This window comes from Scyliorhinus torazame, chromosome 3 (assembly GCF_047496885.1).
Source record: "Scyliorhinus torazame isolate Kashiwa2021f chromosome 3, sScyTor2.1, whole genome shotgun sequence".
Classification (NCBI taxonomy): domain Eukaryota; kingdom Metazoa; phylum Chordata; class Chondrichthyes; order Carcharhiniformes; family Scyliorhinidae; genus Scyliorhinus; species Scyliorhinus torazame.
Window position 1 is genome coordinate 24,665,861 of NC_092709.1, and position 144,179 is coordinate 24,810,039.

General features: G+C 52.8%; 1 protein-coding gene and 1 long non-coding RNA gene across 2 annotated transcripts in view; one reads left to right on the forward strand and one right to left on the reverse strand.

Moving 5' to 3' along the window:
* The first annotated feature begins 24,474 nt into the window (after window positions 1-24,474).
* Window positions 24,475-95,080, forward strand: LOC140409474 (uncharacterized). Its single transcript, XR_011940343.1, has 3 exons — window positions 24,475-24,633; window positions 29,068-29,422; window positions 93,786-95,080. It is a non-coding gene; the product is annotated as an uncharacterized lncRNA (long non-coding RNA).
* Window positions 95,081-134,856: 39,776 nt separating this feature from the next.
* LOC140408349 (PH and SEC7 domain-containing protein 3-like) overlaps window positions 134,857-144,179 on the reverse strand; it is a 32,025-nt gene continuing 22,702 nt past the window's right edge. The window contains exon 4 of the mRNA XM_072495432.1: window positions 134,857-136,922. Within this exon, the coding sequence (XP_072351533.1) occupies window positions 136,716-136,922 (207 nt within the window). The 3' untranslated portion in view covers window positions 134,857-136,715. The remainder of the gene's footprint in view (window positions 136,923-144,179) is intronic.

The following is a 144,179-nucleotide window of genomic DNA, read 5'->3' on the forward strand; positions in this document are numbered from 1 at the left end:
TTGATGTACATTATCTCAATTCGCCTCAGCGAAGACCATAACACAGGAGTTTGAAAATCATTGGACAGTGATTCCAAGCATGATAGGCAAGTTACACTTCAATATTTTACAATTCATAATCCAGCATTCTTTTGGTGCCAAGTACAAAGGCGTGCTTCGTATTTTAATATTAGAAATTCCCACAACACTGCTCACCACATAATCATAAGGGGAAATATCTCGGGCTCGATGCCTTGATGCATCAGACCATCTGGGCACAGTACTTTTGAGAAATTTCTGGCAGGTTTCTTAACAGGAGCGAGCACTGACTAACCCCACACCCTCTCCACTTCCTAGCAAACCCTCCGCCTCCCCACACCCCTGCCTGCTATTCATTCAAACGCTCTATGTCCAGGTGCAGATCCAGGAAAACCTTTCCCTTCTGCATTTTGCATCATTAAAACATTCTGCTCGGCCGACCCTGCCCATGTTAGGCCAGTGAAAGAGCAATTAGTTCCATGCCTCTGATTTTTCCGTGCACTCGCGTGAAGTTCCCTTTGTCAAATATTTATCCCTTTTAGAAACTACAATGGATTATCCTCCCATATTTCGAGGGGGGGGGGGGGCTATTTTGTGTCCAATCAACCTGCTGCTCAGAAAATTGCCTCCAACCTATTTCTTTACACTTTTGGTGATGATGATGTTGCAGACGTGTCTCCGGTACCAACTTCCAATCAATGGAAATAGAATTTACCTCATCAAAATCTCATATAATTTAAAATGCCTCCATCAAGCCACCGTGCAATTTTCTTTGTTCTAATGAAAAGACCATTTTCTCATCTTATCATTAGCTGGAGAGGAGTTAGAATACATGCTCTCAACCAGAGAATTATCTGTTTCCATGGAGTCACTGTGCTTTTTGGGAACAAGTGATTAATTAAAAAATAATTATGATGCCACTTGGATCTCGTGATGCAAAAACGGAATTCTCCTGATGCACATTCGCGGCGAACATCTTTAGAAGGCACTTTCAACATGAAGATAAGTGCCTTCATTAAAATGAACAAATGCACAGTCTTCACCAAAGGACTAACTGCTTGCATCGAGCACAGATTTATGTGATGACAGAGAAACTGCTGTGATAAAAGAGCACTCATTATCATTAAGAAAGCAAGTTTTCATCAAAGATTGTCAAACATCAACATCCCTCCGTATAGGATAATTTGTTTGATTGAAATTACCTCAAATGCTTATGTTAGCTCCATTGATGTTTTGCAAGGAGGGAGGCATGACTTGTTGAATGATAATGGTTGTCCATATGTCTTAGATTTAGCTCAGAATTCAAATTTAACCATCTACTGTGGTGAGGTTCTGGAACCCCCACGGAGCATTTCTTTAGTTCTGTGGTTTGCCCATTCAGTGACCGATACCACTAGGCTACAGGAGGGAACCTGCATAGGCCTTAAACAAATTGTGGTGCGAAAAGAATTAGTATCTTGCAGGTGCACCTTATTTCAATAAATTGAAATGTGCGTCTGTATGCTTGAGGGTGCAATTTAGCCGCATAACCTTCATTAGGATTTGACGAGTTATTAATTAGCCAACCAGATTGGGGCAGGCACCTGGCTAGAGAATGAGGATCAGGTTCTGTGAGTAGAGACTGAGCTAATGAGTGCTGCTGGATGTAACCAATTTATCTCCTGATAGAAACACTTCTCCACAGAGGATTGCAAAGACCCTGAAACAGGTTGAGATTCGGGAATGATACTTGGGGGGAATTCAGAAGTGCACGGAGTTCACAAGCCTTTTCACACACTTCCAAACTGTGATGTGGAGATGCCGCCGTTGAACTGGGATGGGCACAGTAAGAAGTCTTACAACACTAGGTTAAAGTCCCAACAGGTTTGTTTTGAATCACTAGCTTTGCAAGCACTGCTCCTCCATCAGGTGAGACTTTAATCTGGTGTTGTAAGGCTTCCAAACTGCAGAGAGGTTGTTGATGAGTTGACAAGAACAAGAAGGTACAATGGGTAACCACAATAAAATCAAGTGATATATTTCCATTCGCCATTGCCTTTGTCAGCTCAGTGGCAATTTGTCAGGCTGTGAGCTGGCAAATTTTAGGACGGGCAGCATCGGTGGGGAAAGAAACAGGGAGAAAGGTGACCTTTTGTCAGAAATCAAATCCTGGGTCACCCTTGCTTAAGTGTATTGGGGCAAGGCTTCCAAGTGGCCTTATCATTCCTCTCAGACCTCATGACACAGGCGACCATAACGGTGAATAAAAAGGAAGAAAATAATAAAATTAGGGTATTTAGAAAATGATTTGCCATTAAAATCTAAAACAGTGGGTTCTCAAACTGTTCTGTCCTTGGACTACTGGCCACCCATCAGTTTTCCCCCAGACACTTTTCCCAGCATAAAAATACACATCAGAATTAATCAAAACCTAAGGAAACTAATAATAATATTTATTAGTGTCACAGGTAGGCTTACATTAACACGGCAATGAAGTTACTGTGAAAAGCTCCTAGTTGCCACATTCCGGCGCCTGTTCGGGTACACAGAGGGAGAATTCAGAATGTCCAACTCACCTAACAAGCATGTCTTTCGGGACTTGTGGCAGGAAACCGGAGCACCCGGAGGAAACCCACGCAGACACGGGGAGAACATGCAGACTCTGCACAGACACTGACCCAAGCCGGGAATTGAACCTGGGCCCCTGGAGCTGTGAAGCGACAGTGCTAACCACTGTGCTACCGTGCCGCCATATAGATGTTTTGCTGCTTTTTCATTATCAAATGCAATCAACTTACATACATAAATTGTTGCACTTGGCTATCATAAGTAAATTATTCATTTATGCCAGAAAAAAATGTGTGAACATTTTTATGTTATAAACATTATACTTGAGGCAGCATGTTTGTTTAAAACATTCTAATATGTTATAAAATCATCATAACAGTTTCTGCTCAGAAACTATCACTTATTTTACATTGGACTAATCCAGAGTAACATAAATCTTGCTGATTGTGGTATTATAGGTATTACGGTACCTGAGAGGCTGAAGTACCATTGGTAGAACCTATATGCTTGCTATTGACTAGATAGGCGGGGTATAAGAACCCATGCCGTCCCAGCAGCCTTCATTCTGTACCTGAGCTGCTGGGGGAAACATCTAGCTTATTAAAGCCTTCAGTTGGACTACAACCTCGTTTTAGTGGTCATTGATCGTGCATCAATTTAATAAGCTAGATTTTAAGAAGAAAGGATGGAGCTCCGAATCAAGCCGGAGTGTCTGCAACTTAGCCCCCACGCGGCGAACTCAGCGACAATCTTTAAGCACTGGCTGGCGTGTTTAAAAGGGTATCTCGAGACGGCAGAAAACGCACCCACGGGAGAGCAGAAACTGCACGTCCTGCACTCAAGGGTGAGCCCGGAGATCTACCCCCTTATCGAGGAAGCGGAAGACTTCGATGCAGCAATCGAGCTTCTAAAAGGACACTATATTCGCCCGGTAAACCAGGTCTACGCCCGGCACCTGCTTGCAAATAGACAGCAAACCCCTGGGGAATCGTTGGAGGAATTCTACTGTGCACTCCTGGTGCTGGGCAGAAGCTGCGGGTGCCCGCATGTTTCGGCGAGCGAACACACAGAACTCTTAGTCCGGGACGCTTTCGTGGCAGGTATGCTTTCATCACAAATCCGCCAGCGCCTGTTAGAGAAAGACACCCTGGGTCTTAGAGAGGCACGGGCCCTTGCAGGCTCCCTGGACGTGACCTCCAGGAAATCCCGCGCCTACGTTCCCGACCGCACGGCAGCCCCCTGGGCAGCGTGGAACCCTACAGCGGCCGACCCAGAGACTTCCCCCGTAGGCCTGCGCTACAAGGTGGTCTGCCAATCCCGAGGGGCCCCGCTGCTACTTTTGCAGGCAGGCCAAGAACCCCCGCCAGCGATGCCCGGCCCGCGCATCCACCTGCAGGGGATGCGGCAAAAAGGGCCATTTCGTAGGGGTATGTCAGGCCAGAGCTGTGGCCGCGGTCTCCAGCGGCGAATCCAGACCGCCACCACAAACTTCCCCATGGGTCCCGTGTGGCCAGCGGTCGCCACCACCCCATATCCCAGGGCCACGTGCGGACCCCGGGCGCCGCCATCTTGTTCCACGGACGCCACGCTTGAGGGATGGGCGCCGCCATTTTGTGCACCCCCGGCCATGTGCGACCAATGGGAGACGCCATCTTGGATGGGCCCCCAGGACCCCAGCTCAGTCGACCACACACTGCCTGAACAGAATTCCCAACTTCTACGATTGGCCTCGGTGACTCTGGATCAATCTCGACCTCGCACACTCTCAACCGCTACGACGACCGTTTTCATCAACGGGCACGAGACGTCCTGCCTAATTGACTCTGGGAGCACGGAGAGCTTCATACACCCCGACACGGTAAGGCGCTGTTCCCTGTTCATCCACCTTGTTAATCAACAAATCTCACTGGCCTCCGGTTCCCACTCAGTGGAGATAAAGGGGTTTTGTTTCGCAAACCTCACAGTCCAGGGAAAGGAGTTCAAAAACTTCCGTCTCTACGTCCGTCCCCACCTCTGCGCGGCTACACTCCTGGGTTTAGACTTCCAGTGTAACCTTCAAAGTCTGACCTTCCAATTCGGCGGCCCTATACCCCCCCTTACTCTCTGCGGCCTCGCGACCCTTAAGGTTGACCCGCCTTCCCTGTTTGCGAACCTCACCCCGGACTGCAAACCCATCGCCACCAGGAGCAGACGCTACAGTGCCCAGGACCGGATCTTTATCAGGTCAGAGGTCCAAAGGCTACTGAGGGAAGGGGTCATTGAAGCCAGTTACAGCCCCTGGAGAGCTCAAGTAGTGGTGGTAAAGACCGGGGAGAAGCATAGGATGGTCATCGACTACAGTCAGACCATTAACAGGTTTACGCAGCTGGACGCGTACCCTCTCCCCCGCATATCCGACCTGGTAAACAGGATTGTGCATTATAAGGTCTTCTCCATGGTGGATCTCAAGTCCGCCTACCACCAGCTCCCCATCCGCACGAGTGACCGCAAATACACTGCCTTTGAGGCAGACGGGTGGCTCTATCACTTCTTAAGGGTTCCCTTTGGTGTCACTAATGGGGTCTCGGTCTTCCGGCGCGAGATGGACAGAATGGTTGACTGGTACGGTTTACGGGCAATATTCCCATATCTCGATAATGTCACCATCTGCGGCCACGACCAGCAGGACCACGACACCAACCTGCGAAAATTTCTCCAGACTGCTAAAATCCTTAACCGAACATACAATAAGGATAAATGCGTGTTTAGCACCGACCGTCTAGCCATTCTCGGCTACCTAGTACGAAATGGAGTTATAGGCCCCGACCCTGAACGCATGTGCCCCCTTATGGAGTTCCCCCTCCCTCACTGCTCTAAGGCCCTAAAACGCTGCCTTGGGTTTTTTAGCTACTACGCCCAGTGGGTCCCCAACTACGTGGACAAGGCCCGTCTCCTGATCCAATCCACAGTTTTTCCCCTGTCGATAGAGGCCCGCCAAGCCTTCAGCCGCATCAAAGCAGACATTGCAAAGGCCACGATGCACGCCATCGACGTGTCCCTCCCCTTCCAGGTCGAGAGCGATGCGTCTGACGTAGCTCTGGCGGCCACCCTCAACCAAGCGTGCAGACCCGTGGCCTTCTTCTCCCTTACCCGCCATGCTTCCAAAATCCGCCACTCCTCAGTCGAAAAGGAGGCCCAGGCCATAGTAGAAGCTGTGTGACATTGGAGGCATTACCTGGCCAGCAGGAGGTTCACTCTCCTCACGGACCAACGGTCGGTGGCTTTCATGTTCGATAATGCACAGCGAGGCAAGATAAAAAACGACAAGATCTTGCGGTGGAGAATCAAACTATCCACCTACAACTACGAGATCTTGTATCGTCCCGGGAAGCTAAATGAGCCTCCTGACACCCTGTCCCGTGGCACATGTGCCACTGCACAAGTGGACCGCCTCCGAGCCCTCCACGAGGACCTCTGCCACCCGGGGGTCACTCGCTTTTTCCATTTCGTTGAGACCGCAACCTGCCCTACTCCATCGAGGAGGTCAGGACAGCCACCAGGACTGCCAAATCTGCGGAGTGCAAACCGCACTTCTACCGGCCAGAGAGAGCGCACCTGATAAAGGCTTCCCGTCCCTTTGAACGCCTCAGCATGGACTTCAAAGGCCCCCCTCCCCTCCACCGGCCGCAACACGCGCTTCCTGAATGTGATTGACGAGTACTCCCGGTTCCCATTCGCCATCCCCTGCCCCGACATGACCGCCTCCACCGTCATCAAGGCCCTCCTTTGCACTGTTCTTTGCACTGTTCGGGTTCCCCGTTTACAGACACAGCACTAGGGGGTCCTCATTTATGAGCGATGAACTGCGTCAATTCCTACTCAGCAAGGGCATCGCCTCGAGCAGGACGACCAGTTACAACCCCCGGGGTAACGGACAGGTAGAGAGGGAGAACAGAACGGTCTGGAAGACCGTCCTACTGGCCCTATGGTCCAGGAACCTCCCAGTCTCCCGCTGGCAAGAAGTCCTCCCGTATGCCCTCCACTCCATCCAGTCACTACTTTGTACAACCACCAATCAGACACCTCACGAACGTCTCCTTGTCTTCCCTAGGAAGTCCTCCTCTGGGACCTCGCTCCCAACCTGGCTGGCAGCACCCGGACCCATCCTGCTCCGAAAACATGTGCGGGCGCACAAGCCGGACAGGTTGGTCGATAGGGTCCATCTGCTCCATGCTAACCTCCAGTACACCTACGTGGCGTACCCCGACAGCTGACAAGATACGGTCTCCCTACGGGACCTGGCGCCCGCCGGAACTCTACGCACATTCCAGCCACCAGTCCCACCCTCTCCTCCACCGCAGCACCTTACAAGAGGATCGGTCCTTCCTCGGCCCCCCCACCCACCGACGCCCCCCACAGGCGCTCCCTCCCCGGGTCAGCCATTTTCCCCACCAGCGCCGTCTAGGGGTGACGAAGCTGCCATGGAGATTGAAGCCATGCTCCCGGAGTCACAGATGCCCGAGCCTCCACCAGAGTCACCACCAAGGCTTTGACGATCACAGAGGACGACCAGGGCCCCCGATCAACTGATTGCTTCATTTTAACTGTAATCTGTAAATATAAAACACCGAATGTACATAGCTACCAGACTTGTAAATAGTTACTAAACACTGTGCGGATGTATTACGGTACCTCCATAACTAATTATACCATGTTGTTATGTTTTGTAGTTGCTGGCCACCAGCCCCGCCGGACTCTTTTTTAACAGGGGGTGAATGTGGTATTATAGGTATTACGGGACCTGAGAGGCTGAAGTACCATTGGTAGAACCTTTCTACTTGCTATTGGCTAGAGTGTATAATAGCTCCGCCCTGATAGGCGGGGTATAAGAACCCGTGCCGTCCCAGCAGCCCTCATTCTGTACCTGAGCTGCTGGGGGAAACATCTAGCTTATTAAAGCCTTCAGTTGGACTACAACCTCGTTTTAGTGGTCATTGATCGTACATCACTGATCAAACTATTGTTGCTGCTCGACTCACAGCACAGGTGGGCGCAGGGCTGATTATGTGACATCAAGCTGATTGGAGGAGGGATTTAAGGTTCTGGCCCATTTCCTCATTACGCCCTTAGTTGTGGCATTGCCCATAGGTCACCGTGAGGACCTCTGCAGACCACACTTTGAGAGCCACTGGCCCAGAAGGACAGATTTCATGACAGACTGTGCAAGTGTGGCTTGGATGTATGACTATAAGAATCAGGCCGCACGTAAACCAAGAGCACAGAATGTCAATGGCCAGTGGGAGAGATGTTTTTGCTTAGTTCACAGTGAGGTCTTGCACCAATAGCTGGGTCTGTGGACGTCATCAAACTTTTGAATTTGAACGAACAGTGCTTCTCAGAAGGGAAACCTGGATCAAGGGCACCTGCGTACAAAAAGGAAGTCATTCATAGACATGCTTCCATGGCCGGATTTCTCCGGCTGTCGTGATTCACTTATCCTGCCGTAGCGCACCCCCCCCCCCGCCACGCACGTGGGTTTCCTAGCAGCGTGGGGTGGCTTCGATGAGAAATCCCATTGACAAGCGGTGGGAACACAGAATCCCGTCACCAGCGGACGGTGAGAAACACGCGGCTGGGAGACCAGAGAATCCAGACCCAAGTCTGAACAACATTTCCCTAAAGCAAGCTCCAGCTAAATCTAACTAAGCATCAAGAGCTTTATTCAAAGCTCCAGTCAACTGAACAGAGAACCTTTACGATTTCAATTTCAGTAGTAGATTGAGGTGCGCATGAAGAAAAATGTTATGCAAGTAAGGGTTTATTTTCTTTACGGCTCCTGTCCTTCCAGCACACTCAGGTGGGCCAGACGAGTGCCACTGCTAGGAGTCTGGCAACTTCTTTGAAATGCTCCATTGTCATTATGGCCTTGAGTGATGATTTGATTTTAAACAGCTAAAATAGTTCCATCAATTCAGTTTGCCACCTAATGTCAAAAAAGTAACTTGAAAGCTAAGGGTAGGTGGATGTGAGTCTCTAACGATGTGAGCGCAATACAAAAAGAAGAGCCCAGAAAGCAACTAAATCCCTGAGGGAATACAAAAGGAATGATCTGTAAAAGGATATTTCAAGGTTTATGATACAATGCTTTCCTCTTCAGTGAATATTTGATTTTCCCATATTTTTTGACAACATTTATCAGTGTTATAAGGGATGGCGATGAAAGTATGATATAGCAGAAATCCAACTTGATGTAGCAGAAATCCAACTTAGTGATAAAATTTGAACGTTATATTTTGAAATGCAGTGTCGTTGCTAAAGTTCACACTTTAGGTCATTTTTGCTTTCCTCAGCCGAGTGACACAATGCATAGTTAGTGCTGGGGAATGAATGCTTTACTATTCTGGGCACTTGTTAGTGCATTAAGGCACTGTTGGGTTGTCACTGCAGAATGAAATTACTTCGACATTGCTCCCTGGGGAAATTCTTCTTCAAAGGCCTCGTAGCCATGGCCTCCCAAGGTGTAATTAAAGTTTGCTATACTGTACATCCTATTAACCACTCTGACTGTAATTACCAGTTATGTACCAATATTCTTCAGCGATTTTTATAGAATCACAGAATGACACAGAACAGAAGGTGGCTGTGTGGCTCACTTTGCGTGTGCTGGGATTTTTGAAAAAACTATCCAATTAGCGTTGCTTCCCTGCCCTTTCCCCTATAATGCAACCAAATTTTCCCCTTCAGCTATTTATCCAATTCCATTTTGGAAGTTACTCCTTCCCCCCCCCCCCCCCCCCACCCCCCTCATTCGTTCACCACACAACGACTCACCGTAAAAAAAAATCCTCCTCACTTGCCAACCCTGGCTGAGAGGGTATCACTCTCATCTCGGAGACAGGAGGCAGCTCGGACCAAAATTGACCTGAAACATTGGGCGGAAACATCTGCCCCTACAGAAGGTGAGGAAGGAGGAAGGAGGCAGGAGGGTCAGAAAATTAGACGAGTTGGCTCCGGGACCTGAACCCAATAAACTCTCTCCTCGAACAGCAGGTGGTTCTGGACGGGATGGTCCCTGGTCAACCTTCCCAGTCTGCCTCCACCTGAGGCCCTTAAGTGGCCAATTAATGACCATTTAAAGGGCATATCCCGAGGTCCACTGCCAACAATGCAGCCTGCATGACCGTGAGGCCCACATGTCTGCTGGAGTGTAGGGGGGAGGGGAGAGGTCTCTTGGGGTCCCTTAATCTGCACTAACCTGTGCATGATTGACGGTGTAGAATGTGCATTCATTTACATATTGCCAAGCAACCTGTTCACCAGTAATGATATGGGATGTGGGGGAGGGTGCCAGAAGTGCGCTCCCACATGATAATAGTTAAAAGCAGTAGAGTACTTCTGTCAATAAGCAGTTTAAGATATCGCCTGTGTCTTCATTCATGCATAACCTTGAAATATTACAGAGGGTATGAACATGGGCATGGGAATGGCCCCTGACAGTTACCACCTGCCGTTGCTGCAGATTCCCATGGCATCCCTCTCACCGAGACCTCCATCCCACCAGATACCGGTCCTCCCCTACACCCAGCCCTCCGCCAAGAGCACTTATCATTTCCATGGGTCTCTACACAATCCTGAGCCTTCAGCAGGCGGAATGGGGGGAATGGGGGGGGGGGGGGGGGGGGGGGGTTGTTGCGGTTCCAGCAGCAGCCTTGGCCTTCTCTGTGGCGCTGATGATGTAAGGTGTGTTGGCCTCTGATTGGCTGGCAGCTCTAGATGACAGGATGTCGAATTTCGAGGTTCTCAGTCAGGAGGACGGTCGCCTATTTTGTGTGCCTGCTGGGCAAAACTCTGACGGGTTTATGGGTAGCACAAGTGGCGAGCACTGTGGCTTTACAGCGCCAGGGTTCCAGGTTCAATTCCCCGCTGGGTCACTGTCTGTGAGGTATCTGCACGTTCTCCCCATGTCTGCGTGGGTTTCCTCCGGGTGCTCCGGTTTAAGTGGGCTTAAGTGGGTCGGTGCAGACTCGATGGGCCGAATGGCCTCCTTCTGCACTGTATGTTCAATGAGTCAGCGCGTGTGTCTCGCCACTTTGTCAGGCAGTACGCCAGACACCTGCTGTAAACACAAGATTCCACCCATTAACTCTATTTCCCTCTCTGTAGATGCTGTCAGACCTGCTGAGTGTTTCAAGCATTTCTTCGTTTTTATTTAGGATCCCCAGCATCCACAGTATTTTTCCCTGATGTTAAATCAGGGATCTGCCTGTCTCCTCAGGAGGACGCAAAAGGGAAAAGTCGTCCTTATGTCCCGGTCAATATTTATCCCTCAGTCAACATCACAAAAACATAGGCCAGGATTTACACTCCCAGGTCGGGTGCACAGAGTCGGATCATTTCCTGGTCCCGCGATCCCGAAAAAACGAGGCCCGAGAGGCTGGATTTTCATGCCTGAGTGGCAGGCTGCATTGGATGTTAGGCCCGCCACCCCCAGAATGCGAAGGCTGCCAGTACAGAGGTGGGCTGGGCAGAAGGCCTGCACAGGCACTTTGGTCATTATGGAACAAAATGAACAAAACTAAAAACAGTGGTCCAGCCCTCATCCCTCACGCACCCTTAAATCCAGGCTTGACTTTGGCCTACAATGATAATTTTAAATGGTGGTTAGAGTTATGAGCTTGACGAGCCAATTTGGGGGGCCGGGGGGGGTGGGGGGGGGGGACGGGACGTGCGAGAGTACTTGGATACATGGGCACAATAAGCTAATTAATCTTTTTTTTAAAAGGCTCAAAAATCTTCATACTGAGGGTTAGTAGAATCAGAAGCAAATGTGACAGCGAAGGCATCCTTCACTATGTGTGCATACATGAAGCAGTTCAGACCCTATCACTCAGGAGAAAACAGACCAAGGTGTGGTTTCTTTAAGCGTGTACGGCTACACGGTAATCTCAGAGGGACTGCACGGCGCAACAAATGCACTCAGCAAAGGGAAATTAGAGGGAACTTTGGTGACAGCTACTGTTTACATGGCTGAAAACTGGGCGAGATTCTCCGACCCTGGCGTGAATCCCGCCCCCGCCGGTTGCCGAATTCTCCAGCACCGGATATTCAGCGAGGGCGGGAATCACGCCGCGCCGGTTGGCGGGCCCCCCCCCCCGCGATTCTCCGGCCCGGATGGGCCGGAGTCCCGCTGCTAAAATGCCTGTCCCGCCGGCGTAGATTAAGCCACCTACCTTACTGGCGGGACAAGACGGCGCGGGCGGGCTCTGGGGGGGCGCGGGGCGATCTGGCCCCGGGGGGTGCCCCACGGCGGCCTGGCCCGCGATCGGGGCCCACCAATCCGCGGGCGGGCCTGTGCCGTGGGTGCACTCTTTTCCTTCCGCCTTTGCCACGGTCTCCACCATGGCGGAGGTGGAAGAGACTCCCTCCACTGCGCATGCGCGGGAATGCCGTCAGCGGCCGCTAACGCTCCCACGCATGCGCCTCCCGGAGATGTCATTTCCGCGCCAGCTGGCGGGGCACCAAAGGCCTTTTCCGCCAGCTGGCGGGGCAGAAATTCGTCCGGCGCGGGCCTAGCCCCATTAAGGTTGGGGCTCGGCCCCCAAAGATGCGGAGAATTTCGCACCTTTGGGGCGGCGCGATGCCCGACTGATTTGCGCCGTTTTGGGCGCCAGTCGGCGGACATCGCGCCGATACCGGAGAATTTCGCCCCAGAACCAAGTGAAGGAGTACAGGGAGTGCATTCACAAGGGAAGGTTCATTAAAACATTATTGCTGCTTTGAACCATCAGGGGAACGAAAGGAAATTTTTGTGCAGTTGTCCTAACAATAAGGAACCATTGAAACTTTTGCCGTGTCACCAAAAAGCAAAAATAAATTTTGCCGGAAAATACCGCCCGTTAAAAGTGCATTCGGATTTTTTTTAAATATAGATTTTATTGAAGTTTTTCCATTTTAATAAATAACGCAACAAAACCTCAGAATTAATACAGCACAGCAAAAATGTCTCAGCATACAGAAATACAGAAGAGGACAGAAGAACAACAATCCAGTTGATTCAGTGCAATCACTAAACTCAGCTTGGCGCCTCCATATTATTATGATCCCAGACCAGACCGCAACAGTTGCTAGGATACCAGACAGAAACCCCAATATTTTATTTAATTTTGAACACTGTGAGGAAAGGATACCTTGCTCCAGCAGCGATTCCACATACAAATAGGGACATGGGGCAGGATTCTCCGAACCCCCCGCCGGGTTGGAGAATCGCCGAGGGGCGGCGTGAATCCTGCCCCGCCAGCCGCCGAATTCTCCGGCATCGAAAATTCGGCGGGGACGGGAATCGCGCCGGTCGGTGGTCACCGCCTGCCGATTCTCCAGCCCTCGATGGGCCGAAGTCCCGCTGCAGTCATGTCAGTCCCGCCGCCGTGAATCAAACCACCTACCTTACCGGCGGGACTGGCGGCGCGGGCGGGCTCTGGGGTCCTGAGGGGAGGCGCGAGGCGATCTGGCCACAGGGGGTGCCCCCACGGTGGATTGGCCAAAGATGTGCAGGTGAATTGGCCATGATAAATTGCCCTTAGTGTCCAAAATTGCCCTTAGTGTTGGGTGGGGTTACTGGGTTATGGGGATAGGGTGGAGGTGTTGACCTTGGGTAGGGTGCTCTTTCCAAGAGCCGCTGCAGACTCGATGGGCCGAATGGCCTCCTTCTGCACTGTAAATTCTATGATAATCTATGATCGGGCCCCACCGATCCACGGGCGGGCCTGTGCCATGGGGGCACTCTTTTCCTTCCGCATCGGCCATAGCCTCCGCAGGGTAGGGGAGAATCCCGGCCCAGTGTATTAAAACAAACTTTATTTCTAACATAGTATTGTTACATTTAACAGCATGAAGAAAAATAGCTGCCCAAATAAACAATGCTTAGCAATAACATGAAACACTAACTCCAAACTACTGTCTTATCTCCACTCAAGCAAAACCCATGTCAGGTCAAAATCCACTTTTAAATACAGTTAGCCAACCCTGGAATACTTGCTGTAAAGAGATGTCTTGGATAAACCACTTTGTGAGAGAGAGATCCTCCAGGAAACAGCTTGCAGATTCTTGCCAGTGACAAACTACTGTTTAAACTGCCAGCCTTTTCAGAAACCTTTTCGAGTCTGTTCACAGGCAAAAGCTAAAGTTCCGGGAGAGCAGATCCTCGTCAGTTCACATAACTGTAACTCCAGAAACCGCTCCTCCCATTAACTATATCATCTTACTAAGCTGAACACAATGTTGCTAATTATCTACTCCTCAGGGGACCTTCTTAATATAAACAAAATTCCATTATCCCAATTTCAGTGACCAATATCCCTGGTTGGAATAAACTATAATCTTACTTTTATGATGCTTCAATTGCGCCTCTGTCCAAAGACCTAGCTGCCTTTCAAACGCCGATTTTCAAAAACATGACTGCAGCTGTCATACACACACTAACCCAGGCTTTTAACCCTTACTGCACTAAATACATATAACGCAATACATCTGAAATTCTACATTCATCACAATAATCACTAGAGAACGAGAGCGAGGAGGATAGGCCATGAAAATATGGTAAAATTGTACACACCTTCCCATGTGGTGGTTGTTCGCAATGTCCATGAGAATTTGGGATAAGATCTTTGCACACGTTTGGGTGCACACCAGAACATATCTCCCTCAACTCCAGTCACACCAGAGGCAGCAATAACACAATGTGATGCCCTCTTCTCGGATATCAGACCTGACTGTATCTTTATAGGAGCCAGTCATGGATTCTTTAACCCAACAATAACAAAAATAAAATTTACAGAAAGGATTTGCGAGGGGACTGGCTCTAAAAGGATATTTTACACATAACCACCAGACACAACAAAACTCCAACCTCCGGCACAGTGCAGAATGATCATCATTCCACATATCTATTCAGAGATGACCAGCAAATATTCATACAATTGATTTAGATTCTAGTCAAAACGGTCAGCACCTCCCAATGCACTAACTGGGACAGGATTAGAAAGGAAAACTACCAAGAACAGAGGGTCACAGGATAAAAGAGACCAAGACACAGCCATGAGTTTATTGTCCCCAGGGGCACACCCCTCATCACGAGACAAAGAAGGGAAACCTCACTTGGCCTCTCAGGACATCCTGGCTACGAAGCAACATCCCAAACAAAAGGGAGTAACGCAATACCAACCATAGTACAAGACCTGGTGCGGCCCCATACACTCTCGCACATAGGAGTCATTTAAAACATATTTTTATTCATTTACGGGGTGTAGGTGTCGCTGCATAGGCCAGTATTTATTATCTATTCCCAGTTGCCCTTCGGAAGGTGGTGGTGAGTTTCCTCCTTGAACCGCTGCAGTCCCTGAGGTGTAGGTACACCCAATGTGTCCGGTTTCATACCATTTCTTTGTGATTTTGTAGTGGTTGAATACAACATAGAGGCTTGCGAGATCATTTCAGAGGACATTTAAGAGTCAACCACATTTCTGTGGGTCTGGAGTCACATGTAGGCCAGACCAGGTAAGGATGGCAGATTTCCTTCCCTCAAGGGCATTAGTGAACCAGATGGATTTTTACGACAATCCACAGTAGGATATGTGGGGCGGGGTTCTCCGAGCCTCCGCGTTGAAATTGCGCTCGGCGCAGGGTCGGAGAATAGGGCGTCAGACCCGCGATCGGGTCCGACGCCATCTCGCGATTCTCCGCAGACCGGAGAATCGCCACCAGTCGCGCGGTGGACACGGCGCCCGTCAGGTGCCACTGAAAGAGACCCCCGTGGCGATTCTCCGCCGGCAGCTGTCCAAGTTCCCGCCGGCGTGGTTGTAACATGGTTCCACCCGGCGGGAGCTCGGAGTGCCCGCTGCGGACCCAGTCCGCGGCTGCTCTGGTGGGAGGTGGGTGGATCCGTCGCCAGGGGGAGGGGGTCTCCAGGACAGTCAGGCTCGCGATCGGGGGCCACCAATCGGTGGGGGCGCGCGATCTGGGGGGGAGTGGCCTACATTGTGGGGGCCGGCTTGCTGTGTGGGTCCGCAATGTTGCGTGGGGCCGCCGCAGCAGGCGTTCGCTGTGTGCATGCGCAGACCCGCAGCCGGAGGTGCAGGGCCCCGTATCAACAGCCGCAGCTGCGTGGAGCACTCCGGGTCCTGCAAGCCCCTTTCAAAACGAAGAATCTTTCTTCAAGAAAGTCCAGAATGATTCTCGCCTGTTTTCTCACGGGCGTGGGGGCATAGCCCCATTTTTGGAGAATTACACCCATGATCTGTCTGGACCTTTGTAGAAGACAGGCACGGTCTCTCAAAATTCACATCACAAAAGCACAAAATGGAAACCGGACACAGATAGCTCTAACTGGGGACTTTCATCAATCCCAGTGAGGACGTACCTGAACGCATCACCCACCACCACAACAACCATCCACCCAGCTGTGGCTCTACTCACCTTGCGCTGGATTCTCTGTTTTTTGGGACTATGTCCCCACGCTGTCATAAAGACTGTGGACTTTCACGCCAGAAAAACTGTCGTGAAAGGGCCACATATTCCTAGCCCTGAAGTGGACTAGCAGGGACCCAGCATAAAACCAGCAGCTTTTGCTGCAGATACGGGCCCCCGCACTTCCGAGTTGGAGGCCGCGCATGCGCACAGCGGCGGCTTCCAGCAGCCACACTGTGCTCCCCACATATCCTATTGCGGATTGTCGTAAAAACCCATCTGGACTCAGACCGCGGAGCTGGACACTGAAAATAGACCCCCCAGTCGGCCGCGTGGCCAACCGACCCTGACTGCCTGCCCAAGCATTGGCCAGCCGCGTATTAGGCCCCCCCTGCCCACCGATCGGCCTGCCCCTGACCAGGGAGGTTGCGGACTGAGTCCGCAGCCGCCATGCTAGTTTCCCAACCAGCTGGACCATGAGTGGTCCACGCCGTCGGGACTTCGGCCAGTCGGGGGCGGAGAATGGTGAAGCGGGCCACAAGCAATGGCCCCAGGTAGGTGCTAGGCGGCAGGGCGTACTCTCTGAATACGCTGCTTTTCGGCGACCGCAGAATCGGGGAACCAGCGCCATTCCCGATTCCGTGCGGGGAAATGCATTCTCCATCCCGGCGGCAGTCGCGATTTCGGCGTAGGGGTGCGGGCGATCCAGCCCCTTATGTATGTAGGGGCTGGTGTAGCACAGTGGGCTAAACAGCACCTTGTCCCACCGGTAAGGTAGGTGGTTTAATCTATGCCGGCAGGACAGGCATTTTAGCGGCAGGACTTCGGCCCATTCGGGCCGGAGAATCGCGGGGGGGGGGGGGGGGGCCGCCAACCGGCGCGGCGCGATTCCCGCCCCTGCCGAGTATCCGGTGGTGGAGAATTCGGCAACTGGCGGAGGCGGGATTCACGCCAGCCCCCGGCGATTCTCCGACCCAGCGGGGGATCGGAGAATCTCGCCCCACATGTCACTTGACTGACTCAGTATGGTTTTTAAAACAGAGAACTATTGGCCAGTAAGCTTGACTGCCATGGGGAAGTTGTTAGAATTGATCATTAAAGAGGTTATAGCTGGGAACATAGAAAATCACAAGGTAATTGGGAAGAGTCAGCATAGTTTTATGAAAGAATAATCTTGTTTAACCTTTTATTGGAGTTCTTTAAATGTGCTGTGAATAAAGGGGAACCGGTGGATGTACTGTACTTGGATTTCCAGGAAGTATTTGATAAGGTGCCACATCAAAGGTTATTGCTGAAAATAATAGCTCCTGGTGTAGTGGGTAACACATTAGCCTGGATAGAAGATTGGTTGACTGGTGGCATACAGAATAGACACAAATCGGTCTTTGTCTGACTAGCAGCATGTGAGAAGTGGAGCTCCACAGGGGTCTGCGCAGGGGCCTCAACATTTTACAGTTTACACCAATGGCTTAGACCGGGAGTGAAGGCATGGTTGCTAAATTTTTTGGTGACAGAAAGATAGGTAGGAAAGTATGTTGTGAAGAAGCCATAAGTTTGCAGATGTACATAGGTAGGTTAAGTGAGTGGGCAAAAATCTTTAAGACGGAGGATAATATGGGAAAATGTGAAGTTGTTCATTCTGGCATGAAGAATAAAAAGGCACAGTATTACGTAAATGGAGAATGATTACAGAATTCCGAAGTTCGGAGGGATCTAGATGTTCTTTTGCATGAGTCACGAAAAGTTAGTATGCAGGTGCAGCATGTAACCAAGAAGGCTAATGGAATTTTATTGAACATAAAAGTAAGGATATTGTTTCATGAAGCGCGGCTGGAGAATCGGCCTTTCGGGAGCAATTCTCCAGGAAAATTTCCATGTGCGGTAGGGAAATTGCCGCGAGCTTCCCGGCACTCGTCCCAGTGAATCCGGCAATGCAATTCAATGTTAATTGGTCCACTTAACGAGGCCTCACAGGCTTCTAGCTGCAAATGACGGCTCGCCAGCTGATTCGCTCGCACACCACTCGCCAGCGCCCCGCTAACAAGATCGAGCTGCACTTAAACTGCACTTGCTCGGCCAGCTCGCAAAACTGATGCCCAGGAGACCAGCCCCAAGATTTGGAGATGCTGACCTGGGGAGGCTCCCAGATGCAGTGGAGGCCAGGAGGGCTGTCCTGTTCCCCTGAAGGTCCCGGAGGGTGAGCCACAAGGCAGCCAGTGTTGCCTGGGATGAGGTGGCAGCCGCCATAAGCTCGAGTAGTATGACCAAGGGGACTGGCCAGAAGTGCAGGAAGAAGGTCAACGACCTACACCGGGCAGCACAAGTGAGTACACACCAATGCCCTCGCTCCCCCAAGGAAGCATCCACCCCCCAACTCTCCAAGCGACCCCAGCCTTCCCTCCCCCACCCACAACCCTCCAATCCCGCCTTCACCCCCTGCTCCCACCACTGTGAGCCATGTGTGTTGTGAACGATGCTCTCTCTGTGTCTCCGCAGGAAAAAGTCTCTCACAATTGGCGGGAGAAGGCCCAGACTGGCGGAGAGGTGCCAGACATAAGGGGCAGGATTCTCCGACCCCCCGCCGGGTCGGAGAATCGCCTGGGGCGGCGTGAATCCCGCCCCACCACTCTGACGCCGGCTGCCGAATTCTCTGGCGCCGTTTTTTGGGCGGGAGCGGGGATCACGTCGCGCCTGTCGGGGGCCATTGGCAGTGACACCCCCCAGCGATTCTCCGGTCCCTGATGGGCTGAGCGGCCACCTGTTTTCGGCCAGTCCCGCCGGTGTGGATTAGACCAGGTCCGTACCTGCGGGACCTGGCTCTGAGGGCGGCCTGCGGAGTCCTCAGAGGGGCGCGATGGGATCTGGCCCCAAGGGGGCCCCCACGTATCCACAATGCTACCGTGTTGCCCTTAAGAACAAATAAATCTACACTATATCTTTTTACCGTAATCCATGTACTATCCAATAGCTGCTTGAAGGTCCCTAATGTTTCCGACTCAACTACTTCCACAGGCAGTGCATTCCATGCCCCCACTACTCTCTGGGTAAAGAACCTACCTCTGACATCCCCCCTATATCTTCCACCATTCACCTTAAATTTATGTCCCCGTGTAATGGTTTGTTCCACCCGGGGAAAAAGTCTCTGACTGTCTACTCTATCTATTCCCCTGATCATCTTATAAAACTCTATCAATTCGCCCCTCATCCTTCTCCGTTCTAATGAGAAAAGGCCTAGCACCCTCAACCTTGCCTCGTAAGACCTACTCTCCATTCCAGGCAACATCCTGGTAAATCTCCTTTGCACCTTTTCCAAAGCTTCCACATCCTTCCTAAAATGAGGCGGCCAGAACTGTACACAGTACTCCAAATGTGGCCTTACCAAAGTTTTGTACAGCTGCATCATCACCTCACGGCTCTTAAATTCAATCCCTCTGTTAATGAACGCAAGCACACCATAGGCCTTCTTTACAGCTCTATCCACTTGAGTGGCAACTTTCAAAGATGTATGAACATAGACCCCAAGATCTCTCTGCTCCTCCACATTGCCAAGAACTCTACCGTTAACCCTGTATTCCGCATTCATATTTGTCCTTCCAAAATGGACAACCTCACACTTTTCAGGGTTAAACTCCATCTGCCACTTCTCAGCCCAGCTCTGCATCCTATCTATGTCTCTTTGCAGCCGACAACAGCCTTCCTCACTATCCACAACTCCACCAATCTTCGTATCATCTGCAAATTTACTGACCCACCCTTCAACTCCCTCATCCAAGTCATTAATGAAAATCACAAACAGCAGAGGACCCAGAACTGATCCCTGCGGTACGCCACTGGTAACTAGGATCCAGGCTGAATATTTGCCATCTATCACCACTCTCTGACTTCTATTGGTTAGCCAGTTCATTATCCAACTGGCCAAATTTCCCACTATCCCATGCCTCCTTACTTTCTGCAGAAGTCTACCATGGGGAACCTTATCAAATGCCTTACTAAAATCCATGTACACTACATCCACTGCTTTACCTTCATCCACATGCTTGGTCACCTCCTCAAAGAATTCAATAAGACTTGTAAGGCAAGACCTACCCCTCACAAATCTGTGCTGACTATCCCTAATCAAGCAGTGTCTTTCCAGATGCTCAGAAATCCTATCCTTCAGTACCCTTTCCATGACTTTGCTTACCACCGAAGTAAGAGTAACTGGCCTGTAATTCTCAGGGTTATCCCTATTCCCTTTTTTGAACAGGGGCACAACATTCGCCACTCTCCAATCCCCTGGTACCACCCCTGTTGACAGTGAGGACGAAAAGAATCCCATAGAATCCTTGGATATATCCCGTCAGGCCCGGGGGACTTGTCTATCCTCAAGTTTTTCAAAATGCCCAACACATCTTCCTTCCTAACAAGTATTTCCTCGAGCTTACCAGTCTGTTTTACACTGTCCTCTCCAACAATATGGCCCCTCTCATTTGTAAATACAGAAGAAAAGTACTCGTTCAACACCTCTCCTATCTCTTCAGACTCAATACACAATCTCCCGCTACTGACCTTGATCGGACCTACCCTCGCTCTAGTCATTCTCATATTTCTCACATATGTGTAAAAGGCCTAGGGGTTTCCCTTGATCCTACCCGCCAAAGATTGTTCATGCCCTCTCTTAGCTCTCCTAATCCCTTTCTTCAGTTCCCTCCTGGCTATCTTGTATCCCTCCAACGCCCTGTCTGAACTAAATTTCCTCAGCCTTACATAAGTCTCCTTTTTCCTCTTAACAAGACATTCAACCTCTCTTGTCAACCATGGTTCCCTCACTCGACCATCTCTTCCCTGCCTGACAGGGACACACATATCAAGGACACGTAGTACCTGTTCCTTGAACAAGTTCCACATTTCACTTGTGTCCTTCCCTGACAGCCTATGTTCCCGACTTATGCACTTCAATTCTTGTCTGACAACATCGTATTTCCCCTTCCCCCAATTGTAAACCTTGCCCTGTTGCACGCACCTATCCTTCTCCATTACTAAAGTGAAAGTCACAGAATTGTGGTCACTATCTCCAAAATGCTCCCCCACTAACAAATCTATCACTTGCCCTGGTTCATTACCAAGTACTGAATCCAATATTGCCCCTCCTCTGGTCGGGCAATCTACATACTGTGTTAGAAAAGTTTCCTGGACACACTGCACAAACACCACCCCATCCAAACTATTTGATCTAAAGAGTTTCCACTCAATGTTTGGGAAGTTAAAGTCACCCATGACTACTACCCTGTGACTTCTGCACCTTTTGAAAGTCTGTTTCCCAATCTGTTCCTCCACATCTCTGCTACTATTGGGGGGCCTATAGAAAACTCCTAACAAGGTGACTGCTCCTTCCCTATTTCTGACTTCAACCCATACTGCCTCAGTAGGCTGATACTCCTCGAACTGCCTTTCTGCACCTGTTATACTATCTCTAATTAACAATGCCACCCCCCCACCACATGTCCATTCTTCTGCAGGTCCTCCAGCCGACGGAGCCAGCCCATCCCGGGCGTCACCCTCCCCTGATTCCAAGGAGGACACCTCGGAGGAGAGCTCCGGTGATGCAACTGTGGTTTGCAGCACAGTTGTCATTCCCACCCTCCCCCAGTAACACACCTCAGCGGCACATGCTAGTGGACAGGCTTCTGGGGCACAATGTGGTGAGCACCGCATCGCTGATGATTTACATCAGCTGGAGGCAGAAACCCCTGGGTGAGACAGCAGTCGGAGGTCTGCTGGATTCCAGGACCCAGCTGGGTCCCAGCCTGATGCTAAGCTTGTGGTACAGAGGTACTCGGAGATGATCGAGACAATAGGGAGTGGTTGGGACATTCAGAGGGAGATGTTAGCATCACTCCAGCAGATCCATAGCCAATTGGAGGAGTCCCAGAGGCTATGCGTGCAGGAGATGGCACCAGCATTGAGTGGCATCAAGGCCAACACTGCTAGGGTGGCGACCCTAATGGCGAGCCTGGTACATGACGTTGTCACTGTGAGTGAAGGCATGCAAGGCGCCGCACAGTCGGTGACGGCCATGGCTGAGGGTCTCGGCAGAATGTCCGACTCACCGGGGTGACGCCCAGTACCAGGCCGACCTTGGTGAGATTCTGCGGGACATGTCCCGCTCTCAGATGGGAATGGTCGAGGCGCTGTGGAGCTTGTCCCAGTCGCTGAGGAGCATCGCCGAAGGTGTCGACATAATGGTGCAGGCATCAGAGAACTGCCAGGACTGGCAGAGCCAGATGATGCAGAGGCAGCGGGGGCCCGAACCAGCTACCTCCATCCCGAGGTGAACCCCAGAACCCTAAGGGCACCAAGCGGGAGGAGAGGGCGCTGGGTGACAGGCTGGACCCATCCCATGGAGTGGCGACGGTGGCCACCAGCTCCCCCGATTTCCACCTCTCTGATGAGGCTGCGTCTCGAGGTCAGCACACGGGACAGGGCAGCGCGGCTGTGCATGTGCCGTCGAATAGTGAGCCGGGGCCCTCCTACCCCAGAGGATGCCCGCCAGGGGCATTGAAGGTCACGGGAGGAGGTCGGCAGCTGGCAGCCTCCACCTCAGATGTGCATCCTGGAGAAACACATAGGCGTAGCGGTAGAGCTAGGAGGGCCAAGCACATTGAGGTGGGGGATCCAGGGGAGGGGGGAGGGAGTGGGGGGTGAGGCGGTGATGGGGGGGAGGGGTGGGGGGTTGGGGGTGGAGTGGATGGCACCACCGGGAGTTGACTATTGCACAGCACATTAATCTCCTTCTTGCACAACCATTATGATGCCTCTGTCACTTCCTTCTGCAATGCGGGCTGACCCCCAGACCCTTGCTCCATCGCTCCAGGCATCCCCCCTTCCATTGGCACTCACCCATCCTCCGGCTGTGGACATGTCCCTGGAGCTATGTCCCATCCCCTGGGTGTTCGGATGTTGCGTGTGTGATGTTGACTCCCACAGTTTTCAAGCACAGTGTCCAGGCATCGGGGTGTGACTGGGGTGCTAGGCAATGACTCCCACATGATATATGGCCCGCCCACCCACATGAATCCACTTGGCCTGTGTGAAGCTCACACTTACCCACGATTGCCAATTCCCTATTAGCAATAACCTCCAGCCACGCAGCCAGAGCCCTCAGCATTCGGTAGGGATTATGGGTGGTCGGTGGAGCAGACGGGCAGGGACAAGGGTTGCCCCTGAATGGTTACACACGATCCAGCTGTTGGCATGATGGTGCCGCGATGGGTGCCTCCCAGCGCCTCCCCCTCCCCCCATGGCGGCCCACCCCTGCGGAGGGACCCCACCCCCAGCCGAGCTCCACCCCCACCTGCGGAGCACAGGGGCAGCAAGCCCAGCATTCCCGGGCTCTTTGCCTGTGAGCAAGGATGGCTACTCACCTCCTCGACTCCCCACAAAAGCCCTTCCACCAAGTTCACATTTTTCAAAAGGAGTACTAATCGGCGCCAGCGTGAGCACTTGCTGGGGAGGCCGCTGAATGACGGGAGGCCATTGGATATGGGATCGCTCTCGTTGTTTATATGGAAATGGGGCTTAAATGGTGATAATTGGTTTCTTGCCACGCTACGATGAGATCCCGATTTTGCCTACGGGAGGGGGCCGGTAGCATCACAAACTGTTTGCCGCCCGGCGCAGATCTCGGTTTTGGCCTCTCCCACTAATCTCCGGTCTCGTTACGCTTGACCGAGAGCGCAACGAGGCTAGAGAATCGTGCTCTTAGTCTCCCAAATGGAGCATTTTGCCTACTGTGTGCAGTTTTGGGCTCCTTATTCAAGGAAGGATGTAAATGTGTTGGATGCTGTTCAAAGGAAGTTTATTAGGTTGATTCCTGGAATGATCGAGTTGTCTTATGAGGAAAGGTTGGACAGAGTGGACTTGTATCTACTGGAGTTTACAAGAGTGAAAGGTGACATGATTGAAGTATTTAAGATCCTGAATGCTTGTTGACAAGATGGCCATTGAGAGGATGTTTCCTCCTGAGTGTGAGTCCAGAGCTAGGGGGCACTGTTTTAAAATCAGGGCTCACGTTAGAGGACAGAGAGAAGGAGAATTGTTTTCTCTCAGGATTTTACAACTTTGGAACTCTCTGAGGTGGTGGAAAGGGAGTGACTGAAGATTTTGAATATTTTTAAGATGGAGATGGATAGATTCTTATCAGGAAAGAGAATCAAATGTTACTGAGGGTAGAATGGAATGTGGTATTCACATAAACACATCAGCCATGATCTTCTAGAATGGCAGAGCAGGCTCGAGAGGCCGAAAGGCCTACTCCTGCTCTCATTTTGCGTGTTTGTATTTATCGCCTCCTGCTTGCTGCCCAGGCAGCGGCTACTGACGCCTTCGGAATGCTGACAGGACAGGTGGAGCTGTCGGCCAATCAGATTGGCTGGTAGCTCCAGAGTGCAGGACTCCCACCCCTCCTTGATGCACCCCACAGTGATCCCAGCCCAGATGTAGAGAGGAGGAGAGTTTTAGGGCGGGAATTCTGGAGCTTAAAGCCCAGTCAGCTGAAGGCTCAACCACCAGCGGTGAAGTGCTTCAAGTAGGGGATGTGCAAGAGGCCTGAATGGGAGAAGCACCGTCGCTTGAAGAGCCCAGGAGGAGGTGAGAGAAAACGGGAGCAGTAAGCTCATGCCGTCATTTAAAAAAAAAGAATTGTACAAGTGAGGCATTGCTGATCCAGTGGCTCAAGCGGGTCAGCGAGCACATCAACATTCCTCGACCACAAAACATTCTGGTGACGGAAAACAACTACCAGCAGGAAGTAGCTGCACTCTAGACCCCCCCCCCCCATTTCACAGCAAAAGATTGCAATGTTTTAAACCTCAAACAGGTGCCTTTTCACCAAAGTGCATTATTCAGCTTGCAACTGTTCGAAAAGGGACATTTTGAAAATTGTCGTGGTCACTTGCTCTCAGAGTTGGTGAAAAGGGCAGGACGTCTTTTGTCCAGTCCGTCAATAGCCCCGAAGCATGCATTCTTCCTCCAGAGCGTGCTCGTGACAACTTTTCTATTTGACCTGCCCATCATCGTGCCCTGAGCCTTCAGGCAAAAGGTGCATTGTATCTTGCGGCTTGGCCCCTGTTTGTTCTTTCGCTCTTAAGCTTGTACGCGCCTCAAGTATAATTAGACAAAATTTTATTATTTGAAAGGGCAACTGAAGAACCAAGTACTCATTAGGAGAGGGGGATGAAAAAGAACTATAATAACATGACTGAATGCCAAAACCTGTCATCGGGTAATGTTGCTGAATGCCAGTAAGTTGCTCGAGCAATCGTTTGAAAGGGCAAGCTCCAAACGACCACCTCCAGAAGACTGAATTCTTCACTCGCTGTGGCGTGCCATTTCTAAATATTCATTTTCTATATCAATATAACCATTAGCCCGCTAATCACCTGCAATGACGGTGAGTCACATTCTAGATATATAATTTTTGAGTTTATGAGATGTCCTTGTGGAATAAACTGGAATTGAAGCGGAGCTGGCGCATCTATAATTATTTGTCAACAGCTGTCGTGTTTGTCATACACTTGCTGTGTTTCTTTTAAACTGCACCCGCAGTTTTTCTTTGTGACTTAAAGGGAGAGTACTATCATGTTAGGAAGAACTCCTGATTATCATAGAATGATATGGTGAAGAGGGAGGCCATTCAGCCCACTCAGCCTGTGCTGGCCCTGCACAAGACTCCCATTCTCCCACACTTTTCCTTTGTTATTGTCAAGTGTTCAGCCAATTTCTTTATGAAAGGTGCAATTGGATCTGCTTCAGCTACCCTTTCAGTGGGTGTATTCCAGATCATAACCATTTGCTGCATCACAAACAAAATCTCCTCACCCCCTCATCTGCTTCTTCAGTTAAGTGTCAATATACCCAAAGAGGTGAATGTCTACATTCATGATGGTGGCGGATTTTGGGTCAGGCGTTACTTTCTCAATGAGGCTAGACATGGAAAATGTTCAAATGGTGAAAGTTTCAAAGAGAAATTTAAAAATTGCACCAGAAGATCTTGGGAATGCACAGTATGTACTTCAGTCACCAGACGTCTTGTGAGAATTCAAAGTGACTGGGCAGGATTTTCCGTCCAGCGATGCCGGATTCACGAAAGGCGATTGGGCGGAGAATTGCGTGTGAGGTGAAAATCGGGGCCGGCGCCAAGTGCCCGACAGACTGCCATGCTCTGGTGCCTTAACAGCAGCGGCACTGCAGCCTACTCTACATGTACAGTAAACGGCATTGGCAAATCATTCGCGTGCCCAACCCAGTATTCTTTGGGACCTCCGCGATGCTCCACTTCCGCCGGGAGGAATTACCGACGGCGAGTTTCACTTGCGGGTTTAAAATTTGGGAAATAGGCGCCATGGCTGCTCAGGAGAGAGAGGGTGCACGGAAAGTGTCCAACATCGCTATAGTGTGCGCTGACAGTTGTGCCGCTGGCTCTGGGGCTTCTGCCATGGCCGGGGTGTTGCTCGTTGTGTCTTTACTTAATTTGCTCTGTTTTATAACCTTTGCTCTAGAGTCGCCAGGTATCTTTATGATACCACCACAAGGTTCAAGTTCAAGTGCTGATCAATAACTCAACACACCAGTTAGTAGGTTTCAAATCAAAACACATTTATGATACACAGTCAATCACTACTCGTGTATAAAACTCTACTTACTAGACAATCTCTAACACTAAGAGGCCTATACTTAGCTTTGGAACTGGCCCACCAGGTCAGGGGAACAAATGGCCTTCCGTTCGATTCTGAGTCTGCAGGCTTCAAAGCTGGTATGGACTGGTAGCTAGGAGCGCCTATCTCGTAGCGAGCGTTGACTGGAGACTTACTTGGTTGGTGCAGCTACTAGGCAGGTTATGGTCAAGGGTTGTTTCGAGCTGCTGAGAGGCCCTGCCAAGAAGGACGAATTGAACTTGGGGACTCTATTTTATAGTCCCCAGGGGCTTCGCGCCCTTTTGGGCGGACCCCGTACCTGGTTCCAAGTGATTGGACTAAGTTCTGATCACTTGGATCGATTTCTCCAATACTGGAGCTGTTCCCTGATCACTGGGTGGTTCCTAAGTGTCAGTTGGCTTCCTTTGTCTTGGCTCCTGCTGGCGCCGAGGAGTCTGGCTTGGCCTTGTTTACCTTAACTGTTTCCAATTGTTCCCGGGGATTGCTCATTAATATGTAGATGGTTGTTAATTTCAGTGCTGCCCGGGTTCCTGCAAGTTCTGATATACAGGAAACTTTGCACCTGCTTGTTTTTCCTGCTTTTGACTGAATTTCCCTGCATTCTTAGCGGATCTCCATTTTAAAGTCGGGAAGTGGCCAACCCAGGTGGCTACAGGGGGGAGTAGAGGGGGGCAGCCAGGAGGTGGGCCATGGGGGTCAGGGTGGACGGGCACGGAACACCATTGCCACAGTCTATAAGGCAGCCATGCAGCTGTGCTTGCCAATGACTGCCCACTGTGAACTTAGTGCCATGGGTTATATGGGTGTGTGTCCCCTCCCCCAGGCCACCCCCTCAGGTACTCTCTGTTCCCAGTCGACCCAACAATGGGTTAAGCACGCTCCAGCGAAACAAGTGCTATCTTCTTGGCTGGGATGATTGTGTGTGGGGAGTGGAGTGCGAACATGTGGCTGCAGCTTGTCAGCCTCTCAAGTGCCAATCCCGACCCCGGCAAATCCGACACCGTTTGCCATTGGAATCGATCATGTTCCATGTGGCGCGGTTGAGGAATTGGTTCGAGACTGGTGCCAAATTCGTTATCGTGGAAGCCCACCGATTCAGTCCTGGCGTCAGTATTTAGTCTCTGAAACGGAGAATCCCACCCATGATGTTTAGGGTGTGCGTCAGTCAGCAGACCTGAAGACTAAAAGAGTATTTAAGTCAGGTTAGAAAATGATAGAGGTGGAGGGAATCAGCAAATATGTCAGAAGGAGCAAATGAGTGGAAGGAGCTGCCAATCATTCTCAAATGAATGACCATGGGGTAATATAGAAGACAATTGGTAAAATGAAGAAAATACAAGGTTGAGGTCTCCACATGCAAAATAGTAGCAGATAAATAGAAGGACAATATTGAGGAAAGAATAGTGGAAAATGCAACAGATTTGAAATTAAGGCAAAAAATAGAATTACAGGATGTGGGCATCGCTGAGCATTTATTGCCCATCCCTAATTACCCTTGAGTGATGAGTGGCCTACTTGAACCACTGAAAGTCCCTGAAAGTGTAGGTACACCCACTGTGCTGTTAGGGAGGGAGTTCCAGGACTTTGACTCGGTGATAGTAAAGGAAAGGCGATATATTTCCAAGTCATGATGGTGAGTGACTTGGAGGGGAACTTCCATGTGGTAGTTTTCCCACATATCTGTTGCCCTTGTACTTTAATGTGGTAGTGGTCATGGGTTTGAAGGTGCTGCCTAAGGAGCCCTGGTTAATTCCTGCAGTGCATCTTATAGATGGCACACATGTCTGCTACTGTGCATTGGTGGTGGAGCGATTGAATGTTTGTGGCTGGGTAGCAAATCAAGCGTGTTGCTTTGTCCTGGATGGTGTTGAGCTTCTTCGGTGCTAATGGAGCTGCACTCGTTGAGGCAGGTGGAGAGTATTACATCACACTCCTGACTTGTGCCTTGTAGACGGTGGCTTAACACAATGTTGTCATGGACAATATCGCTGCTTGATTGGTAATCCACAAAATCCACCCATTATAGAAACCCACGTGATTTTCATTCCTTCTAAAAACAAATGGGATGAAAATGTGACCCGTCCTGTGACTGGTGGGCTGACCCCCTCGATCAGGCTAGCACACCCAGACATTGATGATGAATACTCTCCAAGGAAGGATCCGTCAAGATGATAATCCCATCGTTTAACCTGGCTGGATCCAATGCTATTGCCTTGCAGCAGATGTCTGTTGTAAATATGGAAGGTGAGCACAGTGACAAGTGTGCACTTCTAACTGAGAAGCATCAGTTCGATCTCAACAGACACAAAACCATAAGCATTTCAGAGAGATTGGTTTTACTCAGTGCCCAAATTGTTGTATTTTACAGAAATGACCTGCCTGCCACAGGTGTATCCTGGGACGGAGAAGAGAGCGATTTATAACAATTTTGCGAACTTCAAAGGAGTATGGTGAATAATGTATTTCTTCCGGCGTTATAGACTGTCTTCAGCCGCACAACAATACTGTCGGGAAATTCACTGCAGCTCAGAATGAAGCAAATCACAAATGTAAGTTGGCACCAACCAGCTTTCATTTCCTTAGTGTCCGGAATTGAGATTGAAGCTGCCGAAGAAGAAGAAAGCAGAAAGGGACAAATAAAACCAGGAGTGAGGTGACAAGCAAAGGGCGTCAGGGCCGGGAGGAGGTCGAGAATGGAGTGCTGCTCCATTTGCATCTACAAGGTGATGTAGCAGATGCACCAATGACCCCCGCAGCCCCCGCCCCATCTCCCCCACCAAGGCCATGAGCATCATGAACTCCTTTGCAAATGATTCTTTCAAGATTACGTCCTTTTTTAAAAAAATATATATTTTATTCAAGTTTTTTGGCCAAACATAACAATACGTAGTGTTTCTTTTACACAACAATAAAGCAATATAAATAACCGTGGCCAGTTTTAAACAAATAAATAAGTAAATAAACAAAAACAAACAAAAAACAACAAAACTAAATGGCAACTGCCTTGTCCAAAATAAATAGTCTCCAAAAATACAATCCAATATACAATTACAGATACCAAATACCTATACATATACAATAACATCCCTGAGAGTCCGTCCGATTCCTTCCCCCCCCCCCCCCCCCCCGGTTGCTGCTGTTGTCTACTTCTTTTCCATTCCCTCTATCTTTCTGTGAGATAGTCGACGAACGGTTGCCACCGCCTGGTGAACCCCTGAGCCGAACCCCTTAACACAAACTTAATCCGTTCTAACTTTATAAACCCTGCCATATCGTTTATCCAGGTCTCCACACCCGGGGGTTTGGCTTCCTTCCACATTAACAATATCCTGCGCCGGGCTACAAGGGACGCAAAGGCCAACACGTCAGCCTCTCTCGCCTCCTGCACTCCCGGCTCTTCTGCAACCCCAAATATAGCCAACCCCCAGCTTGGTTCGACCCGGACCCCCACCACCTTCGAAAGCACCTTTGCCACCCCCACCCAGAACCCCTGTAGTGCCGGGCATGACCAGAACATGTGGGTGTGATTCGCTGGGCCTCTCAAGCATCTCGCACACCTATCCTCTACCCCCAAAAATTTACTAAGCCGTGCTCCAGTCATATGCGCCCTGTGTAGCACCTTAAATTGTATCAGGCTTAGCCTGGCACACGAGGACAATGAGTTTACCCTACGTAGGGCATCAGCCCACAGCCCTCCTCAATCTCCTCCCCCAGTTCTTCCCATTTCCCTTTTAGCTCATCTACCATGATCTCCCCCTCGTCCCTCATCTCCCTGTATATGTCCGCCACCTTACCGTCCCCCACCCATGTCTCTGAGATCACTCTATCCTGCACTTCCTGCATCGGGAGCTGCGGGAATTCCCTCACCTGTTGCCTCGCAAAAGCCCTCAATTGCATATACCGAAATGCATTCCCTTGGGGCAACCCATATTTCTCCGTCAGCGCTCCCAGACTCGCAAACGTCCCATCTACAAATAGATCTCTTAGTTGTACTACCCCAGCTCTTTGCCATGCTCCAAATCCCCCATCCATTCTCCCCGGAACGAACCTATGATTGTTTCTTATCGAGGACCGCACCGAAGCTCCCGTCCCTCCCCTATGCCGTCTCCACTGCCCCCAAATTTTCAATGTAGCCACCACCACCGGGCTTGTGGTGTATTTCTTTGGTGAGAACGGCAACGGCGCCGTCACCATTGCTTGCAGGCTAGTCCCCCTGCAGGACGCCCTCTCCAATCTCTTCCACGCCGCTCTCTCCCCTTCTCCCATCCACTTACACACCATTGAAACATTGGCGGCCCAGTAGTACTCACTTAGGCTCGGTAGTGCCAGCCACCCCCTGTCCCTACTACGCTGCAAGAATCCCCGCCTCACTCTCGGGGTCTTCCCAGCCCACACAAAACTCATAATGCTCTTCTCAATTCTTTTGAAAAAAGCCTTCGTGATCACCACCGGGAGGCACTGGAACACAAAAAGGAATCTCGGGAGGACCACCATTTTAACCGCCTGCACCCTACCTGCCAATGACAGGGACACCATGTCCCATCTCTTGAAATCCTCCTCCATCTGTTCCACCAACCGTGTTAAATTAAGCCTATGTAATGTACCCCAATTCTTGGCTATCTGGATCCCCAGGTACCGGAAGTCCCTTGTTACCTTCCTCAACGGTAAATCCTCTATCTCTCTGCTCTGCTCCCCCGGATGCACCACAAATAACTCACTTTTCCCCATGTTCAGTTTATACCCTGAAAAATCCCCAAACTCCCCAAGTATCCGCATTATCTCTGGCATCCCCTCCGCCGGGTCCGCCACACATAGCAACAAATCATCCGCATACAGAGATACCCGGTGTTCTTCTCCCCTCCCTAAGTACTCCCCTCCACTTCCTGGAACCCCTCAGTGCCATGGCCAGGGGTTCAATCGCCAATGCAAACAATAACGGGGACAGAGGACATCCCTGCCTCGTCCCTCTATGGAGCCGAAAATAGTCAGACCCCCGTCCATTCGTGACCACGCTCGCCATCGGGGTTCTATACAGCAACTGTACCCACTTGATATACCCGTCCCCAAAGCCAAATCTCCTCAACACCTCCCACAAATAATCCCACTCCACTCTATCAAATGCTTTCTCGGCATCCATCGCCACCACTATCTCCGCTTCCTCCTCTGGTCCCCACTTGCCCTTTAACTCCTCCACCGAGGCCTCCTTCTCTTCCTTCAGATCCTGGTAAATCGCCGAAACCTTGCCTTCTCCAACCCATACACCCGAAATCACCCTGTCCCGAATCCCACGTGCCGGAAGCAGCGGGAATTCCCTCACCTGCCACCTCACAAACGCTCTCACTTGCATGTACCTGAAGGCATTTCCCAGGGGTAGCCCAAACTTCTCCTCCAGCGCCCCAAGGCTCGCAAACGTCCCATCGATGAACAGGCCCCCCCCATTCTTCTAATCCCTGCCCAATGCCAGCTCCGAAATCCCCCATCCATCCTTCCTGGGACGAACCGATGGTTCTCCCAAATCGGGGGCCAAACCGAGGCTCCCACCTCACCCCTGTGTCGCCTCCACTGCCCCCAGATCTTCAGCGTCACCGCCACCACCGGACTCGTGGTGTACCTTGTCGGCGAGAGCGGCAGCGGTGCCATCACCAGCGCCCTCAGGCTCGTGCCCACACAGGACGCCATCTCCAAACTCTTCCACGCCGCCCCCTCTCCCTCCATTACCCACTTACGGATCATCGCCACATTGGCTGCCCAATAATAGCCACATAGATTCGGCAGCGCCAGCCACCCCCTGTCCCTGCTACGCTCCAGAAACACCCTCTTCACCCTCGGGGTCTTATTCGCCCACACAAATCCCATGATGCTCCTGCTTACCCGTTTGAAAAAGGCCTTGGGGATCACAATGGGAAGGCACTGGAACACAAAGAGAAACCTCGGGATGACCGTCATTTTGACCGACTACACCCTACGCTAGTGAGAGTGGCAACATATCCCATCTTTTAAAATCCTCCTCCATCTGCTCCACCAACCGCGCCAAATTGAGCTTGTGTAGGGCCCCCCAACTCCTAGCTACTTGGATCCCTACGTACCGAAAGCTCCTTTCCGCCCTCTTCAGCGGTAGCTCGTCGATCCCCCTTCCCTGGTCCCCTGAATGCACCACAAAGAGCTCACTCTTCCCTACGTTGAGTTTATACCCCGAAAAGTCCCCAAACTCCCTAAGGATCCGCATGACCTCCACCATCCCCTCCATTGGATCCGCAACATACAACAGGTCATCGGCATACAACGACACCCGGTGTTCCTCTCCCCCCCGGACCAATCCCCTCCATTTCCTGGACTCCCTCAGTGCCATGGCCAGCGGCTCAATTGCCAGTGCAAACAACAAGGAGGATAAGGGGCACCCCTGCCTCATCCCCTGGTACAGCCGAAAGTACTCAGACCTCCGCCGGTTCGTAGCCACACTCGCCACCAGGGCTCTATATAACAGCTTGACCCAACTGATGAACCCCTCCCCGAACCCAAACCTCCGCAACACTTCCCAAAGATACTCCCACTCCACTCGGTCAAAGGCCTTCTCCGCGTCCATAGCTGCCAAGCATATGTTCATCAACATTCTCTACCCACCCTCCACCCCACCCCCCAACCCCACCCCTACCCCTGGAGATCCAGACCATCATGCCCCCCGAGCCATGTGTCAAAACGGTGGAAGGAAGAGACCGAGTACACCAGCTCCATATCTAAAAATGCAGATATGAGTCTCCTGGGCCTTCTGCGAAAGAGTCCATCCAAAATGCAGCTGTTCTATGAAGTTGTTTTGCTCCGTCTATCCCCTCCCTCTCTGACCCCCTCAATATTAACTTGCCTCCAGTATCACATTAAAAACCCTCAAGCTGACGTGTCAAGACGTTTCCTGGCCTTCTGTCCGGTATTAATGCCCTATCCCATCTCTCCTTTTCCGGTGGGGACCTGGACGGCTTCCGGAGCCTTGGTGAAAATCCTATAGGTCTGACGTTGGGCCTTTTGATAGGGCAGGATGGGCTTCCTGCCCTGTGTCCTTTCCCATGCCTTGCAAAATGGCCACGAGCAAAAGCAGGAGAAGGAGGTCTACCTGCCCAGCTTGGTGGCCATTTTGTCTTGCTATTCCACCTCCATTTAGTCCTGTTTTGGGATCACAAAATACAACCCCTGGTTTCAAGGTTATCAATGTAGGGAAATAAATATTCCACGGCTCACAATGTTTAAAACAAAAGACAGGAAAAACAGAAGGAATGGCCCTGATAATAACAGCTAGTGGAAGGACAGTATTGAGAAAGGAACTTGGTTCAGACGATCATGAAATATATCAGAATGATTGGGGATTAGGAATAACAAGGGTCAGGAATAGAGTAGCTATAGCTTTCAGCAGAGCATTAAGTGATAAATAATTGGTGGTGTAACAAAGACAATATAATAATCGTGGGGACTTTAATTTTCATTTCGACTGCACATCTCAAACTGGCAACGGTAGTTTTAAAGATGAGTTGGTATGATGTTTTCCTGAAACAATATGCAATGAAACAAACTAAGCATAAAACTATTTTAGATCGAATGAGGCAGGTTTAATTAGTAATCTCATCACAAATGGTCCTCAGGAAAAAAGTGACAATGGCATGAGTTTTTAAAATTATTTCATGGGACGTGAGCAGTGTTGGCAAGACCAGCATTTATTGCTCATCACTAATTGCCCTTGAAGGTGAGCTGTCTTTTTGTGCCACTGCAGTCCACCTGGGACAGGTACACCCACAGTATCGTTAGGAAGGGAATTCCAGGATTCTGACCCAGCGAGAGAAGGAACGGTGATCTAGTTCTAAGTCAGGATGGCATGTGGCTTGGAGGGGAACTTTCAGGTGGTGGTGTTAAAGAACATACATACAGTGCAGGAGGAGGCTGCACTGACCCACTTAAGCCCTCATTTCCACCCTATTCCCCCTAACCCAATAGCCCCTTCTAAGGGCAATTCAGCATGGCCAATCCACCTAACCTGCACGTCTTTGGGCTGCGGGAGGAAAACAGAGCACCCAGAGTAAACCTACACAGACACGGGGAGAACATGCAGACTCCGCACAGACAGTGACCCAGCAGGGAATCGAACCTGGGACCCTGGCGCTGTGAAGCCACAGTGCTAACCACTATGCTACCCCCATGTGTTCCGATGTGGTGGTGAAGGTCACACATTTTGAAGTTGCTATCGAGCAAGCCTTTGGTGAGTTGATGCAGTGCATCATGTAGCTGATGCACACTGTTCCTAATGCACACTGTACATAATTGGTGGAGGTGATAAATGGTGAAGATGGTGATTGGGGAGCCAATCAGCACTGCGTTGCTTTGCTATTGAATTATTGAGCATTGTTGGAGCCGTGCTCACCTCGGCAGTGAGCACGGCTCCAACACCCCTAACTTCTGCCTTATAGAGAATAATTTAATTAATAATTAATAATCTTTATTGTCACAAATAGGCTTACATTAACACTGCAATGAATTTACTGTGAAAAGCCTCTAGTTGCCACATCCCGGCGCCTGATCGGGTACACTGAGGGAGAATTCAGAATGTCCAATTCACCAAACAAGCACTGTCGTGTTGGGTGTTCCGATACACAAACGAACCAACACGGTTGTAGATGGTACAACTCTGTTTTATTATTCTGTACAATAATAACTATTAACTTCTGGCTGTGGTTCGTACTTCACCAGTTAACCTGTGGACCCAGCCCTAGCACTATCTTAGTGAGGCACTCAGCACATGGTGTCTGTCTGAGTGGCGCGCTGTGAGCTCTGTGCTCTGAGCTATCTCCTGGTGGAGTGAGCGGGAACTGTGGTGTTCCCTGTTTTATAGTGCGTGTGCTCTCACTGGTGATTGGCTGTGATGTTGCGTGTGTGTTGCTTGGTCCGTCGACCTGTCCATCAGTGTGTGTGTGTGATTGTACCATGATATGTTAATATGGATATCATGACATCCCCCGTTTTCACAAGAATATGTGCCTACATGGTAATAAATATTGGTGTGTACTGAGTGCGGCTGAGTATATGTGTGCAATATTTACAACATGTACATGAGGCTAAACTATATACATAGGAAGGTGTCTGGTGCAACATAGCAATGAGGTTGTACCACAAACAAAACAAGTGCAATAATCAAATATCGAAAGAGGACTCCTGGAACGACAAAAAGAGAAACACGTTAACATTGTTGCACAACAATTCAGTGAGTCCAATGTGCAAACAGGCTCATAAGTCAAGTCTAGTAGGTGGGCGACAAATTCGGGTTGACCGCCTCAAGGGTGGGTCAGGATCCACCGGCTGAGGAATGGGCCTGGCCACGGGCGATAGAGGAATAGACAGAGTGGCAGGAAGCTCAACAAAGTCGACATCAGGGACAACAGGAGGACGTGGCACCGGTGCATGATCACGTAGCGAACGCGGAAGCAGCCTAAGGGCCCGCCGATTACGCCGGCAAATGGAGCTATCAGGCATGCGAACCAGGAACGAGCGGGGAGCCACGCGGCAGTGAGAACCTCGGCAGTTGCCGACCAGCCACCCTCTGGTAGGTGTATGCGGATGTTGTCTCCAGGTGCCAGGGCAGGAAGATCAGTTGCCCGAGTGTCATGTGCCACCTTCTGCTGAGAACGCTGCTGTCGCATCCTTCGCAGTACTGGAGCATGGTCGGGTTTAGGAACATGAATGGCACAGTGGTCCTGAGGGCGCGACCCATCAACAGCTGGGCTGTTGAGAGGCCTGTGGACAGTGGGGCCGAGCGATAGGCCAGCAGGGCTAAACAGAAGTCAGATCCGGCATCAGCAGCCTTCCAGAGGAGCCGCTTCACGATATGCACGCCCTTTTCCGCCTTGCCATTTGACTGGGGATGCAGAGGGCTGGACGTCACGTGTGTGAAGCCATACGAAGCGGCAAAAGAAGCCCATTCTTGGCTCGCAAAACAGGGGCCATTGTCCGACATGACGGTAAGCGGAATGCCATGGCGAGCAAAGGTTTCTTTACATGCTCTGATTACAGCTGATGATGTCAAGTCGTGCAGGCGTATGACCTCCGGATAATTGGAAAAATAGTCAATTATGATGACGTAGTCCCTGCCGAGTGCATGAAAAAGGTCCACACCCACCTTTGCCCAGGGGGACGTTACCAACTCATGGGGTTGAAGCGTCTCGGGGTTGCGCCGGCTGAAACCTTTGGCAGGTGGGGCAGTTGAGCACCATGTTGGCAATGTCGTCGCTGATGCCTGGCCAGTACACAGCTTCTCGGGGCCCTCCGCCTGCACTTTTCAACCCCGAGATGGCCTTCGTGTAGTTGTTCGAGGACAAGCCGGTGCATGCTGTGTGGGATCACAATCCGGCCCAACTTTAGGAGGACACCATCAATGACGGCCAAGTCCCTGACATTGTAGAATTGTGGGCACTGCCACTTGAGCCACCCTCCCGTCATGTGGCGCATCACACGTTGTAGAAGGGGGTCAGCCGCAGTCTCACGGCGAATGTGGGCCAGACTTGCATCAGTAGCTGGCAGATTGGCCGATGTGAAGGCTACATGTGGTCGACCTGACGGACGACCCCACCCCGATTCGGGCGGTGTGCTCACTGCTCTGGACAGGGCATCTGCGAAGATGAGGTCCTTTCCCAGGGTGTAGACCAGTTGGAAGTCGTACCTCCGGAGCTTGAGCAGAATGTGCTGGAGGCAAGGGGTCATCTCATTGAGGTCCTTTTGTATGATGCCGACCAGGGGGCGATGGTCGGTCTCCACGGTGAACTGAGGAAGACCATACACATAGTGGTGGAATTTATCTATGTCGGTTAACAAACCCAGGCACTCCTCAATCTGCGCATAGCGCTGTTCTGTGGGGGTCATGGCCCGCGAGGCATAGGCGACCGGGGCCCATGATGCAGTGTCGTCCCGTTGCAGGAGTACCTCCCCAATGCCGGACTGGCTGGCATCAGTCGAGATCTTTGTATCTCGAGAGGTGTCGAAGAACGCCAATACCGGGGCGGTGGTGAGCTTGATCTTGAGCTCCTCCCATTCCTTCTGGTGTGCGGGCAGCCACTGGAACTCCATAGTCTTCTTCACTAGGTGGCGAAGAGCCGTTGTGTGGGAGGCAAGGTTGGGAATAAACTTTCTCAGGAAGTTGACCATCCCGAGAAAGCGTAGCACTGCCTTCTTGTCTGCCGGCTGCGGCATGGCTGCAATAGCTGTCACTTTGTCTGCATCTGGACGCACCCCTGACCGGGATATGTGGTCCCCCAGAAACTTTAGCTCAGTTTGGCCAAAAGAACACTTGGCTCGGTTGAGGCGCAGGCCGTGTTCTCGTATCTGAGCAAAGACGCGCTGGAGACGACTGATGTGCTCCTGTGGTGTGGTGGACCAGATGATGACATCGTCAACATAGACGCGCACCCCTTCGATGCCCTCCATCATCTGTTCCATGATTCAATGAAGCACCTTGGATGCCGAGATGATGCCAAACGGCATCCTATTGCAGCAGTATCTGCCAAAGGGAGTGTTGACGGTACACAGCTTCCTGCTGGACTGATCCAGCTGAATCTGCCAAAAACCCTTAGAGGCATCAAGCTTCGTAAAAATTTTAGCCCAGGCCATTTCGCTCGTGATTTCCTCCCGTTTGGGACTGGGGTAGTGTTCCCTCATGATGTTATTGTTCAGGTCTTTCGGGTCGATGCAGATCCGGAGTTCGCCAGAGGGCTTTTTTACGCACACCATGGAGCTGACCCATGGCGTAGGCTCCGTGACCCGGGAAAGCACTCCTTGGTCCTGCAGATCCTGCAGCTGCTGCCTGAGGTGGTCGTTGAGTGGTGCTGGGACTCTACGAGGTGTGTGAATGACCGGGGTGGCGTCCGGTTTGAGCCGTATTCTGTAAGTGTAGGGCAGTGTGCCCATGCCCTCGAAAACCTGCTGGTTGTGGGCGAGAAGCGAGTGGAGCTGTGCCCTAAAGTCTGCATCCAGGAAATCGGAGAACAACTGCTCTACGTCAATTATCAGAAAGAACACAGAATTCATCTGGACTGACAAACATACTGCAGAATGGACTGATTTGAAACAACAATTGATACAAGCTCCATGCTAATCATTCTTTGATCCGTCAAAACCAACCAAAGTTTCAACTGATGCAAGTAAAAATGGCATTGCTGCTGTTTCACTGCAACAAGACCGTTTTGATAATTGGGTTCCTATTGCCTATCGTCAAGATCGATGACTGACACTGAGTGTAGGTATGCCCAAATCGAAAAAGAGTGTCTAGGGTTAGTCACAGGGATTTCCAAATTCCAGGACTACATATATGGTCCACACAAATTCACAGTGGAAACTGACCATCGTCCACTAGTACACATCATAGAACAAAACTTAAATTACGTGACTCCCAGACTTCAGCATTTAATGATGAAATTGAGAAGATACGATTTCACACTGAAGTATACACCAGGTAAAGCATTAGTAATTTCTGATACTTTATCTAGGTCAGTCAACACTGACATTCTCCAAGAAGAATCCATCAATGATGTTGGTTCACATTTGCAGCTATTCAAAGAATTGCTACCTGTATCAGATGTCAAATTCCAGCAAATTTGCATCGAAACACAGAAAGATACCACGTTGGTGAAAGTTATGAAACATCTTCAAGAAGGATGGCCCAAAGACAATTGTCCGCAATACCAATCCATTCAGTCAGAGCTGACTATTGAAGATGGTATACTGCTGAGACAAGATTGCATTGTAATTCCACAAATCGTGCGTTCTGAAATGCTATTGAGATTACATGAGAGTCATCTAGGCATTGAGAAATGTAAACGACGTGCCAGACAGTCTATTGGCCTGGTATCAACAATGATATTGCGAACATGATCTCGTCGTGTTCAACATGTCAATCCCATCAAAGTCAGCAATGCAAAGAACCACTGCAACCATATGATCTAGTAACACCACCATGGATCAATGTTGGTGCTGAGCTTTTTCACTTTTTTGGAAAAGACTATCTTGTAGTCATTGACTATTTAAATTTTTTTCCTGATAGTGAAACTGAATGACATCACATCCAACAATGTCATAAAGGCACGGTAAGCGGGATGCTCCGCAATCGGTGCAATGGCCTGACACCGGCGTCAAAAACGGCACGAACCACTCCGGCGTCAGGCTGACCGGAAGTAGCTGAATCCTCCACACTTCCGGGGGCTAGGTGGACGCTGAAGGAGTTGGCGCCGCGCCAGCCGGCACCAAAGGGACTGCACGAGTCCGCGCATGCACCAAAGGGCCGGCGTGATCCCGCACATGCGCGGAACCGCTGGCGTACTCTGGCGCATGCACAGGGTCTTCTCCGCGCCAGCCATGGCGGAGGCCTACAGGCGCCGGCGCGGACGGAAGGAGTGCTGCCACGGCACAGGCCCACCTGCAGATCGGTGGGCCCCAATCATGGTCCAGGCCACCGTGAGGGCCCCCCCCCCCGGGGTCAGATCCCCCCCGCACTCCCCTGAGGACTGCCCCAGCCGACTTACCTGCCAGGTCCCGCCGTGTGGGACCATGTCTAATCCACGCCGGCAGGACTGGCCAAAAACCGCCGGCCGCTCGGCCCCTCAGGACCCAGAGAATTGCCGGGGGGGGCCGCTGCCAATGGCGCCTGACCAGCGTGGCGTGAACCCCGCCCCCGGCCGAAAACCGGCGCCGGAGAATATGGCAGCCGGCGTCGGGGTGGCGGGATGGGATTCGTGCCGCCACCCAGGGATTTTCCGACCCGGCGGGAGGTCGGAGAATCCCGCCCGGTATTCCCAGTATCGTAACGCCTGACAATGGCCCTTGTTTCTCAAGTCATGAACGGCATGATTTCTCATTGAAATACAATTTTCAACATGTTACTTCAAGCCCACACTTTCCGCAATAAAATGGAAAAGCAGTGAAAGGTGTTCACATCATGAAACAGCTACTTATTGGTAATTTTATCATCCTGGTGCATTCAAGAGTAATATATATATTTTAGATAAGTCATTATTTAAAATATAACACCCCCACCCGAAGTTCCGCCACCCCCCGCTGAGCACTGGGGTGGCAAGACCAGCACCCCCGGGCTCTTTGCCTGTGAGCAAAGATGGCTACTCACCTCCTCGGCTCTCTGCAGAAGCCCTTCCGCCAGGTTCACGTTTTTCAAAAGGAGAACTAATCAGCACCGTTGGACAAGGGGTCGTTTCGGCCTCACCCGTTATTCACCAGCCTCGTCTCGCTCGAGCAAAAGCGCAGCGAAGCCGGAGAATCACAGTCTGTATGTTTTCAAGAAGGAGTTAGATTTTGCTCTTGGGCTAACGGTACTAAAGGATATAGGGGCAAAGAGGAAACAGTTACTGAGTTGGATGGTCAGCCGTGACCATAATGAATGGTGGAGCAGGCTCAAAGGGTCGATTGGCCTCCTCCTTCTCCTATTTTCTATGTTTCTATGTGGGGAGCAGGCAGGAGAGTCAGTAGGAGATCAGCCATGATTGTATCGAATGGCAGAGTAGGTTCAAAGGGCTGAATGGCTTACTCCTGCTTCTATTCCTCACGTTTTTATGTAACCTCCCCTTATTGAACGCTGTGCAGCCATTTAAAGGATATTGTTACCAACAGGACATGTTCACAAGCAGACATTTTCTCTGCCTGTATCTCGCCATAGATACCCTGTTGCAAAACGTAACATAGGGATGATACGCACACACAGTATTCATTTTGCCAGGAGCACAAAACTTGTGGTACAAATGGCTCAAAAATCTGTTTTGCTTGTCTTAGTTGTGGAATTTATATTGGCTACCCTGCTGATTCCCCTGCACCTTTTTGATGGGTGCTACGGGAACTTTTACATTCACTTGAACAGCAGATCGGATCTTGGTTTAAGATCTCATCCACATGACAGCAACTCTGAAGGTGCAGCGGTCCTTCAATCCTACGTACAGTGAACTCTCAGCCCAGATTATGGGCTATAGTCCTGGAGTGTGGCTTGAACTGTGACCTGTGTTGAAAATCTTTTGTACGTGTAATACAGTAGGTCAGGCACGGTCCCGTAGTATTCAGGCTGCCGTACAAATTGAGATGAGAAAAGATGAACTGCAGCAACTCACCAAACATCCTTTGACAGCACCTTCCAATCCCACAATCCGTATCAACTACCATCAGTCAATGATGGGTGGTACAGTGGTTAGCACTGCTGCCTCAGCACCGAGGTTCAAACCCAGCCCCGGATCACTGTCCGTGTGGAGTTTGCACATTCTCTCCATGTCTGCGTGGGTCTCACCCCCACAATCCAAAGATGTGCAGGGTAGGTGAATTGGCCACGCTAAATTGCCCCTTCATTGGAACAAAAGAATTGGGCATTCTAAATTTATAAAACATTTAGGGGGGCACGATAGTAAGTGGTTAGCACAGTTGCTTCACAGCTCCAGGGTCCCAGGTTCAATTCCCGGCTTGGGTCACTGACTGCGTGGAGTTTGCACTTTCTCACCATGTGTGCGTGGGTTTCCTCCGGGTGCTCCGGTTTCCTCCCACAGTCCAAAGATGTGCAGGTTAGGTGGATTGGCTATGCTAAATTGCCCTTAGTGTCCAAAGAGGTGGGGTGTGGTTGCTGGGTTATGGGGATAGGGTGGAGGTGTGGGCTTGGGCAGGGTGCTCTTTCCAAGGGTCAGTGCAGACTCGATGGGCAGAATGGCCTCATTCTGCGATGTAAATTCTATTATTCTAGAGGTAATGGAACCTGGGAAATCTATCAAAAGCACATTGAAACCAAACTCTATCCGTGTCTTTGGAAGGTGTGATTGGATACTTTCTTATGTGACAAGATAGAGGCATCTTGAAGCACATCAGTTGGATGGTGTCAATTGAAGAGCTGCAGTTGATCAGTTCTTCTCGAATCTCTAGGGGTGGGAAGCGTGACTGTCATCTAAAATGACAAGAATTCAAATTCTTCGTCATTGAATCGTTTAATGGCGCATGTATCTCAGCAAAAATATTGTATTGCATGAAATCTGCTCACTTAAAGTAATCAAGTAAGATTATACACACTTTGGGCTTCCTTTTAGAGCTGGTAAACAAAAAAAACATGAAAGCTTGTCAATCAAAAAAGCTCTGCCCTACTTACTGGCACTGGGACTAGGAATTATTGCAGCTGCTTTTTTCGAGCTGGGGGGGGGTGTTGGGGGGGGTGGGGGTGCTGGGAGGGCAAGGTCGGTAACGCACTGGTCATCGCACTGCTGCTATTCCTGGTAACCCTGAGGGTCAATACCTCTGGATTCAAAAGAAAAATGCGGCTAAATCTCATCTGCCCCTGCTTTCAGTTCCAGGAGTAGCAATTCGCAATCTGCCGCGGCCTGTCCTGTTGAGCCAGGCAACCCACAAACTTGATGCTGCCTTCACATGTCCACGACCGCTGAGTTCACCCAAGCGCAACCTGCGTTGCTGGTTGGCCGAACGCACAACAGGGAGGCATGCAGCAGTGCAAGACTAGCATGCATTGGAACTTGTCTCCGGCTCTTAAAGGCAGCCTGCCTTTCTTAAAGGGAAGCCGCATTCATTCCAAGAGAGCTGATGTCGGCAGCCCGAGGTGGAATGACCTGTGATCGGAAGCAATGGAACACCAGGGAAGCGAGGGGGCTCCCAGATGTACGGATGCCTCAGTGATAAAGGCTGACTTTGGAGCAAAGGGGGAGGGGATCATCAGCCATTTATAGAGGAGTTATCACTTGTCACGAAGCAGCTGGGTCTTCTTGGCTCCAAAAGACGTCGGGATCGGCCGCCTGCTTTGGAATGAAGGCTCATGGCTGCTGTCAGTCGGACATTCTCTGACAGAATGGTTTGTCAATGCCTATACAGCAACTGCACCTGGTCTGTATGGGGTAACCTGCAGAGTCCTGTGTGTGCATCCATGGTTCCTTGCACCATTGAGAATCCCACTATCCTGGCAAAACCATCAACTCACTCTGCTTCTCTCGGCTTAGAGAGAAAATGATGAAAGCGCCTTCCTTTACACACAGGGCCTCCAGCAATGGATGGCATACTGGGAGATGCTTATTCTGTTGCCTTTTTACATTTGGAATGATCCAGCCATGTTGAACTTTAGCGCAATGGTAACCTTGCTGGCTTCCCTTGCACTGGTGTGAGACTGCAGGTCTCTTTGAAGGAGATAGCACAGCTCTTTGGCCGCCTCCTTGTTGAAGGAGCAGCTTTAGACATTTCTCTTGGACGAGGCACAGGTTGGAGAAGTCATTGTCATAGAGGCAAAGCTCGGGATTTTCCAGGTGACATTGTTTCTTGCCTGCCCACCTGAAACTTTGGCATGGAACGCATCCCCAAGATTACAGCGACCCCGCAACCAAGAGCTCCATGGAGACAGGTTAGCCCCCCCTCACTCAGGGAAATTCCTGGCTCAAATAGATGTTGGCCATGTCGATTGTAGTTTGCATCTCAGCAGCACCAGTGGCAACAACGGCTCAGACTGGGACAACAGGCAGGCCCCAATCCTGGAGCCCAGGACCTGGTAAGTGTTGGGAGTCACAGGAAGTGAGGCCTTGCAAGTGCAGGGGGGGAGGTGGCATTGAAGAGAGGGGGGGGGGGGGAGATTTGATGGAGTGGAAGGAAAAGGATCAACTGCAGGACCAGAGGTTGAGTGGTGTTGGGGGTTCTTGAGGGAGGCCCAAGCAGGGTGTCCCGCTGAGCCTCCACGCTCCATAAATGAACTCAATTGAGGCTGGGTGAGGCCCAGCCCTTAGGTGGCAATAATTGTCCATCGGAAGGTCTCAATTGAGATGAGGGCAGGCAGACAGCCTTTGGTCTCACCCACCACACCCAAAATTATGAATAGTTTGGGGGCAGGCAGAAGACCTTAGAGGAAGCCACTCGGGAAATTTTAGGCATTATCCCCTCTGGTGGGGGACCCTAAAATGCTGTCTATTTATTTTGACACAGAAGGAAGCCATTCAGCCCATCACATCCATGCTGGCCTTCTGTAGAACAATATTCCATTGTCCTACACTGTTGGTGCAGCCCTGCAATTTTAGACCCCCTCAAGTGGCCATGTAATTTCATTTTGGGTTGGATTTGACTGCCCACTGCCAGGTCTGTTTCCGCCAGCAGGGAGCACCCATCACATGAGGAGTGGCAAGCCCACCACCACCTCCCCACTTACTCCCGGGCTGTCCCCATAATGTTGCAGGTGGGTGGGTGCTAAAATTGACAGTCATGCACCATTCGTAAATGAAGAATGAAGTGTCAATTGAGCTTGTTGCAAGCCAATTGACGTTGATAACACACCGCCCATGCTACAATATGATTGGCATGGGCAGGCTGGCAGGAGTGGGCAGGCTGTTTCGTTGAAGCAAACTGGTTAAGAGGTGGGAAGAAAGTTTTTTTATGTTCTTTGTGGGGATTGGGGGGGGAGGGGAGGCGGTGCCCTGTGTTACCCATCCCCCCTCCCTCCCAAAAAAATGATTCCCCCGCTTTGCTCTCCGTTCCTCCCAGCCTGACTTCCACAACCTGCCCAGGATTTACCTGACTCTGGACACCATCGCTATTCCTCATGGGCCTACCTACCATCCCAGCAACATTGACGGCGGAGTCCTGCCGCTGTTGGAGTTGGCTGGCAGCTCTCGAGAGTGGGGCTTCCTCCTGCTGGGAGGTGCAAGGCCCACTCTGTGCTTGTCTAGCCTGTCGGCAGCAGGAGCTTCATTTCAGTGCGACTGTCTCTTGTAACAGGGGAGTGAGCGGTATGCCCCAACCTCCCTCCTGGCCTCTCACCGTAAAATCCAGCCCTTTGAAATCATTCATCGTCTTTTCTTTTATCACCATGATAGGCTGGAAGTTCCTCGTAAAATTTTATCTGAGAGTCTCAGTTTTGTTGATCATGCCTTTGCCTTTTATGTGACACTTTGTCAAATTACATTCTTCAAGTTCATATGGGCAACATCCATTGCAGTCCTTTCATCGACCTTCCCTGTTACTTCATCAAAAGTAATCAGTTGGATTAGTCAAGCACAATTTGCCTTTTACAAATCTGCATAGACTTTCCATAATTACCTCAAACCTCTCCAAGCGCCTGTTGGTGTTTTCCCTGATTATTCTTCCTAAAAAAAATTACCCGCCACTGATGTTAAACTGAGCAGCTTGTAGTTACGAGGAATGTTCTTACATCCTTTCTTGAACAAAGGTGTCACATTCGTCACTCTCCCATCCTCTGGCTCCTTTCCCTATCTAGGGCAGTTTAGATTTCGGTAAGCCCTCTCTCTATCTCCCACTCCTGTCTATCAATTTTCATCCAATCTAAAACCTCTACCATCTCCACTTTTACCAATAGTTTTTGTCAGCATCCCCTTCTTTGGTAAACATCCATACAATATACCAGTACGTATTCTTGTCTTGCCTTGCGTTTCGAAGCAAATATCACCCTTTTGTCCACTTACTACTTTCATGCCAGTGGAAGGTTTTTCAGTTATTTTTCGTGTTAACTGCCATTCTATTCCCATATCGAAACCCCAAGGATGTCTGACATTCTGTTGGAGAGCTCTCTTCCTCCTCCAGTTTTGCAGATTTCCCCCTTCTGTAGACTCCGCTCCACTTGTCAGTCATTGCAGATTCAGACAAGACAACTACAGCCACCATACCTGTCACAGTGTTTGGAGTAAATATTCCGATCCCGCTTGCTGCTGGAATGGTTATGGGCGGGCCAGATAGATGACGGACCATTTAGATATCCGTTAACCTCAGGCAGGAATTTCTGGTCTCGGAAAGGGCACAACCAGAAAATCCCACCCATAGTTTGGGCAAATGACGAAACCCTCTACCGTCCCTGAATGAGTGCACCAACTCACGCCACCTCCCAAAACAATCCACGTGAGTTCCGCAAACTTCACCACAGCAGAAGAAAGTCAAAAATAAGTCCTTTGGACTTTGGATGGCTGGGTTGGGGGTGTCGCTGAATAATTACATAGCTGTTCACTGCGCCTGTACACCCGCAGGTCCAAAACCTTAGATCAACCATGCAGCCAGAAGGGCTGATTGACACCATGATCTGAGTACTTTCTCCTGACACTTTTGGTGCATACTTGGTACGACTGAACCACACCATAGCCCACACTGTCACCCACACTGTCACCCACACTGTCACCCACACTGTCACCCACACTGTCACCCACACTGTCACCCACACTGTCACCCACACTGTCGCCCACACTGTCGCCCACACTGTCACCCACACTGTCACCCACACTGTCACCCACACTGTCACCCACACTGTCACCCACACTGTCGCCCACACTGTCACCCACACTGTCGCCCATACTGACACCCACACTGTCACCCACACTGTCACTCACACTGTCACCCACACTGTCACCCACACTGTCACCCACACTGTCACCCACACTGTCGCCCACACTGTCACCCACACTGTCGCCCATACTGACACCCACACTGTCACCCACACTGTCACCCACACTGTCACTCACACTGTCACCCACACTGTCACCCACACTGTCACCCACACTGTCACCCACACTGTCACCCGCACTGTCGCCCACACTGTCACCCACACTGTCACCCACACTGTCACCCACACTGTCACCCACACTGTCACCCACACTGTCGCCCACACTGTCACCCGCACTGTCGCCCACACTGTCACCCACACTGTCGCCGACACTGTCGCCCACACTGTCACCCACACTGTCACCCACACTGTCACCCACACTGTCGCCCATACTGACACCCACACTGTCACCCACACTGTCGCCCACACTGTCACCCACACTGTCACCCACACTGTCACCCACACTGTCGCCCACACTGTCGCCCATACTGACACCCACACTGACACCCACACTGTCGCCCACACTGTCACCCACACTGTCGCCCATACTGACACCCACACTGTCACCCACACTGTCACCAACACTGTCACTCACACTGTCACCCGCACTGTCACCCGCACTGTCGCCCACACTGTCACCCACACTGTCACCCACACTGTCACCCACACTGTCACCCACACTGTCGCCCACACTGTCACCCACACTGTCACCCGCACTGTCGCCCACACTGTCACCCACACTGTCGCCCACACTGTCACCCACACTGTCACCCACACTGTCACCCACACTGTCGCCCATACTGACACCCACACTGTCACCCACACTGTCGCCCACACTGTCACCCACACTGTCACCCACACTGTCACCCACACTGTCACCCACACTGTCGCCCATACTGACACCCACACTGTCACCCACACTGTCGCCCACACTGTCACCCACACTGTCACCCACACTGTCACCCACACTGTCACCCACAATGTCGCCCACACTGTCGCCCACACTGACACCCACACTGACACCCACACTGTCACCCACACTGTCACCCACACTGTCGCCCACACTGTCGCCCACACTGTCGCCCACACTGTCACCCACACTGTCGCTCGCACTGTCGCCCGCACTGTCGCCCGCACTGTCGCCCGCACTGTCGCCCGCACTGTCGCCCGCACTGTCGCCCGCACTGTCGCCCGCACTGTCGCCCGCACTGTCGCCCGCACTGTCGCCCGCACTGTCGCCCGCACTGTCGCCCGCACTGTCACCCGCACTGTCACCCGCACTTTCAGCCACACTGTCACCCGTACTGTCACCCGCCTGTCACCCACCTGTCACTCACACTGTCACTCACACTGTCACTCACACTGTCACTCACACTGTCAGCCACACTGTCAGCCACACTGTCACCCGTACTGTCACCCACCTGTCACCCACCTGTCACCCACACTGTCACCCACCTGTCACCCACCTGTCACCCACCTGTCACCCACACTGTCGCCCACACTGTCGCCCACACTGTCGCCCGCACTGTCACCCGCACTGTCACCCGCACTGTCACCCGCACTGTCACCCGAACTGTCACCCGCACTGTCGCCCACACTGACACCCTCACTGTCACCCACACTGTCGCCCACACTGTCGCCCACACTGTCGCCCGCACTGTCGCCCGCACTGTCGCCCGCACTGTCGCCCGCACTGTCGCCCGCACTGTCGCCCGCACTGTCGCCCGCACTGTCGCCCGCACTGTCGCCCGCACTGTCGCCCGCACTGTCGCCCGCACTGTCGCCCGCACTGTCGCCCACAATGTCACCCACACTGTCACCCACACTGTCACCCACCCACTCTGTCACCCGCACTGTCGCCCACACTGACACCCGCACTGTCACCCGCACTGTCACCCGCACTGTCTCCCGCACTGTCACCCACAATGTCGCTCACACTGTCACCCACTCTGTCACCACACTGTCACCCGCACTGTCACCCGCACTGTCACCCGCACTGTCACCCGCACTGTCGCCCACAATGTCGCTCACACTGTCACCCACACTGTCACCCACCCACTCTGTCACCACACTGTCACCCGCACTGTCACCCACCTGTCACCCACCCACTCTGTCACCACACTGTCACCCGCACTGTCGCACGCACTGTCGCCCGCTCTGTCGCCCGCTCTGTCGCCCGCTCTGTCGCCCGCTCTGTCGCCCGCACTGTCGCCCGCACTGTCACCCGCACTGTCGCCCGCACTGTCACCCACCCACACTGTCACCCACCCACACTGTCACCCACCCACCTGTCACTCACCTGTCACCCACCTGTCACCCGCCTGTCACCCACCTGTCACCCGCCTGTCACCCGCACTGTCACCCGCACTGTCACCCGCACTGTCACCCGCACTGTCACCCGCACTGTCGCCCGCACTGTCGCCCGCACTGTCGCCCGCACTGTCGCCCGCACTGTCGCCCGCACTGTCGCCCGCACTGTCGCCCGCACTGTCACCCGCACTGTCGCCCGCACTGTCGCCCACACTGACACCCTCACTGTCGCCCTCACTGTCGCCCGCACTGTCGCCCGCACTGTCTCCCGCACTGTCGCCCGCACTGTCGCCCGCACTGTCGCCCGCACTGTCGCCCGCACTGTCGCCCGCACTGTCGCCCGCAATGTCGCCCGCAATGTCGCCCGCACTGTCGCCCGCACTGTCGCCCGCACTGTCGCCCGCACTGTCGCCCGCACTGTCGCCCGCACTGTCGCCCGCACTGTCGCCCGCACTGTCGCCCGCACTGTCGCCCGCACTGTCGCCCGCACTGTCGCCCGCACTGTCGCCCGCAATGTCGCCCGCAATGTCGCCCGCACTGTCGCCCGCACTGTCGCCCGCACTGTCGCCCACACTGTCACCCACACTGTCACCCACCCACTCTGTCACCCGCACTGTCGCCCGCACTGACACCCGCACTGTCACCCGCACTGTCACCCGCACTGTCACCCGCACTGTCACCCGCACTGTCACCCGCACTGTCACCCGCACTGTCACCCGCACTGTCACCCGCACTGTCACCCGCACTGTCACCCGCACTGTCACCCACACTGTCACCGCACTGTCACCCGCACTGTCACCCGCACTGTCACCCGCACTGTCACCCGCACTGTCACCCGCACTGTCACCCGCACTGTCACCCGCACTGTCACCCGCACTGTCACCCGCACTGTCACCCGCACTGTCACCCGCACTGTCACCCGCACTGTCACCCGCACTGTCACCCACACTGTCACCGCACTGTCACCCGCACTGTCACCCGCACTGTCGCCCGCACTGTCGCCCGCACTGTCGCCCGCACTGTCGCCCGCACTGTCGCCCGCACTGTCGCCCGCACTGTCGCCCGCACTGTCACCCGCACTGTCACCCTCACTTTCAGCCACACTGTCAGCCGTACTGTCACCCACCTGTCACCCACCTGTCACTCACACTGTCACTCACACTGTCACTCACACTGTCACTCACACTGTCAGCCACACTGTCAGCCACACTGTCACCCGTACTGTCACCCACCTGTCACCCACCTGTCACCCACACTGTCACCCACCTGTCACCCACCTGTCACCCACACTGTCGCCCACACTGTCGCCCGCACTGTCACCCGCACTGTCACCCGCACTGTCACCCGCACTGTCACCCGCACTGTCACCCGAACTGTCGCCCGCACTGTCGCCCACACTGACACCCTCACTGTCACCCACACTGTCGCCCACACTGTCGCCCACACTGTCGCCCGCACTGTCGCCCGCACTGTCGCCCGCACTGTCGCCCGCACTGTCGCCCGCACTGTCGCCCGCACTGTCGCCCGCACTGTCGCCCGCACTGTCGCCCACAATGTCACCCACACTGTCACCCACACTGTCACCCACCCACTCTGTCACCCGCACTGTCGCCCACACTGACACCCGCACTGTCACCCGCACTGTCACCCGCACTGTCACCCGCACTGTCACCCGCACTGTCACCCACAATGTCGCTCACACTGTCACCCACTCTGTCACCACACTGTCACCCGCACTGTCACCCGCACTGTCACCCGCACTGTCACCCGCACTGTCGCCCACAATGTCGCTCACACTGTCACCCACACTGTCACCCACCCACTCTGTCACCACACTGTCACCCGCACTGTCACCCACCTGTCACCCACCCACTCTGTCACCACACTGTCACCCGCACTGTCGCACGCACTGTCGCCCGCTCTGTCGCCCGCTCTGTCGCCCGCTCTGTCGCCCGCTCTGTCGCCCGCTCTGTCGCCCGCACTGTCGCCCGCACTGTCGCCCGCACTGTCGCCCGCACTGTCGCCCGCACTGTCGCCCGCACTGTCGCCCGCACTGTCGCCCGCACTGTCACCCGCACTGTCGCCCGCACTGTCACCCACCCACACTGTCACCCACCCACACTGTCACCCACCCACCTGTCACTCACCTGTCACCCACCTGTCACCCGCCTGTCACCCACCTGTCACCCGCCTGTCACCCGCACTGTCACCCGCACTGTCACCCGCACTGTCACCCGCACTGTCACCCGCACTGTCACCCGCACTGTCGCCCGCACTGTCGCCCGCACTGTCGCCCGCACTGTCGCCCGCACTGTCGCCCGCACTGTCGCCCGCACTGTCGCCCGCACTGTCGCCCGCACTGTCGCCCGCACTGTCGCCCGCACTGTCGCCCACACCGACACCCTCACTGTCGCCCTCACTGTCGCCCGCACTGTCGCCCGCACTGTCGCCCGCACTGTCGCCCGCACTGTCGCCCGCACTGTCGCCCGCACTGTCGCCCGCACTGTCGCCCGCACTGTCGCCCGCACTGTCGCCCGCAATGTCGCCCGCAATGTCGCCCGCAATGTCGCCCGCAATGTCGCCCGCAATGTCGCCCGCACTGTCGCCCGCACTGTCGCCCGCACTGTCGCCCGCACTGTCGCCCGCACTGTCGCCCGCACTGTCGCCCGCACTGTCGCCCGCACTGTCGCCCGCACTGTCGCCCGCAATGTCGCCCGCAATGTCGCCCGCACTGTCGCCCGCACTGTCGCCCGCACTGTCGCCCACACTGTCACCCACACTGTCACCCACACTGTCACCCACCCACTCTGTCACCCGCACTGTCACCCGCACTGTCGCCCGCACTGACACCCGCACTGTCACCCGCACTGTCACCCGCACTGTCACCCGCACTGTCACCCGCACTGTCACCCGCACTGTCACCCGCACTGTCACCCGCACTGTCACCCACACTGTCACCGCACTGTCACCGCACTGTCACCCGCACTGTCACCCGCACTGTCACCCGCACTGTCACCCGCACTGTCACCCGCACTGTCACCCGCACTGTCACCCGCACTGTCACCCGCACTGTCACCCGCACTGTCGCCCGCACTGTCGCCCGCACTGTCGCCCGCACTGTCGCCCGCACTGTCGCCCGCACTGTCGCCCACAATGTCGCTCACACTGTCACCCACACTGTCACCCACCCACTCTGTCACCACACTGTCACCCGCACTGTCACCCACCTGTCACCCACCCACTCTGTCACCACACTGTCACCCGCACTGTCGCCCGCACTGTCGCCCGCACTGTCGCCCGCACTGTCGCCCGCTCTGTCGCCCGCTCTGTCGCCCGCTCTGTCGCCCGCTCTGTCGCCCGCTCTGTCGCCCGCTCTGTCGCCCGCTCTGTCGCCCGCTCTGTCGCCCGCACTGTCGCCCGCACTGTCGCCCGCACTGTCGCCCGCACTGTCGCCCGCACTGTCGCCCGCACTGTCGCCCGCACTGTCGCCCGCACTGTCGCCCGCACTGTCGCCCGCACTGTCACCCACCCACACTGTCACCCACCCACACTGTCACCCACCCACCTGTCACCCGCACTGTCACCCGCACTGTCACCCGCACTGTCACCCGCACTGTCACCCGCACTGTCACCCGCACTGTCACCCGCACTGTCACCCGCACTGTCACCCGCACTGTCACCCGCACTGTCACCCGCACTGTCACCCGCACTGTCGCCCGCACTGTCGCCCGCACTGTCGCCCGCACTGTCGCCCGCACTGTCGCCCGCACTGTCGCCCGCACTGTCGCCCACACTGTCACCCACCCACACTGTCACCGCACTGTCACCCACCTGTCACCCACACTGTCACCCGCACTGTCGCCCGCACTGTCGCCCGCACTGTCGCCCACACTGTCACCCACACTGCCTCACATTATCACCCACACTTGCTCCCGCACTGTCACCCGCACTGTCACCCGCACTGTCACCCGCACTGTCACCCGCACTGTCACCCGCACTGTCACCCGCACTGTCACCCGCACTGTCACCCGCACTGTCACCCGCACTGTCACCCGCACTGTCACCCGCACTGTCACCCGCACTGTCACCCGCACTGTCACCCGCACTGTCACCCGCACTGTCACCCGCACTGTCACCCGCACTGTCAGCCGTACTGTCACCCGTACTGTCACCCACCTGTCACCCACCTGTCACTCACACTGTCACTCACACTGTCAGCCACACTGTCACCCGTACTGTCACCCACCTGTCAACCACACTGTCGCCCGCACTGTCGCCCGCACTGTCGCCCGCACTGTCGCCCGCACTGTCGCCCGCACTGTCGCCCGCACTGTCGCCCGCACTGTCGCCCGCACTGTCGCCCGCACTGTCGCCCGCACTGTCGCCCGCACTGTCGCCCGCACTGTCGCCCGCACTGTCGCCCGCACTGTCGCCCGCACTGTCGCCCGCACTGTCGCCCGCACTGTCGCCCGCACTGTCGCCCGCACTGTAGCCCGCACTGTCGCCCGCACTGTCGCCCGCACTGTCGCCCGCACTGTCGCCCGCAATGTCGCCCGCAATGTCGCCCGCACTGTCGCCCGCACTGTCGCCCGCACTGTCGCCCGCACTGTCGCCCACACTGTCACCCACACTGTCACCCTCACTGTCACCCTCACTGTCACCCACCCACTCTGTCACCCACCCACACTGTCACCCACCCACTCTGTCACCACACTGTCACCCGCACTGTCACCCACCTGTCACCCACCCACTCTGTCGCCCGCACTGTCGCCCGCACTGTCGCCCGCACTGTCGCCCGCACTGTCGCCCGCAATGTCGCCCGCAATGTCGCCCGCACTGTCGCCCGCACTGTCGCCCGCACTGTCACCCACCCACACTGTCACCCACCCACACTGTCACCCACCCACACTGTCACCCACCCACCTGTCACCCGCCTGTCACCCGCCTGTCACCCGCCTGTCACCCGCACTGTCACCCGCACTGTCACCCGCACTGTCACCCGCACTGTCACCCGCACTGTCGCCCACACTGACACCCACACTGTCGCCCACACTGTCGCCCACACTGTCGCCCGCACTGTCGCCCGCACTGTCGCCCGCACTGTCGCCCGCACTGTCGCCCGCACTGTCGCCCGCACTGTCGCCCGCACTGTCGCCCGCACTGTCGCCCGCACTGTCGCCCGCACTGTCGCCCACAATGTCACCCACACTGTCACCCACACTGTCACCCACCCACTCTGTCACCCGCACTGTCGCCCACACTGACACCCGCACTGTCACCCGCACTGTCACCCGCACTGTCTCCCGCACTGTCACCCACAATGTCGCTCACACTGTCACCCACTCTGTCACCACACTGTCACCCGCACTGTCACCCGCACTGTCACCCGCACTGTCGCCCACAATGTCGCTCACACTGTCACCCACACTGTCACCCACCCACTCTGTCACCACACTGTCACCCGCACTGTCACCCACCTGTCACCCACCCACTCTGTCACCACACTGTCACCCGCACTGTCACCCACCTGTCACCCACCTGTCACCCACACTGTCACCCACCTGTCACCCACCTGTCACCCACCTGTCACCCACACTGTCGCCCACACTGTCGCCCACACTGTCGCCCGCACTGTCACCCGCACTGTCACCCGCACTGTCACCCGCACTGTCACCCGCACTGTCACCCGAACTGTCACCCGCACTGTCACCCGCACTGTCGCCCACACTGACACCCTCACTGTCACCCACACTGTCGCCCACACTGTCGCCCGCACTGTCGCCCGCACTGTCGCCCGCACTGTCGCCCGCACTGTCGCCCGCACTGTCGCCCGCACTGTCGCCCGCACTGTCGCCCGCACTGTCGCCCGCACTGTCGCCCGCACTGTCGCCCGCACTGTCGCCCACAATGTCACCCACACTGTCACCCACACTGTCACCCACCCACTCTGTCACCCGCACTGTCGCCCACACTGACACCCGCACTGTCACCCGCACTGTCACCCGCACTGTCTCCCGCACTGTCACCCACAATGTCGCTCACACTGTCACCCACTCTGTCACCACACTGTCACCCGCACTGTCACCCGCACTGTCACCCGCACTGTCACCCGCACTGTCGCCCACAATGTCGCTCACACTGTCACCCACACTGTCACCCACCCACTCTGTCACCACACTGTCACCCGCACTGTCACCCACCTGTCACCCGCACTGTCGCCCGCTCTGTCGCCCGCTCTGTCGCCCGCTCTGTCGCCCGCTCTGTCGCCCGCACTGTCGCCCGCACTGTCGCCCGCACTGTCGCCCGCACTGTCGCCCGCACTGTCGCCCGCACTGTCGCCCGCACTGTCGCCCGCACTGTCGCCCGCACTGTCACCCGCACTGTCGCCCGCACTGTCGCCCGCACTGTCACCCACCCACACTGTCACCCACCCACACTGTCACCCACCCACCTGTCACTCACCTGTCACCCACCTGTCACCCGCCTGTCACCCACCTGTCACCCGCCTGTCACCCGCACTGTCACCCGCACTGTCACCCGCACTGTCGCCCGCACTGTCGCCCGCACTGTCGCCCGCACTGTCGCCCGCACTGTCGCCCGCACTGTCGCCCGCACTGTCGCCCGCACTGTCGCCCGCACTGTCGCCCGCACTGTCGCCCGCACTGTCGCCCACACTGACGCCCTCACTGTCGCCCTCACTGTCGCCCGCACTGTCGCCCGCACTGTCGCCCGCACTGTCTCCCGCACTGTCGCCCGCACTGTCGCCCGCACTGTCGCCCGCACTGTCGCCCGCACTGTCGCCCGCACTGTCGCCCGCACTGTCGCCCGCAATGTCGCCCGCACTGTCGCCCGCACTGTCGCCCGCACTGTCGCCCGCACTGTCGCCCGCACTGTCGCCCGCACTGTCGCCCGCACTGTCGCCCGCACTGTCGCCCGCACTGTCGCCCGCACTGTCGCCCGCAATGTCGCCCGCAATGTCGCCCGCACTGTCGCCCGCACTGTCGCCCGCACTGTCGCCCACACTGTCACCCGCACTGTCGCCCGCACTGTCGCCCGCACTGTCGCCCGCACTGTCGCCCGCACTGTCGCCCGCACTGTCGCCCGCACTGTCGCCCGCACTGTCGCCCGCACTGTCGCCCGCACTGTCGCCCGCACTGTCGCCCGCACTGTCGCCCACAATGTCACCCACACTGTCACCCACACTGTCACCCACCCACTCTGTCACCCGCACTGTCGCCCACACTGACACCCGCACTGTCACCCGCACTGTCACCCGCACTGTCACCCGCACTGTCACCCACAATGTCGCTCACACTGTCACCCACTCTGTCACCACACTGTCACCCGCACTGTCACCCGCACTGTCACCCGCACTGTCGCCCACAATGTCGCTCACACTGTCACCCACACTGTCACCCACCCACTCTGTCACCACACTGTCACCCGCACTGTCACCCACCTGTCACCCACACACTCTGTCACCACACTGTCACCCGCACTGTCGCACGCACTGTCGCCCGCTCTGTCGCCCGCTCTGTCGCCCGCTCTGTCGCCCGCTCTGTCGCCCGCTCTGTCGCCCGCACTGTCGCCCGCACTGTCGCCCGCACTGTCGCCCGCACTGTCGCCCGCACTGTCGCCCGCACTGTCGCCCGCACTGTCGCCCGCACTGTCGCCCGCACTGTCGCCCGCACTGTCGCCCGCACTGTCACCCGCACTGTCGCCCGCACTGTCACCCACCCACACTGTCACCCACCCACACTGTCACCCACCCACCTGTCACTCACCTGTCACCCACCTGTCACCCGCCTGTCACCCGCCTGTCACCCGCACTGTCACCCGCACTGTCACCCGCACTGTCACCCGCACTGTCACCCGCACTGTCGCCCGCACTGTCGCCCGCACTGTCGCCCGCACTGTCGCCCGCACTGTCGCCCGCACTGTCGCCCGCACTGTCGCCCGCACTGTCGCCCGCACTGTCGCCCGCACTGTCGCCCGCACTGTCGCCCGCACTGTCGCCCGCACTGTCGCCCGCACTGTCGCCCGCACTGTCGCCCACACTGACGCCCTCACTGTCGCCCTCACTGTCGCCCTCACTGTCGCCCGCACTGTCGCCCGCACTGTCGCCCGCACTGTCGCCCGCACTGTCGCCCGCACTGTCGCCCGCACTGTCGCCCGCACTGTCGCCCGCACTGTCGCCCGCACTGTCGCCCGCAATGTCGCCCGCAATGTCGCCCGCAATGTCGCCCGCAATGTCGCCCGCACTGTCGCCCGCACTGTCGCCCGCACTGTCGCCCGCACTGTCGCCCGCACTGTCGCCCGCACTGTCGCCCGCACTGTCGCCCGCACTGTCGCCCGCACTGTCGCCCGCACTGTCGCCCGCACTGTCGCCCGCACTGTCGCCCGCACTGTCGCCCGCAATGTCGCCCGCAATGTCGCCCGCAATGTCGCCCGCACTGTCGCCCACACTGTCGCCCACACTGTCGCCCACACTGTCACCCACACTGTCACCCACCCACTCTGTCGCCCGCACTGTCGCCCGCACTGACACCCGCACTGTCACCCGCACTGTCACCCGCACTGTCACCCGCACTGTCACCCGCACTGTCACCCGCACTGTCACCCGCACTGTCACCCGCACTGTCACCCGCACTGTCACCCGCACTGTCACCCACACTGTCACCGCACTGTCACCGCACTGTCACCCGCACTGTCGCCCGCACTGTCGCCCGCACTGTCGCCCGCACTGTCGCCCGCACTGTCGCCCGCACTGTCGCCCACAATGTCGCTCACACTGTCACCCACACTGTCACCCACCCACTCTGTCACCACACTGTCACCCGCACTGTCACCCACCTGTCACCCACCCACTCTGTCACCACACTGTCACCCGCACTGTCGCCCGCACTGTCGCCCGCACTGTCGCCCGCACTGTCGCCCGCTCTGTCGCCCGCTCTGTCGCCCGCTCTGTCGCCCGCTCTGTCGCCCGCTCTGTCGCCCGCTCTGTCGCCCGCTCTGTCGCCCGCACTGTCGCCCGCACTGTCGCCCGCACTGTCGCCCGCACTGTCGCCCGCACTGTCGCCCGCACTGTCACCCACCCACACTGTCACCCACCCACACTGTCACCCACCCACACTGTCACCCACCTGTCACCCGCACTGTCACCCGCACTGTCACCCGCACTGTCACCCGCACTGTCACCCGCACTGTCACCCGCACTGTCACCCGCACTGTCACCCGCACTGTCACCCGCACTGTCACCCGCACTGTCGCCCGCACTGTCGCCCGCACTGTCGCCCGCACTGTCGCCCGCACTGTCGCCCGCACTGTCGCCCGCACTGTCGCCCGCACTGTCGCCCGCACTGTCGCCCGCACTGTCGCCCACACTGTCGCCCACACTGTCACCCACACTGTCACCCACACTGTCGCCCGCACTGTCGCCCGCACTGTCGCCCACACTGTCACCCACACTGCCTCACATTATCACCCACACTTGCTCCCGCACTGTCACCCGCACTGTCACCCGCACTGTCACCCGCACTGTCACCCGCACTGTCACCCGCACTGTCACCCGCACTGTCACCCGCACTGTCACCCGCACTGTCACCCGCACTGTCACCCGCACTGTCAGCCGTACTGTCACTCACACTGTCACTCACACTGTCAGCCACACTGTCACCCGTACTGTCACCCGTACTGTCACCCACCTGTCAACCGCACTGTCGCCCGCACTGTCGCCCGCACTGTCGCCCGCACTGTCGCCCGCACTGTCGCCCGCACTGTCGCCCGCACTGTCGCCCGCACTGTCGCCCGCACTGTCGCCCGCACTGTCGCCCGCACTGTCGCCCGCACTGTCGCCCGCACTGTCGCCCGCACTGTCGCCCGCACTGTCGCCCGCACTGTCGCCCGCACTGTCGCCCGCACTGTCGCCCGCACTGTCGCCCGCACTGTCGCCCGCACTGTCGCCCGCACTGTCGCCCGCACTGTCGCCCGCACTGTCGCCCGCACTGTCGCCCGCACTGTCGCCCGCACTGTCGCCCGCACTGTCGCCCGCAATGTCGCCCGCAATGTCGCCCGCACTGTCGCCCGCACTGTCGCCCGCACTGTCGCCCGCACTGTCGCCCGCACTGTCACCCACACTGTCACCCTCACTGTCACCCACCCACTCTGTCACCCGCACTGTCGCCCGCACTGACACCCGCACTGTCACCCGCACTGTCACCCGCACTGTCACCCGCACTGTCACCCGCACTGTCACCCGCACTGTCACCCGCACTGTCACCCGCACTGTCGCCCACAATGTCGCTCACACTGTCACCCACTCTGTCACCACACTGTCACCCGCACTGTCACCCGCACTGTCACCCGCACTGTCACCCGCACTGTCACCCGCACTGTCACCCGCACTGTCACCCGCACTGTCACCCGCACTGTCGCCCGCACTGTCGCCCACAATGTCGCTCACACTGTCACCCACACTGTCACCCACCCACTCTGTCACCACACTGTCACCCGCACTGTCACCCACCTGTCACCCACCCACTCTGTCGCCCGCACTGTCGCCCGCACTGTCGCCCGCACTGTCGCCCGCACTGTCGCCCGCACTGTCGCCCGCACTGTCGCCCGCACTGTCGCCCGCACTGTCGCCCGCACTGTCACCCACCCACACTGTCACCCACCCACACTGTCACCCACCCACACTGTCACCCACCCACCTGTCACCCGCCTGTCACCCGCCTGTCACCCGCACTGTCACCCGCACTGTCACCCGCACTGTCACCCGCACTGTCACCCGCACTGTCACCCGCACTGTCACCCGCACTGTCACCCGCACTGTCACCCGCACTGTCACCCGCACTGTCACCCGCACTGTCACCCGCACTGTCACCCGCACTGTCACCCGCACTGTCACCCGCACTGTCACCCGCACTGTCACCCGCACTGTCACCCGCACTGTCACCCGCACTGTCACCCGCACTGTCACCCGCACTGTCACCCGCACTGTCACCCGCACTGTCACCCGCACTGTCACCCGCACTGTCACCCGCACTGTCACCCACCTGTCACCCACCTGTCACCCACCTGTCAGCCACCTGTCAGCCACACTGTCACCCACACTGTCACCCACCTGTCACCCACACTGTCACCCACACTGTCACCCACACTGCCACACATTATCACCCACACTTGCTCCTGCACTGTCACCCACCTGTCACCCACCTGTCACCCACCTGTCACCCACCTGTCACCCACCTGTCACCCACCTGTCAGCCACCTGTCAGCCACACTGTCACCCACACTGTCACCCACACTGTCACCCACACTGTCACCCGCACTGTCGCCCGCACTGTCGCTCACACTGTCGCTCACACTGTCGCCCACACTGTCGCCCACACTGTCGCCCACACTGTCGCCCACACTGTCGCCCACACTGTCGCCCACACTGTCGCCCACACTGTCGCCCACACTGTCACCCGCACTGTCGCCCGCACTGTCGCCCGCACTGTCGCCCGCACTGTCACCCACACTGTCACCCACACTGTCACCCACACTGTCACCCACCCACTCTGTCACCCGCACTGTCGCCCGCACTGACACCCGCACTGTCACCCGCACTGTCACCCGCACTGTCACCCGCACTGTCACCCGCACTGTCACCCGCACTGTCACCCGCACTGTCACCCGCACTGTCACCCGCACTGTCACCCGCACTGTCACCCGCACTGTCACCCGCACTGTCACCCGCACTGTCACCCGCACTGTCACCCGCACTGTCACCCGCACTGTCACCCGCACTGTCACCCGCACTGTCACCCGCACTGTCACCCGCACTGTCACCCGCACTGTCACCCGCACTGTCACCCGCACTGTCACCCGCACTGTCACCCGCACTGTCGCCCACAATGTCGCTCACACTGTCACCCACACTGTCACCCACCCACTCTGTCACCACACTGTCACCCGCACTGCCACCCACCTGTCACCCACCCACTCTGTCACCACACTGTCACCCGCACTGTCACCCGCACTGTCGCCCGCTCTGTCGCCCGCTCTGTCGCCCGCTCTGTCGCCCGCTCTGTCGCCCGCTCTGTCGCCCGCTCTGTCGCCCGCTCTGTCGCCCGCACTGTCGCCCGCACTGTCGCCCGCACTGTCGCCCGCACTGTCGCCCGCACTGTCGCCCGCACTGTCGCCCGCACTGTCACCCACCCACACTGTCACCCACCCACACTGTCACCCACCCACCTGTCACCCGCACTGTCACCCGCACTGTCACCCGCACTGTCACCCGCACTGTCACCCGCACTGTCACCCGCACTGTCACCCGCACTGTCACCCGCACTGTCACCCGCACTGTCACCCGCACTGTCACCCGCACTGTCACTCACACTGTCAGCCACACTGTCAGCCACACTGTCGCCCACACTGTCGCCCACACTGTCACCCACACTGTCGCCCACACTGTCACCCACACTGTCGCCCATACTGACACCCACACTGTCACCCACACTGTCGCCCACACTGTCACCCACACTGTCACCCACACTGTCACCCACACTGTCACTCACACTGTCACCCACACTGTCGCCCACACTGTCGCCCACACTGTCGCCCACACTGTCACCCGCACTGTCACCCACACTGTCACCCACACTGTCGCCCACACTGTCACCCACACTGTCGCCCACACTGTCGCCCACACTGTCACCCACACTGTCGCCCACACTGACGCCCACACTGTCGCCCACACTGTCACCCACACTGTCACCCACACTGTCACCCACACTGTCACTCACACTGTCACTCACACTGTCACCCACACTGTCGCCCACACTGTCACCCACACTGTCACCCACACTGTCGCCCACACTGTCGCCCACACTGTCGCCCACACTGTCACCCACACTGTCGCCCACACTGTCGCCCACACTGTCGCCCACACTGTCACCCACAATGTCGCCCACACTGACACCCACACTGTCACCCACACTGTCGCCTACACTGTCACCCACACTGTCACCCACACTGTCGCCCGCACTGTCGCCCGCACTGTCGCCCGCACTGTCGCCCGCACTGTCGCCCGCACTGTCGCCCGCACTGTCGCCCGCACTGTCGCCCGCACTGTCGCCCGCACTGTCGCTCGCACTGTCGCCCGCACTGTCGCCCGCACTGTCGCCCGCACTGTCGCCCGCACTGTCGCCCGCACTGTCGCCCGCACTGTCGCCCGCACTGTCGCCCGCACTGTCGCCCGCACTGTCGCCCGCACTGTCACCCGCACTGTCACCCGCACTTTCAGCCACACTGTCAGCCGTACTGTCACCCACCTGTCACCCACCTGTCACCCACACTGTCACTCACACTGTCACTCACACTGTCAGCCACACTGTCACCCGTACTGTCACCCACCTGTCACCCACCTGTCACCCACACTGTCACCCACCTGTCACCCACCTGTCACCCACCTGTCGCCCACACTGTCGCCCACACTGTCGCCCACACTGTCGCCCGCACTGTCACCCGCACTGTCACCCGCACTGTCACCCGCACTGTCACCCGCACTGTCACCCGAACTGTCACCCGCACTGTCGCCCACACTGACACCCTCACTGTCACCCACACTGTCGCCCGCACTGTCGCCCGCACTGTCGCCCGCACTGTCGCCCGCACTGTCGCCCGCACTGTCGCCCGCACTGTCGCCCGCACTGTCGCCCGCTCTGTCGCCCGCTCTGTCGCCCGCACTGTCGCCCGCACTGTCGCCCGCACTGTCGCCCGCACTGTCGCCCGCACTGTCGCCCGCACTGTCGCCCGCACTGTCGCCCGCACTGTCACCCGCACTGTCACCCGCACTGTCACCCGCACTGTCACCCGCACTGTCGCCCACACTGTCACCCACCCACCTGTCACTCACCTGTCACCCACCTGTCACCCGCCTGTCACCCACCTGTCACCCGCCTGTCACCCGCACTGTCACCCGCACTGTCACCCGCACTGTCACCCGCACTGTCGCCCGCACTGTCGCCCGCACTGTCGCCCGCACTGTCGCCCGCACTGTCGCCCGCACTGTCGCCCGCACTGTCGCCCGCACTGTCGCCCGCACTGTCGCCCGCACTGTCGCCCGCACTGTCGCCCGCACTGTCGCCCACACTGACACCCTCACTGTCGCCCGCACTGTCGCCCGCACTGTCGCCCGCACTGTCGCCCGCACTGTCGCCCGCACTGTCGCCCGCACTGTCGCCCGCACTGTCGCCCGCACTGTCGCCCGCACTGTCGCCCGCACTGTCGCCCGCAATGTCGCCCGCAATGTCGCCCGCACTGTCGCCCGCACTGTCGCCCGCACTGTCGCCCGCACTGTCGCCCGCACTGTCGCCCGCACTGTCGCCCGCACTGTCGCCCGCACTGTCGCCCGCACTGTCGCCCGCACTGTCGCCCGCAATGTCGCCCGCAATGTCGCCCGCAATGTCGCCCGCAATGTCGCCCGCACTGTCGCCCGCACTGTCGCCCGCACTGTCGCCCGCACTGTCGCCCACACTGTCACCCACACTGTCACCCACACTGTCACCCACCCACTCTGTCACCCGCACTGTCGCCCGCACTGACACCCGCACTGTCACCCGCACTGTCACCCACACTGTCACCCGCACTGTCACCCGCACTGTCACCCGCACTGTCACCCACACTGTCACCCACACTGTCACCGCACTGTCACCCGCACTGTCACCCGCACTGTCACCCGCACTGTCACCCGCACAGTCACCCGCACAGTCACCCGCACTGTCACCCGCACTGTCACCCGCACTGTCACCCGCACTGTCACCCGCACTGTCGCCCGCACTGTCGCCCGCACTGTCGCCCGCACTGTCGCCCGCACTGTCGCCCGCACTGTCGCCCACAATGTCGCTCACACTGTCACCCACACTGTCACCCACCCACTCTGTCACCACACTGTCACCCGCACTGTCACCCACCTGTCACCCACCCACTCTGTCACCACACTGTCACCCGCACTGTCACCCGCACTGTCGCCCGCTCTGTCGCCCGCTCTGTCGCCCGCTCTGTCGCCCGCTCTGTCGCCCGCTCTGTCGCCCGCTCTGTCGCCCGCTCTGTCGCCCGCTCTGTCGCCCGCTCTGTCGCCCGCTCTGTCGCCCGCTCTGTCGCCCGCTCTGTCGCCCGCTCTGTCGCCCGCACTGTCGCCCGCACTGTCGCCCGCACTGTCGCCCGCACTGTCGCCCGCACTGTCGCCCGCACTGTCGCCCGCACTGTCGCCCGCACTGTCGTCCGCACTGTCGCCCGCACTGTCGCCCGCACTGTCGCCCGCACTGTCACCCACCCACACTGTCACCCACCCACACTGTCACCCACCCACCTGTCACCCACCTGTCACCCGCACTGTCACCCGCACTGTCACCCGCACTGTCACCCGCACTGTCACCCGCACTGTCACCCGCACTGTCACCCGCACTGTCACCCGCACTGTCACCCGCACTGTCACCCGCACTGTCACCCGCACTGTCACCCGCACTGTCACCCGCACTGTCACCCGCACTGTCACCCGCACTGTCACCCGCACTGTCACCCGCACTGTCACCCGCACTGTCACCCGCACTGTCACCCGCACTGTCACCCGCACTGTCACCCACCTGTCACTCACACTGTCACTCACACTGTCAGCCACACTGTCACCCGTACTGTCACCCACCTGTCACCCACCTGTCACCCACACTGTCACCCACACTGTCACCCACACTGTCACCCACACTGTCGCCCGCACTGTCGCCCGCACTGTCGCCCGCACTGTCGCCCACACTGTCGCCCGCACTGTCGCCCACACTGTCACCCACCCACACTGTCACCGCACTGTCACCCACCTGTCACCCACACTGTCACCCACACTGTCGCCCGCACTGTCGCCCGCACTGTCGCCCACACTGTCACCCACACTGCCTCACATTATCACCCACACTTGCTCCCGCACTGTCACCCGCACTGTCACCCGCACTGTCACCCGCACTGTCACCCGCACTGTCACCCGCACTGTCACCCGCACTGTCACCCGCACTGTCACCCGCACTGTCACCCGCACTGTCAGCCGTACTGTCACCCACCTGTCACTCACACTGTCACTCACACTGTCAGCCACACTGTCACCCGTACTGTCACCCACCTGTCAACCACACTGTCGCCCGCACTGTCGCCCGCACTGTCGCCCGCACTGTCGCCCGCACTGTCGCCCGCACTGTCACCCGCACTGTCGCCCGCACTGTCGCCCGCACTGTCGCCCGCACTGTCGCCCGCACTGTCGCCCGCACTGTCGCCCGCACTGTCGCCCGCAATGTCGCCCGCAATGTCGCCCGCACTGTCGCACGCACTGTCGCCCGCACTGTCGCCCGCACTGTCGCCCGCACTGTCGCCCGCACTGTCGCCCACACTGTCACCCACACTGTCACCCTCACTGTCACCCACCCACTCTGTCACCCGCACTGTCGCCCGCACTGACACCCGCACTGTCACCCGCACTGTCACCCGCACTGTCACCCGCACTGTCACCCGCACTGTCACCCGCACTGTCACCCGCACTGTCACCCGCACTGTCACCCGCACTGTCACCCGCACTGTCACCCGCACTGTCACCCGCACTGTCACCCGCACTGTCGCCCACAATGTCGCTCACACTGTCACCCACTCTGTCACCACACTGTCACCCGCACTGTCACCCGCACTGTCACCCGCACTGTCACCCGCACTGTCACCCGCACTGTCGCCCGCACTGTCGCCCACAATGTCGCTCACACTGTCACCCACACTGTCACCCACCCACTCTGTCACCACACTGTCACCCGCACTGTCACCCACCTGTTACCCACCCACTCTGTCGCCCGCACTGTCGCCCGCACTGTCGCCCGCACTGTCGCCCGCACTGTCGCCCGCACTGTCGCCCGCACTGTCGCCCGCACTGTCGCCCGCACTGTCGCCCGCACTGTCGCCCGCACTGTCGCCCGCACTGTCGCCCGCACTGTCACCCACCCACACTGTCACCCACCCACACTGTCACCCACCCACACTGTCACCCACCCACCTGTCACCCGCCTGTCACCCGCCTGTCACCCGCCTGTCACCCGCACTGTCACCCGCACTGTCACCCGCACTGTCACCCGCACTGTCACCCGCACTGTCACCCGCACTGTCACCCGCACTGTCACCCGCACTGTCACCCGCACTGTCACCCGCACTGTCACCCGCACTGTCACCCGCACTGTCACCCGCACTGTCACCCGCACTGTCACCCGCACTGTCACCCGCACTGTCACCCGCACTGTCACCCGCACTGTCACCCGCACTGTCACCCGCACTGTCACCCGCACTGTCACCCGCACTGTCACCCTCCTGTCACCCACCTGTCAGCCACCTGTCAGCCACCTGTCACCCACACTGTCACCCACCTGTCACCCACACTGTCACCCACACTGTCACCCACACTGCCACACATTATCACCCACACTTGCTCCCGCACTGTCACCCACCTGTCACCCACCTGTCACCCACCTGTCACCCACCTGTCACCCACCTGTCACCCACCTGTCAGCCACCTGTCAGCCACACTGTCACCCACACTGTCACCCACACTGTCGCCCACACTGTCACCCACACTGTCGCCCGCACTGTCGCTCACACTGTCGCTCACACTGTCGCCCACACTGTCGCCCACACTGTCGCCCACACTGTCGCCCACACTGTCGCTCACACTGTCGCCCACACTGTCGCCCACACTGTCGCCCACACTGTCGCCCACACTGTCGCCCACACTGTCACCCGCACTGTCGCCCGCACTGTCGCCCGCACTGTCGCCCGCACTGTCGCCCACACTGTCACCCACACTGTCACCCACACTGTCACCCACCCACTCTGTCACCCGCACTGTCGCCCGCACTGACACCCGCACTGTCACCCGCACTGTCACCCGCACTGTCACCCGCACTGTCACCCGCATTGTCACCCGCACTGTCACCCGCACTGTCACCCGCACTGTCACCCGCACTGTCACCCGCACTGTCACCCACACTGTCACCCGCTCTGTCACCGCACTGTCACCCGCACTGTCACCCGCACTGTCACCCGCACTGTCACCCGCACTGTCACCCGCACTGTCACCCGCACTGTCACCCGCACTGTCGCCCGCACTGTCGCCCTCAATGTCGCTCACACTGTCACCCACACTGTCACCCACCCACTCTGTCACCACACTGTCACCCACCTGTCACCCACCCACTCTGTCACCACACTGTCACCCGCACTGTCACCCGCACTGTCGCCCGCACTGTCGCCCGCACTGTCGCCCGCACTGTCGCCCGCTCTGTCGCCCGCTCTGTCGCCCGCTCTGTCGCCCGCTCTGTCGCCCGCTCTGTCGCCCGCTCTGTCGCCCGCTCTGTCGCCCGCTCTGTCGCCCGCTCTGTCGCCCGCTCTGTCGCCCGCTCTGTCGCCCGCACTGTCGCCCGCACTGTCGCCCGCACTGTCGCCCGCACTGTCGCCCGCACTGTCGCCCGCACTGTCGTCCGCACTGTCGCCCGCACTGTCGCCCGCACTGTCACCCGCACTGTCACCCACCCACACTGTCACCCACCCACCTGTCACCCACCTGTCACCCGCACTGTCACCCGCACTGTCACCCGCACTGTCACCCGCACTGTCACCCGCACTGTCACCCGCACTGTCACCCGCACTGTCACCCGCACTGTCACCCGCACTGTCACCCGCACTGTCACCCGCACTGTCACCCGCACTGTCACCCGCACTGTCACCCGCACTGTCACCCGCACTGTCACCCGCACTGTCACCCGCACTGTCACCCGCACTGTCACCCGCACTGTCACCCGCACTGTCACCCGCACTGTCACCCGCACTGTCACCCGCACTGTCACCCGCACTGTCACCCGCACTGTCACCCGCACTGTCACCCGCACTGTCACCCGCACTGTCACCCGCACTGTCACCCGCACTGTCACCCACCTGTCACCCACCTGTCACCCACCTGTCACCCACCTGTCACTCACACTGTCAGCCACACTGTCGCCCGCACTGTCGCCCGCACTGTCGCCCGCACTGTCGCCCACACTGTCGCCCACACTGTCACCCACCCACACTGTCACCGCACTGTCACCCACCTGTCACCCACACTGTCGCCCGCACTGTCGCCCGCACTGTCGCCCGCACTGTCGCCCGCACTGTCGCCCGCACTGTCGCCCGCACTGTCGCCCGCACTGTCGCCCGCACTGTCGCCCGCAATGTCGCCCGCACTGTCGCCCGCACTGTCGCCCGCACTGTCGCCCGCACTGTCGCCCACACTGTCACCCACACTGTCACCCTCACTGTCACCCACCCACTCTGTCACCCGCACTGTCACCCGCACTGTCACCCGCACTGTCACCCGCACTGTCACCCGCACTGTCACCCGCACTGTCACCCGCACTGTCACCCGCACTGTCACCCGCACTGTCACCCGCACTGTCGCCCACAATGTCGCTCACACTGTCACCCACTCTGTCACCACACTGTCACCCGCACTGTCACCCGCACTGTCACCCGCACTGTCGCCCGCACTGTCGCCCACAATGTCGCTCACACTGTCACCCACACTGTCACCCACCCACTCTGTCACCACACTGTCACCCGCACTGTCACCCACCTGTCACCCACCCACTCTGTCGCCCGCACTGTCGCCCGCACTGTCGCCCGCACTGTCGCCCGCACTGTCGCCCACAATGTCGCTCACACTGTCACCCACACTGTCACCCACCCACTCTGTCACCACACTGTCACCCGCACTGTCACCCACCTGTCACCCACCCACTCTGTCGCCCGCACTGTCGCCCGCACTGTCGCCCGCACTGTCGCCCGCACTGTCGCCCGCACTGTCGCCCGCACTGTCGCCCGCACTGTCGCCCGCACTGTCGCCCGCACTGTCGCCCGCACTGTCGCCCGCACTGTCGCCCGCACTGTCACCCACCCACACTGTCACCCACCCACACTGTCACCCACCCACACTGTCACCCACCCACCTGTCACCCGCCTGTCACCCGCACTGTCACCCGCACTGTCACCCGCACTGTCACCCGCACTGTCACCCGCACTGTCACCCGCACTGTCACCCGCACTGTCACCCGCACTGTCACCCGCACTGTCACCCGCACTGTCACCCGCACTGTCACCCGCACTGTCACCCGCACTGTCACCCGCACTGTCACCCGCACTGTCACCCGCACTGTCACCCGCACTGTCACCCACCTGTCAGCCACCTGTCAGCCACCTGTCAGCCACACTGTCACCCATACTGTCACCCACCTGTCACCCACCTGTCACCCACACTGTCACCCACACTGTCACCCACACTGCCACACATTATCACCCACACTTGCTCCCGCACTGTCACCCACCTGTCACCCACCTGTCACCCACCTGTCACCCACCTGTCACCCACCTGTCACCCACCTGTCAGCCACCTGTCAGCCACACTGTCACCCACACTGTCACCCACACTGTCACCCACACTGTCACCCACACTGTCACCCGCACTGTCACCCGCACTGTCACCCGCACTGTCACCCGCACTGTCACCCGCACTGTCACCCGCACTGTCACCCGCACTGTCACCCGCACTGTCACCCGCACTGTCACCCGCACTGTCACCCACCTGTCACCCACCTGTCACCCACCTGTCAGCCACACTGTCACCCACACTGTCACCCACCTGTCACCCACACTGTCACCCACACTGCCACACATTATCACCCACACTGTCTCCCGCACTGTCACCCGCACTGTCACCCGCACTGTCACCCGCACTGTCACCCGCACTGTCACCCGCACTGTCACCCGCACTGTCACACGCACTGTCACCCGCACTGTCACCCGCACTGTCACCCGCACTGTCACCCGCACTGTCACCCGCACTGTCACCCGCACTGTCACCCGCACTGTCACCCGCACTGTCACCCGCACTGTCACCCGCACTGTCACCCGCACTGTCACCCGCACTGTCACCCGCACTGTCACCCGCACTGTCAGCCGTACTGTCACCCGTACTGTCACCCACCTGTCACTCACACTGTCACTCACACTGTCAGCCACACTGTCACCCGTACTGTCACCCACCTGTCACCCACACTGTCACCCACACTGTCACCCGTACTGTCACCCACCTGTCACTCACACTGTCACTCACACTGTCACCCACACTGTCACCCGTACTGTCACCCACCTGTCACTCACACTGTCACTCACACTGTCAGCCACACTGTCACCCACACTGTCACCCACACTGTCACCCACACTGTCACCCTCACTGTCGCCCGCACTGTCGCCCGCACTGTCGCCCGCACTGTCGCCCGCACTGTCGCCCACACTGTCGCTCACACTGTCGCTCACACTGTCGCCCACACTGTCGCCCACACTGTCGCTCACACTGTCGCCCACACTGTCACCCACACTGTCGGCCACACTGTCGGCCGCACTGACACCCGCACTGACACCCGCACTGTCACCCGTACTGTCACCCGTACTGTCACCCGCACTGTCACCCACACTGTCACTCACACTGTCACTCACACTGTCACTCACACTGTCAGCCACACTGTCACCTGTACTGTCACCCGTACTGTCACCCACCTGTCACCCACACTGTCACCCGCACTGTCACCCGCACTGTCGCCCGCACTGTCGCCCGCACTGTCGCCCGCACTGTCGCCCGCACTGTCGCTCACACTGTCGCTCACACTGTCGCTCACACTGTCGCCCACACTGTCGCCCACACTGTCGCCCACACTGTCGCCCACACTGTCGGCCACACTGACACCCGCACTGTCACCCGCACTGACACCCGCACTGACACCCGCACTGTCAGCCACACTGTCACCCGTACTGTCACCCACCTGTCACTCACACTGTCACTCACACTGTCAGCCACACTGTCACCCGTACTGTCACCCACCTGTCACCCACCTGTCACCCACACTGTCACCCACACTGTCACCCACACTGTCACCCGCACTGTCGCCCGCACTGTCGCCCGCACTGTCGCCCGCACTGTCGCCCGCACTGTCGCCCGCACTGTCGCCCGCACTGTCGCCCACACTGTCGCCCACACTGTCACCCACCCGTCACCCACCTGTCACCCACACTGTCACCCACACTGTCACCCACACTGTCACCCGCACTGTCGCCCGCACTGTCGCCCGCACTGTCGCCCGCACTGTCGCTCACACTGTCGCTCACACTGTCGCTCACACTGTCGCTCACACTGTCGCCCACACTGTCACCCACACTGTCGGCCACACTGTCGGCCACACTGTCGGCCACACTGACACCCGCACTGACACCCGCACTGTCACCCGTACTGTCACCCGTACTGTCACCCGCACTGTCACTCACACTGTCACTCACACTGTCACTCACACTGTCACTCACACTGTCAGCCACACTGTCACCTGTACTGTCACCCACACTGTCACCCACACTGTCACCCACACTGTTACCCACACTGTCACCCACACTGTCGCCCGCACTGTCGCCCGCACTGTCGCCCGCACTGTCGCTCACACTGTCGCCCACACTGTCGCCCACACTGTCGCCCACACTGTCGTCCACACTGTCACCCACACTGTCGGCCACACTGACACCCGCACTGTCACCCGCACTGACACCCGCACTGACACCCGCACTGTCAGCCACACTGTCACCCGTACTGTCACCCACCTGTCACTCACACTGTCACTCACACTGTCAGCCACACTGTCACCCGTACTGTCACCCACCTGTCACCCACCTGTCACCCACACTGTCACCCACACTGTCACCCACACTGTCACCCACACTGTCGCCCGCACTGTCGCCCGCACTGTCGCCCGCACTGTCGCCCGCACTGTCGCCCGCACTGTCGCCCGCACTGTCGCCCACACTGTCGCCCACACTGTCACCCACCCACACTGTCACCGCACTGTCACCCACCTGTCACCCACCTGTCACCCACACTGTCACCCACACTGTCACCCACACTGTCACCCACACTGTCACCCGCACTGTCGCCCGCACTGTCGCCCGCACTGTCGCCCGCACTGTCGCCCGCACTGTCGCCCACACTGTCACCCACCCGCACTGTCACCCGCACTGTCACCCGCACTGTCACCCGCACTGTCACCCGCACTGTCACCCGCACTGTCACCCGCACTGTCACCCGCACTGTCACCCGCACTGTCACCCGCACTGTCACCCGCACTGTCACCCGCACTGTCACCCGCACTGTCACCCGCACTGTCACCCGCACTGTCACCCGCACTGTCACCCGCACTGTCACCCGCACTGTCACCCGCACTGTCACCCGCACTGTCACCCGCACTGTCACCCGCACTGTCACCCGCACTGTCACCCGCACTGTCACCCGCACTGTCACCCGCACTGTCACCCGCACTGTCACCCGCACTGTCACCCGCACTGTCACCCGCACTGTCACCCGCACTGTCACCCGCACTGTCACCCGCACTGTCACCCGCACTGTCACCCGCACTGTCACCCGCACTGTCACCCGCACTGTCACCCGCACTGTCACCCGCACTGTCACCCGCACTGTCACCCACCTGTCACCCACCTGTCAGCCACACTGTCACCCATACTGTCACCCACCTGTCACCCACACTGTCACCCACACTGTCACCCACACTGCCACACATTATCACCCACACTTGCTCCCGCACTGTCACCCGCACTGTCACCCGCACTGTCGCCCGCACTGTCGCCCGCACTGTCGCCCGCACTGTCGCCCGCACTGTCGCCCGCACTGTCGCCCGCACTGTCGCCCGCACTGTCGCCCGCACTGTCGCCCGCACTTTCGCCCACACTGTCACCCACCCACACTGTCACCGCACTGTCACCCACACTGTCACCCACACTGTCACCCACACTGTCGCCCGCACTGTCGCCCGCACTGTCGCCCACACTGTCACCCACCCGCACTGTCACCCGCACTGTCACCCGCACTGTCACCCGCACTGTCACCCGCACTGTCACCCGAACTGTCGCCCGCACTGTCGCCCACACTGACACCCTCACTGTCACCCACACAGTCGCCCGCACTGTCGCCCGCACTGCCGCCCGCACTGTCGCCCGCACTGTCGCCCGCACTGTCGCCCGCACTGTCGCCCGCACTGTCGCCCGCACTGTCGCCCGCACTGTCACCCACCCACACTGTCACCCACCCACCTGTCACCCGCCTGTCACCCGCCTGTCACCCGCACTGTCACCCGCACTGTCACCCGCACTGTCACCCGCACTGTCACCCGCACTGTCACCCGCACTGTCACCCGCACTGTCACCCGCACTGTCACCCGCACTGTCACCCGCACTGTCACCCGCACTGTCAGCCGCACTGTCACCCGCACTGTCACCCGCACTGTCACCCGCACTGTCACCCGCACTGTCACCCGCACTGTCACCCGCACTGTCACCCGCACTGTCACCCGCACTGTCACCCGCACTGTCACCCGCACTGTCACCCGCACTGTCACCCGCACTGTCACCCGCACTGTCACCCGCACTGTCACCCGCACTGTCACCCACCTGTCACCCACCTGTCAGCCACACTGTCACCCATACTGTCACCCACCTGTCACCCACACTGTCACCCACACTGCCACACATTATCACCCACACTTGCTCCCGCACTATCACCCGCACTGTCACCCGCACTGTCACCCGCACTGTCACCCGCACTGTCACCCGCACTGTCACCCGCACTGTCACCCGCACTGTCACCCGCACTGTCACCCGCACTGTCACCGCACTGTCACCCGCACTGTCACCCGCACTGTCACCCGCACTGTCACCCGCACTGTCACCCGCACTGTCACCCGCACTGTCACCCGCACTGTCACCCGCACTGTCACCCGCACTGTCACCCGCACTGTCACCCACACTGTCAGCCACACTGTCAGCCGTACTGTCACCCGTACTGTCACCCACCTGTCACTCACACTGTCACTCACACTGTCACTCACACTGTCAGCCACACTGTCACCCGTACTGTCACCCACCTGTCACCCACACTGTCACCCACACTGTCACCCACACTGTCACCCACACTGTCAGCCGCACTGTCAGCCACACTGTCAGCCGTACTGTCGCCCGCACTGTCGCCCGCACTGTCACCCGCACTGTCAGCCACACTGTCAGCCGTACTGTCACCCGTACTGTCACCCACCTGTCACTCACACTGTCACCCACCTGTCACCCACACTGTCACCCACACTGTCACCCACACTGTCACCCACACTGTCACCCACACTGTCACCCACACTGTCACCCACACTGTCGCCCGCACTGTCGCTCACACTGTCGCCCACACTGTCGCCCACACTGTCGCCCGCACTGTCACCCGCACTGTCACCCACACTGTCACCCACACTGTCACCCACACTGTCGCCCGCACTGTCGCCCGCACTGTCGCCCGCACTGTCACCCACACTGTCGCCCACACTGTCGCCCACACTGTCGCTCACACTGTCGCCCACACTGTCGCCCACACTGTCGCTCACACTGTCACCCACACTGTCGGCCACACTGTCGGCCACACTGACACCCGCACTGACACCCGCACTGTCACCCGTACTGTCACCCACCTGTCACTCACACTGTCACTCACACTGTCAGCCACACTGTCACCTGTACTGTCACCCACACTGTCACCCACACTGTCACCCACACTGTCACCCACACTGTCACCCACACTGTCACCCACACTGTCGCCCGCACTGTCGCTCACACTGTCGCTCACACTGTCGCCCACACTGTCGCCCACACTGTCGCCCACACTGTCGCCCACACTGTCGTTCACACTGTCACCCACACTGTCGGCCACACTGACACCCGCACTGACGCCCACACTGTCACCCACACTGTCACCCACACTGTCACCCACACTGTCACCCACACTGTCGCCCGCACTGTCGCTCACACTGTCGCTCACACTGTCGCCCACACTGTCGCCCACACTGTCGCCCACACTGTCGCCCACACTGTCGCCCACACTGTCGTCCACACTGTCACCCACACTGTCGGCCACACTGACACCCGCACTGACACCCGCACTGTCAGCCACACTGTCACCCGTACTGTCACCCACACTGTCACTCACACTGTCAGCCACACTGTCACCCGTACTGTCACCCACCTGTCACCCACACTGTCACCCACACTGTCACCCACACTGTCACCCACACTGTCACCCGCACTGTCGCCCGCACTGTCGCCCGCACTGTCGCCCACACTGTCGCCCGCACTGTCGCCCACACTGTCGCCCACACTGTCACCCACCCACACTGTCACCGCACTGTCACCCACCTGTCACCCACCTGTCACCCACACTGTCACCCACACTGTCGCCCGCACTGTCGCCCGCACTGTCGCCCACACTGTCACCCACCCGCACTGTCAACCGCACTGTCACCCGCACTGTCGCTCACACTGTCGCCCACACTGTCGCCCACACTGTCGCCCACACTGTCGCCCACACTGTCGCCCACACTGTCGTCCACACTGTCACCCACACTGTCGGCCACACTGACACCCGCACTGACACCCGCACTGTCAGCCACACTGTCACCCGTACTGTCACCCACACTGTCACTCACACTGTCAGCCACACTGTCACCCGTACTGTCACCCACCTGTCACCCACACTGTCACCCACACTGTCACCCACACTGTCACCCACACTGTCACCCACACTGTCACCCGCACTGTCGCCCGCACTGTCGCCCGCACTGTCGCCCGCACTGTCGCCCGCACTGTCGCCCACACTGTCGCCCACACTGTCGCCCACACTGTCACCCACCCACACTGTCACCGCACTGTCACCCACCTGTCACCCACACTGTCACCCACACTGTCACCCACACTGTCGCCCGCACTGTCGCCCGCACTGTCGCCCACACTGTCACCCACCCGCACTGTCACCCGCACTGTCACCCGCACTGTCACCCGCACTGTCACCCGCACTGTCACCCGCACTGTCACCCGCACTGTCACCCGCACTGTCACCCGCACTGTCACCCGCACTGTCACCCGCACTGTCACCCGCACTGTCACCCGCACTGTCACCCGCACTGTCACCCGCACTGTCACCCGCACTGTCACCCGCACTGTCACCCGCACTGTCACCCGCACTGTCACCCGCACTGTCACCCGCACTGTCACCCGCACTGTCACCCGCACTGTCACCCGCACTGTCACCCGCACTGTCACCCGCACTGTCACCCGCCTGTCACCCACCTGTCACCCACCTGTCACCCACACTGTTACCCACCCACACTGTCACCCACACTGCCACACACATTATCACCCACACTGTCTCCCGCACTGTCACCCGCACTGTCACCCACACTGCCACACATTATCACCCACACTGCCACACACACTGTCACCCGCACTGTCACCCACACTGCCACACATTATCACCCACACTGTCACCAACACTGTCACCCACACTGCCACTCACATTATCACCCACACTGTCACCCACACTGCCACACATTATCACCCACACTGTCACCAACACTGTCACCCACACTGCCACACACATTGTCACCCACACTGTCACCCACACTTTCACCCACACTGTCACCCACACTGTCACCCACACTGTCACCCACACTGTCACCCGCACTGTCACCCGCACTGTCACCCACACTGTCACCCACACTGTCACCCACACTGTCACCCACACTGTCACCCACACTGTCACCCACACTGTCACCCACACTGTCACCCGCACTGTCACCCACACTTTCACCCACACTGTCACCCACACTGTCACCCACACTGTCACCCACACTGTCACCCGCACTGTCACCCGCACTGTCACCCACACTGTCACCCACACTGTCACCCACACTGTCACCCACACTGTCACCCACACTGTCACCCACACTGTCACCCGCACTGTCACCCACACTGCCACACATTATCACCCACACTGTCACCAACACTATCACCCACACTGCCACACACATTATCACCCACACTGTCACCCACACTGTCACCCGCACTGTCACTCACACTGCCACTCACATTATCACCCACACTGTCACCCACACTGCCACACATTATGACCCACACTGTCACCCACACTGTCACCCACACTGTCACCCACATTATCACCCACACTGTCACCCACACTGTCACCCACACTGTCACCCACATTATCACCCACACTGTCACCCGCACTGTCACCCGCACTGTCACCCGCACTGTCACCCGCACTGTCACTCACACTGCCACTCACATTATCACCCACACTGTCACCCACACTGTCACCCGCACTGTCACCCACACTGCCACACATTATCACCCACACTGTCACCAACACTATCACCCACACTGCCACACACATTATCACCCACACTGTCACCCACACTGCCGTACATTATCACCCACACTGTCACCAACACTATCACCCACACTGCCACACACATTATCACCCACACTGTCACCCACACTGTCACCCGCACTGTCACCCACACTGCCACACATTATCACCCACACTATCACCCACACTGTCACCCACACTGCCACACACATTATCACCCACACTGTCACCCACACTGCCACTCACATTATCACCCGCACTGTCGCCCGCACTGTCGCCCGCACTGTCGCCCGCACTGTCGCCCGCGCTGTCGCCCGCGCTGTCGCCCGCGCTGTCGCCCGCGCTGTCGCCCGCGCTGTCGCCCGCGCTGTCGCCCGCGCTGTCGCCCGCGCTGTCGCCCGCGCTGCCGCCCGCGCTGCCGCCCGCGCTGTCGCCCGCGCTGTCGCCCGCTCTGTCGCCCGCACTGTCGCCCGCACTGTCGCCCGCACTGTCGCCCGCACTGTCGCCCGCACTGTCACCCGCACTGTCACCCGCACTGTCACCCGCACTGTCACACACCCGCACTGTCACCCGCACTGTCACCCGCACTGTCACCCGCACTGTCACCCGCACTGTCACCCGCACTGTCACCCGCACTGTCACCCGCACTGTCACCCGCACTGTCACCCGCACTGTCACCCGCACTGTCACCCGCACTGTCACCCGCACTGTCACCCGCACTGTCACCCGCACTGTCACCCGCACTGTCACCCGCACTGTCACCCGCCCTGTCACCCGCCCTGTCACCCGCCCTGTCACCCGCCCTGTCACCCGCCCTGTCACCCGCCCTGTCACCCACCTGTCACCCACCTGTCACCCACCTGTCACCCACACTGCCACTCACACTGTCACCCACACTGTCACCCACACTGTCACCCACACTGTCACCCACACTGTCACCCACACTGTCACCCACACTGACACCCACACTGTCACCCACACTGACACCCACACTGTCACCCACACTGACACCCACACTGTCACCCATGCTGTCACCCACACTGTCACCCACTCCACTGCTCAAGCCATCACCCACACCATCGCACACTCTGCTGCCCACATCGTCACCCGTACCATCACCCAAAACATCATCCACACAATGACCCACCCCACCGCTCGCACCATCCTCCACACCATCAGCCACATCATCAAGCACCCCGCCCCCACACCATCGCCCACGCTGTTACCCATACCGACGCCCACACTATCACTCACCACACCGCTCACACTGTCACCCACACCATCACCCACACGGTCACACACAACATCAGTCACACCGTCGCCCACACCATCACCCTCTCCATCATGAGGCAGGTTGTGCTGACAATGGCGGGAAGCATCATTGCCACTGTTTACGCATGACTGGGATTCCATTACTTTGGCACCATGGGTTTTACAGAGCCTGGTTTCATGGCTCATGTACAAGTCACCTTCGACTAATCATCTTCGCATTACACTCACAAACAGATCAACACCGTTTGTTGATTTTGAGTGGTGTGGGGTGATGGATGGTGACTGCAGGGGATGAGGAAAACCCAGAAGCAGAATCAGAACAAAATCCTGCTGAGGTTATCTTGCAGCAGAGTGTGTTTTTTGGGGGTAGCCTTGTTGAGGATAGATACAGAACAATAAACGTCCTGGAGAGGATTAAAAACATCAATAATGTCATAGGTGCAAAAGACGTCACAATTCAGCAGCATACCTTGGTTCCTGTTCTTCACAAATATGATGTGGAGATGCCGGCGTTGGACTGGGGTGAGCACAGTAAGAAGTCTTACAACACCAGGTTAAAGTCCAGCAGGTTTGTTTCGATGTCACTAGCTTTCGGAGCGCTGCTCCTTCCTCAGGTGAATGAAGAGGTATGTTCCAGAAACATATATATAGACAGATTCAAAGATTCCAGACAATGCTAGGAATGCGACCATTAGCAGGTGATTAAATCTTTACAGATCCAGAGATGGGGTAACCCCAGGTTAAAGAGGTGTGAATTGTGTCAAGTCAGGACAGTTGGTAGGATTTTGCAGGCCAGATGGTGGGGGATGAATGTAATGCGACATGAGTCCCAGGTCCCGGTTGAGGCCGCACTCGTGTGCGGAACTTGGCTATAAGCTTCTGCTCGGCGATTCTGCGTTGTCGCGCGTCCTGAAGGCCGTCTTGGAGAACGCTTACCCGGAGATCAGAGGCTGATGCCCTTGACTGCTGAAGTGTTCCCCGACTGGAAGGGAACATTCCTGCCTGGTGATTGTCGCGCGATGTCCGTTCATTCGTTGTCGCAGCGTCTGCATGGTCTCGCCAATGTACCACGCTTCGGGACATCTTTTCCTGCAGCGTATGAGGTAGACAATGTTGGCCGAGTTGCACGAGTATGTACCGCGTACCTGGTGGGTGGTGTTATCCCGTGTAATGGTGGTATCCATGTCAATGATCTGGCACGTCTTGCAGAGATTGCCATGGCAGGGTTGTGTGGTGTCGTGGTCACTGTTCTGAAGGCTGGGTAGTTTGCTGCAAACAATGGTTTGTTTGAGGTTGCGCGGTTGTTTGAAGGCAAGTAGTGGGGGTGTGGGGATGACCTTGGCAAGATGTTCATCTTCATCGATGACGTGTTGAAGGCTGTGAAGAAGATGTCGTAGTTTCTCCGCTCCGGGAAAGTACTGGACGACGAAGGGTATTCTGTCGGTTGTGTCCCATGTTTGTCTTCTGAGGAGGTTGGTGTGGTTTTTTGCTGTGTACAAATATGTACAGAGTTATTCAATCAATTCCATGTTCCTTGGTGCCTGGTTTCATATGGAAGGCAGACTCACAGGCGATACAATCAAAACTTGCATTAACTCCAAATTTTGGTTCACGGCATCTTAAAGGCTAACCGAGGATGTACAAGACAAGGAGAATTAATTTTATGTCCTGGCAACAATTACACCTGAAAGGGCAAAATTGGCGGACCTATGGGGAAAGAATAACGAAACTTATCGAACAGTTCTCGCAAAGAGCCAACACAAGCCGCGATGTTTCAAAAGGCCTTCTGCACCGTACGATTCGAAGGATAAAAATTGACAGAGAGAAAGGAGAAAAAAGAAGCCTGAAAATAACAGGCAAGAGACAGGAGGGGAAGAAATGTCAGTTGTTAAATAGAATGACTCATGCATTGAGGAGTGTGAGTGACAATGGCTGTCTTCACCCGACCCAGCCTCCTGCTGGAAGAGTGGCGACACTCTCTCATTCAAGGATATCCTCAATATGTTTGGTCATGAGCAACATCATGAGAGATCCAGTATTCATATCAATAATCTTTAATAATACCTTGGGGAAAAAAAATTGCAGGTCTACAGGGAAGGAGTGGGAGATTGGGACTCATTGACAAGATGTCCTCTGTATAATTCAATCATTTTAAAAGTTGAAGTTTTTTTGTCTGCTCCAAGTTCGCTGCTAACAACAACTTGTATTTATATAGCACCTTTGACATAGTAAAACGTCCTAAGCTGCTTCGCACAAGTGACATCAAATAAAATATGATGCGGGCCCCATAAGGAGATATTAGGACAGGTGACCAAAGACGGAGGGCAGTGTTTAGGAGGGAGGGACAGCGAGGGTCAGGGAGACAATCATTGATGGAGGGCAGCAATGGAGCACCGCACTGCACGACCGCATGAGGTAGAAAGGAGAAATAAGGAGAAATCAGCCATGCTGGAGAGTCCACACATTGGATGCAGGGACATGGCAAAATGGGCTCGTCTGTTAGGCTCCCATAGTCGAATAGCTCCTGGTGTTTGCACACTCTCAGCACTCAACTGAGGTACACTGGTGACCATTGCCCATCATGACCCAGCGCCTTGGAAAAGAGGGAGTAAATAAATGGAAAGATTTGAAGAAAAGCAAGATTTAAAAGCCTTCCACACACCCACACACCCACACACTTTATTCAACTCTGACAGAGCTGCTTGAATGTGACAGGCTTTACAATTATGTGATAGAAATGTCAGCTACTAACATCTTGATGAATATATAATGATGCTGCTCCATTTTTACTGGAGGCAAAAAAAAATCACTTTATATAACTATGGATATTGAATAGTGTGAAATCCTGGCACTTGCCCACACAGTATTCAAATCTTTGTACAGACTGTGGAAATGGCACCTTAATAGTGGGGGAAAAAATCATTTGTTAAAGCACCAAGTACAAGGTTCTGATCAAATGAGATTGTTACACTGCTGTGATTTCCAGCACCTGTGTGAAACTCATTTAATTAGATTAACAATGATCAGAATCAACAGAGGTGACATCGGAAGAAAATCTGTTTCCAATGACAATGTATATTGCAGCTATGTTTTAATGCTGCAAGTGCTGCATGTACTTTCAGTCGGGTATAAACAATTTTAAAATGATTCAGCTAATTGAAGATTTACTTTTGGAAGAGTTATGGCAGAGTGACTTTCGTCTTTCATGACCCCAGGCTGTCAAGTGCTTCCACTGAAGTACCTTCCGAGTGTTGACACTGTTGTCATATTGGATTGGATTTGTTTATTGTCGCGTGTACCGAGGTACAGTGAAAAGTATTGTTCTGCGTACAGTCCAGAGAGGTGGTTCCATACAAGAAAAAACATAGGACATACATAAATACACAGTGTAAATACATAGACACAGGCATCGAGTGAAGCATACAGGAATCTAGCACGACTTGATGTGTTGGGTACTCTGATACACAGACAAACCAACACGGTTGCGAATGGTACAACGCAGTTTTATTTCAATGAACTATTAACATATTAAACTCTGGTATTCAGCACATGGTGAACCTCTGAGTGGCTGGCAATGAGGTCTGTGCCCTGAGCCCTCTCCTGCTCGAGTGCCCAGGAAGTGTTGTGTTCCCTGCTTTGTACTGTGTATGCTCTTGTCCGTGATTGGCTGTCGTGTTTTGTGTGTTGATTGGTCCGTTGATCTGTCCATCATTATGTGTGTATGTATGTGCTGTGATGTTCACCTGAATATCATGACACTACTCAGTAGAGAAGATGTATGAAGAGATCAGGTCAGTCCATACGAGGGTCATTCAGGAGTCTGGTAACAGCGGGGAAGAAGCTGGTTTTGAACCTGTTGGTGCGTGTTCTCAGACTTTTGTTTCTCCTGCCCGATGGAAGAAGTTAGAAGAGTGAGTAAGCCGGGTGGGAGGAGTCTTTGATTATGCTGTCCGCTTTCCCAAGGCAGCAGGAAGTATAGACAGAGTCAATGGATGGGAGGCAGGTTTGCGTGATGAACTGGGCTGTGTTCATGACTCTGTGTAGTTTCTTAGGGTCTGAACAGTTCCCATACCAGGCTGTGATGCAGCCAGATAGGATGCTGTCTATGGTGCATCTGTAAAAGTTGGTCAGAGTCAATGTGGACATGTCGAATTTCCTTAGTGTCCTGAGGAAGTATAGGTGCTGTTGTGCTTTCTTGGTCATAACGTCGAAGTGGGTGGACCAGGACAGATTGTTGATGATGTGCACACCTAGGCATTTGAAGCTGTCAACCATCTCCACCTCGGCCCCGTTGATGCAGACAGGGATGTGTACGACACTTTGCTTTCTGAAGTCAATGACAAGCTCTTTGTGGGATATGTGGCAGTCAGTCTGTACACAGCAAGCTCCCACCAACAACAATGTGATAATGACAGATAAAAACACACCAGCCCTGATGAAGAGTCAGGACTCGAAACGTTAAATCCGCTTCTCTCGCCACAGATGCTGCTAAGTATTCCAGCATTTTCTGCTTTTATTTCAACTTTCCTGCATCTGCAGTGTTTGGTTCTGGAGCAATGCGATAATGTCCGGGTGATCAATTTTAGTGATGTTGGATGACGGTTAAATATTGACCAGGACAGCGGAAGAAGTTAAACAAAAAAGAAAATTGTGGGGAAACTCAGCAGGTCTGGCAGCATCTGTGGAGAGAGAAACAGAGGTAACGTTTCAAGTCCCTGTGGCCCTCCTTCAGAGCTGAAGAGATCGCCTGCTTATCTTCAAATTAATGCCCTGGGGTTTACCCTTCTGAGAGGGCAGATAGTGTTTAATACCTCATCCAACAGGCTACACCTCCCATTGCAGCACTGAACTCTCAGCCTAGATGGTCTCTGGTCTCTGGACTGGGACTTAGAGAGCTGCTCACTGATACAAACCCAACACCTAATTACTGCACTGGCTTCAATGATGCCTGCAGCGAAAACATCACCATTTCCGAGGTCTGCCCATGGTTGCTGCAGGGGGAAAAGTTCTCAAAAAATGACTCAATAGAACATTACAGCGCAGTACAGGCCCTTCGGCCCTCGATGTTGCACCAACCTGTGAAACCAATCTAAAGCCCATCTACACTATTCCCTTATCATCCATATGTTTATCCAATGACCATTTTAAATGCCCTTAATGTTGGTGAGTCCACTACTGTTGCAGGTAGGGCATTCCATGCCCTTACTATCTCTGAGTAAAGAACCTACCTCTGACATCTGTCCTATATCTATCTCCCCTCAATTTAAAGCTATGTCCCCTCGTGCTGGACATCACCATCCGAGGAAAAAGGCTCTCACTGTCCACCCTATCTAATCCTCTGATCATCTTGTATGCCTCTATTAAGTCACCTCTTAACCTTCTTCTCTCTAACGAAAACAGCCTCAAGTCCCTCAGCCTTTCCTCATAAGATCTTCCCTCCATACCAGGCAACATTCTGGTAAATCTCCTCTGCACCCTTTCCAATGCTTCCACATCCTTCCTATAATGTGATGACCAGAACTGCACGCAATACTCCAAATGCGGCCGCACCAGAGTTTTGTAAAGCTGCAACATGACCTCATGGCTCCGAAACTCAATCCCGCTACCAATAAAAGCTAACACACCGTACGCCTTCTTAACAACCCTATCAACCTGGGTGGCAACTTTCAAGGACCTATGTACATGGACACCGAGATCTCTCTGCTCATCCACTCAGATACCTTTTGACTGCCCTGACCTTACAAGGAATGAGGAACACTAAATAAATACTGAAATGAACCGATCCATTGACATGGCACTTTCAAGTCCATCCCAAAGGTAATTGAATCGGCATTTGGTTTGATCCCTATACTGCGAAAGCTGGAAGATTCGGAACACTGGAAAACTGCACAAAACCAGGTAACTTTCTATGCGACAGACATCAGGTGGAGTAAGTGCCAACAGCTTGAAGATTGTCCGTTCCCTTAGACACGCCATAATCCCTGAAGGGATCAGGTGTTCAAGATTGTGGAGAGCAATTGAGAAGGTTGCATAGTAACCTTTGATGTGAGACAATATATTAGAAGGAATTAATTGAATGCAATTGAATTGAACCATGCCCTGTATTTGAAATCATCTTTGGAAATTCTCCCTGAAACGTGGGCATCAATCAAAAGGACAAGAGAATATGATTGCAATAAACAGTATGTCAGTATTGTGAAAGTTCACATTGAGCATAAGTCATGGCAACACCAATAAGTGATTATCTACATGGCAAACAGACCTAAGGGATAACTGAGAGTGAATCACAAAGACAGATATTACCGACCTGAAAAATTACATTGCACAAGGAAATATATTCTTTTTAGTGCAGAAATTGATTTTTCTGGGTTTGGGGGGGCCACCAATGGGCGCGATATAAGAGTCACATTGCGCCTGAAAGTCACCGCACCATGGCGTAACGTGGCCGGTAGTTGCCAAGAGACCCCACTACCGGGATCCACCCGGATCGCTACACCCCACATGATCTAATGCGATCTCGCGAGACGTTGAGATGTGAGTCCTGCCCATTGTGGGCGGGATCACATTTTGACAAATATGCATATTAGAACGAGGCAGCTAGTCTCACTGTAATATGCAGTTCCCTGAGGTAACCGAGGTGTTGGTATCCAACACCTTCACCTTGGCAACCTGGGTGAACGCCGTTCAGTACTGGTTCCCACAAACCCGTTGGACGGTTCCCTGAGCAGACTGTCAGAGTCACCTGGCAGAACGCCTCATCACCAGAACTTACAAACAAGCACCAAGACCTAGCTTGGCTGGTGGTGAGAAGGGCCCTCCCCGTCAGATTCTTCATGTACACCCGAAGGCTCTGCGCCAATGCACGCTGCCCTCGGAGTGGCTGTGGGGGAAATGAGACGGTCACCCACCTCCTTGTGGAATGTGCCTTTGCAAAGAAGTTCTGGAGAGAGATGCAGTGGTATTTGTCGAGGTTCATCCCGAGCAGCTCTGTGACACAGGACTCTGTGCTCTACGGACAGTTTCCAGGGACACACACCGAGACAAACATCAACTGCTGCTGGAAGGTCATCAACTCGGTGAAAGACGCTCTTTGGTCTGCCCGAAACTTGCTGATCTTCCAGTGCAAAGAGCTGTCCTCGACCGAGTCTTGCAGACTGGAACATTCCAAGGTCCATGACTATGTGCTGAGGGACGCACTCAAGCTTGGGGCAGCTGCCGCCAAAGCGCAATGGGGAAAGACCACTGTGTAAGGTCTTACCAGCAAATGTGCACCGAGGGGCGGGTAACAGTGTAAACCCCCCTCGGTCTGGGTCTTTAACACTCCAATGTATAAAAGAAATATGACAATGTAAATGTTTAAGAAGGAATTGTAACGTAAAGAGCGATATGTGTGTAATGTTATCAAAATTGAATGGAAGAAAGTCAAGGGAATGTGTAACTCTGATGGAAATGTACAGTCAAGACAATTCAAAATGTTCTGTAATGTTTATGATAGATTTTATGAATAAAGTATATTTTTGGGGAAAAAAAACCTGGTTCCCACAAACCAGACAGAACAGCACTGGGGGGGTCTCCCAGGGGATCGGAGGCCTCCAGCTGCTTGCCTTCTGGATGGTGGCATCCTGGCACTGCCAGCCTGGCACCCTGGCAATGTCACCTGAGTTCCAGCCTGGCACTCCCCAGATGGCACTGGCAGGGGCACTGCCAGGATGCCAGACTGGCACTGCCAAGCTGGCATTCTCTGCGAGACGGTGATCAGGCCGGGGGTGCTCTGCGCAAGTATGGGAGATCCGGGCAGGGGTGCTGATGGGAACCCCCCTATAGTGAGTTGGGGCTTGGGGGGGGGGTTCAGGGGTCACATCAGGGGCTTGCGAGATCAGGAAAAATGGGCCAAGTGCAACCTCAGCTGCCCGTGCCCCGCTGAAGCCCCTGATTTACCCGAGTGGGCCTTAGAGAGTGGGGTGTCTCTTGGCTCTCCGAGCACTGGGAAACACCCGGCTAATCTCAAGCTACCAGACTCTGTCCCATTCGGGTAGGTGATGTCCGTGGGGCAGCACGGTAGCATAGTGGTTAGCACAGTTGCTTCACAGCTCCAGGGTCCCAGGTTCGATTCCCGGCTTGGGTCACTGTCTGTGCGGAGTCTGCACGTTCTCCCCGTGTCTACGTGGGTTTCCTCCGGGTGCTCCGGTTTCCTCCCACAGTCCAAAGATGTGAGGTTAGGTGGATTGGCCGCGCTGAATTGCCCTTCGTGTCCAAAAAGGTTGGGTGGGGCTACTGGGTTACGGGGGTAGAGTGATGGTGTGGGCTTGGGTTGGGTGCTCTTTCCAAGGGCCGGTGTAGACTCGATGGGCCGAACGGCCTCCTTCTGCACGGTAAAGTCTATGATTCTATGATTGCTTCTTTTTTTTTCCTTCTGTTAGGTGATACTTTCTCGTCTTGGAAGTAACAGTTATTGTTTGATTATCTTTTTTGCCCTTTGATTATCTGTTGCGTCGTGCTTCTACCGCTACCCAATCCAAGCAGCTTTCTCAGGCCTGGTGGTTTTTCATTCGCTTAAGGGGGGAAATTCTGCCATTAGAAATAGCAAACAGCAAAAAAATGCATTCGTCGCCACAATGTGTATCAGCAATGAAATAGAGAAACAAGTGAGAAAGATACAGAAGATATTGCTCCAAACAAACTTGTACTTATTTTGTCCCCTCACAACCTCAGAAGTTACAAAGCACTTCAGAAACAATTAAGTACTTTTGAAGTGTGCAGTCATTGATGTAATGAGAAATGTGGCAGCCAATTCCCACACAGCAAGACCCCACATCAGCAATGTGATAATGGCCAGATGTTGGTGGAGGATAATTATTGACCGAGGTATTAGGGGGAACTCCCCTGTTCGGAACACAGAACAAGGGTAGACCATTCAGCCCGTCGAACTTGCTCCACCATTCAATACTATCATGGGTGATCAGAAGACATGGCCTTTGTTTAAAAACTCTCCAAACAGCACCATGCACAGGCCCAATAAGAGGCTAAGGCGCGTTGGAAATGTTTTAACAGCATCTCGGAGGCCACAGTTTACTGACACTGTTGGAACAATGGCAAAATGGACTCTTTAAGAACAGATTCCAGTATGTGTTCAGTTCTGATCTATGTCCTGTATTTTCCATTGGACCTTGTTTGGGTGGAACTTACAGCTATCTGCACCAGAGCAAGTATGGTCAAGAGCATGTTGCCCCCAGGTTAGGAGTATTTTTAACCAGAGCCAGGCATTTATCTGGTTCTAGCACATTAGATTAAAGGAGACATCTCCTTCTCATTGCAGAATGTGGTGAATGTATAATTACTGATAATTCACCAGTGCACTGTGTTATGTTATTAACCCTGTGGGCTCTACCTATGGGCCATGGTGTGGCTTCACCCACAGGGGATATGTTGGGGCATGTACGGGCTCCGCCCATGGCTCCACCCCCTTTACAGGAAGTATAAGAGCTGCTGACCTGCGGGGCCGCCTTCAGTGTTGTACCAGTCACAGGCAGGCTCAGTTCTAAGCTGATTAAAACCACGGTTTACTTCTCCACGTGTCTTCGAGTGAATTGATGGTCACATCAATTTAATCAGCTTAAAATACTACAGCCCACAAACCTGACAGACTGGAACTCGATCCACAGGCCGCGGAGGCAAAATAACTTTTTTCACATTGGCTTTGATGCTTCAAGGCCTATCTCTCCGCGTCAAGGCCTATCTCGACGCATCGTCTACGCCATCCGTCACTGATGAACAGAAGCTGAGCCTCCTCCACACACGGGTGAGCCATCGCATTTCTGTCCAGCTCGACAAAGCCACTTCCTATACAAAGGCCCTCGCACTATTCGAACGCCTCTATGTGCGGCCTGCGAACGAGGTCTACGCGCGACACGTCTTCACCACTCACCGCCAGCGCCCCGGGGAGCCGCTAGATGATTACCTACGCGACCTCAAAGCCCTCGCGCGCAACTGTAACTACCAGGCCGTTACGGCCACTCAGCACATGGAGCTCGCCATCCGAGATGTTTACGTGGCGGGGGTCCGATCGAACTATGTGAGACAGTGCCTGCTCGAAAAAGGGGCCCAGGACCTGGACGACACAGTAGAACTGGCTAACTCTCTGGAGGCTGCTTTTCAGAGCCTTACTGCGTTCCTGGCCGATCACGCGACCCCCTCGTGGGCCCCCAACCCGAGACTACCCCAGGCCTGTGCTGCGCGGCCGCCCGCCGATCGTGGGGGGCTACCCTGATACTTTTGCGGCCAGTCCCAATACCCCCGACTGCACTGCCCGGCCCGCAACGCGAACTGCAGCAGCTGCGGGCGAAAAGGACACTTCGCCAAGGTCTGCCTGGCCAGGTTTAAGAACTTGAACTCACTGGCCCGATCCACAGACTCACAGGCCCGCAGACCCAGCAAGGTGGCAGCGTGTCTGCCGACTCCGCCTCCGCATAACATGTGCGACTCATGGGGGCCGCCATCTTGGCCATCCTCCCCCACGCAGCCGGCCACGTGCAATCCATGGGGCCCGCCATCTTGGACGCCATCTTCCTCACCGCCCGACGCGAACCACCTACACGGACAGCCATCGTGGGGCTGCTCCGGCACCTCCGATCACGCCGCCGGCTACCCACACCTCAGCGCGGTCACCCTGGACCAGTCGCGACCGAAGCACCTCCGGAGCTCCATGATGGCCGTCCGATTTAACGGGTACGAGACACCTTGCCTTTTCGACTCTGGGAGCACAGAGAGCTTCATTCACCCGGACATGGTAAGACGCTGCTCGCTCCCAATACTCCCGACGCAACAAACCATATCCCTCGCCTCCGGATCGCACTCGGTGCAAATCCAAGGGCGCACTACTGCAACCCTAGCGATACAGGGCGCTGAGCACGCTAATTTTCAACTATATGTGCTCCCAGACCTCTGCGCTCCTCTCCTTTTGGGACTCGACTTCCAGTGCAACCTTAGGAGCCTAACTCTTAAGTTCGGGGGGCCCCTGACCCCACTCACCATATGCAGCCTCGCGACCCTAAAACCCGACCCCCCCCCCCCCGCCCCCCCTCTTCACAAACCTCACCGCCGATTGCAAGCCTGTAGCTACCAGAAGCAGGCGGTATAGCTGCAGGACAGGACGTTCATTAGGTCCGAGGTCCAGCGTCTCTTGCGGGAGGGGGTCATAGAGGCCAGCAATAGCCCCTGGAGAGCTCAGGTGGTCGTCGTCAAGACCGGGGAGAAGCTCCGGATGGTGGTTGATTGCAGCCAGACCATTAACCGGTTTACGCAACTCGATGCGTACCCCCTTCCCCGTATTGCAGACATGGTAATTCAGATCACGCACTACCGCGTGTTCTCCACGGTGGATCTGAAGTCTGCATACCACCAGCTCCCAATCCGCCCAGAGGACCGCCACTACATGGCGTTTGAGGCAGACGGCCACCTTTTCCATTTCCTCCGGGTCCCCTTTGGCGTCACGAACGGGGTTTTGGTGTTCCAACGAGCGATGGACCGGATGGTGGACCAGTACGGGCTGCGTGCCACGTTTCCGTACTTGGACAATGTCACCATCTGCGACCATGATCAGCAGGACCACGACGCCAACCTCCACCGATTTCTCCAAACCGCCCAGAAACTCAACCTTACCTCAATGCGTTTTTCGCACAACCTGGCTAGCCAATCTCGGCTACGTCATGGAAAACGGGGTCCGAGGGCCCGACCCTGACCGTATGCGCCCCCTCCTACAACTCCCTCTCCCTCACTGTCCCAAGGCCCTGAAGAGGTGCCTTGGATTTTTCTCCTATTACGCCCAGTGGGTCCCCCAGTGTGCGGACAAAGCCCGCCCACTATTTAAGGCCACCCTCTTTCCACTGGCAGCAGAGGCCCGCCAGGCCTTCAACTGCATCAAGGCGGACGTCGCCAAAGCCGCGATGCGCGCGGTGGATGGGTCCGCCCCCTTCCAGGTGGAGAGCGACGCCTCAGAGGTTGCTCTCGCCGCCACCTTCAACCAAGCAGACAGACTGGTGGCGTTTTTTTCACGCACCCTCACCACCTCCGAAATTCGACATTCCTCGGTCGAAAAAGAAGCCCAAGCCATCGTGGAAGCCGTGTGGCACTGGAGGCACTACTTCGCTGGTAGGAGGTCTACCCTCGTCACCGACCAACGATCGGTTGTTTTTATGTTTGACAATACGCAGCGGGGCAAGATCAGGAATGATAAGATCTTGAGGTGGAGAATCGAACTCTCCGCTTCTAACTACAATATAGTATATCGTCCTGGGAAGCTCAACGAGCCCCCAGATGTCCTGTCCCGTGGCACATGCGCCAGTGCGCAAGATGGCCGACTACGGGCTATCCACGATGACCTCTGCCACCCGGGGGTCACCTGGCTTGCCCATTACATCAAGGCCCGCAACCTGCCCTACTCCCCCGAGGAGGTCAGAGCTATAACCAGAGACTGCCAAATCTGTGCGGAGTGTAAACTGCACTTCTATCGACCGGATAAGGCCCACCTGGTAAAGGCATCCCGGCCCTTTGAACGCCTCAGTATCGATTTCAAAGGGCCCCTCCCCTCCAATAACCGCAACATGTACTTCCTTAACATTATAGATGAGTTCTCCCGCTTCCCGTTCGCCATCCCCTGCCCTGATATGACCACCCCCACTGTCATTAAAGCCCTGCATAGTGTCTTCACCCTGTTTGGTTTCCCCAGTTATGTCCATAGCGACGGGTTCGTCGTTCATGCCTGTCGTATCCATGCCAACCCTTCAGCCTGTCGTATCCATGCCAACACTCTACAAGAGCAAATCACCCGATCCCACTGCCCTGCCTTTTCACTGTTGCCCTGCACATTTCTTTCTCTTAAGTGGCTATCCAATTATCCTTTCAAGGCCTCAGTTGAGCCTGCCTCCTCCACACTTTCAGGCAGTACATTCCAGACACTAACCACTTGCTGTGTAAGAGAAGATTTTCTTTAAGTTGCTGTGGTTTCTTTAGCCAACCGCATTAAATTGGTGTTCTCTGGTTCGAGACTCATCCGTCAATAGAAACAGTGTCAGTTCCGTTCCTTCAATAAGAACATCATTATATAAAATCATCCTGCTTTTATAACGTTCCTAGTGGATTTCCAGGAGAATGCATTGTTCAACAATGTGAGTTTTATAAAAAGCAAATTACTGCGGATGCTGGAATCTGAAACAAAAACAGAAAATACTGGAGAATCTCAGCAGGTCTTGTGATGTTGTATGAAGTAAGTAATGGCATGATGGGAAAACTGGTCAACTATTCGGTAACATTGTAAGAAAAGCTGACCTAGCCATTTCTACGTACCAGACTCCTTTGTAAGACCAATAAGGCTGACTCCGCATAACCTAAAGCATGAATAAGATCAGAGAAGGTCAAGCTATTCCAAAATGCCTGACCTCTGTAATTTCTGATAAGGCTAACTCGTCATAACCCAGAGCAGTATGAATAAGACAAGATAAGGAATGGATGAGTCTCCTCCGACCTTTTAATGTTCTATCAAAGGACAAGATAATGGTATGAGGGATGAGACAAAGAGTCCGAGAAGATCAACAGGTCATGCCTGTTTCATGACATTGCTTACGTTTCTACTTCCGATCGAATTCCTGACTAAGCTGTAGTCACGCAATCTTGATAATGATAATGTATAAATACTGAACTGATTTTCTGTAAAAGCGCGGACTTGAGTAGGAATCAGAAGTGGGAGTAACTGCTCTCTGACCTCAACTTTCAGCCAAAACTGCATGCGGTCGTTCCGTAAATAAAGCCTTGCTATTTTACCATAACAATCTATTGTTGAGTCTTTACCACAGTCAAAGAAGCAGGAAAATATTGACTTCTGCAGTCTGACAGCATCTGTGGAGAGATCTATCGCTGGCCCACTGCCTTACATCCCCACCCCACTGCAACAGCATACATCTGACCCCATTTCCAGAGCTTTGACAAAGAGTCATCCGGACTCGAAATGTTGCTCCTTTTTCTCTCCACAGATGCTGTGCGGACCCATGAGGGAGAAGTTCTTGCGGGGGACGAGGGTGGTGAAATATGCCGTGGGGGAGGGGTGGGGGTGGGTCGTCATGAGGGGTTCAGTCTGGGTTTTAACTAAAGTTACCAGAAGTTAGACGAGGTCTTAATTCTAATTTCTTCTGCGTAACTATTGGTGTAAAGCTGGTAGAACATTCTGAAAGTTGCGATTTAAAATCGAATTTTCAAATGGTTCCCATTTTCAATGCAATTGTCCAGAGGCAGTTAGCACATCTGGGCAATTGCTGTTCAAATGTTTATCTGGGAACTTCCGAGAGGGAATCCTCACTGTATCTTTGGGGTACAAATCTGACACCAGAGAGCGAAGGTGATATGACCTAATGTTTTGTGACTCTTCAAGTTCAGGGACTCTGCTTCCTTTTAAAATTTTCTCTTTTTGCATGTTCTGCTAATATTTTCTACTGCGGCACTCTGGCTGAAAATACTGCATCTTTTTGCCCCAATGGCATTGCACACGTTTGGTGGGACTATCGCTGTATCTGAGCCTTTCTCGCTTTGTCCAGCAACAGCTAGTACGGGCTGCCGCCATTAATTGCTTTTTATGCCATACAGCTCTCCTTTCTATTTTCCATTTTTCTTGTCTGACGAATGGAACTGTATCTATCACGCTAGGTTCCGGTTATCTCTCTCTCCTAATAATAATAATCTTCATTACTGTCACAAGTAGGCTTACATTAACACAGCAATGAAGTTACTGCGAAAAGCCCCTAGTCGCCACATTCCAGCGCCTGTTGGGTTACACAGAGGGAGAATTCAGAATGTCCAATTCACCGAACAAGCATGTCTTTCGGGACTTGTGGGAGGAAACCGGAGCATCTGGAGGAAAACCCACGCAGACACGGCGAGAACGTGCAGACTCCGCACAGGCACCGACCCAAGCCGGGAATCGAACCTGGGACGCTGGCACTGTGAAGCGACGGTGCTACCCACTGTGCTACCGTGCTGCCCATGCCTATTGACTATCAATTGGTTTTGTTGCCTCTGATCTTGGATTTTCTGCTTAACTGAATCGCCTTCACCAGCATCAAATCTTCTCGGGACTGCAAATCATCTGATTTTGCATAATCACTCCCCCAACAACTGATGTGTTTCCAGATTACCACACCCACAAACTTCTGCTAATTGGTACAAGTCATTAATAAACGCGTTGCTGCTTTCCCTGTGTCTCTGGGTGCATTTATTGAACTTTAAGATTGCTGAAAAAAGAGACGTATTTGCCCTCATCAGGACAGATTCACAAGGGTACCAAATCTCACGTAATGTGGATGTCCGGTAGCGTTGCGAGGCCTCAAGGCCAACCCAGTCATACATATGTGTAAGCCTGCCAAAGAGACTGGAATAATCATCCTCAAAACGCTTGACTGAATTGACAAAATGGACACCATTCTTCATGACAAGTTGACAAGTCCAAATTCATATCCATTGGACCTGCCACTAAGCATGACTGCACAGCAATCAATTTGGAAGCTAGTTACAAAACTGATAGCTGAACTTGTGGAAGAGTAACAAGCTGCCTGGTGGTGTATACAACAGGACTTGTCCCCATAGTTCACTGTGCCTGCATATGTATGGGCTTCCCAAGACCCACAAAAGTGATGTCCCTTTATGCCCTATCTTATCTATTATTGGTTCTACACAACATGAATTCCTCTGTGGCTCAGCGAGCTACTGCAACTAGTTCTGAGCAGGTTTTCCACACACATGGTGAAGGGTTGTTTCACCTTTGTGAAGACCATACAGGGCTTGTGCATTAATAGCAAAGCTATGTCCTTCTGCTTGTTCAACGTTGCTAGCCTTTCATTGCATTACAGCTCAAGGAAGACAGAAACAATCCTGGAATTCCCTCCCCACAAGTACTGTGGGTGTACCTGCACCTCAGGTACTGTAGCTGTTCAAGATGGCAACTCAGCACCTCCTTCTGATAATCTAGCCAGCAATCCCTGAAATGAATGAAAGGAAATGTTTGCACCATGTCACTATATCATTGTGATGTGGAGATGCCGGCGTTGGGGTGAGCACTGTAAGAAGTCTTACAACACCAGGTTAAAATCCAACAGGTTTGTTTCAAATCACTAGCTTTCGGAGCGCTGCTCCTTCCTCAGGTGAATGAAGAGGTAGGTTCCAGAAACATTTATATAGACAAAGTCAAAGATGCAAGACGATACTTTGAATGCGAATCTTTGCAGGTAATTAGGTTGTTACAGGTCCAGATGGAGCAAGTTAAAGAGGCGTGAATTGTAAGACGCTGCGTCAACGGATGAACGGACATCGCGCGACAATCGCCAGGCAGGAATGTTCCCTTCCAGTCGGGGAGTACTTCAGCAGTCAAGGGCATTCAGCCTCTGACCTTCAGGTAAGGGTTCTCCAAGGTGGCCTTCAGGACGCGCGACAACGCAGAATCGCTGAGCAGAAACTTATAGCCAAGTACCATACTAATGAGTATGGCCTCAACCGGGACCTTGGATTCATGTCGCAATACATTCACCCCCCACCATCTGACCTGGGCTTGCGAAATCCGACCAACTGTCCTGGCTTGAGACAATTCACACCCCTTTAACCTGCTCCATCTGGACCTGTACAGACTTAATTACCTGCAAAGACTCGGATTCAAAGTATCGTCTTGCATCTTTGACTTTGTCTATATATATATGGTTCTGGAACATTCACCTGAGGAAGGAGCAGTGCTCCGAAAGCTAGTGATTCGAAACAAACCTGGTGGACTTTAACCTGGTGTTGTAAGACTTCTTACTGTATCATTGTGATTTAGATGTGCCTCCATTGTCTGAATCTGTATTAATTGAACTCATGAACTCAGCAACTCACGCAGTTGAGTTTAATTTTAATGATACAAGATGGCGTTGCTATGGGATCCCCTTTCGGCCCAGCTCTTGCAAACATATTTGGTTTCCGTGAGAAACACATCTTTGATGGAATGACGCCAAACTTCTATTCCTTGCATTCTGAAGATGATGGGTAGGATTCTCTGTCCCGCCGCGCCAGTTTTCTGGTGCAGCAACCCCCCTCCCCCTCCCTGGCAGCGGGATCCTCCGTCCCACCAGCCAGCCAATGAGTACGCTGCTGGCGAAGCGTAGGATCCCGCGGATGGAGAATCCAGCCCGATATGTTTGCTTTATTTGGATCTGCAGTCACGAGTAAGTATTTCCTTGCACATCTCATTGGGCTCTATCTTGCGCTCAAATTCTCCTTTTAAAATTGAGCAGTTAATGCGCTGGCTGAGAAATTTGTCAGTGAGTATTCTACTACTGTCTGTGGTAAGCCCACCTTTACTGGTCAATATATGTGTTGGGATTCCAACAATTCAACACACTATAAGATTGGCCTTATCGGCAACTGCATAAATAGGGCCCAAACTATTTAACTCACCATGCAAACTCACCATCACTAATACAATGCTAACTCAGACCAAGTCCCTTTCACCCATGTGCTCGCTGGCCTACATTGTCTTCCAGTTTTGCAATGCCTCAATTTTAAAACTCTCACCCTTGTTTTCCAAATCTTTCCAAAACCCACCCTGCTCCGCCAGCCCCACAGATCTCTGAGATATCTACGCTCATCTAATTCTACCCTCTTGATCATCCCTGATTTTAATCGCTCCATCGCCAGTGGCTGTGATTTCGGCTACTGCCAGGAGAATGTCAATTTAAGAAATGTTTGGCTGCTCATGTTACTGCAGTGATGTCAGAGTGTGGGTGGAGCTGAGCTGTGGCTCTGCTTTTTAGTTTCACTTTGAGAAAAGCTTGGGTATGCCTGTGTTTTTTTGGTTTCGTTTCAGTGTTGGAACTGAAGCCAGACAAAGCAGGTGTACTGTTGTTCTCTCTGCCATGAAAAGACTATCTCTTGATCATTTGATGAATTCAGAATTATAAATGTTCTCAGTAGTGAATTTAAACCTGATGTGCTTCTGTTAAAAGGTGTTTCTTTTGTCTTCTGGATTGTGTTTGGGAATTTATTAAGGATTACTTAGTGTTGTATTCTTTGGGGGTTGTATTTGAATTAATGGTTGCTAAGATGTTCACGGTATGTTTTAAAAAGGTTAACTTGAGTTCATAGAATAATCATTGTTTTGCTTTAAAAAATACTTTTCAATTTCTGCTGTACCACACCTGTAGAGTGGGCCGTGTGCTCCCCATATCACAATCTATTAAAAGTTGTGGGTCAGGTGAACTCCATGATGCACTAAACCCTGGCACATAACACTACCAAGACAACGAGCTCTGGAATTGCCTCCCTAAAACCATCTGCCTCGCCACCTCTCTGTCTCCCTCTCTCATACTTCAGAGTACTCCTTCAAACCTAAATCTTTCAACAATATTGCCCCAACATCTCTTTATGTAGCCCAGTGTGAAATAAATGTTGTTTTATAATTTCTCTTGCAAAGCACCTTGAGATGTTTGATGTTGCTAAAGGTGCTGTATGAATGAAGTCAGCAATGTGTAACACTAACAGAACAGAAGAAGTACAGAACACGGACCAGTGTTCTTATTGCCATACTGAGAAAATAATAATGCAGCCCACGAGGCTGCCAACGCATGGTGCTATACAAAGAATAAATTACCTGCAGAGCATCCATTTGCTTGTATTGAATAAACTGTTTGTCCCCGACAGTTCTGTTTTAACCCAATTAGGAACAAAAGGAAAGAATTCTGTTGTCTGCAAATGTCAAAATGTATTGTAAATTACTTATTAAATCCTTCGGCTGAAACGAGCTGCTGGTAGCACAAAGGCATAGTTCCAAATTGGAAACTGAGGCACAGCACAAGCAGCATTGATCGAGCACAGACTGACCAAGTCAGAACAGCGACCAAACCAAACTTGGGACAGAAACGAACCAGGCAGGAAGCAAAGTTATAATCAAGATGGTGACGAGAACGCTTATTGAAGTTTTTTTCTTCAGAGAGTCTGAGTCATGTCAATAGCGAGGAGGCACTTTGTACTTGAAGGTTGTCATAAAGATATTAATAGGGAAGAAAGGTGTATAGTTAAAACAGGCTGGGTATGTTTTGTACATTAAGGTTAAGGTCAAACCCAGCCATGCTTCTCCAGAGAAAAAGCGGAAATTAGGTAAAAATTCACAGCATCTTTATGAAGGAAACCAGTTGCCTTTGCCCATTCTGGTTCCGTAGGAGGCTGATTACTAACTCTCCAAACTGGTATAACAAGCCATTTAGTAGTATCAAACTGTGACTGATGGCTCAAACCATCAGTAGTTTTTTGGGACAACTAGTGATGGGTGATAAATGCCAGCCTTGCCAGTGAAAACCCACATCCTCCGAATGTATGTAAAAAATAGACAATTCAGTATTTGGGAAATGGGAACTTTTCAGATTAAAAGCCCTTCAATGACCATCCTACAATTAATCTTCAAACGCCGACCTGCTTTTTTCAGATGCTGACTGACCTGCTGTGTATTTCCAGGGTTGAGGGGAGACCTGATAGAGGTCTACAAAATTATGAGGGGCATAGACAGAGTGGATAGTCAGAGACTTTTTCCCAGGGTAGAGGGGTCAATTACTAGGGGGCATAGGTTTAAGGTGCGAGGGGCAAGGTTACAGGAGATGCACGAGGCAAGTTTTTCACACAGAGGGTAGTGGGTGCCTGGAACTCGCTGCCGGAGGAGGTGGTGGAAGCAGGGACAATAGTGACGCTTAAGGGGCATCTTGACAAATACATGAATAGGATGGGAATAGAGGGATACGGACCCCGGAAGTGTAGAAGATTTTAGTTTAGACGGGCAGCATGGTCGGCGCAGGCTTGGAGGGCCGAAGAGCCTGTTCCTGTGCTGTACTTTGTTCTCTGTGCTTTGCTCCCTCTATAATTACAGGCGTTGATGTAAGTCCAATAGGATTGGTGACTTGTTTTATACACGTTAAATGAGGCCCTATTGGAATCTGGAAGAGGTGGATTGGAAGCAAGAAGTTTCAGGGTAGTTCTCTCAAACATTAACATTTCTGGGCTTAAATAGGGCTGAAATTTTATTCCTCTCGTCAGGCCTTCCAACGCTAGAGGTTCAGCAGTTCCACAGTCAGAACAGTGGGAGCTGTCGATATAGGTAGGGGAAAGAAAGACGCTCTCTGACGGATCTTCACAACGTTAAAATAAAAAATGGCCCCAGCTGCCAGACCATCTTTGTGGGACCATACATGTGGTCCGACGGTTATTGTGACTGAGAGGGGGCTTGACTTTAATGATGGAGCATTGCCACCCCTCCCCCAGCACACTCTGTCTGCCGCTGAGAGGCCACCTTTATTCATAGCCTGGGTTGCGGCCTCAGTTGGGGGAGGTTTTGCATACCGATTGGAAAATCCCACCAGGCTCTAGTCCGACCTCCTCACCTCAATTAAAATGGAGTTCTCAGTGACCTAGAGAGTGGCAGGCTCCCTTTGAGAAATAATTCAGAAGCAGTACCAAAGACAGTTGGACGCTACCCAACCTATTAAATCAACGAAAAGACGGAGGCAACCAGTCGCAGGTAAAGTTAAAACTGTGTGTGGGTGTGGTAGTACCAGGTATTGCGGTGCCTAAGAGGCTGATGACCATTGGTTAGACCCAGGAGTCTACCATTGGCTGTTGTACATAGCTCCGCCCTGAGAGGCGGAGTATAAGAACCGGTGCCGTCCCAGCAGCCTTCATTTTCTGTATCGAAGTTGCTGGGGAACAAGTTCTTGTAGATTAAAGCCTTCAGTTATGAAATCACTTTGTCTTGAGTGTAATTGATCGCGCATCCATCAGTGGGAAATCATTAGGAAGAACCATTAGGAGGTACACAGGTGGGAGGATCTGTGTGACATATTTGGGTAAAATTCTTCAAAAAATACTCCACACAATTAGCTCATGGTGTATGGGGTAATGTATCGGTATGGATAAAAAATTGGTTAACTAACAGGAAGCAGAGAGTAAGGATAAATGGATCATTTTCCGTCTAGTAAGCTGTAACAAGTGGAGCGTCAAAGAGTGGAACCTCAACTATTTACAATCTATATCAATGACTTGGATGAAGGAGGGGCTGAATGTATGATAGCTAAATTTACAGACGACACCAAGATAGGTAGGTAAGTAAGTTGTCAAGAGGAATTAAAGAGTCTACAAAGGAATATAGATATGTTAATTGAACGGACAAAAATTTGGTAGATGAAATACAGCAAAGTAACCATTTGCGCAGGTTACGTTCCCGCAAGACTTCACAAGCGATGAAATCACGAACGAGGAACATGACTCAATTAGATAAGTTCCAGCATGTAAGGGCAACATAGGTTTGGGCAATTAATGTACAGTAAATTGTTCTCACTGTATCTAATCGCATGCACTTCTACCAGGGCTACTGGATAATGTGTGGAAGCAAGATCGCTGTTTTCTACAGCCAATTGTGCCAAATCATCAATGCCCGAGTTGAGATGAGCTGACCCTGTACAGATCCTTAGACTATCACAGTCTGTACAGTTCAGTTATGCACTGAATAACCTCACAAAAATGTCAGTATGTATGCTCCGTGAGTAATTAACCCCAACAATTGCTTGCTGAATCCTTCATTTTACCATCGCATTCCAATCCATTGGTGCTCCTTACTGATAAGAACATAAGAACTAGGAGCAGGAGTAGGCCATCTGGCCCCTTGAGCCTGCTCCGCCATTCAATGAGATCATGGCTGATCTTTTGTGGACTCAGCTCCACTTTCCGGCCCGAACACCATAACCCTTAATCCCTTTATTCTTCAAAAAACTATCTATCTTTATCTTAAAAACATTTAATGAAGGAGCCTCTACTGCTTCACTGGGCAAGGAATTCCATAGATTCACAACCCTTTGGGTGAATAAGTTCCTCCTAAACTCAGTCCTAAATCTACTTCCCCTTATTTTGAGGCTATGCCCCCTAGTTCTGCTTTCACCCGCCAGTGGAAGCAACCTGCCCACATCTATATCTATTCCCTTCATAATTTTATATGTTTCTATAAGATCCCCCCTCATCCTTCTAAATTCCGAGTACAGTCCCAGTCTACTCAACCTCTCCTCGTAATCCAACCCCTTCATTGAACCAATGTTTCAATACTCCGGAGGCTACGTCTCACCGTGTGAAATTTGCCAGAGTATACCTGCCTCGGTTTTCAAAGATCTTTGAGAAAATTAATTAGTCCCACACTTGAGCTGTGCTCAAACGGTGTACTTGTCAGTGCAGAGATTTGGACATTTCAGATGCGGAAAAGTTAAGATTACTCACACAATGGGCAATATGCTGCACAAAGTACAAAGCTCGTATAAAGCTCAGGTCAGAGAAAATGTGAACAAGGAAGTTGTAAAAGGTGGGACTTTATGGTATAATATGGGAAAATGTGAACAGGACCACTTTGGCAGCTGTAGTATAAGGGTATATGGCATAATAAAGATTAATGTGGGGCCAGGAGACAGCACTGCCCACAGTGCGATGCAAAGAGACGCATAGCCTGAGTCAGTTGTGAACTGAACAGAGACCTGTGTAAAAGTAAGCATGGAGTTAACTCATAACTTGGGCTACCCTGTATATATGTATCTCATTATGTTTTATCAATAAACATTTAACGTTCAACTATACTCAGAACCTCTTTGTGAGGCCTATTGAACATACAAAATACAAGAGCAGGAAGAATAAGAAACCAGTATACTGTGTAAATGAAGAGAGATACTGCAGAACACAGTAGTACAGAGGGATCTGGGTGTCCTGGTACATAAATCACTAAATGTTAGTTTGCAGGCACAGCAAGTGATTAAGAAGGCAAATGGAATATTGACAATTATTGCACGAGGAATGGAATATAAAAGTAGGGCAGTTTTGTTGGCACTTTACAGGGCCTTGGTGAGACCACATCTGGAGTGTTGTGTACAGTTGAAGCCTCCTTATTTGAAAAATAATATGTTTGCATTAGAAGCAGCTCAGCAAAGGTTCACAGGACTCATTCCTGGGGTGAAGGGCCAACCTTATGAGGAAAGGTTGAACAGACTCGCCTTATACCCATTAGAGCTTAGAAGAACGAGGGGAGTGATCTTATTGAAACATTGAAGATCCTGAGGGGAATTGACAACGTGCAGAGCAGGAGGATGTTTCCTCTTGTGGGAGTGACCAGAATTAGGAGACATAGTTTAAGAATAAGTGGTCTTCCATTTAAGACGGGGATGAGGAGAATTCTTTCTATCAGAAGGGGTTAGTCTGTGGATTTCTCTTCCTCAGAGAGCAGTGGAGGCTGTATCATTGAATTTATTCAAGGCTGAATTAGACAGTTTTTTGATAGACAAGGGAGTCAATAGTTGGAGGGGGGCAGACAGGAAAGTGGAGTTTAGATTATGATCAGATCTTGCCAAATGGCAGAATGGGCTTGAAGGGTTGAATTGCCAAGCGCTGTTCCTAAATCCGATATTCCTACGCCCAATAAATGGGAATTTTAGTTGAAGAACTGAATTATTCCAGTGCAGTTTGCAATGAGGTGGGAATTGTGTAGTGTAGATGTAGTGAAACGGAGCAAAGAGAGTTTCTTCCTATTTCAGAGATGGGGATGTGGGAAATTAAAGAGAAATGTTTTTAAAGAAACTGAAAACAAACAAGCTTGTCATAGGATTTGGATGGAGGGGAGACAGCAGCTGCTCTTCCATTATTCCTGTCATCAGGGTTTGTTCAGCAAGTCACACTAAGAGGTTCAGAGACTTGTAATGTTGGACAGCAGTGTTTCTTGGGGACACAGAACTATTTACATCTGTACAAAGTATAACCCAGACCATGAGCTAACTCAGTGCTTACGTCTACACAAGTCTCTGCATGCTCTTAGACTGAGTTGGATCCGTTATCATGTGACTGTTTACATCACACCATGGGCCGCACAGTTCCCCAGTCCCACAGTAATCCTTCCCCTGTGCCAAATATCCTTATACTGCACCTCCCCCATTGTCTTCACCCAACATATTTACAGCACATGATACCCCTTCTCCCCCACCCACCTCCTCAAGTCTCTGATTTTATAAGTTCAGCCTGGTGGCTTGACCATTCTTCCAGATCTCATTCTCGTCACATTTGGAGAAGGGTTCGGCTTGGTTGCTTTGAACAAGCTTTGTCGGCTTGGAGTTGAAATCGCAGTGTTCTGTGTTTCCAGAACTTCATTGTCTCCATCTGATTCACCTTCCGTGCTCCTTGGAGTTGAAATTTTCCATATCACCAATCCATCTGCTTTTCTCGGTCACCTTAGTTCTTGCCAAAGGGAGCATTTACTCTGTTCCTTCATAGTCTGAAAGCAGATTTTATTTTCCCCTGGGGTCTAACATGATCTTTCTGGGAGTTGCCAATGTATCTCCATTCCGTTGGAATGTTCCCCATCCATGAGCTCCACCTGAGGTTTGCCTTTCATCACCACAGTGCCGTTGTACCTGACTGAGATGCGCCCTGGTGAGTTGATAGTCACTACTCTCCTGCCCCACCATCGCCTTGCTGCTGTGCACTTCTGCTGGAAGTTGCAGCTTTGTTGCCACGGTGATCGCAGGTTGCAACCATTGAAGCCTATGGTTGGAGGAGATAAAGTATGAGTTAAGGGGGGTTTGAGAAAAGGTGGGGGATGTTTGTGACCGTGTTTAAGGAGCTGTTCATCGCGGGGGGAGGGGGGGTGACAAAAAGGGAACAAATCTGTACAGACTGTAATTAAGTGTTGGGAAGTATGTTTCCCGGGGTGGTTATTTGCTGTAACCTGTTTTGATACATATTTGTAATAAAATACAGTGAACACAGGGCTCACATGACAGTGGTGAGAATGAGCCGGTTCTTTGCGGTGGTAGAAGATAGGGGTGGGCGGTGGGGGGGGGGGGGTGGGGGCCGCGGCCGCGAATCACGTCCACATGTTTTGGGCGTGTCCAAAGCTGCGCGGTTTCTGGCAGGGATTCTCGGATGTTATGTCTGAGATTCTCAGTGTGGGGTGGCCCTGAGTCCTGAGGTGGCGATATTTTGTATTTCGGAAGATCCGGGAGTCCAGGTGGGGGAGAGAGGCCTTTGCCTCCCTGGTAGCCTGGAGATCGGGTTTTGTTGGGACTCGGAGTTGCCGAAGGCGGGGGATTGGGTGAGCAACCTGGCAGAATTCCTACGGTTGGAGAAGGTCAATTACGTTTTGCGGGGGTCAGAGGAGGGGTTCACCAGGAGGCGCAAATTATTCATTGATTTCTTCAAGGTGGATTGAGGGGTTAGCTGGGGTGGGGGATCGGTAGGTTGAGGGGGAGGGATAAGGGGGAAAAATTAGGAACATGGGATGTGGTGGGTATTGGTATAGGCGGAGGTTGGGGGCTTGTGGTTTCTGCTCATGTTGGTGTTTTGGCCATCTGATATTTTTATGTACATATGTAAGTAACCTTGAATAAAAATAATTTAAAAAAACAGGAATAATAATATTTTAAAAGGAGAGCAGTCTTGTCTAAAGACAAGGAAGAGGCTGAAACAACCCAGTTGGAGCAGCTATTTGAAGACATTCAGCCAGAGTCTGAAGGGGTTTGGGCGGGACGGCAGCCTAGTGGTTAGCACTGTTGCTTCACAGCTCCAGGTTTGATTCCTGGCTTGAGTCACTGTCTGTGCAGAGTCTGCGCGTTCTCCCCTTGTCTGTGTGCGTTTCTTCCGAGTGCTCCGGTTTCCTCCCACAGTCAAAAGATGTGCAGAGTAGGTGGATTGGCCATGATCAATTGCCCTGAATGTCCAAAAACGTTAGGTGGTGTTACTGGGTTATGGGGATAGGGTGGAGGTGTGGGCTTAAGTAGGGTGCTCTTTCCAAGGGCCGGTGCATACTCGATGGGCCAAAAGGCCTGCTTCTGCACTGAAAATTCTAGGATTCTATGATGAGCTAGAATCTGTCTGTACCCCAAGTATTACTCTAATTTTAAGATGGATAAAGAGATTTAAAATATTGGGGTTTTGGTCCAGAATCCGAGTCACTGGTCTGAGATTGTAATGCTCAGAACTGAATTTTTGCTCACCCTGGCTAGGTCCTTTGACTCTGCAATCGATGGGGATTCACAATGGACTGCCACATGCTCGGGTAGAATCCTTTAGATCCACACAGGATTTTTCTCAACCCTTCAGCCTCCAGGTCGGTGATGGAACTTCTTTTTAGGTGATCGCTGGCTGTGTCTTCAGTTGAGGTGCACTTCAGTTAGGTCAGGGTGCTGTTCCTTTATTTGTTCGGATTCCAGGTCCTTCAATAGGTACTTCAGTTCTGGGTTCAGTCATGAGCTGCCACCATGTCATTTGGATTTGTTCAGTCGGTCTCACGGAGAGGTTCCGAGGCTTAAGTTTGGACAGTGGTGTTTATTGTGAACACATAACTATTTACAAAGGTACAAAGTATAGCTCAGGCTGTGAACTCACTCCATGCTTACCTCTACATAAGTCTGTGCATACTCTTAGACTGACCTGAGTCCCTTGACATGTGATCCGTTATATTACACTGTGGGCAATACTGCTCCCCAGTCCCACTTATCCCTTGCCAGGCCAACCACACTTATGCTATTGGGCAACATGACAGCATAGTGGTTAGCACAGTTGCTTCACAGCTCCAGGATCCCAGGTTCGATTCCCGGCTGGGTCGCTGTCTGTGCGGAGTCTGCACGTCCTCCCCGTTTGTGCATGGGTTTCCTCCGGGTGCTCCAGTTTCCGCCCACAGTCCAAAGATGTGCAGGTTAGGTGGATTGGCCATGCTAAATTGCCCTTCGTGTCGAAATTTTTTTTAAAAATGTTAAGTGGGGGTTACTGGGTTACTGGGATTGGATAGATGCATGGGCTTCAGTAGGGCGCTCTTTGGAAGGGCCGGTGCAGACTCGATGGGCCGAATGGCCTCCTTCTGCACTGTAAACTCCTTGATTCTATGATTCCATTGTTCCATTCAGATTTCACTTCATGACTGGCTTGTGGAAAGACGAGACACCATCTCATCAGTCTGGCCTGGGTTCCAACCTAAGCCACAGAGGTGAAAGGTCAGTATGTGCTGTAGTGATCTTTACATGGTACAGAAGGGGTTGATGGGAAATGGAAAGGTCACTAGGTGGCAGCACTGGCGGGTATAAAAGGAGAAGCAAGCAGCCCTCCGGGCTCTTTGGCTGATTAGACGGTGAGGAGAGCAGAAGCAGAGATTTAGCTCAGGGCTGCTAGTGTGGTCAGGCCTAGTTGTTTGTAAAAGTTATAACCTTTCTACTAGTATAGTTCTTAAAATAAGAACTCACGCAGTTGTTAAGTTCTGCTACTCAATAAAGCTTACATAAACTTCTGGACGACTTCGAGCCTTCTTCCGGAAGCCTCTGCGGTAACTGGATTGAGTAGCACATGTTACCGACCACACAGGTAACAAAACATGTGCCATATAATCCATTGCAGGATACATACATTATTAGAAGCACATCTTGCCTGCATGCAGAAAGAAAACTTGCAACAATTCATGATGACTTCTGAATCTTCCACATTGGATGTTAGAATGGGGTTAGCGGAATTGAATTTGTCTTAACTGCAAACATGCGGATTTCTCGTGGAGATTATCCCTAATTAACCTCTAACACGCAAATAAGAATTACGACTCGGCCTGTTCCTGTGTCTTCAAGTGGCCATTTAGCCAAAGCAATGAAAACTTAAAATCTGTTGAATCTTTAAGTGTCTTCTCTCCGTAAAGCTAGGGGCCTTCTGTGCTAGCGGGCCGCAGTAAGAAAATTAGATGTTTTCTCCTTTCCTTCTGTGATTCCCAAGTGAGCACCTCAATGATTGGTTCCTCCAGGCATGCTATAACCCTCCTTGTTTGTCATTGTTTCCGAGTTTAGAGCGGTTACTTCATCATGCATTTCTTATAGTTTGTAGCAGTTTAATGGTATTTTATCTCAACTCTGTAATTATACTGATCCCTTAGCAACCCAAGGTTTTTCTTTGGTTACGCTGCCTTTGTCTGACAAATAATATCTGTTAATGTCCCTGCTTCCCAGTTTAACATGGTTAAGCCGTCATTAAAATACGTCCAATATAATAAGTATATTATTCAGATTTCTATTATCTGGAGCTTTTGTATTAAAGTTCATCTTGTTTTTAGGGATAATTAAGATAGATTCGCCTTTCACCTGGGAAGAAAAAGCCTTTTCTTCTCAACGTACTTCATGTACAATTAAGTATTTTGAATTGCATTGACTATTACTAGATAGAGAAGAAAGCAGCAGTCATTTTAGGTATGGCAATGAGATGATTCATCAGTTAATCGGCTTCTGATTGCGTTCGTCCAAAATGTTTCTGGCATTGGTAATTGAGGGGAGATGCTGTCCGTAAGAAGTCCCTGCTTTTCTTCAGAGTGCCATGGGATCTTTAACATCCACCTGAACCAATGGGACAGGACGGCACTGCGTACAGTTCAATATCCCATCTGAATGACAACAACCCTGAGAGGCGGGATAACTCAGGTCCTGGAATGAATTTGAACCCGAAATATTCTTATCTCAAGGCAAAAGCACTTTCATCTAAACTACGATGACCATAGCCTTAGAATGAGGGAGAAAGTGCCCAAAGCTATTGAAAAAGCTATTCATGCACCTTTAAAATTACAAGTCATCCTATATCAACTGTGGGATCCCAAAATGAGCGTCCATTTCGGAAGTCCGAGAACACAATTTAGACTGATACTTCAGTGCAGTACTGAGGAAGAGCTGCCTGGACGGAGGTGCCATCTTTCAGATGAAATCTTAAACTATTTGCCCTCTCAGACAGACATAGATGGTCCCACGGCACAATTTGAAGAAAAGCAGAGGGGGGGGGGTTTCCAGTGCCCTGGCCAATAGGGCCAGGGTGACTTCCCATGGGCTTCGGGTGGTGTCCAGGAATGGGATGCCATTGCTGCAGCCGGCAAGGCAGCCATCTTGCTGCTCACCCCACCGACCACCCACCTTGGCCCCTGATTCTGCAGAGTGACACCAGCCATATGGATACCCCCTCCCCACCACACCACCTCTGGCCCCAGCCCCCACCATCCAACCCATCACCCCCACACCCACCCTCTGCCATACCACTCCTTCCCAAACTGGCCTCCACCCGCCGGCAGGGCATCACGTGACCCGCCCAAGGGCAGCACCTACAGAAGCCCCTACAGGGGGCACCAGACAGAAGCTTCGGAGCCTACAGCTGGCATGGGTAGCACCACCGTTGGTACCCCTGGCAGTAGGGATGGGTCAGAAGCCCTCACAGTGCTGGCCACCAATGGGGCCCGGGATGCGGGGTTGGGAGGGGAGGGGGTCATGCAGGGACAGCGTCTGCAGTACCAACTGGTACCGCCATGTACTGGTTGAGCACAGGGAAATGCACCATGCTAACATGTCTGCCTTTCACCCCCTGCAGACAATGGATATTGGAATCCAACCAGCAATGGTGGCCTTCCTGCTAATCGCCGCAGCCCTGGGGAATGCCCTGTGGCTGTACGAGCTGGAGCTGCTCGAGGAGGAGGAAGCTGCAGCAGCAGAGCGTGCCCCAGAGGAACAGGAGGCAACCGCCCAGAATGGAGAGCCAGCTGCCCAACAGGCCGAGGAGGAGGAGGGGGAGGAGGTGCAATGGAGGCGTTGTATGAGGCCTCATGTATACCGGCAGCGCCTGTCTTTCGAGGACCTGTCGGACCAGGCATGTCGTCGAAGACTCCGGCTGTGAGGGGGACAGTGCGACATATCTGCCACATCATGGCGCACCTGGCACCGCGGGGGAATGGGGGAGGGCACCCGCTCCCGGTGCCCGTCCAGTTGACAGTCGCCCTGAACCTCTACGCAATGGGGACCTTCCAGGTGCCAAGTGGGGACCTATTCGGGATCTCACAGAGCTCAGTGCACAGGTGCATTCGCAACTTCACGGAGGGTTTATATGCCCAGTAGGCAAAATACATCCATTTCAATGTGGACTGGGCCCATCAGGATGCCTGGGCAGCTGGGTTCATCACCATCGCCGAGATGCCTCATGTCCAGGTAATGATTCTCAGGCTGCATGTCGCCCTACGAGCACCTGCAGATGACAGGCTGATCTTCACAAACCGAAAGGGGTTCCACCAGATGAACGTGCAGCTGGTGTGTGACCATCAGCTGTGCATCATGCATGTCTGCACCCGATACCCGGGCACTGCGCTTTCATCCTGGAACACTCGACGGCTCCTGGCCTCTTCAAGGCGCACCCCCGGCTGGGGAGATTGGCTCCTTGGTGACAGGGGTCATCTGCTGTGGTGGTGGCTGATGACACCCATCTGGAGACCACAGACCGATGCAAAGACACACTACACCGATGCCCATACAGCAACCAGGAGCGTGATCGAGGGGTGCTTTGGTCTCCTGAAGATGCGGTTCAGGTGCCTGGACCGCTCTGGAGAAGCCCTCCAGTGTGACGTTGGGAGGGTCGCCCGCATCGTGGCAGCCTGCTGTGTCCCCCACAAAATTTAGCAGTGGAGGGGTGACGTGCTGGAGGAGGAGGATGGCTGGCAGGCCTCGTCAGACGAGGAGGATGTGGAGGAGGGTGAGAGTAGGCAGGACATGTTCCCAGGCAGGCAAGGAAGGCCGCGCAATGTGCACGCCAGGGCCGACGCGCATGGGATGCTCTGATCACCTCCAGGTTTACCGACTGGGGGGAGACTGGCCAGGGACATGGACACTGCATCGCAACCCCCCCCCTCCCATTCCCCCGGCCCCTACACACAGCAAACCCTCCATCATGCATACCGCCAAACTACAGGGTGTTGGCCCTGGGCTGGCAGCAAAAGTGGGTGTTGTCCATGGATGGAGGATGATGACATCCTTTGACAACGTCTAACTCCTTCCCATGGTTGCATTTCCCACCATCAACCTGCATGATCCCTGCATGCGAGTTTACTATTCCATCACACGGTCCCATCGGATCCCAGGGGAGATGGTGGTGGGGGGGGGCGCGACACCGGAGCAGTGGGTGCCGGCTGAGCTGCAGTCTCTCAGCCCGTCAATCCCCCCATCCCCCTGCACTCCTCTACAGCCAGCCCACCCCTCACACCATTCTGACAGAGCACTGAAGCAGGTTGTAACATTGTACACAGCTGTTTAATGTAGAAACATATATACAGATCCGTGCCCTAGCCCCTATCACTAAACTGTGCCCTGCACCCGTGCCAGCTTAATTGATGCTAACTTTTCTGGCCTTACGGGCCCTAACGCTCCATCTAGGTGGATCCCCAGTTGATACAGCAGGAGTGGAGGCAGCCTGCTGTGACCTGGGTCCCAGTTGGCAGCCGTCTTCTGGGGCAACTGGGCCTGCCTGCTGCTCACCAGATGCGCCAGAGACGGAACGGGGGGAGTCCAAGGTGCTGTGGTGTTTCGACAACTCCCCTACGTGGCTGTTTAGCACAGGGCTAAATCGCTGGCTTTGAAAGCAGACCAAGGCAGGCCAGCAGCACGGGTCGATTCCTGTAACAGCCTCCCCGAACAGACGCCGGAATGTGGCGACTAGGGGCTTTTCACAGTAACTTCATTTGAAGCCTACTTGTGACAATAAGCGATTTTCATTTCATTTCATTTCATCACTGGCATGGCCCCATCACCTCCTCCTCCCTCAGGGTGCCCAATGGCACCGGGCTACTTCAAGGGACGGGAATCTGAGCGGAGCTAACCCCTGAGGCCCCCATCACGTGGCACTGCCAGTCCTGGTGGCCCTCTGCCATCTCGACCAGGGTCTGCATGCTCGCGACCATGGAGCACAGGGAGTGAACCACCTCTGCCTCGAACTGCGCCACATCACACTGCAATTGTGCCACCACCTTCTGGGTCTGTGCCATACCAATCAGTGACTGCGCTGCTCCCTCTGGGATGGCACACCTCCCTCTGTGGTTCTGCCACATCGGCCAGTGCCTGGGCAATGCCGCTGATGTTGCTCTCAGCCTATATCCCGGCCCAGGGTACAGGGTCACCCGCCTCCCCTTCACGGTGTCCAACAGGGTCTCGAGCACAATGTTCTTAAAATGGGGTGCCACTCTCCTCGCTGCCATCTTGTTGGCTGGAATGGTGTGTGTGGGGAGTGCAGCGTGTTTTTGCGGCTGCAGCTTATCAGCCGCCAGAGTGTCAATCACAAATCCAGCGAATCCGGCAACGTTTTCCATTGGAATCGATTGTGTTCCACGCAGAGGGCCACCAGGACTGGCACCAGGACCGGTGCTCGCCCCCTAAAGGGCGCTGAATCGGTCCGGGTGCGCCGTTAGTTTTGCTGTCACAGACGTCCACGAATCCTGTGCCCGCGTCAACACTTCGTTTCAGGAATGGAGAATCTGGTTAGCCTTATTTCATAGTGACAAAAGATTTCGCCATGTAATTAGAATTAGAATTTAGGGCGGCACGGTAGCACAAGTGGCTAGTACTGTGGCTTCACAGCGCCAGAGTCCCAGGTTCGAATCCCCGCTGGGTCACTGTCTGTGCGGAGTCTGCACCTTCTCCCCGTGTCTGCGTGGGTTTCCTCCAGGTGCTCCGGTTTCCTCCCACAGTCCAAAGACGTGCAGGTTAGGTGGACTGGCCATGCTAAATTTCCCTTAGTGACCAAAAAGGTTAGGAGAGGTTATTGGGTTACGGGGATAGGGTGGAAGTGAGGGCTTAAGTGGGTCGGTGCAGACTCGATGGGCCGAATGGCCTCCTTCTGCACTGTATGTTCTATGTAATTATTGCTTGGTTGAGTATTATAATGCAAATAGTTTACATTTTAGAATAGTCAAGGTGATGGCCATCAGACTGTGAAAGTAATAGCTTGTGGTATTCTGAACATTTCAGAATCATTTTATTATCTGTGGACAGGAGCTCCAAAAACCACACCTGCACAGGAAATGAGAAGTTATCAGTTTCCAATCACTGGCTCCTCGCTCAGAATGCCGATCACGGCAACGCAAATTGCTATTTAGTTCCACTTTCTAAAATTAGCCAGGTTTACAACATGCATTTAAGACAGGCACTGTCATGGTAATGTTATTGGGAAGGGACTCGTGATCTTTATCCTTGTGACAAAAATCATGAAATCTGCCATCACAAATATTTGTTAATTTGAAGAGTATTTATTTCTTCAACATTTGTTGGACACTGGCCTTTCTACTTAACTCCTGCAAGTGGCTGGCAGGAATCTCTGCTCATTATTTTCCATGCCTGTTATGTTATGTTTTATGCAGTATTAACGCTATTCTATCCCCTGAGAAAGCATTGTTTGCCTTCTGCAGTACGGCTGACCAGGAACTGTCTCCCTCTGACCACCCGCCATCAGGCAGATTGGAAGGATTTATAGGCTGCTAATCAACCAGTTTGGTCATGTTGTGAACACACCTTCTATGACCATCAAGTCCTGAAGTGGGACTTGAACCCAGAGCCCATGGTCCAGGGGTATGGAGGCTATTAATGAACCACAAATGCTCCTTTATGTTATATTGTGCATTGCATGCTATGTAGTCCGGTCTAGACACAGCCATCAAAACTTGCTCGCCCGGTTTTTGAATCTTGCAGCACAGAAAGAGAGCGTTCAGCCCGGAGGTGAAGGCGTAGTGCTATTGTCACTGGACTAGTAATCCAGAGACCCAGGGTAATGCTCTACGAACGCTGGTTCAAACCCCACCACGGCAGATGGTGAAATTTGAATTCAATAAAAATCTGGAATTAAAAGTCTAATGATGACCATGAAACTATTGTTGTTGAAAATCCATCTGATTCACTCAGGTCCTTCAGGGAAGGAAATCTGTCGACCTTACCTGGTCTGGCCTACATGAGACTCCAGACCCACAGCAATGTGGTTTACTCTTAAATGTCCTCCGAAATGGCCGAGCTAGTCAACTCAGTTCAAGGGCAAGTGAGGATTGTGGTGAATGTATAATTACTGATAATTCACCAGTGCACTGTTATGTTATTAACCCTGTGGGCTCTACCTATGGGCCATGGTGTGGCTTCACCCACAGGGGATATGTTGGGGCATGTACGGGCTCCGCCCATGGCTCCACCCCCTTTACAGGAAGTATAAGAGCTGCTGACCTGCTGGGCCGCCTTCAGTGTTGTACCGGTCACAGGCAGGCTCAGTTCTAAGCTGATTAAAACCACGGTTTACTTCTCAATGTGTCTTCGAGTGAATTGATGGTCGCATCAATTTAATCAGCTTAAAATACTACGATGGAATCAGTCCTCAAACCTGACAGACTGGAACTCCACAGGCTGCGGAGGCGAAATACATTTTTTCACATTGGCTTCGATGCTTCAAGGCCTATCTCGCCGCGTCGTCTACGCCATCCGTCAGTGACGAACAGAAGCTGAGCCTCCTCCATGCACGGGTGAGCCATCGCATTTCTGTCCAGCTTGACGAAGCCACTTCCTATACAGAGGCCCTCGCACTACTCGAACGCCTCTATGTGCGGCCTGTGAACGAGGTATACGCGCGACACGTCTTCACCACTCACCGCCAGCGCCCCGGGGAGTTGCTAGATGATTACCTATGTGACCTCAAAGCCCTCGCACGCAACTGTAATTACCAGGCCGTTACAGCCACTCAGCACATGGAGACGTTTACGTGGCGGGGGTCCGATCGAACTATGTGAGACAGTGCCTGCTCGAAAAAGGGGCCCAGGACCTGGACGACACGGCAAAACTGGCTACCTCTCTGGAGGCCGCTTTTCAGAGCCTTACTGCATTCCCGGCCAATCACGCGACCCCCCTCGAGGGCCCCCGATCCGAAACTACCCCAGGCCTGTGCCGCGCGGCCGCCCGCCCATCATGGGGGGCTACCCTGATACTTTTGCAGCCAGTCCCAACACCCCCGACTGCACTGCCCGGCCCGCAACGCGAACTGCAGCAGCTGTGGGCGAAAAGGACATTTCGCCAAGGTCTGCCAGGTTTAAGAACTCGAACAAACCGTATCCCTCGCCTCTGGGTCGCACTCGGTGCAAATCCACAAATGCACTACTGCAACCCTAGCGATGCAGGGCGCTGAGCACGCTAATTTTCAACTATATGTGCTCCCAAACCTCTGCGCTCCTCTCCTTTTGGGACTCGACTTCCAGTGCAACCTTAGGAGCCTAACTCTTAAGCTTGGGGGGCCCCTGAACATGCTCACCATATGCAGCCTCGCGACCCTAAAAATCGGCCCCCCGCCCCCCTCTTCGCAAACCTCACCGCCGATTGCAAGCCAGTAGCCACCAGAAGCAGGTGGTATAGTATGCAGGACAGGACGTTCATTAGGTCCGAGGTCCAGTGTCTCTTGCGGGAGGGGGTAATAGAGGCCAGCAATAGCCCCTGGAGAGCTCAGGTGGTCGTCGTCAAGACCGGGGAAAAGTTCCGGATGGTGGTTGATTGCAGCCAGACCATTAACCGGTTTACGCAACTTGATGTGTACCCCCTTCCCCGGATTGCAGACATGGTAAATCAGATTGCGCACTACCGCATGTTCTCCACGGTGGATCTGAAGTCTGCATACCACCAGCTCCCAATCCGCCCGGAGGATCGCCACGACACGGCGTTTGAGGCAGATGGCCGCCTTTTCCATTTCCTCCGGGTCCCCTTTGGCATCACGAACGGGGTTTTGGTGTTCCAACGAGCGATGGACCAAATGGTGGACCAGTACGGGCTGCAGGCCACTTTTCCGTACTTGGACAATGTCACCATCTGTGGCCATGATCAGCAGGACCACGACGCCAACCTCCACCGATTTCTCCAAGCCGCCCAAAAACTCAACCTCACCTACAACAAGGAGAAATGCGTTTTCCGCACAACCAGGCTAGCCATCCTTGGCTACGTCGTGGAAAACGGGGTCCTAGGGCCCGAACCTGACCATATACGCCCCCTCCTGCAACTCCCTCTCCCTCACTGTCCCAAGGCCCTGAAGAGGTGCCTTGGATTTTTCTCCTATTACGCCCTGTGGGTCCCCCAGTATGCGGACAAAGCCTGGCCACTATTTAAGGCCACCCTCTTTCCACTGGCAGCCGAGGCTCGGCAGGCCTTCAACTGCATCAAGGCGGACATCGCCAAAGCCGCGATGCGCGCGGTGGACGAGTCCGTCCCCTTCCAGGTGGAGAGCGACGCCTCAGAGGTCGCTCTCGCCGCCACCTTCAACCAAGCAGGCAGACCGGTAGCGTTTTCTTCACGCACCCTCACCACCTCCGAAATTCGACACTCCTCAGTCGAAAAGGAAGCCCAAGCCATCGTGGAAGCCGTGCGGCACTGGAGGCACTACCTCGCTGGTAGGAGGTTTATCCTCGTCACCGACCAACGATCGGTTGCCTTCATGTTTGACAATACGCAGCGGGGCAAGATAAAGAATGATAAGATCTTGAGGTGGAGAATCGAACTCTCCACCTATAATTACGATATTGTGTATCGTCCTGGGAAGCTCAACGAGCCCCCAAATGCCCTGTCCCGCGGCACATGCGGCAACGTGCAAGATGACCGTCTACGGGCTATTCACAATGACCTCTGCCACCCGGGGGGGCACCCGGCTTGCCCATTACATCAAGGTCCGCAACCTGCCCTACTCCACCGAGGAGGTCAGAGCTATAACCAGAGACTGCCAAATCTGTGCGGAGTGTAAACCGCACTTCTATCGACCGGATAAGGCCCATCTGGTAAAGGCATCCCGGCCCTTTGAACGCCTCAGTATCGATTTCAAAGGGCCCCCTTCCCTCCAATAACCGCAACACGTACTTCCTTAACATCATAGATGAGTTCTCCCGCTTCCCGTTTGCCATCCCCTGCCCTGATATGACCACCCCCTCTGTCATTAAAGCCCTGCATAGTGTCTTCACCCTGTTATGTCCACAGCGACAGGGGCTCGTCGTTCATGAGCGACGAACTGTGTCAGTACCGGCTCAGTAAGGGCATCACCTCAAGCATATAACCCCAGGGGAAACGGGCAGGTGGAGAGGGAGAACGCGACGGTCTGGAAGACAGTCCTACTGACCCTGTGGTCCAGGAATCTCCCAGTTTCTCACTGGCAGGAGGTCCTCCCCGATGCGCTCCACTCTATTAGGTCCCTCCTTTGCACGGCCACAAACCAGACTCCTCATGACCGTTTGTTTGTTTTCCCTAGGGGAGCTACCTCAGGGGCCTCGCTGCCGGCTTGGCTGATGACACCGGGTCCAGTCCTCCTCCGAAAAAATGTTCGGAGCCATAAGACCGACCCCCTGGTAGAGACGGTCCAGCTCCTGCACTCCAACCCACACTATGCGTACGTCGAACACCCCGATGGCCGGCAAGATACCGTCTCCCTCCGGGACCTGGCGCCCACAGGCTCCAACACCACTTCTATTACAGCATCCCCCACACTATGTCCCGTCCAACCTCCCATGTTCAGCGCCCCCATCCCTATATGGACGCTCTCTCCCACCCACCGCACCAGTCCACAGGAATGAAGCTCCGGAAGAGCCGCTCCCGGAGTCCACGCCCGTGCCTGCTTCGGACCCACCTCCACAATCACCCGAAGCGGCTGCAACACCAGTGCTTCGGCGGTCGCAATGTACGATCCGGGCACCGGACCGACTGAATCTATGAGCCTGTCACCCCCACCGGACTTCATTTTTAAACAGGGGGTGAATGTGGTGAATGTATAATTACTGATAATTCACCAGTACACTGTTATGTTATTAACCCTGTGGGCTCTACCTATGGGCCATTGTGTGGCTTCACCCACAGGGGATATGTTGGGGCATGTACGGGCTCCGCCCATGGCTCCACCCCCTTTACAGGAAGTATAAGAGCTGCAGACCTGCGGGGCCGCCTTCAGTGTTGTACCGGTCGCAGTCAGGCTCAGTTCTAAGCTGATTAAAACCACGGTTTACTTCTCCACGTGCCTTCGAGTGAATTGATGGTCGCATCAAGGATTTGAAATAAATGCTGGCCCAGCCAGCGATGTCTACATCCCCTGAACAAATTTTAAAATGCCTGTGCCAGTTCTTTGAAATTTATGCAATGCTATCAAATTCTCTCTGGTGATTATAAAGATAACAATTGTATCTCTATCGCTCAATTATGAACGCGGCTCCAACAACACTCAAGGAACTTGATACTCTCTAAGACAAAGCAGCCCACTTGACTGGCATCGCAAACACCAACCTAAAAATCTACTCCCTCCATCACAAGCATACAGTGAGAGTGAATATGCCACATGTAAGATGCACCGCAGCAACTCACCAGACCTCCTTGAACAGCACCTTCCAAGACCTGACCTCTACTATCTCAAAGGCCAAGGGCAACAGAGGCATGGGAATGCCACCCCCTGCAGCCTCCTCTCCAAGCCCCCCCCCCCCCCCCCCCACCCTACTGAGTTAGAACTACATCAAAGTTCCTGTACTATACCTGGATCCTGGAACTCCCTTACAGCACTGTGGGTGTAGCCACGACAAATGGATTGCAACAGTTCAAGAAAGCGGCTCACTACCATCTTCTCAAGGGCAACTAGGGATGAGGAACAAATTCTTGGCGTGCTAGCGATGCCTGCATTCCATGACTGAATAAAGAAAACCTCCTCTCGAGCCATATATTAACCTTACTGATGTGGGATATCTAACCTGTAGTGAGTGCTCCATAAAGCTCTTCCCAAAGCAATATACAACATAGTCTTTCAATCATGGATCTTGTTTCGTATGGAACAGTTCAGGCATAACAGCCCACGACCCTATTGGTTTTGCTTGCAGGAGCCTGGCACTGTGCTCAAACATCCTGCTTACCCTGAGGTAGCTTTAACCTTTCACTAACCACTCAAGCTTATCTTCCTGGTCTCCATTTTTTTCTTTCTCCACTTGCACTCAGCTGACCGAAAGCCACTTGCTAATCTTGAACTCTGTTTCTCAATCTCTTTCGATCCACTTGCAACCTAAGATGTGCGAGGGATGTTTTTTACACAGAGGGTGGTGGTGGCCTGGAATGCACTGCCAAGTGAGGAAGATATGTTAGCGACCTTTAAGACTTATCTGGCACATGAACAGACAGGCTATAGAAATATACAGGCGGTTGATCGGCGCAGGCTTGGAGGGCCGAAGGGCCTGTTCCTGTGCTGTATTGTTCTTTGTTCTTTAAATGCCCTCTTCCAGCGTAAATCTGTGAATTTATTTACTGTAGGAGGGGACAGGAGAATAACACCAGACTCAGACGAACCCCACTTGTGAAAGTTGCATCCTTCATTTATGTTCCTTTCACCAATTTCTTCTGGATCTTGCCATTTCTGCCTTCACAGCTAATTATTCTGCACAATCCCTGTCAGGCATTTTAAGAAAAGCTTGTGGCAATTCAAGCACGTAATGTTAACTGGGTATCTTTGATCTACTATTCAGGATACCTCTACATGGCCTTTGTTTTCTGACTTTCTGTTGGCTGTTTCTACTTCCACACAGAACTGATGGGGAGGAGAACAAACCTCTGGCCCAGCAAGCCTGTCTCCAAAGCCATGGCTACTGCAAAATTCTGATCGAAAGAGATCCACTCTGCAAGGCATCCATTGGATCCCTGCAGTGCAGAAAGAGCACTCTGCCTATGCCCATTCACCCACACATTGATCATGGCCAATCCACCTAGCCTGCACATCTTTGGACTGTGGGAGGAAACCGGAGCACCCGGAGGAAACCCACGCAGATACGGGGTGAATGTACAGACTCCGCACAGGCAGTGACCCAAGGCAATCAAACCCGGATCCCTGGCGCTATGAGGCAGCAGTGCTAGCCATTGCACCGCCCCACACCAGGCATGCACCACGACAGCATACATTTAAAATGTATCATAGTAATAGATACCCTGGAGTGACCTCAAGGCCCTAATCCCATGACTAAATGTGTAAAAACATTGCATATAGGTAGCAATGTAGGAAACATGCACATTTCATGAATGTTATTGAAATAGTGATGGATGAAATTGAAAGAGTATCATAGAATCATCGAATTTACAGTGCAGAAGGAGGCTATTCGGCCCATTGAGTCTGCACCGGCCCTTGGAAAGAGATCCTATTTAAGCCCGTACCTCCACTCTGTCCCCGTAACCCAATCACCCCCACCAAACCTTTTTTGGACACTAAGGATAATTTTAGCATCGCCAATCCGCCTGCCCTGCACATCTTCTGGCTGTGGGAGGAAACCGGAGCACCCGGAGGAAACCCACACAGTCACGGGGAGAACGTGCAGACTCCACACAGAGACCCAAGCCGGGAATCAAACCTGGGACACTGGAGCTGTGCAGCAACTGTGCTAACCACTGTGCTACCGTGCCGCTCTGTGCTACCATGCCGTAAACTCAATGCTCCACACATCCACCCAATGGAGGGGAACAAGCAAAATAGCCAATAAATTGCTGAATTGGACTTGTGAAACAGTAGAGTCAGTTGAGATTTCTATCAACCTGCATATTGCGTTGGGAAAGCTCTCCAGAGATTTACTGTTTTCTGGGCAAAGAAGAAAAGTTTAATATCCAACCTATTCCTACCGTTGCATAGTTTATATTCCTTGCTCATTATCATTCTGTTCAACTGGAATACGCTCTCATTAGGGATGCTTTCCAGCTCTTTAAACAGTTGAAAAACCTCTCTCTTATCACCTGTAAAATAAATAGATCAAGACCTTATCTAAGTAGCCAAAGTTATTTAAGTTCGGAATTATTTGTATGTTTTTTCTCTGGAGCCTTTCCAAAGCCACTCTATCACACATCATGTGTTACAATTGCTACTGATCATTGGTATTAACTTTGTCACTACAGAGTTTGGCTTCCCAGATTTGACTTTAATCCTTTTTCTAAATAAGAGCACGATGTAGCCTTTTTCTCCCATCATCTGGAATTAATGAAAGAACCATCGAAAGTATTCAGCAGGGCATCACACACAACCTCCACCAAGTTTTTTCATTACCCGAGGATAAATTAAATCAGGTTCCTCTGCCTTTACTACCTTGTACCCTTTCAACTAACCAAGCTCCATTTCCCTTGAGAGCTGCAAACAATCTTTTGTTTTTTTTGTTCTTATCTGTTACAAAAGGGTAGATCAAACCCCCTCACAATAAAATATGTGCAGTACATCTGTTCAACCCTTCTGCCATGACTTTGTCATCTTGTGTAATCCTCCGAGGCATCCAGCAATCGTTTAATTTGTCCCTTACTGGATCTTTGATCCATAAGCACAAAATGGTTGCTATGGTTTGGAGCACTTCTCTCTTGCGTTATCTTAATATGCTTTCTTGTTTTCTTAATGCTAACTGACAACATCCTTTTCCTACCCAAAAGGCTATCACTCCTTAAATAAATTTTAAAATAGATCGCCAGTGCTAGTTCAGAAATTAATTCCTGACCTGGCCATTGTAGCTGTCTGTCAATGCAAACTCATTCGTTTCTCAGGGTAACATTGATGGAGTTTTGCTGAAAAAGAAGCATGCTGTTGAAGCTTTTAGCCCTGCACTCATCAGGACAGATGCAAGAATGCCAAATTTTAAAGGGAGTAACAATTTATACTACACGAGGAAAAGGTGCTGATTATTTAGCAAGTCAAAAGGTGACCTATCAACCACTCCTACAAGTGAATTATTTCCTTTGCTGGGTTTTATCTCGACCCAAACTGATTCTACATTTTCCTCTTCCAAACCAAGATCATCTCTCTGTACTGTGCTGATCTCATCCTTTATAAACAGAGTCACTCCACCTCCTTTCCATTTTCCCTGTCCTTCCAAAATGCCAAATACCGTTAAACATTCAGTTCCCAGATATGGTCACTTTGCAATTATGTCGCTGTACCGGCTGTCATAGGCTCATTTATTTATATTTGCGCTACCAATTTGTCCATCTTGTTACAAATGCAACGTGCATTCAGATAAAGAGCTGAGCGAGACACCACCGAGCTCCACTCTTTTCTTGATCTAGTAAATTACTATGGGCGGTTCATTCCAAATCTGGCAACCATCCTGGGGCCCCTTCACTTGTTCCTCAAGAAACACGAGCCATGGGAATGGAGCTAGGCCCAGGGTGAGGCATTTAATAAGGTGAAATAGCGGTAATCCTCATTGAGGGTGTTGCCGCATTTCGACGCTGCAAAACCATTATAGGTCACGTGTAATGCTTCGCTGTACAGGTTTGGGGCAGTCCTCTCTGATCGGATGAGTGATGGCCGTGATCGTCCGATCGCCTTTGCCTCCCAGATGCTGGCTGTGGCTGAGAGAAAATATGCGAAATAGAGAAGGAAGGCCTGGTGGGTGTGTTTAGGGTTAAACGGTTTCTTCAATACGTTTCTGGCTGCCATTTCTAAAGTGTCACGGATCACGAGCCATTGCTTGGCCTCTTTCCTTGAAGACAAGGCAATCCTGCTAATTGCGTCTGATGTGTTGGGTGCTTTGAATCTGTGGAACACATACAGGCCACCAACACTTAAAATAGAACAACACTACTTTATTAAGCTAGAAACTGTTGAACATACTTTCACTGTGGGGTAACACGATGTTAGATTAAACTAAAGACCTATGCCTATCCTAACCAGTCTATGCACTCAGCACATGGTGAAGATCTGTGCTGTAAGCTGTAAGCTCTATCCTTCTGAGAGGCTGCATCCCGAATGAGCGGAAAAACTGTGTCCATCAGTGTGTGTGTCTGCACCATGATATACTGGTGTATATAATGACAGCGTCTATGAGGATTCAGCGCTGGACCTTGTTATTGGCTGCTTACAGATACTTTTCGAAGCACCGCCCAGGGACCTAGATTGCACATGCTGATGCATTGAGTGGTCTTCCCCTGCAGACCGAATCTGCAAACCCCGTGCGTCGGACAAAGTAGTCGTGGTCCTGAATTTTATGGACTCCTTGCGCTTCATTGCATCATGCATTTGTGATTGGACTTAGACTGACCCCATCTTTCTCAAGGTGCGTTGACAGACTCCACGATGGAAGCAACACAAGACTCCAGAGCGCAGTCCTTGCATGAACAAGACCATGAAGGTCTAGCAACCTTATCTGAGCAACCAGCAGCAGACGATACAAGTCTGCCACGCTCAAGTGCACAGCAAGACGACTATGACAGTCTACCACGCTCACGTGAACAAGAAAAAGACTATGACAGTCTTCCCAGATTATTTGAGCCACCAGAAGAAGAAGCAAGACTGACAGGCCTCAGCTAGTATGTACAGAGGCACTCGACGATCAAAGTGAGGTTACTAGTGACTCCAGTGACACCACGTTAATTCAAACCTCATCTACTCGAGTCTCTCCACAAGAACCTGAAATGACTCCAGACAGGGAGCATCAAGAAACCAAAGGTGATTCAGGTGAACCAGAAAGGGCTCCAGACGGGGAGCATCGACAAGCCAAAGATGATTAGAGTGAACCGGACATGACTCTAGACGGGGAGCGCCGAGGAATCAAAGACGAAACGCTCAATGAAACAGCAGATGCCACAAAGGACACTGACACAAGTAACTTTGTGAAGGACCCGAATTCTCCACTCGGTGTGGTCATTGAGCGTGTCAAACACAACAGCAAGCACGTCAAGAACAACAATGACAACAACAATAGAACGACAACTGGTACGACATGGTACAACTCTGCCCATGAAGGACAATGTTACTGCTCAGCTCAGAACAATGGCGAGAGTGCAAACATACCATGGCATGTCAAAGCATCTTACCAATTCACGTTTGCTACACTACGGACAAGCAAACCAGCTTTCAGGAAAGATGTCATCAAGAATTGCTACTACAAGCATAAAAAGAAAAAAGTCCACCTCAGACAATGAAGTGATTTGACCATTTGAACACCTCCTGATGACTTCTTGGTTACGTAAACACCAGGACACTGAAGGCGTTCACAAGGGCATGACAACATCAACATCAACACTTCCACAACAGCACAAGAAAGCCACTCAACTGTGTAAATTCATGAACTTTGGACTCATAACTATTATTTGGTATTGTATAATCCTCAACGTCATCATAACTATTATTTGGTATTGTATAATCCTCAATGTCATCATAACTATTATTTGGTATTGTATAATCCTCAATGTCATCATAACTATTCTTTGCTCATGTATCGTCATCACAGTCATCATAACTTGCACATGTCATCACTTATTTACCTGTTTTTGTTATATTGTTCTTTAACACTGGACAGAAAATATGTAACACGAAAAAAGGGGGGGATGTGGTGATATGCATCACTGTAAATACACAAGGGGTTAATATAAATACACTACGACTAAGTAAACACTAGAGGGAGCACCAGAGACGTCATGACATGCAGACATACAGCTAGTGAACACATAGAATAGGACACAACCAATGGGCAGTCAAGACACCCAGAGGTGAGACTACCACAAGGGGGCATTACACAACCCATATAACAGAACAGGGCACACATGCTCTGTCTCTTTCCACAGGCGACACTTAGAGAGTAGGACAGGGGCAGATCAGAAGCATCACACCCACCACGTGGCTTAGAGCAGACTGGTTAGTTAGACTGAGTTACTACAGCAAGATTAGCAGGAGAGTCGAACTCATAGAGAACTGTGCTAATGGTTCAATAAATCACATTGAACTTACTTCAAAGTCTGGTGTATCTTTTGGTCAAAGCTGCATCGAGTTGCAGCCTGTGTTATCCCAGAGAACATAACACACCGGGTTTGGTTGCGGATATCGAGGCGTGGCCCAACAGTGTTTGCCCTGTCAAGAGCACCAGAGGTTCCCTGCGGCGGCGCTCCTCCACCGTTGGGAGTGGCTAGGACATCCCTGAGCTCATGTACATGCCAATTTTGCTGGTCCATTCCTGGGATCGATCTTCCTCGTCCCGGTGGACTCCCGCTCAAAGTGGTTGGTGGTCCACAGAATGGCAATGATCACCTCCCGGTGGCGCAGTGGTAGCACTGCAGTCTCACGGCGCCGCGGTCCCAGTTTCGATCCCGGCTCTGGGTCACTGTCCGTGTGGAGTTTGCACATTCTCCCCGTGTTTGCGTGGGTTTCGCCCCCACAATCCAAAGATGTGCAAGGTAGGTGGATTGAACACGCTAACTTGCCCCTTAATTGGGAAAAAAAAATTAATTGGGTACTCTAAATTTATAAAAAAATAAATTAAAAAAAAAACGATCACCTCCCGGGCAACCGTGGAGCAATTTCCTTTTCTGCCCATGGAATTCCTGAGGTGCTTGTGACAGTTAACACTTTCACAAGCGAAGTGTTTGACACTTTTATGAAAACCCATGTCCACACTGCCCCAAATGGTTAAATGGAGATTGAAGAAACAGATAGTCAACAGGCTGGCAAGATTTTTGCTTTCATACAGGACCATCCATGCTGCACGCAATAACTGGGGTAGCCCCCGCTGAGATGCTATGGGTCGTGGACTTCGTACACAACTGAGCTTGATTATTCCTCCAACACCAGGTTAAAGTCCAACAGGTTTGTTTCGATGTCACTAGCTTTCGGAGCGCTGTTCCTTCCTCAGGTGAATGAAGAGGTCTGATCCAGAAACACATATATAGACAAAGTCAAAGATGCCAAACAATGCTAGGAATGCGAGCATTAGCAGGTGATTAACTCTTTACAGATCCAGAGATGGGGTAACCCCAGGTTAAAGAGGTGTGAATTGTGTCAAGCCAGGACAGTTGGTAGGATTTCGCAGGCCAGATGGTGGGGGATGAATGTAATGTCACATTCCGGGTCCGGGAGTGTATAGAGAGGTACCTGGAGGTTAATGTCAATGGGGAGGTGCAAGTCGGGGTGGTCTGGGAGGCGCTGAAGGCGGTGGTCAGAGGAGAGCTGATCTCCATTAGGGCACACAAGGAGAGGAGGGAGAGGTTGGTGGGGGAGATGGTGAGGGTGGATAGGAAGTACGCGGAAGCCCCGGAGGAGGGATTGCTTAGGGAGCAATGTAGGGAGCGGCGTAGCCTCCAGGCTGAGTTCAATTTGTTGACCACCAGGAAGGCGGAGGCGCAGTGGAGAAAGGCGCAGGGGGCGGTATATAATTACGGAGAAAAGGCGAGCCGGATGCTGGCGCACCAGCTTTGGAAGCGAGAGGCAGCTAGGGGGATCGGGGGAGTTAGGGATGGAGGAGGGAGCACGGTGCGCAGTGCGGTGAGTATCGATGGGGTCTTCAGGGACTTCTACGAGGAACTGTACCGGTCTGAGCCCCCACTGGAAGAGGGAGGGATGGGTCTCTTTCTGGACCGGCTGAGGTTTCCGAAAGTGGAGGAGGGGCAGGTGGCGGGGTTGGGGGCGCCGGTTGGGTTGGAGGAGTTGGTCAAAGGGATAGGGAACATGCAGGCGGGGAAGGCACCGGGGCCGGATGTGTTCCCGGTTGAATTTTACAAGAAGTATGCGGACCTGCTGGGCCCACTGTTGGTAAGGACCTTCAACGAGGCAAGGGAAGGGGGGGCTCTGCCCCCGACGATGTCTGGAGCGCTGATTTCCCTGATCCTGAAGCGGGACAAGGATCCCTTACAGTATGAGTCATATAGTCCGATCTCACTCTTAAATGTAGGTGCAAAGTTGCTGGCAAAGATTTTGGCCATGAGGATAGAGGATTGTGTGCCGCAGGTCATACACGAGGATCAGACGGGGTTCGTGAAAGGGAGGAGATTGAATACTAATGTACGGAGGCTGTTGAATGTTGTAATGATGCCAGCGATGGAAGGGGAGGCGGAGATAGTGGTGGTGATGGATGCGGAGAAGGCCTTTGATAGGGTGGAGTGGGGATACCTGTGGGAGGTGTTGAAAAGGTTTGTGTTTGGGGAGGGGTTCGTCAAGTGGGTGAGGCTGCTGTGTGGGGCCCCGGTGGCGAGTGTGGCCACGAACAGAAGGAGGTCAGAGCATTCACCGGGGGACAAGGCAGGGGTGTCCCCTGTCCCTCCTGCTCTTTGCACTGGCGATTGAACCCCTGGCCATGACGTTGAGGGAGTCGAGCAACTGGAGGGGGCTGGTGCGGGGTGGGGAGGAGCATCGGGTGTCACTCTATGCGGATGATTTGCTGCTATATGTGGCGGACCCGGTGGGGGGAATGCCGGAGGTGATGAGGATCCTTATGGAGTTTGGAGATTTCTCCGCGTACAAGCTTAATACAGGGAAGAGCCAGTTGTTCGTAGTGCACCCAGGGGACCAGGAGAGGGGGATTGGTGAGCTCCTGCTAAAAAGGGCGGAGAGGAGTTTCAGGTACCTGGGGGTCCAGGTGGCTAGGAGCGGGGGGGCCCTACATAAGCTTAACTTCATGAGGCTGGTGAAACAGATGGATGAGGAGTTTAAGAGGTGGGACGTGCTGCCACTCTCCGGGGCGGGTAGGGTGCAGTCAGTTAAAATGACGGTGCTCCTGAGGTTTTTGTTCCTGTTCCAGTGCCTCCCCATCCTGATCCCTAGGGCCTTCTTCAGGTGGGTTAACAGGAGCGTTATGGGGTTTGTGTGGGCGCAGAAGACCCCGAGCGTGAGAAGGGTGTTCCTGGAGCGGTGCAGGGATGGGGGGGGGGGGGGGGGGGTTGGCACTGCCTAACCTCTGTGGGTATTATTGGGCCGCCAACGTGGCGATGGTGCGTAAGTGGGTGATGGAGGGGGATGAGGCAGCATCAAAGAGGCTGGAGATGGTGTCCTGTGTGGGCATGAGCCTGGAGGCGCTGGTGACGGCGCCGCTGCCGCTTCCTCCAACGAGGTACACCACGAGCCTGGTTGTGACGGCTACCCTCAAAATTTTGGGGCAATGGAGACATCAAGGCAATTCGAGGCAAGGTACTAACATGGATTGACGATTGGCTGTCAGGCAGAAGGCAGAGAGTTGGGATAAAAGGTTCTTTTTCGGAATGGCAACCGGTGACGAGTGGTTTCCCGCAGGGTTCAGTGTTGGGGCCACAGCTGTTCTCTTTATATATTAACGATCTAGATGACGGGACTGGGGGCATTCTGGCTAAGTTTGTCGATGATACAAAGATAGGTGGAGGGGCAGGTAGTATTGAGGAGGTGGGGAGGCTGCAGAAAGATTTAGACAGTTTAGGAGAGTGGTCCAAGAAATGGCTGATGAAATTCAACGTGGGCAAGTGCGAGGTCTTGCACTTTGGAAAAAAGAATAGAGGCATGGACTATTTTCTAAACGGTGACAAAATTCATAATGCTGCAGTGCAAAGGGACTTGGGTGTCCTAGTACAGGATTCTCTAAAGGTAAACTTGCAGGTTGAGTCCGTAATTAAGAAAGCAAATGCAATGTTGTCATTTATCTCAAGAGGCTTGGAATATAAAAGCAGGGATGTACTTCTGAAGCTTCATTAGTTAGGCCCCATTTAGAATACGGTGAGCAATTTTGGGCCCCACACCTCAGGAAGGACATACTGGCACTGGAGCAGGTCCAATGGAGATTCACACGGATGATCCCAGGAATGGTAGGCCTAACATACGATGAACGTCTGAGGATCCTGGGATTATATTCATTGGAGTTTAGGAGGTTGAGGGGAGATCTAATAGAAACTTACAAGATAATGAATGGCTTAGATAGGGTGGACGTAGGGAAGTTGTTTCCATTAGCAGGGGAGACTAGGAACCGGGGGCACAGCCTTAGAATAAAATGGAGTCACTTTAGAACAGAGATGAGGAGAAATTTCTTCAGCCAGAGAGTGGTGGGTCTGTGGAATTCATTGCCACAGAGGGCGGTGGAGGCCGGGACGTTGAGTGTCTTTAAGACAGAAGTTGATAAATTCTTTACGTCTCGAGGAATTAAGGGCTACGGAGAGAGGGCGGGTAAATGGAGTTGAAATCAGCCATGATTGAATGGTGGAGTGGACTCGATGGGCCGAATGGCCTTACTTCCGCTCCTGTGTCTTATGGTCTTGTGGTCTTATGGTCACAGGGGGGAGGTGGGGGCCTCGGTGTGGTCTCCGATTCGGGGGAACCACCGGTTTGTCCCGGGGAGGGTGGATGGAGGGTTTCTGAGCTGGCACAGGGCAGGTATCAGAAGGATGGGGACCTGTTTGTGGACGGCAAGTTCGCGAGTCTGGGTGAGCTGGAGGAGAAGTTTGGGCTACCCCCGGGGAACACCTTCAGATATATGCAGGTAAGGGCGTTTGTTCGGCAGCAAGTGGAGGAGTTCCCACTGTCCCCGCCACGCAGGGTCCAGGACAGGGTGCTGTCGGGGATGTGGGTTGGAGAGGGGAGGATCTCGGCAACGTATCAGGTGATGCAGGAGGAGGAGGAGGCCTCGGTGGAGGAGCTAAAGGGTAAGTGGGAGGAGGGGTTGGGTGAGGAGATTGACGAGGGGATGTGGGCGGGTGCCCTGGGGAGGGTGAACTCTTCCTCCTCTTGCGCGAGGCTCAGCCTCATACAATTTAAGGTGCTGCATAGGGCTCACATGACCGGGGCAAGGATAAGCCGGTTCTTTGGGGGCAAGGACAGGTGTGTTAGGTGCTCAGGGAGCCCAGCAAATCACACCCACATGTTCTGGGCTTGCCCAGTGCTGGAGGACTTTTGGAAGGGTGTAGCGAGGACAGTGTCAAGGATGGTAGGTTCCAGGGTCAAGCCGGGCTGGGGGCTCGCAATATTTGGGGTGGCAGAGGAGCCGGGAGTGCAGGAGGCGAAAGCGGCCGTTATTCTGGCCTTTGCGTCCCGGCGAAGGATTCTTCTTCAGTGGAAGGATGCGAGGCCCCCAAGCGTGGAATCCTGGATCAGCGATGGGGCGGGGTTTATTAAATTGGAGTGGGTGAAATTTGCCTTAAGGGGATTGGTACAAGGGTTCTTCAGGCGGTGGCAACCGTTCCCAGACTTCCTGGCAGAACGGGGCTGGTTCGTTTTTCTTGAGTGGGTGTGCATTTTTGCCTTTGTGGTGATGAAGGCTGTTAATTTATTATTTATGTATATGGGGGGGGGGGGGGGTCTTTTATTTCTGTATTTTGTTGTTGATATTTTGTGAAAATTTGAATAAAAATTATTGAAAAAAAAAAATGAATTCCACAGGCTCACCACTCTTTGGGTGAAGAAATGTTTCCTCATCGCTGTCCGAAATGGTTTACCCTGAATCCTCAGACTGTGACGCCCGGTTCTGGACACACCCACCATTGGGAACATCTTCCCTGCATCCACCCTGTCTTGTCCTGTTAGAATTTTATAAGTCTCTATGAGATCCCCCCTCATTCATCTGAACTTCAGCGAGAACAATCCTAACCTAGTCAATCTCTCCTCATATGACAGTCCTGCCATCTCTGGAATCAATCTGGTAAACCTTCGCTGCACTCCCTCGAGAGCAAGAACATTCTTCCTCAGGAAAAGAGGTCAATAATGCACACAATATTCTTGGTGTTTGCAGCAACACATCCCTGCTTCTGTATTCAAAACGTCTCACAATGAAGGCCAACGTACAATTTGCCTTCTTTACCGCCTGCTGCACCTGCATGCTTACCTTCAGCGACTGGTGCACAAGGACACCCAGGTTTCGCTGCACACTCCCCTCTCCCAATTTACAACCATTCAGGTAGTAATCCGCCTTCCTGTTTTTGCTTCCAAAGTGAATAACCTCACACTTATCCAAATTATACTGCATCTGCCATTGATTTGCCCACTCGCCCAACCTGTCCAGATCATGCTGGAGGATCCCTGCATCCTCGTCACAGTTCACCCCCCCCCCCCCCCCCCCCCCCCACACCTAACTTGGTATCATCTGCAAACTTTGAGATGTTACATTTTGTTCCCTCAGCCAAATCATTAATATATATATTGTGAATAGCTGGGGTCCCAGCACCAATTCCTGTGGCACCGCACTAGTTACTGCCTGCCAATTTGAAAAGGACCCATTAATTCCTACTCTTTGTTTTGTCTCTGCCAACCAGTTTTCTATCCACCTCAATACACTTCCCCCAATCCCATGCGTTTTAATTTGGCACAATAATCTCTTATGCGGGACTTTGTCAAACGCCTCCTGAAAGTTCAAATATACCACATCGACTGACTCCCCCTTGTCAACTGTACTGGTTACATCTTCAAAGAATTCCAACAGATTTGTCAAGCATCATGTCTCCTTCATAAATCCATGGTGACTCGGACTGATCCTACCACTGCTTTCTAAATGTTCCACTTTAAGGTCCTTGATGATGGTTTCAAAAATTTTCCCCACTACCGATGTTAGGCATACTGGGCTATAATTCCCTGCTTTCTCTCTACCTCCCTTTTTGAATATTGGAGTGACATGAGCTACCCTCCAATCTGCAGGGACTGTTTCAGAGTCTATAGAATCCCAGAAGATGACCACCAATGCATCCATTTATTTCCAGAGCCATCTCCTTAATCACTCTGGGATGCAGATACTCGGGGCAAGGGGGTTTATCCGCCTTCAATCCCATAAATTTTCCCATCACCATTTCTCTACTAATGTTGATCCCCCTCAGTTCTTCCCTCTCACTAAAACTTTCATTCTCCAACATTTCTGGTATCTGATTTGTGTCCTCTTTTGTGAAGTCAGAACCAAAGTATGTATTCAATTGCTCAGCCATTTCTTTGTTCCTTATTATGCATTCCCCGGGTTCCGTCTATAGGGGGCCTACATTTGTCTTTACCAATTTCTTTCTCTTCACATTATGTTCCCTGCAAGCTTACTTTCGTACTCTAATTCCCCCGTCTTAATCAATCCCTTCGTCCTTCTTTGCTGAATTCTATAACTGCTCAGACCTATTATTTTTCTTGGCCAATCTGTATGCTTCTTCCTTGGATCGGATATTATTTCTAATTTCCTTTGTAAGCCATGGATTGGCCCTCTTACCCATTTTGCTTTTGTGCCAGACAGGAATGAACAGTTGTTGCAGTTCTCTCATGTGTTCCTTGAATGTTTGCCATTGCCTATCCACTGTCATCCCTTTAAGTAACTCTCCCCAATCTATCAAGGCCAATTCACGCCTCATATTTTCAGTTTACTTTATTAACATTCAGCACCCTAGTCTCCGAATCAACTACTTCACTCTCCATTCTTGATAAAAAATTCTATCAGGTTATGGTCACTCATCCCCAAGGGGTCTCGCACAGCCAGATTGGCAATGACTCCCTTCTCATTACACAGTACCCAGTCTACGATGGCCTGCTCTCTAGTTGGTTTAACCACATACTGGTCAAGAAAACCATCCCATATACACTCCAGGAATTCCTCCTCAATGCATTGTGGCTAATTTGATTTGCCCAATCTATGTGAAGATTAAAACCACCCATAATCACCGATATTTCCTTATTACATGCATCTCTAATTTTGTGTTTAATGCCATTCCCAACATCACCACTGCAGTTTGGGGGTCTATATATGACACCCACTATTATTTTTTGCCCTTTGGTATTTCTCAATTCTACCCATATAGACTCCACATTGTCAGAGCTAATAGCCTTTCTCACTATTGTGTTAATTTCCTCTTTAACCAGCAGTGCCACGCCACCACATTTTATTTTATGCCTGTCCTTCCTAAATACTGAAAATCCTGGGACATTCAGTTCCCATCCCTGGTCACCTTGCAGCCATGTCCCTGTAATCCCAATTATATCGTACCCATTTATACCTATCTGCGCGATTAGTTCATCCACTTTATTGCAAAGTGCGTTAAGGCAGATGTGTGGGGCTTGAGTCCACTAACTTTTGCCTCAGGGACTACTACCAGCAGAGTCGAGTTGACACTGAGTGAGGGCCTTCTGGAGTAAATTAAGAGTAAAGACACAAATATTGGACCAGATACTGTACAGAATACAATTCTGTGAGGAAACATTAGGTCTTGATTGGCTATCCACCTAGTCGCAATTTTCTTTGTACACTAGCCCATTGTTTATTCTTTAGTGGATGGACATTGAATAAAAATCACACCCTGGAACAAATGATCACGCAGTACCATGTGAGAGAAATAGGATCTGCGTGACTAAACCAATCAAAAGTTTAAAAAGCTTGAGGATAGCAACAGACTAGACAGTACGCCTGCGGTGGGCAGACACATGGCAGATGACATTTAGTGCAGGGAAGGGTGAAGTGATACATTTTGGTAGAAGAGGCAACGTGAACTAAATGGTAGTGATAAGGGAGCGCAGTAACAGAGAGACTTGGGGAATGAGGCAAGCGTGCATAGATCTTTGCAGTTGGCAGGACAAGTCGAGAAGGCTGCTGTAAAAGCATATGGAATTCTTGGCTTTATTAGTAAGAGGCATAGAGTACAAAAGCCAGGAGGTAATGCTGAACCCTTTCAAAACATCACCAGGAGCGCCGCATTAAATTCTGGGCGACACACTTTGCGTTGAACGCCAAGTCCTCAGAGGGGGTGCAGAAGAGGTGTGCCAGAATGGTACCAGGGATGCAAGGCTTGAGTTAGGTGAAGAGACTGCAGTTAGGCTTGTACTTTTTCAGCAGAGAAGGTGAAGGAACAATTTAGTAGAGATGGTCAAAATTAATGAATGGAATTGATAGAGTAACTCAGGAAAAACTGTTCCCGTGCCAGGAGGGCCAATAATCAAAAGGTACTTTTTAATGGTGGTAAAATAATGTAAAAGAACTAGAGGTGATTTTTTTAAAAACACAGGCGGCGATCTGCAACTCACTGCCTGAATTGGGTGGTGCAAAGAGATTTAACCGTAACATTGAAGAAAGTTTTGGATATATTCTTGAAGGAAACCCATTTGAGGGATAAGATGAATGAGAGTTTGGGGTGGGGTTAATTGAATAGGTTGACCAGGGAGCTGGCACAGGAACCAATGTGCCAAGTAGCCTCCTCTTTTATTTTATTTGCGATTCTAAAAGTTCAGAATCAAAACGAATATAGTTGCTTGGCTGAATCTACGTAGGAGCCTTTCTGTTGCTAGGTTACAGGGGATATTTGATTTGGAAGCAATAAAAAAAAACTGTTGAGAATTCCACAGAAAACAGCTGAGAGTGTGAATGACACTCTGGCCAAGATATAGCGCCTCAACAAATTACCTTTCCAGAATGTTGAGAATGCAAAGACAGTAAACTATGCTCTTGCAGTTAATTACTATTCATCATTAACACATAAAACAAGGTGGTTTTCACAGGAGACTCTGACGAGAGAATTTGACTTGTTATTTTGAAAAAAACAATTTATCCACTTAATTGATGTGCCCCTGAGTGATGTAGATTGATAATATTCTGAATTCAAAGGCTCAAACTGCAGCTGCGGGATTTGAATTCCCATCCTTTTTAGTCCCGACCTTAGCTAGTGATATAATAATCACACATTCCTGTATCGCTCGCCACAGTGATGGGGGAACACAAAAGGACGGGTGGAAACATGTGAACAAAATTAAAAGTTGCCCGGCCGAGGGGGCATCACAACATGTTGAACCCAATTGAGTCTTTTCAATCCAACTAAAATGTTAAGACTGTTGTAGAAGCCTAAAGCCACAAACCCCAATGTCGGCAACATTTCAGGGCCGCAAGGTAGCACAGTGGTTAGCACTGTCGCTTCACAGCTCCAAGGTCCCAGGTTCGATTCCCGGCTTGGGTCACTGTCTGTGTGAAGTCTGCACATTCTCCCCATGTCTGCGTGGGTTTCCTCCGGGTGCTCCGGTTTCCTCCCACAATCCAAAGATGTGCAGGTTCGGTGGATTGGCCATGCTAAATTGCCCTGTGTCCAAAAGGGTTGGGTGGGGTTGCTGGGATGGGGTGGAGGTGTGGGCTTAAGTGGGGTGCTCTTTCCAAGGGCTGGTGCAGATTCGATGGGCTGAATGACCTCCTTCGGCACTGAAAATTCTATGATTCTATAATATCTGTCTGCCATTCAAGGTGTCACAATAGATTCTTCCCACTTTTCGCATCTGATGTTTACACAAGAGGGTTTCCCGCCCCGGTTTTGGATGGGTGGGAACGGTGGCAGGGGAGGGGAATGGAGGTTCAAAATGACTTTTACACTTGCATGATTCCCCTGCTCGATTGTCCCCACCCGCGAATGCATTAACAATGAACGGGTCTCCCCGCTGTAACGTCCCCTCATGTAGTAAAGGTCCCCATCCCCACCCAGCAACAGGAAATCACGCCAGCAGGGTTTGCAACAAATGGGCAACTGGTAAGCCAAACCCACCGGAATGCACAGGTAGGTACACCCCCTCGGGGGGGGGGGGGGGGGGGGGGGGGGAAAGAGAGAGAGAAAGAGGGTCATGCCGGGACAGTACCCAAGGCGTCCATTAAGAAGTTATCTTTCAGGAGCATAAGTTGCCGTCCTGCCAGCATGATGTCGTGGGACCCACCTCCTGGGTTTATTTTGCAACACCACACCACCCCCCCAAATTTGGTGGGAAAAGCCAGCAGCCAGCGGGCTACACACTGCTTTACCCACCCGAGTTGACACTTAGAAAAAATAAATGAGAAATGTCCGCCACAGGTTTAGATATACTCAATGCACCTGCAGGATGGAATTCCCTCTACTCAACTCCAACAAGTACGTTTACCCCACCATTGCATTAACAACATACTGCAGCTTCTTTCTGTTACGTGCACCAACCACTCCTGTGACCTTTCTCAAGGTAATGTCCTACTGAAAGCATATTTTGTTCAGTACCTGAGTTGAGGCCAACAGAACTCAAGTTTATTGTGCCTCTCGAAAGCAGGTAAAGAGAGCACACTCGCGTCCCTTAGCTTTGGACTGGCTACATCTCCAGAAACTGGGAGAACACCACATTTCCGTCAAGGCATTAAGCAGAACATTTTCTCAGATGACTTGTGCCCAACTTGTGCTTGCTCCTCCTCTTCCACCAATAGGATTTCTACAAACCTTTGAATCGTGCATTGCACCAAATGAAAGAATCAAACGACACATTGCATTTTAAACAAAACTCAGGAATCACTATAACATCCATTTGAATTTATTGGTGTGAGTTCTTGTCTCTGTGAGAGGACAGCATGCAAAACAAGAGACATGTGTAGCAGAAAGAAGGCTTTCTGCACACTATTGTACAGTAAATCTATTATATACAGACAACAAAAATTGATCCACTAGGCTATAGTAGAGAGTCAAGATGCAACAAAGTCAATAAATATCGTAATCGCACAGAGAAATACCAAGTGGCACTGAAAAGAGACACCTATTTGCACCTGAAAATACATTACTTAGCAGATACCACTTTTCACTATAAATTTGATCACAGCCTTTCATTATCCACAGATGCAGAAGGTTTGACTGGCATTCGCAAGGCAAGGGGGACGTAATTTCTTTATAGAAAAGAGATGAGATTTTCACACTTGACGAAATGGATTGAGTCCACAATCAGGCACAGCCTTGTGCTCTTCCTTCAGGTGCAAGACCCCCTACTTGACTGGTGCGGCGAGAGTTAAACTACAGCCTCGTTGCAATGGAAACTCACTAACAGCAATGGCTCGAAAGGCAAAATGCAATTTCCTACTTCAAACAAAACTTCCATTGGATCAATTGTAATTCTCCTACAATACTGTCTCTTTAACCTGTCTTACAGATGACAGAACTTGCCCAAGAATAAGTGCCTGGAATTATACAAAAAAAATGGAAGACAAACACATTCTTAAAAAAAAACAAGGTGGTCAAGCTTTATGTATTCTGTTTAAAGTGCACTATAAATACTAATCTTTCAAGATACAATCAAAGAATTCAGATGGTACCTTCTATATATTTGCTATATTCTTGTCAAGGAAACATCATATACACAGGTAACACGTTTGTCTGGCATTTACAGCAAGCTTAAAATGGAGCCACATGATCATTTAAAAACAAAAGTGTTTTAAAATATTTTCCTTCCAACACTGTACAGAATACAGCCTTCTGGCTCAGTAGCAGCTATGGACCTGGGATGGGGTGTGCAAGGAGATTGGGTGACTGGCACATGGTGTCTGAAATGTTGAACTATCACTTGAGTGGTCGGCATGGAGGGGAGGGAGAGAGAGAGGTCAAAACAAAGTTACCTTAGAGTGGAGGTCCCTCACAAATGTATCTGCTTGAAGGCAAGACTGAAATGCACTGCACAAAATAATGCAGCGGGCAGGACGATTAAGGGAGGGGAGGAGGGGATTAGACAATGAGAAAGTTAAAGGAACTATTTGCTAATTAGCAATGAAGAAAAATCAACCAGGCATTCAGCCCAATAGCTCTTGAAAGAATATTCATTTTGTCGATCTCCAGTAAGCTGTACTGTACAAAGCATTGTTTCTTTAAGAAAAACATATCCACAGAAACATTCATTTCACTAGGCTTCAATTTCCTCTTGAGTGTGTTTGGTTTTAAATAATTTAAAGAATTTAAAAAAATGAAGGACAAGGTCAGCAGCTATCTTGCTCCCTATTTTGTACATAGAAATTCAGCCAATGACAATTCTCCGTTTGTGAAATGACACATATCCATTTGGCACTCATTGTTAGGACCTCTTGTGTAAACCTTCGACTGAGTGACCTTCGATAGCTTTCAAAATAGCAGGCCAACAAATAGGAGTCTGTCTCTTTAAGGCAATATAAAAGAAAACGTCAATCCACAAACAGGTGGGTCAACAACCAAACAAATATATAAAAGCTACAGGAGTGTCTGCAAACAAAGGATTACCATATCAGTCATGTTCTCACAATTTCTGTAACCAAAAGTTGGCATCTAAATAATATTTTACACAAAAATATACAAGTCACAGATTGCGTCACTTGATTATGTTTTGGCGGCCGAGGGCTGGGAGATGATTTCCTGCTGAGGAATTAAGTCTTCTGCTTGTTGTTGGCTGTATCAGGCCTGTAGTCTTTCCTTTCGGAGACATTGCGTTTGATTTTCGCATTTACAGGATACATCTCTTGGTTCAGTGATGGGCTGGAGTGCGACTTTTTCATCCCGTTGCCATCGGTCTCCACGAGCATATCTGGTCCTCCTTCCTTCAAGAGCTTCACATAAGTCTCATATCTGTTTTTCTGTAACAGAAGTCAGCATTGTAACAATTCAGCACAAGGACAGAACACTGCACTTTCAAACAGAGAAGGGTGCATTATCCATGAGGCCAAAGGTCAATTGTAAACACAAGTTCAAGCTTCCACAAGGCACAGAGCACACAGATGCTTTAAGACCTCATTCCCCCTTTAAGGATCCGATAGAAACTAACCCCCATTCTCTTTTCCCTCCCCTCTATCTGACTGCACCAGATGATGAGAGAGCAAACACATGTCCAGTACATAGATCTCGGGTGGGGTTTGCCGGCCTCCCAGTGTGTTTCTTGGCAGCGGGTTCTCAATCCCGCCGCTGTCAATGGGAATTCCCGATGAAGCCACCCCTTTTCACCGGGAAAACTGCGGGCGAGGGTGCACTGCCAGCGGGACCACGGCCGGAGGATTAAGGCCCTCATCAACACTTCTTGACTCACCACTGAAGTTATAAGAATTGTTAAACGTTTACACCCATTATGACTCTGGATATACCAATTGATCATTTTCATTGTGACATCGAAAATGGATATTTGATCCCTTTGAATGGAGGTTAAAGTTAAGCTTTGCAAGGCCAGATGTAGTTTAGATAGCAGGAAGTGGTTCTTTCCCAAAGAATGGTGAACATCTGGAAGGCTGACTGCTCAGCTTGGGTCCTGCCAAGGTCACTGGGCTCCTGACCTCATTACAATCTTGGTTCAAACATGGACAAAAGAGCTGAATTCCAGAGGTAAGGCAAGTGACTGCCCTTGCCATCAAGGCAACATTTGACCGAGTACGACATCAAGAAGCCTTAGTCAACTGAATGCCGACTCACTGAATTCTTTCAAATTCTTGAGAGCTGGGCCTGTTTCTGGCTGTGACAGATATCACCTTGTACAAAAGATGTAGTATTATTGGGGCCAGCATAATCTCTGTAGTTTTGATTGCTGAAAGATGTCAGAGAGGAACTGTGCAATGTGCGAATTGGCTGCTGTGTTTACGACAGTAGCTACTCTTCAAGAGCAGCTCATTGGGTGAAAGCTCTTGAAGTTGTAAATTGCGCTGTATAAATGCAAGGGCACTCTTTCTTTAAATTAAATTTCAGTTGAACTCCTCAGGCCTAGAACCAAACATGTCATTAAAAGTTCTCCTTTGCTGCTCACACAGAAGACTCCCTCATCAATACATTGCCACTTGTGAGGCCATTGAGTTCAGGCACAAAGCACTTTGGAGCAACCCACTCAACAGACTTAAAACTTGATTAAGTTGTCAGAGCTATGCTGACTCAGTCATCAGATCAACCACCCTGTGCGGAACTAACCTTTACAAACCAGCACAGACACAGGTTAGATCCCCAGGTTCGCTGATCTCAGCCAGTTTGTTTTGTTAATTGTATTGTCAAGGTTATGGATACGTAGGTGAAGGGCATAGCTTAAGTACCTTGTGCACATATAAAGAAGAACTTCCGTAAACTGGTCCAGACAGCGGGTAATTGAGGGTGTCATTCAGCCAGACTGCTTCTCGTTCGTGGTTACATCCACGCATGGGTGTCCCTGGAGAGGGAACATGAGGTGTCCATCGACACATTTGAGGCTCTCCGCAGCCAGGTTATTTTTTTTTTAAGAATGAATTTAGAGTACCCAATTACCCTGGACAATATCCAGGCTTGGGCTAACAAGTAGTAAGTAACATTCATGCCAGGCAATGACCATCTCCAACAAGGGAGAATACATCACCTCTTGACATTCAATGGCGTTACAATCGATCAATCCCAACTATCACCATCCTGGGGGGGTCACTATTGACCAGAAACTGAACTGGGCTAGCCATATAAATACTGTGACTACAAGAGCAGGTCAGAGGCTTGGAATCCTACGGCACGTAACTCATCCCCTGACTCCCCAAAACCTCCACCATTTACAAGGCACAAGTCAGGAGTGTGATGGAATACTTACCTGGATGAGTGCAGCTCCAGAAAGTCTCAAGAAGCTTGACACCATCCAGGACAAAACAGGCCGCTTGATTGGCACCCCTCCCGCAAACATTCACTCCCTTCACCGCTGACGCACAGTAGCAGCCGTGCATATCTTCTACAGGATGAACTGCAGGAACTTACCAAGGCTCCTTAGGCAGCACCTTCCAAACCTACGGACAGCTACCATCTAGAAAATCAACAGGTCCCGGAGATCACCAATTTGCCCTCCAAGCCACTCACCATCCCGACTTTAACTATATCGCCGTAGCATTACTGTTACTGGGTCAAAATCCTGGAACTTCCGAACAGCACTATAGGTGTACCTGCATCATGTGGACTGCAGTGGTTCCAGAAGGCAGCTTACCACCACCTTTCTAAGGGCAATTAGGGCTGGGCAACAAATGCTGGCGTTGCCAGCCATGGGCACATCCTGCAAATGAATTTTTAAAAACACAGCGAGCAATGATCTGATCCGCCGGAGAGTTTAAAGTTCTTAAAACTCAAAGTTCTGTACTCCCAAACAACCAGCTCACCAGTTTATTTTAAATGTACAAAGAAGGACTTCTGGCGAACTGGGTGTTGTTTCGGGACGAAGCGAACATACGTAATGCTGCACTCTGTAAATAAACTTAATACTGGAAAACAGGATTGCTGTCCGATTGCCCACTTCACCATCTGTCTTCAGGATGAATGAACAATTATGTTGGATGAGGAAAAGTGAGGGCTAGGTTCCATACAACTGGAAAATGTCTGCGTGAGCACATGAGGTAAGGGCAAGATCAGGCCATACTCTCCATGGCTGAATAAATTGCCAACACTTACCCTCAAGGGTCACGTGCGAGGAATGGCTTCTTGGCCTTGATAGCAGGACAGGGGAAGAGATGGGACTTGCGTGACTGTAGCCCAGGAATATAAGTGGCTTCGAAAGAGCAGGGCAGAAAAATGACTCGCATGATATCCGCATGATAGGAATCATGATCCTCGTTTCTGCAGGATGAATTCTTTCCCTATCTGATACAACAACATCAGTGATGGGATAAAACAAGAGATTAAAATACAGCGGGGAACAATCCCAACAATGGAAGAGGCACAGCAGATCAGAGAGTCAGTGTAACTGTGCATTAAGAACTGCAGAATGTGCTTGGATGGCATACATCTATAAATTACAATTACAACACTCTGAGAATAGAGGCTGTCAGGAAATTCTTATTTAAAAAAAAAGATGGCTCAACTGTATAAAACCGTGCTGCGTACTCAAAGGAGCTTCAAATTTCAAACTGAGTTTCCCCTCATTGCCATTAGATTTAGCCTTTCTGATCAGTGAAACTCAGTGTGAGGGACTATGGCAGAAATTAGCAGACTGCTGAAAGTGAATGACTGAATGCAGCCATCATCCTTCTCCTTAAACCCACAAACATTGTATACATTGCAGTGTCCTCGATTGCACTGATTACAAATAGTGTCAGCACATTTAATGTTACCAAAGGGCCTCATGCATCAATTCCTTTATCAAGCTCATCAGTCAATAATTTAATTACTGTTACACTGAATTAAGGAGCTGCTAAATGAATGCTAAATAATTACTAATGGTGCTGTTTGTATTTTAGGCTCTGATTAAATGGTGGAGTAAACCCTGTGGGAGTCCCGACAGGACAGTCATTAGTTTTTGATGCAAACAAATGCACTGCAGTACACCCGGAGGGCACATCTGGTTGCTGGTCGATGAGGTGCATGGAAATGCCCCAAGTTGCAAAGAGGTCTGCACCCTTGTACATCCTTCGCACATCAATGTTCCATCGCGGTGAAGGTCAGAGAACGAGAGGAAATAAATCAAGCATTTCCTTTCTAATGGGGTGAGGAAAAGTGAAAAGTTATTGTCGCCTCAACCCCAAGATGATGGCGGATGAAAACTCAACTTCATTGTTCCATTTTACAAATGATACTTGGCACTGGAAGAACAATGTATAAGTTGTGATGTTATGGGCTGTGTTCTCTGCTTCCCACCGCCGGCGAGAATTGCAATCAGGCGAAGAATAGTGCGCAATGGAAAAATCGCAATTTGTGCCTGCTGACGATTTTGATGCCATGTTACGGTCCCCCACTGGTGGCGTTAGTGAAGTTTATGTCCCGCATCAGCTGGCCCATGCATAACCCTCATTTGCATGGATTAAATCTCATTAGTGGGTGGGGCACCGTATGCTCCATCCCCCCACAATGCTCCACCCGTCTCAGGCGGAAGGCACACGGACGCAAATTGGTGCAAGTATTTACAAGCAGGGCCTGGGCCCCATGGCTGTTGAGGGGGAGTGAGAGGGTAAACAAATTCAAAACTCTTCAACATTATCGGGTTTGCTGGGGGTGGCTGCCTGGGCAAGGAGAGTAGCTGGAAATGACTTGGTGCCAAGTCCTTGGACTCTGGGTGTCCCCCTCGGGATCAGGATGGCCAGGCATAGACTGTCATTGCTGTAGTATGTGAATTTAAACACACCCCTCTGGTACTACTTACAGGTTCCTGGCTGTTCACACTGCTTACCCGAACAGGCGCCGGAATGTGGCGACTAGGGGCTTTTCACAGTCACTTCATACTTGTGACAATAAAAGCTTATTATTATTGCACCCTTTTCTTTTAACATAAATGTGTTACTTTTTGCCTATTTTAAGACTTGCGTCGCACCACAGGCTGCATGTAGGTTGCAACTACACTCGGTTTGTGATATCTCTTCTTCTTTGTGTAGGGAAGGTGTGTGAAATGCAGCTGTATCAGAGCCCAGTGTGTAAGAGTGGGCAGCCAAGCAACATGCGCTGAGCGCCTGGAGAGAGGCAGGAAATAGCCTTCCGGACAAAAAAGAACAACGCAGCACAAGAACAGGCCATTCGGCCCTCCAAGCCCGTACCGGTCATGATACCACTCTTGGCCAAAAGGAGTGCAAGATTTGCCAGCAAATTGTCTTTAGTTCTATAGATGTTGCACAGGAGCTGCTGCCTCTCAGGAGTGGCACATGTTGCTTCAACTGGTTTATCTGAAACCTCCTATGTGTCCAAAAGGTTGGTGAGCTGCAACTGGTGTGTGGGTGAAGCACACATTCAGCTTTGTGGGCTAGTTTGCTTCTCATTTTATCCCTATAGCTCGTGTCAGCAGCAACGTAAATAAGAGAGTCAAATGTGTGTCTCTCTCTTGTCAGTGCACAGCCTCTCCATCGGCAAGATGTCCAAAGGCGGGCTGATGTCCAAATATGTCACTTTCCTGCAAATCCTGCAACCAAACCGATGCCATATGGAGTCGCTATGTATTCCTTTGGACTCAACCGGGAGGACTGTGAGGTGGACCCAGCCCACGGTCGCCATAAATTGTGTCCAAGTTTGTATCCTGGAGAAGACTGTCGAGAATTCTTCCAGAGAGTTAACACAACATGGGAGATAATAGTTACAAATGATAAGCCCAAACTGATTGGCATAGAGAGCGGGTGCTATTGTCCCACTGGTCAGCCACTGCCCACCTCGTCAGGTGGTCCCCGACTAGCAAGGCACTGACTTGACGCAGCCCATCAGTTCCTACGGGTGCTCAAAGCTTAGAGTCTCTGCTCAACAAATGGACAGAATCCATCGCACCAGACAAACAAATTAAAAGAAGATACCAACTCTTCGATTAGCAAACTGGAATGTCAGGATTACGTGCACGGGACTGACAGACGATTTCCAGCTCGTCAATACGCACAAAAGACAGCCATGATCAACATGTTGATCAGCCTGATAGGCTGGACACTGACATGGCTTCACAACAGGAAGCCAGGCTCACCAAGAACTGACGACTGAAAGAAGAACATTACACCTTCATCTGGTAGGAGAGTTCAGAGGAAATACCTTGAGCAAGGCGTATGGTTTGCTGTAAGGAATTTACTAGTCTTAATGATAGAACTCCCCCCCCCCCCCCCCCCCCGCAAAATGGTTCACAATGTATTCTCTCTAACTGCCTCTAACTCAAACAGAGCCAGTTAGTATCTATTCTCCAACGCTGAGCTCCACTACAGAGGTGAAAGAGCAGTTGTATGAGAAGCTTGATACTGCTATCCGAAGAATCTTTAGGTCAGGACATCTTTACCTACAGAGGAGTTTCTTTTTTTTAAAATATGTTTTATTGAAATTTTTTTCCCAAACAACAATTTTTCCCCTCTTACAAAGCAAACGCAACAATAACAATACAGAAATTTTTAACAATACACAAGTAACAAAACCCCTTTATCTTTGACCTAAACTAAACTAAACGCCCCCCCCTCCCCCTGGGTTGCTGCTGCTGGTCATCTGTCTTCCCTCTAACGTTCCCCTAGGTAGTCGAGAAATGGCTGCCACCGCCTGGTGAACCCTTGAGCCGATCCTCTCAGGGCAAACTTTATCTGCTCCAGTTTAATGAACCCCGCCATATCATTTACCCAGGCCTCCAGTCCGGGGGGTTTCGCCTCCTTCCACATGAGTAGGATCCTGCGCCGGGCTACTAGGGACGCAAAGGCCACAACGTCGGCCTCTTTCGCCTCCTGCACTCCCGGCTCTTCCGCAACTCCAAATAAAGCTAACCCCCAGCCTGGTTTGACCCGGGCCTTCACCACCCGCGAAATCACTCCCGTCACTCCCTTCCAATACCCTTCCAGTGCCGGGCACGCCCAAAACATATGTGCGTGGTTTGCCGGGCTCCCGCCACACCTCCCGCATTTGTCCTCCACTCCAAAGAACCTGCTCAATCTTGCTCCCGTTATGTGTGCTCTATGTAGCACCTTAAATTGAATCAGGCTAAGCCTGGCGCATGAGGAAGAGGAATTTACCCTGCTCAGGGCATCAGCCCACATACCCTCCTCTATCTCCTCCCCTAGTTCTTCTTCCCACTTTCCTTTTAGTTCGCCCACCGACTCCTCCCCCTCTTCCCTCATCTCTCGATAAATCTCTGACACCTTGCCCTCTCCGACCCACACCCCTGAAAGCACCCTGTCCTGTATCCCCTGTGTCGGGAGCAACGGAAATTCCCTCACCTGTTGTCTAGTAAACGCCCTCACCTGCATATATCTCAAGAAATTTCCCCGGGTCAACTTATACTTTTCCTCAAATGCTCCCAAGCTCGCAAAAGTCCCATCTATAAATAAATCTCCCACCCTCCTAATTCCCAACTGGTACCAGCTCTGAAATCCTCCATCCATTCTTCCTGGGGCGAACCTATGGTTGTTCCTGATTGGGGACCCCACCAGGGCTCCCCGCACCCCTCTCTGTCGCCTCCACTGTCCCCAGATATTCAATGTTGCCGCCGCCAC